Source organism: Tauraco erythrolophus, chromosome 4 (assembly GCF_009769465.1).
Source record: "Tauraco erythrolophus isolate bTauEry1 chromosome 4, bTauEry1.pri, whole genome shotgun sequence".
Taxonomy (NCBI): Eukaryota; Metazoa; Chordata; class Aves; order Musophagiformes; family Musophagidae; genus Tauraco; species Tauraco erythrolophus.
Window position 1 is genome coordinate 57767824 of NC_141468.1, and position 122789 is coordinate 57890612.

Below are 122789 nucleotides of genomic sequence, written 5' to 3' on the forward strand. Positions count from 1 at the left end.
CACTCCCAAGTCCCTTTCCTCAGGGCTGCTCTCAATCCATTCTCCGTCCAGCCTGTACTTGTGCTTGGGATTGCCCCGACCCACATGCAGGACCTGACACTTGGCCTTGTTGAACTTCATGAGGTTCTCACGGGCCCACCTCTCCAGCCTGTCAAGGTCCCTCTGGATGGCATCCCTTCCCTCCAGCGTGTCAACAACTCCACACAACTTGATGTCATCTGCAAACTTGCTGAGGGTGCACTCGATCCCACTGTCCATGTCACCAACAAAGATGTTGAACAGCTCCGGCCCCAGTACAGACCCCAGAGGAACACCACTCGTCACTGGCCTCCACTTGGACATTGAACCATTGACCACAACTCTTTGAGTGCGACCATCCAGCCAATTCCTTATTCACTGAGTGGTCCATCCATCAAAACCATGTCTTTCCAGTTTAGAGACAAGGATGTCACGTGGGACAGTATCAAATGCTTTGGATAAGTCCAGGTAGACAATGTCAGTTGCTCTTCCCTTATCCATCAATGCTGTGACCTCATCATAGAAGGCCACCAAATTAGTCAGGCAGGATTTGCCCTTAGTGAAGCTATGTTGGCTGTCACCAATCACCTCCTTATTTTCTATGTGCCTTAGCATAGTCGCCAGGAGGATCTGCTCCATGATCTTGCTAGGCACAGACGTGAGACTGACTGGCATTCAAATGGTTAAATCACCTTTGCTCTTTTAGAAATTTTACTGTAATTCTAAATTCTACTTGTTTGGCCTTCTTTTCTAATATTTGATTCTTCCAATGTTCATCTTTGTTGTTAGTCAGCAAAGCCTAGCATTCTTTGGGTTTTGTTTTGGTTTAGGTTTTTGGTGGGTTTTTTTTTTCATTTTTACGTATGCATAAACTGCAAGCAAGTCACCTCTATCTGTATTGAAGACAGCACCTCTTGTAAGGATATTTTCCAGGCTGGAAAACTGGCAATAAGTTTGTCAACAGATTTTTTAAAAACATGGCCATGAAGCACTGGGCAAAATTTATCACTGTATGTGACACTGGAATATGCTCCTCCATACTGCTGCTTCCTATTCTCCAACTCGAAGACTGCATTCACCCTTTGTGCCATATTATCACAGAGAGAGCGTGCATTAAATTGCTTCTTGATGGTGAAATGACATCTAGGGTTTGTCCAGAACTGGTATTTTCCAGGATACAGTCTACTCTTTGGAAAAGACAGTCTACCTTTAGCTCTACCAAAAAAATATATTTTGTTCAAATGGGCTCAGTTTTCCAGCTTACGCAGCTCACACTGTGTGACTATCTTATCTTCACTAATTACTAGTCTGTTTCTCTGCAGCCTTTTATTAGTCCTGTTTTAGATCTATATCTGGATCAGCAAGGGATATGTCGGATCTTCCATCCTTCCCGGACTTTACTATAGTAAACCCACAAAACATTACAACATTACATTAGTGATGACTGATGGCTACTTTTCATCATTTGCCATTCTCAGTTTATTTAACATGTACCTTATGGATACTGTATTACACTATTCTTTTAAATTAGGAATATGACATTAGAAATTTAAGTACTGTGTTTGTATAACTGCAACATTGTTGTATTCAGCTAAACTTGTAAAAGATCCATGTCATGGCAGCTAATACTTCCCATTCATTCTTTATTAGATGACACTTACAGCATCCAAGAAATATTGATGGAGTCCAGTTGCTCAAGGCTGCTTGCAGAATTTGAAACAACTTTTTTTTTCCCTGTAATCGCATTTAGAAGCCACACACCAAAAGCTTAATTTTGACTTTGTAGAGTTTAAACTTTGATTTAGAACAAATAAAGCAGGCATTTCATGTCTCTGGGCAACAAACAGTTCCTAAATTCCTTATAGGTCTTGCTTAATTGATGAATTACTGGAGCATCTATTTATAGATTTTAAAATAAAAATCTGGATTTTGTAGGAGCTATGACTTTCGAGAAGACACAGTGTGTTCTTCAAATAAAAAGAGAACTTCTGTTTCAGTTCATACTTAGGTGTTGTATTGTGCTTAATCACTTTGCATATTATTCTTAGTAATTCTTTAAGAGAATTTAAAATAATGAGTGCAATAAAATAAGTAATAGTCTTTAAAATGCTTTTACAAGTAGATCTTCAAAAACCTGGAACTTAAGTTATTTTGACAGGAAATATAGAATCACAGAATGGTTTGGGTTGGAAGGGACCTTAAAGATCATGTAGTTCCAACCCCTTTGCCATGGGCAGGGACACCTTCCACTAGATCAAGATGCTCAAGATGCTCAAAGCTTCATCCAACCTGGGCTTGAACACTTCCAGGGATGGGGTGTCCACAACTTCTCTAGGCAACCTGTTCCAGTGATTCACCATCCTCAGAGTGAAGATTTTCTTCCTTACATCTAATCTCAATCTACCTTCTTTCAGTTTAAAGCCATTACCCCTTGTCCTATCACTACACACCCTTGTAAAAAGTCCCTCTCCAGCTTTCCTGTAGGCCCCCTTTAGGTACTGGAAGGCTGCTATAAGATCACCCCGGAGCCTTCTCTTCTCCAGGCTGAACAGCCCCAACTCTCTCAGCCTGTCTTCCTAGCAGAGGTGCTCCAGCCCTCGGATCATCTTTGTGGCCCTTCTCTGGACTCACTCCAACAGCTCCATGTCCTTCTTCAGCTGGGGGCCACAGGGCTGAACACAGTACTGCAGGTGGGGTCTCATGAGAGCAGAGTAGAGGGGCAGAACCACCTCCCTCGACCTGCTGGCCACGCTTCTTTTGATGCAGCCCAGGATACGGTTGGCTTTCTGGGCTGCACACGCACATTGGCGGCTCATGTTGAGCTTCTCATCCACCAGCACTCCCAAGTCCTTTTCCTCAGGGCTGCTCTCAATCCATTCTCTGTCCACTCTGTACTTGTGCTTGGGATTGCCCTGACCCACGTGCAGGACCTTGCACTTGGCCTTTGTCTTGGTTTCAGCTGAGGCAGAGTTAGTTTTTCTTTTTAGCAGCCAGAAGAGCTCTGTGTTTTGGTTTTAGTCTGGGATTCGTTATGAGAAGAATGTTGATAGCGCACTGATGTTTATAGTTGGCATTGAGACGTCAAGGACTTCTCAGCTTGCCGTGTTTTTGCCAGTGTGCAGGAGCACAACAGGCTGGGGGGAAGCAAGGCTGGGACAAAGGACCCACAACTCCCCTTAGGATTTGAATTTAGATTTAGGATTGAGGGCTAAATCGGCCAACTAAGTATTCCATATCATGCAACATCATTCCTGATATATAGATGAGGGTTGACTGGGAAGAAATGCTCTTGCTCTTCCAGGGGCTTTCCCTCTCAGACTCTCAGAGTGTTCTCTCTCTCTCTTGTTCTCTTTTTGGGCCTTTCGCTCATCCAGGATTGTAGTGTCAGGACTTAACTGTTTCAGAATTGCTTGCTGGGACGGAGCAGGCATCAGTCACTGGGTGGTGAGCAATTACACTGTGCATCACTTGTTTGTATATATTATTATCATTATATATATATTCTTTATTATTATTATTGTCATTATCATTATTATCATTATTAAATTGTTCTTATCTCAAGCCACTGGTGTCCTTCCCTTTTCTCCTTTAATTCTCTTCCCCATTCCTCAGGAGTGGGGGACGGTGAATGAGCGGCTGCGTGGCATTTAGTTGCCAGATGGGCTAAACCATGTCAGCCTTGTTGAACTTTGTAAGGCTCACACAGGTCCACTTCTCAAGTCTGTCAAGGTCCCTCTGGATGGCATCCCTTCCCTCCAGTATGTTGACCACACCACGCAGCTTGATGTCGTCAGCAAATTTGCTGCAGGTACACTCAATTCCACTGTCCATGTCACTGACAAAGATGTTAAACAGCGCAGGTCCCAGTATCAACCCCTGAGGGTTGCCACTCATCACTGGTTTCCACTTGGACATCAAGCCCTTGACTGCAACTCTATGAATGTGACCATCCAGCCAATTCCCTATCCACTGAGCAGTCTATCTGTCAAACCTTTGTCTCTTGAATTTCGAGATAAGGATGTCATGCAGGACAGTGACAAATGCTTTGCGTAAGTGCAGGTAGATGACGTCAGTTGCTCTTCCCTTATCCACCAACTCTGTAACACTGCCATGGAAGGCCATCAAATTTGTCAGGCGCGATTTGCCCCTAGTGAAGCCATGTTGGCTGTCACCAATCACCTCACTTTCCATGTGCCTTAGCATAGTTTCCAGGAGCATCTGCTCCATGATCTCTGGATATGCTATGGAATAGTTTGTAGCAGTTCTCAGATACAGCTAAATCTAACTGAAAAGGGGGATGCTACCTACCCTGTCGTCTTTGTGTTGCACTTTCACAGACCTAGCAATTCCATTGCTTTTTTAGGAGTCCTCAAACCACAGTTTAAGCTGGCCTTTAACTAGGGAAGACTGATGAGCCTCAGACTCCAGCATCTGTTCCTTGATCACTGTAAGCAACTTCCATGTGGTCAGTTCTGTGAAAAACCACACACAACGATGCATAATTATATAATATATCGTAACATATTTTAAGAACACATATAATAATGTTGAGACGGTTTATGTCAAGTAGAAAAGAGCCATGCTTCGATTCTAACAGTTACATTGAACATTGTAACAACTATAATGTTCTTTGATGATTTTGTCCATCTTAAGCGTGATGGGATCATTACGCCCATCTACTCTAAAGCTACTGGTGATCTTTTTCTTGACTCACATCAGTTGGTGAGGCCATTATATGAGTAGCCATTATGCCACAAAACACAATGTCTTACTTTGCAGAGCTGGTGAATTAATTCATATCACATGAAGCAAATTTATCTCCTGAATATCAATCCATATGTGATAGCTGTGTTTAAGAAAACTTTAGAAAAACTAAATTATAAAAAGTGCTAAACCAGGTCTTGAACTGCCTAGTATGTTCCTAATACTGATGGCTATCCTAATATTGGTATTCTACAAGTTCAATCTTATTTTTCTCTGACTTATTCATGCCGACACATGTGCTGAACTTAGTCATCACGGAACAAACTGGGAAGTTATTTGTTTATGTAAACCAATGGTGGTTTTCCCCACCATTTAAAGACAGAAGAGCTATTTTCAGGTCACAGCAATGTATTTCTGATGCGAGCTTTACAAGACTTCCCACTCAGTTTAGCTAGTTACCCCCCAACAAGTTCTGTTGCTGTGTCCACTTTCCATTTCTGCATGTTCTCCTTCCCTGCCAAGTGTTTTCCCTTCCTATCTATCCACTAACGTGATTGGCCTTACAGGACTACCACGAAGTACTGCCAAAATACTGCCATTTTCCACATAACTCTTCCTCCCCTCGCCCCACCTCTGAGCATTACTTGTCTTGTTCTGCTTCACAGACTTTCTAGGCAGATTTGGGCAGATTTGCAAAATATGCTAAGTCCCATGGAGGACCAGAAATCAACACAACAATAAGAAATGACTCAATCTCTTAAAACAGTGAGGAAATATGCAGATAAGCACTCAATGCAAGTTAAACTTGACTGTACAATTACTTATCAATGTAAGGGGGAATAGGGCCAGGAAAATTACATTTGAAACACGACTGTCATACAGAAAATGTAGCTTGATTTCACAAGCATTTCTGATCCACTCTCTTAAAATCGTCACTGCTATTGCTGCTATTTTACACTTGTTTTAATATTACCAAAAATCTTTAAATTTCATACTTCTTCTGAAAATACAACATCAGGTGGTAAGAAAACAGAGTTTAACAAAATTCCATTTGTCTATTTAAATTATTCGTGTATGGAAAATAATTTTTCATAAGTAATTTTTCAGATGCTATTTTTAACACTGTGGCAACTCAAAAGCAGCTTTGTGTTGAATCTGCAAGCTCGGTATGTAGTTAATTCTTGGTGATGAATATGTGCTTTGCTTTTTGAAAGCAATTTGGTTTGAAAATAAAATCATGGAAGTACAAAAATGCTGAACTGCACATGCAAAGCATGCTTCTGACTATTCTGATTGTAAGCTTGTATGAATGTTAAAAATGTGGTAATTTGTTTATGCAATCACCCTCAGCTGTCTGTGATAATGTGCACTTATTTAGATGTAGAACTTTATATAAGTAAAAGCAGTTTCCAAAGTGCTGAGAGGCATTGGAAAAAAATGGTTAGGAAATGAGATTTTTTTTTAAATAAAATTAGTCTGAAAGCTGAAGGAGAAACTAGAGGAAAATTAAAGAAAATTCCTCCAAGGTGACATCCAAATATTACATTGTGTGTCTTTATGATTCCCAGAAGGTTGCTTTGCAATCAACACATGTATTACATGGAATTCGTCTTTTTGGGAGGATGAAAATTGCTTGACAGTTGTTTCCTGAACAGTAACTACACTAATTTTTAATATATTACAGTATTTAATAAATGAAATAATTTTCTGATAATTGTTAAAATATTTGTATTTCAGTGAAATACATAAAATGTCTCTGTGTTGAGTGACCGAGGCTAGTCTGGCCTGCAGTCTGACTGGTTCCATCTTCATGGGTTCTGAGAGTTTGTCTTGTCCTAGGTCAACACTCGCAAGAGAAACCTTCAGCAAGAGCAAATCTATGGGCACATGAGCTTCTCTATTGCTGAACATTGCTTCCAGACCCCTTTACCTCATTAAACAGCATTACTGCTGCTTTTAGTGGAGAAATTGCCATTGAAGCTGAGAATTCCCTACACATGCCAATCTTTCTTATTCACGATACAGGCGGGCGCGGTAGCTACTTGAAATTGTGACTCAGATATTCTTGTGCGGTTTTAATTACTATTGGAAGAATAAAACCAGCAGACGGCAATACAGAGATAAGACAATAACCTGACTCCAGCATTTCAGACAAACCGGTAATCTCCGGCTGCCTCCAGGGGGGCTGGCCTGACCGAACAGGCTTTTTATCCGAGATAAGCATCCCATGCTGCAAGTATCTTTAAAGAAATGGTGCAAATGAGGGGAAAAAAGAGGGACAGCTCCGCAGAGCACATAATCCCTCTCAATCTCTGTAAATATCTAGGTGTTTTGGCGCTGTCAAATGAGGAGGTGTGAATCATAAAAGAGGTACCATTAAGGAAATCTATTCTTTCCGAAGGCAGCTCCTCTTCAATTTAAAACTCAGTAGGGTTTAAGTGACATAGTTACTCACAATCAGCACGTGACAGGCAGATGCTTCTAAGTTTCTTCATCAGTTCATTGAATTCTGCTCCCTTTCTATACATTTGTATTTTTAATGAAAAAAAGCTTTTTTTTTTTTTTTTTTTTTGTGCTACTGGGTACTCCTCTACAAAATCTCTTCTGTGTTTATTTCTGATGTACCCTTTTTTGTTATTCTTTATATCTACAAGAAAATTCCAGGATTTTAGCAGAAAGGTTATTTTATCTTTAGTAATTCAGTGCTTTTAATTTTCTTGTGACCACTTAAAAGGTATCTATTTTTTTTTTGCCTCTGGTTCTTCCTCCTTAGAAAAGTAAAGGGTAAAGGGTAAACCTGTGAGGAGGAATTTCATAGTGATTTTAGGCCTTAAACTAATGTTCATTGCTCTGCAAAGAAAGCCTCTCAGATGCTGACATTCCCAAAGTAATTTCAGTTAAGACTAGGAGTCCACACACCACTTCACCTAGACTAATTATTACTGGAGAAGTTTACAGCCTATTTGTCAGTCTCAGCTGAGTTCACCCTTAACATTAGGAAAGCTTTAAGAGGAAAGTTGCACACTTTCTCCAGCAAGAAATCTTGACACAGGAAGCAGAAACAATTATTGTCAATGAAGTAAAAAAAAGGATATAAATAGAAAAGTGTTCTTACCTTGTTAGCTACATTTGATTTTGCTACCCTTATCTGAAGGAACAAATTACCCTCTTTCTGCGTGATAAATGCACCCACTTAAGAGCTGATGTTTAAGGTCTTAATATCTCACCTCCTCCCCAGGATCGGAAGCTGTTCCCAATAGCAACTTTTTCCGAGCAGTTTGCTCTTCCTTGGCCAAGACGCAGTTCCATTTTCTCTCATTCCTTTCTTCCTAATCTACTATTCCATGTAAATACAGCATTTGAAGCTCTCAATTTTCTCTGAGCTTCCTATAAGTTAACAATTTTATTTTATTTATTAGTTTAAAGAATGTTACACCATTCTGTAGATCATAAAAATCACTGGTCATACAGAAGTTGTGTCAGTTGTTAAGTTCTCGTTGAGAAATTGCACGTGAACAGGACAGAAGATAGTTAACATCCCATCTTTGGTTAAGGAACTCATACTGCCAGTCCTATAAATTCCTTTACTTTTCTAACCCATAGACTTGCCCTGATTCCTAGCTTATTTCAAACATGAGATAAAAGCTAACGTTTTGTTTTCATCATCTACCTCCTAGATACCTAGTACTGCCATTTACACTGTCCTGGCATACAACATGGTATGTATGCATTTGTATATGTCCTCATTTCAGGAAGTAAACAAAAAGATGCATCTAAATCCACTTCTAAATGTAAAAAGTGTTTCCAGTTACAGGAGCAGTAACTACCTTTTGCATAAAAATTGTTGCTACTCTTAAAACTTCCTATTGTCATTGAAAACTTGGACTTTTGATCAGGTTTGTTCAAAGCTTTTCTTGAAGTTCTTGAAAGGAATCCAGTGTCTCATAGGCTCAAACTTTCATTCTCCAAGAAGTAAGGTTTGGCCAGTTCCCCAGGAGAAATATGCCAATGCGTGGGATAAAGTCCACAGTCACAGTTCCTCTGCCTTGAAATGATGATGAGTACTACCGCCCTGGTAAAGTATATCCTAATTACCTAAAGCTAACACACTTTCTCTAGTCCCGATATCCGACATTTCTCTACCTGTATACAGCCCTTCTAAACCACTGTTTACCTCACTGAATAGAGTACTTTGGACTTTTTAAGGATGTGGCAGAGCAGCTGGTAACAACTCTAAGTACACATGCCTGAGGAGAGAAAGCTAGAGATACGTTCTGCAGGAAACAGTATTTCAATTACAAGAATTAATAAAAATTTTAAAAAAAGAAAACAGATTCTGTAGATAAAAGAAATTGTTTTCCAAAACGGTTTGCAAGGCATTGGTGCTTGCTTTGGAGAAAGAGAGGTGTTTTGTTACTCCTTGATCCTGGACCTGGCAGGAAGCAACTTAATAAAACTGTAAGAGGAAAGACAAGTTAAAAAAACCCCACAAACATACTTGAATTCAGAGAGCCTCATTAAATAGGAAAATAGCAATGCCAGCCACAGTGTTGGTGCAGTGGATTCTTGTGATGCAGCAGTAGCTCTAGTAAAAGCTACATAAACACCATCCTACCTGCAGCTGTATCATCTCCTGACACAGCAATGAAAGTTGCAGCTGCTGCAGTTTCAATGAAAGGACCATGAGGATCAACAAGATGCCTGGTTAGACCATAAGAAAACAAGATACCAGGAGGATATAGTGAGGAAGCAACCTATCGAAAATGAGGATATTCTTACAAAGGAAAAAAACAAAACAAAACAAAACAAAACCCAAATGTGGTAGAAGTATCTCTTGGAGACTTGTGAGTGGCTGAGATCTGGACTGACACAGGCATGACCTGGCTACCAATAAAGCGTAGATCCCAGTGCTCACCTTAAACAAAGCAGAAGACAAACTGCCATCCCATGCCACCTAAGCTTGAGTGTGGAAACTTGCTATTGATATAAGCTGAACATGTTTTCCCCCACATTCCCATCCTAGGGCAACAGCCTCACAACTCATGGAAGTAAAATACTCAGCCCTTGAAACTGATCACAAGGACAGCTCTGTCTTCTGATGGGACTCTGGGCCTGCTGCTGTGGAGCATCCAGCCCAGAGGAAGAACATACAGGCAGAACAGCTGCTTCCGTTAGGGTAGCTTCCAGGAGGGCAGCTAGCACTGCTCTGTAATGAAACAGGGTACAGTTCTGGCTCTAACACAACGAACACTAACAACCCAAAACAAAGAGAGAGTGCTAGAGGTTTGTCTCCCAGACAGAAAAGCCATCCCAAGGCAGAGCAGGAGAATCCCACTTGCACCAAGGCAGAGGCCTCTGGTGGTTTACTGGGCTGTCTTCATAATTTTCTGTATTTGAAACAAAGTCAGGTCAAGAAACTTCCACTCGCTGATGTGGCTGTAGCACCTGTAGTTCTGAGCATCCACTTTATACCATCTGCTCATATTGGCTTTCACCAATGAAATAAAAAGCAGCTTCAAATTCACCTCAAAATTACTCTCTTTCTGCAGTTGGGTTTTTTTTTTTTCAAACTCTTAACGTGCCTCTCTCATTATTAAGTGTCCTTCAGATAACATACAAAAGGAAGGAATCTGTATTCTATGTTGGACTATTTTAGCATGGTCATATCCTGAGAGAAAGCAAAATAATTGGCAAAACATTATCTAATTACTTTTAATTTTTTATTATTATTATTTTATGTTCCACTGACAAGCGCAGCACATTGTGCTATGTACAAACAACACCTGAGACAGAGTTTAACACCAAAGAACAAAACAGGCAGGAGAACAGAAAAACAATGAAAAAATACACATCTAACTTCTCTTGAAACTGCCTGATATGGCGCAAGCCTGGAACTCTTCTGGTGTATTCAAAACTAAACTCCTGGAGAACTTAGTATCTAGAGGATTTGGTTTGTTTCTTGAGAGTCTGTCCTGAGTGCTTCCAGTATCTGAGACCAAATGTAATGATTACCCATTCCAGTAACTGCTATGTTTGGATCTGTTGCCAAATTTCTTTCTGAATTAGTTCAAATATTCAGCTCCAGAGCAAGCTGGTTTTGGTAACTTCAGTTCAAATTCAAAGACTAGAACTACTGTTTGTCTAGTTGCATAAACAAATGTTGAGCCTCATAAGAAAAGATGTGTGCTCCAAGATGCTCAGAGGTTAGATAACATAGAAATATGAGGGTTTGTTTGTCTAATTAAACTCCCAGAAGAGAGGAAGACAGGGTATATAAACAAACCAGTAGACATCTACAACAACCTTAGACATGAAAGGCTGCTTTGACTATTGATGTCTGCAATCTCATAACTTACAACAAATGGCTACCTGAAACTATTTCCAAGAACTACTTCTGTTTTTCTCTGTAACCCTGTCATGGGTCAGATGAGTTATTCCTATTCAGCTTATTTTTTTCCTACTTAAAAAGCTTGTTAAAAATCTGACCAGAATGTGCTTCCAGGTGTATCTACACTACAACCAAGACGATTTAAAGTACTGAATTCAGATACTTGCAAAACTAATTTTCTTGTGGAGTACCTGTCTTACATTCATTACTTCTGAATACGTATCTTAGGGGACTGAAAGACAGAACTGAGGTTTAGGTTGGATACTTCAAGTGCACAGCTTATCTTCACTCTTTTCCGAGGATATGCCCAAGTATCACCTGCAAACATAAATTGTTGTATTCCTGTTATTATTTCAATGTCTAATCTCCCTTCTGGTAGTTGAAAACAAGCATTCAGCAGAGCTGCAGAAGAGCCAATGATTTCCACATAAGACTTTTGTTTGCTGAGCAATAAATTGCTCTTTTGCTGAGGAAAGGCCCCTTTCTGCTATCATAAGGTTTAATGACATAGACTACATAGAAACTTTGATGAAAATTAGAATCTCCGTGGCAGGAACTGCAGGTCTGGAGCTTAGTGATACTCACCCAGTTTGAATCCAGAAATACATTGCCTATTATATGCATCATCAGATAGCTGTATGAAATTCCCAACAGGAGAACAAGTGGAATTTCCAAATAATTTTATTATGACGCTGAAAGTAAAAACATATTTGAGGAATACCTTTACCAAGCTTGCGAGTCACAATAACATGCAAGGTTTTAAGATAAAACAAGTCCCTTTGACTATAAAGCTCAACAAAGCCTTTCAAGCTTCAAAAGTAGACTGCCTACTTTTCTCAGATCAGGTCAGTCATTCCACTGACTTCCTGCTGCAAGCAGTATTCCGGAATGTCCTCCACTCCCTATTAGTGAAATCATAGCTTTCAGTAACACTGTCTAGTGTCACAGTTCTCTGGAGTCCAGATGAAAGTAAGCAGTCATGTCAAAAGACTTCATATGCAACAAGAGGAAACCATCAAGCACTGTGACCAATGCAGTTTAGAAAGTGGAGTAATGTGCTGCACAGAATGATCTGCTATAATTATCCAAAATAATATACATATGTAAATTATATTTGCTTCGCATGAGTACATTTTTTAAAAAGAGAACAAAACCCCTCCTACCAAGTATTTCTCAGACTAAAAAGGAGAAAAAAATGATAACACCTTTCTCTCTGCTCCAACGAAGCTGGAGAATATGATGCACATGAAGATGTTCATAACTTCCTGAAACATCGTAGTGCCTTGGTGGCACACTTCCATCTGGAAATACCAGCCATCAGTCTATCAAAGTAGGTGGTGACAGACTGAAACACTTGCACTGTTTGCAGGCAGCTCTTGCTCCCGAAGGAAGTCTCACTTGCTGCTCATACCCTGCCTTCCTTGTGATGTCCCCTGTCTAGAGGACAACTCTTCCTCACTAATCTCAGAACTGGTACCCCACAGCCCAGGCATGGCCACAGAACGAGATACCTTTCCTCAGAGGACAGCCTGGCTGCCAGAGCAGTGCCTGCTGTTCTGCAGGAGCAGGCTGGGCTCAACCCTTTACGGAGTAATTTTGTCAAACCCTGATCTTCTCAGCTGATCCAGCAGCGCTTCATACGGTGTGTCTTGACGTCCCTGAGGCGAGACGCGTCGCGCTCATACCGTCGCCCCTGCAGACTGGAAATGGCCGTTCTTCCCCGGCTCCCCTGAATGCTCGACCACGTTTAGGATTTAGGGTTGTTTTTTTTCTGGTGACTGACCTACAGCTGCTGAATTCAAGAGGCCTCAGAGCATCTTCCTCTAAGCCATCCCCCGCTGCCCCGAAAGGAGGAGCGTTGCACAGCCCCGTCAACACCCGCTGCCGGCGGCGGGCGCTGCCCCGGTCCCGCCGAGGGCTCCTGCCGCCCCATCAGCACGAAGCAGCCCGGGCTGGAGCTGCCCCTTCCTCCCCTCCCGCCTCATCGGGGCCGCGCCGCGCCTCAGGGGAGGGGGGATCCCCGCCGAGGCCGCTCCCCTGGCGCCAACGGCCGCCCTCGGGCAGCCGCCAGGTGGAGGGAGGAGGGGAGGGGAGGGGGGAGGCCGCGTTGGCGTGGCCGCCATTGCCCCGCGACAGCGTGCCGGCGGGCGGGGCGGCCGAGAGGGCGACGGTCGGCCCGGCGGGCCGCGGTCCCTTTAAGGCGCCGACGGCGGGCAGCGTGCACATCGCCAAGGCAACCGGGGGCGGGCGCCGATGGCCGCGGCGTGCGAGCGCCGGCGACCGCGCTGACGTCGGGGGGAAGCTGAGCAATAACAACAGCGACGCGGGGCGGCGCGCCGGCGTCGGCGTCCGATGTGCGCCTGCGCGGCCTGCGGGCCTGCTTCTATTTATGTGGGGGGGCGCCAAGATGGCGGGGACGGCGAGGAGAACGTAGGGGGCAGCTCCGACCGGGCGGCGAGCAGGGGGGAGGGGAGAGGGAGGAGGAGGAGCCGGTGGGAGGGAGCGCGGAGAGCGGTGTCACCGAACGCGTGAGGCGGGGGCCGGCTGAACGGCGGGCGGGGGGTGGGTGGGGGGGGGCGGCGGAGGAGGAGGAGGATGGCGGAGCCGCGCCGGGTGCCGTTCATTAGCCTGTCACCCGTGAGGCGCCGCGAGGGCGAAAGCCCGGCGCTGGACCGGGAGGCGGGAGGCCACGAGCCGGAGCCGCCGCCGGCGGGCCGCGAGGCGCCGCTGTTGGCGCCGCCGGAGCTGCCGCACGAGCTCTCCCGGCCGGAGCCGCCGCCGCCCCGCGAGAGCGCCGCCCGCCTGGAGCCGCCCCGCGAGACCGGCCGGCCCGAGCAGCAGCCGCAGCGGGAGCCCCCCCGGCCCGAGCCGCCGCCGCTGCCGCCGCCGCCGCAGCTACCGCCGCCGCCGCGCCAGAGCAGCCGGCAGGAGCCGCCGCCGCCGCAGGAGGCGCTCCCGCTCCGCCAGACGGTCCGCCTGGAGGTGGTGCTGAAGGACCCCACCGAGGAGGGCTGCGTGGAGTTCAGCTACCCGGAGCTGCTGCTGTGCGGGGACTCGCGGGTACGGGACCTCCCCTTCCCTTTCCTCCTCCCCTTCAGCAGGCCGGGCCCCGCCGCGCTTCCTCCTTCTCCCGCCGGGCAGCTGCCCGCGTCCCTGGCCTTGCTGATAGCGTTATCGGTCAACCCGTGCTGCTCGGGGGTGGTCCCGGCGGGGCGGTGCCCTGGAGGGAAGTCCGGCGGCCTCGCGGTCGCTCCGGGCTCCTCCTGGTGCTGAGGCTGCGCCTGTGCCCGTGGGGGGAAGGGGAGGTTTCGCGCTTGTCCCTGAGCTGGCCGAGGGCTCCTGGCTGGCTTTTGTGGGAGCTCCTGGTGCTTGCTGCGACCAGGGGCGGGGGAGCGGCAGCGTCTTGTGGCCCTCTTACCCCAGCTTAGCTTTCCTCCTCTCCCCTTGCCTGCCCGGGGAGCGGTAGTGTTGCATCCGTCCTTCCTGGGAGCTTTTTCCGGCAGCTGGATGAAACTTACTGTGCCGGTCTGTTTTCCGGATTGTCTGTAGGCTGTGTGCAGCTAAATGAAGAGTTATTAGTCCGGCTCTGGTACAAGCCTTGTGAAGTGAGCAATAGCAGACTTGGAGATGAGTTTCTGCTGTCTTGAGGAGGGTGGGGATGAATGAGAGTTAATGTTGCTGAAACTGTAACCTCACCTGTAACTGTTAAGAACTTCATTCAGGCAAAAACATACTTTCCCTTTTCCTGTTCCTCCTAACCAGAAGGTATTTGGTACTCGAACTGCTTTGTTTTTTAAGGAGAAAAGCTTGTGTAGACAACTTTAAGAAGCAAGTTGCATTAGCCAATCGACAGGACCCAGCCTTCAAGTACAAAGGAGAGACACATATACTTAAACCACTCGTGCTTAGTGAGTTGAGGATACTGGTGAAGTTGCACTTGATTTAAATAGTTGTACCTGCTCTTAGTTCTGGTACATAGATAACTTCAGAGAAAGTTTACGCTTTGTTGGAAAGGGCAGGGGGCAAGGAAGGTAGCTGCTACTGAGAAGGTTGTGATAGCTTTGGTGATAAAAGCAAACGTCAAATGCCAGTACTGATACTGCCATGGGATTTTTACATCGAGCACAAACCTGAGAATGGTTAAAACTTCTGTTTTAGGAACCAAACTGTTTCTAGGTCATGATGATGCTGGAACTGTACTTAGCAGCCTGCTAGCTTTTTGTTCTGTAGCAGGAGGGATGTACACACTAGATTATGGTCGAATGTGGAAGACAGAAAAATCAATGACTGTGATTTTAATCCCTCTGAGATCTTCTGATGCAAGTTAAAAGGTTCCTTCTGTTCATCCTGTCCTACAGCTGTTGTGGGCAAACAGGGCCAGTTATGACTCCTCTGAATTGGTGTAGCATAAGCATGCTGCTCTGAAGTGCTGTCTTTCTGAACAGTTCATGTATGAAGGTGAAAATTGTTCTACTGTTTAGAAGTGGTGTAGTATGTGGAGGCTGACTTTTCCCTTTGGCAGTTCCCAGTTCCATAACTGCCTTTCTTCTGTAGGTTGGTAATATGTTAATCACATAATCAGGGAAAAAATGGCTTTTTTAATGTAGTTCTATGCAAATTCCCCATCTTCTGGGGGCAAGCATTGATTTAGGGGATTTTTGGTACAATTGGGATCAGAGACTGCTTTTAAGTTAGAAATAGTGATATAAATGCTTTGTGAGAAATTGTGTATGCTATTAATCTCTGTAGAGTCCAAATTGAAATGAATAGATCATAACAGCCTGTCTGTTGTTGGACTGTGCAGAACAATCAGCTGATTATGTGAAACACTGTCATAAAGTGTGATCCTCTTAAAGTGATTCTGGACTTCTATTCTTGTTTACAAACTGATGTATACTTGACCTGTCAGTTTAACTTCTTGCTTGCTATATGGTAGAAGCTGGAAAAGCTGCTCTGATATGGTAGGAAGGACTTAAAATCTTGTATTAATCAGCATGAAGAGAGGTGAAACATATCCATCAGTAAATTTAGTGCATGCTGGTTCCTTCATAGTTAAACCAAATACAAGAGGAGAATTTGCTCTGCACAGTTCAGGAGGCTTAGGATGACAGAATTCAACCAATTCTGTCTCTTACCCTGGTTGTTCTCAGACCAACCAATTATATAACCTGTTCAAAGTCCTAAAATAGAAAAAAAAATTGTGAAAGGAAAGCTGATCCTGCTTGTGGAATAGAATAGCTATGGTGATTTATACCAGTTAACGCAGTGGAGAAAACTGCCTTGTAAAGTGAAGCTTGGCCAAGAAACACGTGTCCTCTACCACTTTTCTGCAGAATCTGTGAGATTTGCTCTTTCCAAGTAGGTACTAACTAGTAGGCAGTTAATCCTGTGGTTTTAAGTGGAGTTTTAGACTTCCAAATTTGTGGTCGTTTTAGCAATGGTTCAGTTTAAAATGAACAGTTCATATAAACTTAGCTATGAAAACTGTTTTTGTAGGGTGAAGATTGATGGAGTGTTTTGAAAGCTATTGTTGACTCCTTATCCCTTATGAGAAGTTATTAGACTTCCTTATAACTACTCCCAGTAAGGTTCAACATTACAAACTTAGGAGCTTGTCTTTCTGTTTTGTACTGTTGCTTGGAACTGGAGAAACTGAGAAAGATTCTCCAGAGATAGGCTGTTCCAGGAGGGCAAGGACTGGTCCACAGGAATAACATCGAAACATTGCTTTAGTAGGTCTCTTAATGAAACAGTAGAGAATCCCAAAACTTGTTTGACAAGATGAGTGCAACTTCTATTTTTTTTTTTTTAATTCCAAATTTGAGTTCCCAGCCTGAATCAGAAGCTAGTGGAAATGCTTGTTAGAAACTTGTGCTGTTTTTGTCCTGCTTTTTTTGCCTTGAAAAAGAGAACATCCTTTGATACAATCGTTAGTAAAGTTCATTTGGTAGGAATTATTTATGTAAAGTTTTTGGATGTGAGTAATAAGTTAGTGTGGTTGTAGAGTTTATTTGCCTGTTTAAACTGCCAGAAGTGAAAGTGCACTTGCTTTTCTGTTGGTGTAATTGAAGCTTGGTGTGTAAAACTTGAAGTGGGTGAGCCAGAAGCCTGAGTTGGCTTCTGTCAAGCAGGCTGTAAAGGTGCTGAAGTAGTAATGTTTTAAAGTTATTGTGAAGTCAGAGAGCCATTCATCAGAGCCTTCAAACTGGCAAAACTAAAACTTGCTTGAATTTGAGATTCCAATCTCAACTAATAAAAGCGATAGTCAGCTACAGCTTTGAATTTGGTGGAGGCACGTTAGCACAAGCACTAAATTTTGCTTGACCTCTGGCCTCAACCTTATCTCATTTCACAATTAGAAAAAAACAAACCATTTGCCTAGCAGAAGATATGGAAGAGGTTTTCCCAGCTAAAAATAGAGAACAGTGTTGTATGAGTTGAGCAGTATTTTTTATTTAATTATGCCTGCAGGAAATATGTATTTAACTTATACTTATGTTTCAGGATTAACTATAACCTCTTATTTTTTCTTTAAGTAGTCAGTTTAGAAAATGTATTTGTGTGGTGTTTGCAGTTTTGCTTAGCTTACCTCCCTCATTATACTGGTCCTGATACTGTTGAGCCAGTGTGTCATTAGTTGGTTAATATATTGGCTTTTCATACTGTGGAGGAAGGATCTTGCTTTCCTGAACTTCGTGTTACTTTTGTTCTGTCTTAGTCTACCATAAATCTTTGTTTATTCATTGATGAATAAACAAAGTGGTCCATGTGCAGTGAAGTTTGTTGCCATCCATAATGTTCTGTAAAATGGAATGCCATTCCACCATATTTTAGCGTCCTAGTACCTTCCCTCCTTCCAACAATTACTGTATTTTATGTGAACTCTTGATTTGAAGAAGGCAGCCCTATTTTTCTGCCATGCCTTATTTCCAAAAAAAAAAAGCACTATGTATACCCTTAATGACTGTTCATTGACTTTGTGTCAATGAAAACCTCTTTCTCAAAAAAAAAAAAAGGAAGTAGGGGGATTTACTTCCTGCTTATTTGTACAGCTGGAATATTAAATGCCCATTGTCATTGTGGCTGCTGTAGTGACAATCTTGTAGAATTCATGCTATGATTACTGAAATTATTGGGGAAAAAAAACCCCAACAAACAAACCAGTACTAAGAGTTAAAGGAGTTACATTAGTTACGGTTGTAGCTTACTGAACTTTTTAGTCTTCTGGCTGCTTTCCCGCTGCTTGGTGTACCAGGTACATCTTGTGTGTTGTACCTGGAAGGATCATAGCACCAATAAGAGGCACCAGTGGAAGCAAAAGTGAAAAGGAGTTGTATTTAGAGAGTTCTTTCTCTTTGAACTTCAAATGGCCGTAGTTCTCTTACACTTTCAGTTGAGATTGTAGTGGAATGCTTGGGAAAATATAAATCTGAGTCTTTATCTTAACTTTTCTGTTTCTGTTTTCATTAGAAGTAAAGTAACTGAATGACAATTGAATGGGTCTAACTAATTTTTAGAGAATAAAGTAAGTATTTGGACTTTCTTAGTATGGATTCTGACTACTTAGTCATCAGAGCATTGTTTATTGACATTTAATAGGTTTTTATCACATGCACTCTGTGCTTCTTATGGAATGAACGTTTAACTTCTGTATTTTTCAGAAGAAATCGGTTCACTCAGAAGATCCGTTTAATGATGAACAACGTGAGCGGCATGAAGTAGAAATGCTAGCCAAGAAGTTTGAGGCAAAATACGTGAGTTCCTGTACCTGTATTAAAATATACAAATATTTAATAGTAGTGACTTATGATGCTGTAGAGATGTTAACATCAGGTTTTTTTTCCTGAATAGAATTGCTAATGTAGTGTCAACTGACTTCTGTACATTTCAGAGCTGACTGTCTCATTATATTTAATTTAAGCAGTTTGAAGCTGCTACAAGCTTATTAGACAAGTCTGCTAAATAGATTTGTCTGTAGGATGTTATAGCTTGTGAAGCTATTCTTGGAAAAGCTTCCTACATAAATACAACTGAGTAATAGATGCAGGTCGATATTCATGATAAATACTGCACCAGAGGAAAGAATTTTTATGTAATGCTGTTGTGCACTATTGAACAGCTCTTCTGTTTGGGCTAAATACTGATGAGTCTTGATGAATTTCTGACTAGTTTGGAATGCTTCCATAGGAAGTTATTGCTGAATAATAAGTCATTGCTTGATGAGTTTATCTTGTAGCTGCCAGCTGCCTAAAGATACTCTGCTTACTCTTGAAAGTGTGGCATGAATGACTTGAACAACACTAGACAGTAACATAAAGAGGCTTTCACTAATAAATGAATATAGAAATCAGAAAATGTTGACTAAAACCACACCCAAACAGGTCTTTTAAAATTCATATGGGTAGGGTTGGGTGATTAATTCTGAGCTGGCAATCAAAACTCCTCATCGTGCTTAGGCATGTTGATATTCTGGATTACTAATAGAGCACCTCAATAATAAAGAAGGGAAACAAGCAGTCATTTGTATCTTTTGCTATTAATGTACATAGTAAAATCTTTCTTGTCTGATTTATTCTTTTTTTTTTTTTCTAGCAAAGGCAGATTTCTCTGAATGCCCAGTCTAAACATTCTGTAGAATTACTATTTCAGGGCATGTTAGCTGTGATACGTAACAAAAGAAACCCTTAAACTGAAAGGAATAATTTTCATCATTTGGAGGGATCGATGGAACCCAATATACCCAGTGATTTGAGAAGACAGTCCCAGAATACTGTTTGTTTTTCATTTGAATGATAAATTATGTTTTGAACATGAGAGAAAAATGTTTCAACTGTACTTTTCCAGAAATCTTATTTTCATAATACAAGTTAAAGATTTTATAATGTCCTGAACAGCAGATGAAAGTCAGTGTAGAGCATGTAAAGCAATATCTGTAGGATGGAGTGGTAGTGGAAGCAATCTAATTTTACATATACATTTATGCATACATTAAAGCTAAACATATACATTTATGGACAAAACATGGTGTTATTAGACATACGAAAACTTGAGTTCAATGCTCAGTGGCCATAAAAAGGGGCAAATAGATACGTTTAACTGAAAGAAAGCAGTAGGTAACAAAACCTTTCTTTTTACAACAGTTTAAATTCATGATGCAGTTGTATCTTGATCACTATTTGTGCTTCTGATTTCTTGCCTTTTTCTCATTCTCTGCCACACCTTACACCCATCAGCCCCACAAAATTCTTGGAAGTGGAATGTCTTCTATACAAAGAACAACTTGGTTAGGGCCACTAAGCATGGAGGGTGGCAAGGGATTAATAGTTCTTGTGTTAGATACTCCGTCCTCTCTCTTTTCCAATATGAGAACCATCAGTCTCTTTACCATCCGTGTTCAGAGGAACTGCATCTCTGTAGCTGACCCAGTACAAGTGCTCATGTTCTGACAACATCCAGCCATCTTCTGATTCTTCTGGCGAGACGCTAGCCCCTTAGCTTAAACTAGAACGGGGTATCTCATGAAGTAGATACCCATTCTCTTTTTCTCTTTAACAGTGCTTTAGTGTAAAAGCTAGTTGTATGAGATAGTAGTACACTGGTTGTATTAAGAAATAAGCAGAGGGTTTTTTCAAACTTGCAGGAAGTACTGTATCCTCCTTAAACTAATTAGGTATTGCTTATCTGTTTCCGTTTAAAATGGAGTCAAACAAGCTTTTTAATCATAGCACGTGACAGTACTTTTGAAAAATTTGATCGGTGAAGAATAGTCTTCCTTGAAGACTTTGTACTCTTTTCAGATAAATTCCTGCACTCATAATCAAGTCGGTGCAGTATTGGATATATTTTGCAGATACGAAGAAAAAGGCTATGAATAAATATATTTTTGTAAAACAAGATGCTTAAAGTTAGTACCATTTGGTTACTTGATTATTCAGAACTTTTTAGCAATTGCTGTGCGTTTTAAACACCAGCATAAAAATCTGTTCCGAATGGCTCCCATTTTCATTCTTTTGATTACTGTTATTCTCTAGATAAAATCAAACACTCTGTGCTGGAGAAATGTGATATTGAATCTCAGGTGGTACTGTACATAATGTAAGAATGTTTATTGGATCAAAACAAAGGCCCATCTAATGGAAGGTAGCATAGTCCTCTGACACTAGTGGAGTCTCATATTTGAAAATGTAAAAGAGTAAGTGTGCATTGATATTACTTCACTGTGCCTGTCTAGCAATCTGTGGCTTAATCTCTCCCAAAGCCGAAGGCTGTGTGTTTACCCTTCGTATGGCTTTCTGCCATAAGTTTGCCAGACCATTTTGAGATCACTGCATTTCACATTGTGTTCCATGACACTGAGTACCGTGATAATTATGTCATATGAAAACATATTTTTATGTTTAATCCTGATGAGTTTACTTGGTGCTCCATAGTAAGAAAGTGAAATATTTCCTGTTCTTCTACATGCTGCATGTGATTCTGATGCTATAATCCAAATTCAGCCCTCTTGTTCCTCAGCTGAAGTGTCTTAACATTCTGTTACTGTACAGAAGCAGTGTTTTTTACCTTTAAACATCCTTGTTAGCTTGCTGTTCCCTTTTTTGCTCTAATTTCTTTTTTTAAGTGAAAGGATATTAATGGTAGGATGCCCTGATTTATCAGTGATATAATGATGACTTCTGGTTTTGTTCTCTGTTCCTTTTTTCGTAAGTCCCAATTATTATTTTTTTTGACCACTCCTGATTGTTGAATAAATGTCATAGAACTGTGTGTAACAACTCCAGTGCTTCCTGAGCAGCATAACAAATTCGGAGCATACTGTATTTTTTCTTGTTTGGGTTGTACTTCCTTTGTGTGGATTACCTTGCTTTTAGTGATACTGAATTCAATTGGGGATTTATCATACTAAGTTCACAGTAACTGTGAGGTCTTCCAGTGATTCTTCAGTTGTCTTTTTTATCTAATACCCTCAGTAATGTCTGTCATCTCACATCCAACCCCAACTGTTAGTACTCTCTATTGCTTCTAAAGATGAATAAATACACATTCCTTGGTGATTCCACTGATTACTTTCTTTGCCAAAATAAAGTATTTCTTTCCGAGCCTTAAACCAGACAATACTTTGAGTGGACCTTCCCGGTTATCCCATGATAGTTTCTTGTCTTTAAAGATCTTCGAACATCTTTTAAAGTATTCGAAGTACTGCTTCCTTCTACCAAAATTCTTTCCTGCTCTGGAATGTATATTCTTGTACCTGCTGGTTCTGTTCTTTATAAGTTCTGTTAACTTGCCCAAATATAGAGATCAAGTTTATAGGTTCTGCTTTGGCCCTTGGAAGATTCTTCAAAAATTGGTGTTGTATTTGCCACCTTCTAGCCCTGTTGGGCAAAGATTGTTTAAACCTTAGGTTGCATGCTACAGTTAATTTGTTGAACTCATACTTGATTTTTTTTAAGTACTGTATGTTTTGGGAACTTGCAGTCATTCAGATATTTTAGCAGATGAGTGACTGTAGGGGATGATAGGACTGATAGGAAAAGTTAGGAATCCTTAGCTTGGAAACCTGAATTAAAACCAGAACTCATTTTTGAGGTTTTTCTCCTAGGACTATTGCATTAATTTGTTTAATTATACTTGAGAGATTCCAGTTCGCTTGCAAGAGCACATGCTTTACTTAGTTACAAACTTGAATTCTTGCAAAATATTGTTAAAATGGAGGTGTTTAGATGCTTGCAGCTCTCATAAAAGAGCAAAGATTAAAACTCCTTTGAACAGTGTCTTCATATTCATAGTAATAAGTGGGTTGTGATATTTGGATGTCACAACTGAAGACTCACTTATTGTAAACGTGCTTAGAGCTGTAGAGTACTGACAGAAACACTTCAGGAGGAAGTAATCCTGAATTCATGGAAGAACACTGGTTACCATTTTAGTGAAGGTGGTGCCTTCTGGAGAATTTTCTCTTTTAACACTTCTATATTGACAATTTTGACAATATACGGGCGTCAGAAAACTAGGCCTTTTATCCTGAGCAGATTACCATTTGTATAACTGTAAGTTTAGATTCCCTGAATGTTTGAGTTGGGTGTGAGGTTTTACTTGACTCGATTTAACAATGAAGCTTTCACATGAGGAAAGTACTTGCAGGTTAAAATGAAGTTTGCGATCTACTGGAAATAAGTGAGTCCACAGTCTGTGATGCAGCTTCTGGCTTTAAGTTACTCAGGTAACCATTTTGTGTCCAGTCCTATCAACTGAGGTGATGGCTCTTGCAATTCAAATGATTTTGTCTTAGTGTGTTTTTCTTCAGTTATGTCATACAAATTCTGTAAGTTCTTGAAAACTCAGACATCATATCTGCAAGTACCAGATCGATATTTTTCTCTTTTGACTTAGGCTTCACTCTTCTGTAGAGAAGCAATTCATCTCGTGTGGGGAAACACTTTGCTGATTGCTAGGCTATCAGTATTTTCCTTTGTAACAACTCTGTAACATACTGAAAAACTTGACACTTTCTTAATTGTCCTAGTGCTGCTATCACTAACAGTCCCGTCCTTGTGTTCTAAAAACATAAGATGGTGAAATATCTCTAAATAGGAAATGTTAGGAAGATTTCGGTCATGCAGAAACAAGGTGGCTAGTGCATACCTTTCAGGGCTGATTCTGGTGAGGCTATAGTAAAGCATGTTTGCCAGAACTCATTCCTTTGTGAAAGTCTTTAGTCATTTAGACCATCTTCAAGGAAGCATCTAAGAAATCAAAACGGCTAATTCCCTGAATGACCATCCATCCAATGCTTTACATTTTGTAGACTTTATTATTTTGCTTCTCCATTTCCCAAATGATATAATGCTTGTTTTGTTTTCAGGGCGGAAAGCCCCACAAACATCGGAAGGATCGCCTGCAGGATCTAATCGATATAGGCTATGGTTATGATGAAACGGACCCTTTCATCGATAATTCTGAAGCGGTAAGTAAGCCTCATCAAAACAATCAGACAATGCTTTATCTTTTTGGTGAAGAAAGGTAAGGTAACATAGTTTGTGCCTGTGTATAACTGGTATGGATCCAAAGGGCATACTACTTTGGCAATCCAGCGAATTATTATATTTGTAATCTCATTCAGATATTGTTATGCACTGCAAGAATTAAGAAAACTATTGCCATATCACATAATTTTCTAGCTTTAGAAATGAAATTATTTTTATTTGTGCCCTTCATTTACTGTGGACTGAAATTACACTGGCTCTTTTCAGTTTCTTTTACTATCTGTCTTGATTATTAGTAGATTACTGGTGTTAGATTTCCTGCATTAGACCAGGAAGCTATTTTGCTCATCAAATCCAATAAGAATAGGATGGTTATTCTAAACATTCACCGAATATGTCTGAAAAAATTGAGATAAAACAACTTGGTTAAACAACAGTATATTGCATCTTATTTTGTCTGAATATTTTTCAGAAATGAAAACACATCTTGAGGTAAAAGAAAAAGGTATTAGGTGCAGACAGTATCAGGGATATCAGGAGGTTTATAAGAGGGCATTTGAAGATATCTTAAAGGTGATATATGAAATTATGAGAACAAGGAAGAAGCTAGGAAGAGGGAGTGGATGATAGAAAAGCTTGGAGACCTCCTATAATTCTCCTTTATTACATGTCAGGAAGAAGTAGGTGTACTGTTTAGTCAAGTAAAAGTGAACGAAAAACCCAACAAAAAACAGCTGACACTAGCCAGCCTTCAGTTTCCTCCACTGCTGCGTGACACTGGACGAAGCAGCAGTGATCTGGCCGCACTCAGAGAGTAGGATCTGGCCGCACTCAGAGAGTAGTGGTCAACAGCTCGATGTCCAATTGGAAACCGGTCACGAGTGGCGTCCCTCAGGGGTCCGTGTTGGGCCCGGCCCTCTTCAACATCTTTGTCAGTGACGTGGACAGTGGCATGGAGTGCACCCTCAGCAAGTTCGCCGATGACACCAAGCTGAGTGGTGCCGTCGACACGCTGGAAGGGAGGGATGCCATCCAGAGGGACCTCGACAGGCTGGAGAGGTGGGCCCGTACCAACCTCATGAAGTTTAACCAGGCCAAGTGCAAGGTCCTACATCTGGGTCGTGGCAATCCCAGGCACAAATACAGACTGGGCGGAGAATGGATCGAGAGCAGCCCTGAGGAGAAGGACTTGGGAGTACTGGTGGATGAGAAGCTCGATATGAGCCAGCAATGTGGTCTTGCGGCCCAGAAGGCCAACCGCATCCTGGGCTGCATCAAGAGGAGCGTGGCCAGCAGGTCGAGGGAGGTGATTCTCCCCCTCTACTCTGCCCTTGTGAGACCTCTCTTGGAGTATTGCGTCCAGTTCTGGAGTCCCTAACATAAGAAGGACATGGACCAGTTGGAGAGGGTCCAGAGGAGGGCCACGAAGATGATAAGAGGGCTGGAGCACCTTTCCTATGAGGACAGGCTGAAAGAGTTGGGGCTGTTCCGCCTGGAGAAGAGGAGGCTCTGGGGTGACCTTATAGCGGTCTTCCATTACCTCAAGGGGGCCTACAAGAAAGATGGGGAGAGGCTGTTCAGGAGGGCCTGTTGTGATAGGACAATGGGTAATGGTTTTAAAATAGAGGGAGGTAGATTCAGGTTGGATATTAGGAAAATATTTTTTACCATGAGAGTTGTAGAACACTGGAACAGGTTGCCCAAAGAGGTGGTGGATGCTCCATCCCTGGAGACGTTCAAGGCCAGGTTGGACGAGGCCCTGAGCAACCTGATCTAGTTGGAGATATCCCTGTTCCTTGCAGGGGGGTTGGACTAGATGACCTTTGAAGGTCCCTTCCAGCCCTAACGATTCTATGATCTGCTGCTCTGAAGGGGAGGGAGCTAAAAGTCTGAGTGGGAGAGGAAAGATGTTGAAAAGGAGCTGTGAGAAAAGAGTAAGAAAAGCACAGAAGTGAAGTGCACTGCTTAGCATATATTATGTCGAGCCTCCATTTGAATGTGGTAGTAGATCTAGGAAATTATAAAACTTTGTAAAGAGCTCTGTGAGCACTGAGCTGTGAGGTTTCTAGCATATAGATGCTGCAGTGAGTATTGCTCTTAAGAACTGCGTGAGGTGCACAGAAGACTGCTGCAGGACTGATACCTCTTGAGCAAAAGAAGGTCAGCTGTTAACCACAGTGGATAGCAGGCTGAGCTAACAGAGCTACTGTGCTGCGTAGTTAGTTTTTGAAATAGGTCTGAAGGCATGTGAACAAATTGTATGAAAAGTGAGTTTGCTGTAGATGCTTATTCTAGCTTGTATTAATTTGTCCTTTTTCTTGGTGTAGATTAAAATTTTAGTTGAACTTGCCAATATTAAGCAATCCTATCATTATCTCTCAACCGTTGGTTGTGCTGCTGGAACGGTATTGGGGCCTAAGCCTTGGTATGTCCTTTCCGAAGGTCAGATTCTGATCTTCAGTTCAGTAAGAACAGATGTGCTTTGCTCCTGCTGAGAAACCACTTAAGCCTATAGGCTTATCTGGTTTCTCACTGTTGCTTAAGTTAACCATCCTCAATTTTTAAATTTAATGATACAGGACCCAAGTTGTATCTTGTTTTTTCTGAATTTACTGTGAGCTATCACAGATCTGATACGGGATTCAGATAACTTCAGTACTCATAGTACAGGTCTCTAACAAAGATGTTTGTGAGTCTATCAGGGTTGAACACTCACTGGTGTATTAGTACTTCTCATACTGTGCATCCTTCCAGGGCTGTTCTTGTGACCAGCAGCAGATCTGTTAAATTTGCGGGAGCATTTACTTCTGATATCTCTGCCAGACTCCTTGCAAGAACACACAAAAGGCAGTTGTTAGAGGACCAGATGGTTGCATCATGTGGTAGTTGTGGAAGCTTGTGGGGAGAATAGTGTATTCTCTAAAGATTGCTCTCCTGAACAAATCATTATGCTTTGTGTCTGCAATACAAATAGACTAGTGAGAGGCCATCTCTGTTTTGCTTTTATCCCTGTTTCTATATAGAAAAGAAAAAAATGAAATACGCTGTGTGCCATTCGCAGTCCTAAGTTGCTATTGCAGAGCTTAAGGGTCCTGTAATGTAGGAATCAAGTTCAACAAAACCTGTCATTCTGTCTCAGATGCAAGTGGGAAGTGTTCAGAAAGAAAATCTACATGTGTGGCTTTCTCATGTTCTATGTGATTAGCTATTAAATCACCGTGTGTACCCTAAGAAATATCAGAGCCAGGCCCAGTTTGAACTTCCTTCCTTTTGGAAGATACAGCTTTTTATGTGTAAAGAAGTGTAATATATTGAAAAATGAGTATGAGTGCCTCTTGAATTACTCCAGGATTGGCGTCCTGTTGTCTCCCTCTGTGTCCTAGAAAAAAATAATTGAAAACTTCCTTAGAATTTTAGTCCTTTTTCTTATCACAGGTGTGAAAAGTACTGAGCTTTTTCGGCACTGAAACTGATTAATTCCGTAGCTTTGGAGATGTCTTCTTTCTAAAAACAGATTTTGAGGTAATGCCATCAAATATTATGCAAGAAATCAAACCAGTAAGACTCTAAGCCTGTTTTTGGCAGATGTTGTAATTGAGTTAAGGAATTCTCCGTCCTTTGGATCCGTTTCCGTTTAAGCAATTTTGTACATGTAACATAGATGCATATATAACAAATAGCATATGCAGCAGAGACTTAGGTCCTCCAAGGGTCCAGGAAGGCAATTGTTCTGCTTGTTTTCTTGAAGGCTGGGATCAGGGTCAAGTGCAGGGAATCTGCTAATGTCATGATTTTCAGGTAATGGATTTTAATTGAGCTGGAGTACGGACAGGTACAGGACATGCTTCTCTGGAGGAAGGTTCTTTGAAAACGCTGACAGATGGGAGCTTCTCCGAAGTGAAGTGATTCTTCCTGTTGGCCTCTTCCAAAGGGCACTGGTACCTGCCCTGAAGAAGTAGGGTAAATTTTGGGCTGCTTGGTAGGCTAGATTGCCATTGTTTACATTTTCTGAAAATGAAAACCATGCATGAGATTCTTACAGATTTACTTTCATTGTTTACTCTGGAAAGAATCAATACTTTCCTACAGTGTAGTAAAGACTTTAGCAGCATGACTGCATTAAGACAATCAAAGTCCTTGTGGCTACTAAACACAGAAAACTAAGGGCCCCCGAAGAGCAATTCAGTGGAATCAGAGATGAAGCCGACTAAAGGAAAATATTGGAGAAAGATTCTTGGGTATGTATTACCTGAAGTGACACAGACAATTCCTACCTCTCTTCTTCCTTCAGACTTGTCTCCTCTTAAAGGAATAAGTACATAGTTACAGGTTGCCGTTTGCTTTGGATATTTCTGGTATATATACTATTCAGTTTTTTTTACCTTGCTGTCCTCCTTGGAAAACTTTTAGCTGGTCCTGTTTGGAAGAAGTGGCTTTTCCTCTCAGTGCAGTTGCAGACAAGTGGGGGATCCGTGCTTTGATCTATACAGGGGATATTTTTGGGTTGAGCATTTTGACTGAGGCAGTGGGTTGTGAACTCTTCATTAAAGAAAAAAATGTAAAGCAAGACACTGTCTCATACGACATCCTTGTCTCTAAACTGGAAAGACATGGTTTTGATGTATGGACCACTCAGTGAATAAGGAATTGGCTGGATGGTCGCACTCAAAGAGTTGCGGTCAATGGTTCAATTTCCAAGTGGAGGCCAGTGACGAGTGGTGTTCCTCAGGGGTCAGTACTGGGGCCGGTGCTATTTAATATCTTTGTTGGCGACACGGACAGTGGGATTGTGTGCACCTTCAGCAAGTTTGCAGATGACACCAAGCTGTGTGGTGGTGTGGACATGCTGGAGGGGAGGGATGCCATCCAGAGGGATTGTCGTGGTTTTAGGCCTATCCAGCAACTAAAACTCACACAGTCGCTCCTTCTCCAGTAAAGTGGAGAGGAGAAAAATATAATAAAGGGACTGAGGGTTGAGACAAGAACAGAGGGAGCACCCACCAACCATGGTCCCGGGCAAAACAGACTTGGTTTTCTTAAAGCAAAACAGTTTATTAATGGTTGCTTAAAAGGACAAAGGGAAACAAAACCGGTTACTTGAAAGGATAAAAAGAAACAAAGCCAGATCTTAAAACCGACACCTTCCTTCCCCCCACCCCCCCCCCCCTTTTTCTTTTCCTCCCGGCTCTACCTCCTCCCTTCAGCGTCGCAGGGGGCAGGGACTGGGGGAGTGCAGGTCAGTTCATTCTGTGCTGTTACTGCTGCTTCTTTCTTAAAGGAGGAGGAGTCCTTACACCCTTCTCCCCTGCTCCAGTGGATCCCCTACTCACGAGGAAAAATCCACAAACTTCTTCAGCGTGAGTCCAGCCCACAGGGTGCAATCCTTCCCCACGGGTTGCCCCAGTGTGGGCTTTACCACAGTCTCGGATACTTAGGGAGTTGTAGCCACTCGCTCCGGCGTGGGTTGTCACGCAGACTCCAGATGCCCCTCTACCTTGTCGTGTGTCCCAACACGACGGTCCTCAGGCTCAGACATCTTCCCTCCACGGGCTGCTAGTGGGGCTCTACTCCACTGAGGCTGTCCTGGTTGCAGGGGGGCCGCCTGCTATCTCACCATCAGCTGCAGGGGAAAACTCGGCTCCGGCACACCTCCTCCCGCTCCATCCTCACTGACCTGCTGTCGATGCGGCTGTTTCTCTCAGTTCTCAGTCCTCTCCAGGTGAACTCAGCCCAGTGGGCACCCCAGGAGTGGGGTGCTCCCTGAGTTCTCCAGCTGGCTCTGCCACTGCCATCCTCAGTGGGCAGTGCTGGCCCGACGCAGGCAGCTGCCTGGCCGGGAGCCAGGGAGCGGGGGCAGTGCCCTCCTCCCTTCTCTCCTCGCTCCTGGACAAAGCACCGTTTCTGGTTCCTTTGTCCTGACTTAAATAGGGCAATTCGCAGAGGTGCTGATTGGCTCAACCCCAAGAGGGATGGCAGTCTGATCTGGTGGCCAGAACCAAGTCTAACCCGGTTCCAAAACCAGGGAGGTCACAGGGAGCAAAGCCCCTCTCCTGCCACCAGAACCACACCCCCCCCTCAAACCATAACAGGGACCTTAACAGATGGAGAGGTGGGCCTGTGAGAACCTCATGAAGTTCAGCAAGGCCAAGTGCAAGGTCCTGCACGTGTGTCAGGGCAATCCCAAGCACAAGTACGGACAGGATTGGAGAATGGATTGAGAGCAGCCCTGAGGAAAAGGACTTGGGATTGCTGGTTGATGAGAAGCTCAACATGAACCAGAAATGTGCGCTGGCAGCCCAGAAAACCAACTGTGTCCTGGGCTGCATCCAAAGAAGTATGGCCAGCAGGTTGAGGGAGGTGATTCTGCCCTCTACTCTGCTCTCGTGAGACCCCACCTGGAATACTGCATTCAGCTCTGGAGTCCCCAACACAAGAAGGACATGGAGCTGCTGGAGCAGGTCCAGAGGAGGGCCACGTAGATGATCTAAGGGCTGGAGCACCTCTGCTATGGAGACAGGCTGAGAGAGTTGGGGCTGTTCAGCCTGGAGAAGAGGATGCTTTGGGTGATCTTGTAGCAGTCTTCCAGTGCTTAAAGGGGGCCTACAGGAAAGCTGGAGAGGGACTTTTTACAAGGGTATATAGTGATAAGACAAGGGTGAATGGCTTTAAAGTGAAAGAGGGTAGATTTCGATTAGATCTAAGGAAGAATTTTTTTACATTGAAGGTGATGAGGCACTGGAACAGGTTGTCTAGAGAAGTTGTAGATGCCCCATCCCTGGAAGTGTTCAAGGCCAGGTTGGATGAGGCTTTGAGCAACCTGGTCTAGTGGAGGGTGTTGCTGCCCATGGCAGGGGGGTTGGAACTAGATGATCTTTGAGGTCCCTTCGAATCATCAACTTCCTATGATTCTATGATCTTACTGTTGTTTCTAACCACTACATAGCAGTCTGATGACAAGTCCTAATCTTGGCTTATCTTAATGGACCTCTGGTAGTAATACACAAAATGTTCATAACCTGTAAATAAAACTCTCCCTTCTAAGTGCTTCCACTGCTTTGATGTTGAACGTAGGTTTTGCTATAGTTTAAACTTCCCAGAACTATATTCTTTGTGGAGTGGTATTCCTGTAGATTTCCGCTTCCCCTCTATTCTTCCTGCATGGACGTATAGGCATACGCCTACATATCAGCCTGATTTGACTGGACTACTTGTTCTTGTGATGACCTCTGAATATTTGGTTAGTAGAAAACCTTCCTGCCAATGTAAGCTTTATATAGATAGAGATTCCAGGGGAATACAGTGTGCTCTGAGCTTTCTGCTATGTAATATAAAACAGGGATCTGAAGTAATTATACATGGTGCTTAGTGAAACAAGTATGCAATTTTGCCTTACTCAGAGGTAGTAAGACTCACACATCCGAAATCTAGCACCTTCACCCATTGGTTGGGTAGATGAACGCAGAGGAAGAGCCATCTACTTAGAAATCTGTAAGCAGTGCAAGCTGTCTTTTGAAGCTGTGGTACCAGGTAGTGACACAGTGACAGGAACTGAAGCAAAACATGAATATCAAGAGCAATGGGAAGCATGCAGTTCAGTACTTTGGGCACCCAGGGCTGTATGTCATTGTTTAACCCAATCTACTATATTTATGGTTCCACAGCAGCCTTCTAAACACTAGTGTAAGAGTCCTGTGCTGCTGGATAGAGAAAGCTAGCCTACTAATGGTTTCTCCTATGTGAAAAATTTCTCCAAAACAGGTGCTCGAACTTAAAGGAAGAAACTTTTTTTTCCTTAGCTATGTCTTGCCTGAAGAGCTCAGACTCTTTTAAAAGACAGCCTTTCAAGGATTGTTGTGTTGTTATACATTGGTGAAAGAGTTTCTCTTTTTCTGTCTTGGTTCCCTAGAATACTTTCCATAATTTAAGGGCTTAGTGTTTGCAAAAATTCTGTGTCATGATATACAGTTTTCACAGGTTTTCAAGATAAATTTGATTTACTTCATCTTGTAATCTCCAGGTTTATTAAAGGTGTGATAGATTTAATATCTTCTTCTCTCCCATGCTGGCTTTCCCTCAAGAGTTCCTGCTGTTGTGATCCAACACTTGAATCTGATGGGTTGCCAGTAAGAGCATCTTGCTCAAGACTCTTGTATATCTGAGATGCTTTTTTCTAGTGAGAATGGTATCTACTTGAGGAATAGCAGAGCTTAGTGCGCCGATGGCAATTTTTATCTTTTTTCTGGAGTTCTGGGCTGGATGTTGTTGTCGGCTAACCTGATATTGTTCTTTCATCCTTCCTGCTCAAAGGAGCTTATTTTAAGCATAGCTATGGAGAGCAGTGTTGTTGCTTGAGAAAGATAAATGTCTCCTAAAAAAGCAAAACTAAAAAAATCTATCAACCTGCCAATGTTGAAGGCATATACAGAAAAGTGCTACGTAGGATCATTATTAAACGTACTTTCATGTTGTATTGAGAGATAAATTTAACATTGCTGCTTTTCCTGTGGAAAATTCTGCCTTTGTAGGCCCTTATCACAAACCTCATCCACACCGAATATCTGAGAATGCATTAAAGCTTTTTTTAAAGTGATTCACTCACTAGCTGCTTCATTGGCTATGGATTTGTGTGTTTATATTGTCTTCTTTGGTCATTGTCACTTTGCCCAGTCTTGGAAGTTCTGTGGTTGGGGAATAGTGCTTGCTTAGCTGAGTGCACCATGTCACCTTTAATAAAAAATGTCTTTCTTGCATGCTTCCCAGGTGTCTTCAGGGTAGATCTGCTGGTTGGCACCTGACATGTCTGTCATATGTATTGTGAATACAAGGGCAAATTTCAATTCGGAGATTCTTGACTTTTTCTCCTTCCTCACCCCGAGATAAATAAAGGTATAAATTGGAGTACCAGACAAATAAAGCAGATACTGTTCTGCTTAATGCAGAACAGACGTGTTTAAACTATATATCCAGCATATCTCTAGTACAAGAACCATTATGGCTAGAGGGACAAAGGTAGTTGAATTTGCAGAACAAATCTGATGTTTTTAAAGCAACAGTAATGTTCTCTTGCTCCTTCTGCAAAATAATATCCTTTTTTTAGGAAGGAATAAGTAATTTCTGAAATAACTTTTTGAATCCTATGTTCTGGCCTAGGTTTCAAGCAGGTAGTTTAGGACTGCTTATGTGTTTAATGACCTTTAGCAGAAGAACCGCGAAACTGAAAACTGCATCTGCATAGGTACTTGAAAAAAAACTACAATTGTATCTGGCCTTTGTAGTGCAATTGTTTAAATTGGTGTACATAAGAATGTAGGAGTAAGAAGTAATAATGATAATAGGTGTAGCACTTCTTGCTTTTTGCTAAATTTAACTTTCTGAAGAGCACAAAATCACTTTTCAAAGTAACCTGAGCTACTAGAAGGGTAGATCCTGGCCTAGGATCAACTATTCATGAGTAGATGAATTTATTTAAGCAGCACAAAGAACTTAAGTATTTTCAAAAAATATACAAACAATATGATTATTAATATAATACGAAGGGAGATTTATAACATGCCAAAATAACAGATCTTTGGTAAGAGCATTTGTCTTAAGTGTCATGTGTGCTAAGTCTGCTCTTCATGTTAAATGAATGGAAAAGGAAAGTGTAACTTCTTTACAGAATCTTCTAGTAATTTTGCAACATGAAACCTAGAGAGGTTAAATAATGCATTTCATATTTATTTGTAATAAAACCACCCAACTATATTTTCAGTGTGGGTCAGAGCTCAATCTCTGAAAGAATTGATTTGAACAGATAAAGGTGGTCACATGAGTAACTTATGCCGAAATATTTTCAAGGCAATAAGAATGTCATCTTATTGGACTGAAGGTCACTTAAGCTAATAGCTTGACTCTGGTGACTGCTGGAAGGGTATAAAAGGTGATGGTTGTAGTGAGAACAAAACAGGGCAATATATTTTTATATAGGTACTTCTCTGAAGGTGCTTTGGTAGGCTGATGGATTGCAATATCCTGACTACTAAACTAGGATACTCCTAGGAGACTATCCTATCCTAATCTAAACTACTCTGAGCCAGGTATTATAGTCTGTTAGGCTTTTTTCTGTTGTGTTTTGTCTGCTGTCCTTTGCCCCAGGGTTTAAAAAAAAATAAATCAAAAAAACCCAACTTGCCTATGTGTTTTGGAAGAGGAACCTTCTTCATCATGGGAAACTTTCTGCTTGCTTTTTTCTTGTAGTTTTGGATTAGTAAAGCAATGTATTGTTACCCATTAACCTTGTTCAGGGTTTCATTGTATATTCTATTATGCTGTTTTTCTGATAGTTCTGGTTTTTTGTTTGAAAACTTATCCTTAAAGGGTACCAAAGCCAAAGAGTACATTTCAGTTCTTTGTGTCTTTAAGAAGCCTAGAGATCAATCAACTATGTTTGAGGTATCTTGAAGTACGTAGTGAACTGTATGGATATTCAGTCCACTTGACTGAAGCGACCGTATTCAGCATAACTTCATTAGCTTGACTTTATTCAGTGGACTAATGATGATAAAAAATAAAAAGCTCCCCCTCTCAAGCTGGTTAGAGCCATTTCAAAAATAAACTGAACAAGGAACAAAAATAGTCCCTGCTTATCTTTTATCTAGATAATACCAGTTTCACAACAAATAATGTACAGGCTATGTTTCTTAAAACACTTAGACATGTTTGCAGCAAATCTCATTTCTGAGACTCTCTACAGAAGTGTTTGTGCCTTTTCACAATTGTACTTTTATAGTGTAGGTTTTTCTCTGAGAGGAAGCTGAATAAGAAGGATCACGGTTAAAATATCTGAGAATCACTGTCAAAATATCTGAAAAAGACTAGACAATATTAATATAAGATGCTGATATGTACTGTGGGTCTGGATTTCAGAACTAAACTGATATAATCCATAAAATTTCACTGTTGTTCTCGGTATAATAATGAAATTGTAACTGGTTAACTTATTTTTTGAAAAAACCTAAATTATCTTTCGGACCTAAATGTTTAATTAGATTAATGACACTAGAAGCATAATAATGTAGCTCAAGGACAATAGTTAAAAATTGCTTACAAACTGATCTGCTTTTAGACAATCAGACAATGTATCAGTCTTATTTTGTTATCTGCAGAGTGATTCCATAATCTTTTGTGGGACAAATCCATGTTCACAGGAGTCAATCATATATGAAGTCCTGTTTGTTTGTAGCTCTGAGAATTTTAATTCTCAATCTTGGAACGTATATGGAAGAGCAGAACACTGTAAAGGGCTTAAACCGTTTCCTTAATAGTGTCACTTCTACCATTTCATATGCAGAAAAAGTCTTGAAACCAATTCATCAGAAAATTTAGAAGTTGTAAGAGCCATGTTCCCTTTAACTGAGAGTCCTGAAAAAACTTGAAAATTAAATTGAAGCTAGCTGTTGCCTATATCTTATACAATCATATTCAAATTCTCTGTTTAATTAGCGCACTAGAAAATAGTAAGCTTACCTTGAAGGAGGGGGTACTAGGTACCTTGTGGTCCGCAGGCCCAGTTTTAAGCAAGCAGAAAATGAAATATTGAGTTATAAGTTACACCTTGTTCAGTAGGTTCTGGACAAACCAAATTTTGGTAGGGAACAGTCAACTCTCAAGAGTTAGGAAGAACTGAATGTCAAAAAGGTCTTTCAAAGTCTGACTAAATTCATAGTCTTCAGCAGAAGCTCTTGAATCTTCAGCTGGTAAGTTATGCATCCACATCTTGCTGACTTTGCTTGTCTGCTGACTGTTAGGGGATAGTTTGTTCATCTGTATATTGAACAAATTCTGCCTTTCTGGTTGCCTTGTTCCTATGGATGTGTGCCACATAGCATGTTGATCATTCTGATCATCTGCTATGATTCATGGCTTCCACACTTGTGGACAGTCTTTAATCCTTACTTTTTCTTGTGCATTCTCCAGGACTTCCTTTACTGCTTTGCAGCCAAGTCTTTACTGTGTTTCGCTTCACTTGTTCTTCAATTCTTACGATAATGGTCCCAGCTTTGACTGTGTGCTTTCTCCTTCAAACTCAGCAACTCCTGTATTCTTCTGTTTTGATCCTGTACTGCCCCAGCCTCACCAAATCAGTTCACACCCTGTCAGCTTGAAAGGGAATTGCCTGCTCTGTCTAAGCACTATGGGTAATCATTTATTTCCTCTCCCTTTCATCTTCCCTGTACGTAATGAAGCTGGTTCTGAGAGCTGTGGAAAAATGTCAGATTTCTCTGAAATTCTTACCCAGCCTCCATATCAAGTGTACTTTGCGTGATCATCCTGGTCTCTTAAAATGAATGACAAGTCCACAACTAAGCCACTTTGCTTTGATTTTGTCCATTAGATTCTCCTGCTTTCTTGGCGCTAGTCTTTCATATGATCTTAGAGTATTTCATAGATCCTGTTGCCACTTTTACTTTCCCTTACTGTCTTTCTGTACTGCTTGTTAAAGCCTTCCAGTCCAGGAAAATAAAAGATGATGACTCATGGAAATGTAAACTTCTAAATACTCATTCAGATCAAATCCATGTAGGTCTCAAGTTCAGACTCTTTCACCAGCTTCCTTGTTGAAGTATACATTTACTATTTTCCTCTTCTGGATAATTTTTTCTTGTCTTACTGATTTTGGTAGCCCAGACTTTTTGGTTCTTAAACCATTTGATGTTCAGTATATTTTACTTGGTGTGCAGAGGGAAATGAAATAAGCTGGTAGTGGATGCTCCACTTTGCACTGTGTGTGTTCCCTTCATGTAGGTGATCAAGTCTTCAGTTAATGCTGCATCAGTTAAAACTGCCTAATAATTTATTGGGTCTGTTGAATTCTGTCTTAACAGACATGCAGTGCAAGGCTTGCTGGTTCAAACTTTGAAATAAAACCATATTGTTTCCTTCTCAAGTATCTTACTTAATTCTCAATAGTTGGCTGTGCTACCAAACATTTATTGCTTGCAGCAGTAACTCAAAATCAACTTTTTCCTCTGTCAGAGTGCGTATCTCTGAGGTGTGTCAAAATCCTACCCTGTCTTCCAGAAGAAGGGTGGGAATTGATTCTTAGTCGTGTCACACTGTTATTGTGTATTTCTGATACTTTTGTAATGCTTTCTAGGTCCTGTAATTGTTTCCTGCTCATCTTTGGCAGGTATGTGTCTCAGGCATTCTGTTTTTATGCTTCTGGACAGGCTATAACTTTCAGAATTGTATTTACTTACTACGTTCACAATCTCAGAATTTTCAGTATTTGAAAACTAAGACTGGTGGTTCGAATTTGGAGTAGTTCAGGACAGCATTGTCCTTCTGTGTAGTGATAACAGCATTGTCAAGGCAGCCCTTCCTCAGTTCTCTTGTAAATACTTCCATGGCTTGCTTTGTTGATACTTATGTGTAGAACTAGAATGAATCTATTCAGCCTCCCAGCCTTTTTGAGTTTGCTGTTAACAGGATATTTCCTAGAGATCAACAGTTTTCTGGTAATACTCAGGTGAGAATATCATTCTGAGGAGGCTGCTGGTCATCAAGTAATAGAATTAATATTATCTTCCACTATACTTAATATTGACCACTTCTCCTTTGGATTTCAATATTTTTGTAACTTGGAAATTCCTTCATAAATACTAAGTACTCTTTAAAACAAGGTATGTATAAGAGTTTGAAACCTTTTGTGGTTTTAAAACTGTCTAAAGAGAGTGAGAACGTATCTGACTTACAATGAAACAAGTTCTGGCATTGTGGTACTTGTGTAAGAGGCAATGTCATATTCAACACTTAAAATTGGAAATAAGCTAACAGATACTGTGGCTAAGTTTGTTGTGTCTGGAATAGCGTTTTTTAACAAAAGAAAATTTCAGAAAACTTTGTAGAAGTAGGTATTTGAGCAGGGCATTGTGGTTAGAGTTGATACTAAATGTAGTATGTGTTGGAATGTCTGAACATGTCAAATGCACTGCAGAGATTGGTATTAATGAAAACTGTGGCAGTCTTCATGAAATAAAGCATATAACCTGAGAAGTTTTTTTTTATGCTTAATATACAAAACCATGTCTGCTATCTTCAGTCCTATTTCCTTGATATAACATGCAATTCTGTAAAATTCCGATACAGATTAGTCTTCCTTCACTGCAATATAGTGATCGTTCAGACTGTCATCTTTTTCAAAAATACGGAAGAAATAGGTTCTGGAAATAACTGTAGCTATCACTTACAGATAACTTAAAGGGACTGTGATAAAAGTATATGACTTACAGAAGGTAATTTGAACCACGCATTGTCTCATAAAATTGAAGAATACTCAATAGAAGTATGAAACTTAAAATCTAAAACTGATAGAGGCAGGTTTTGTTTGATTTTGATTTTTCTTTTTACAAAATTTGTTTTCAACCAGGGATGTTGCTGGTATGCCTGTAAGGCTATCAATGAAAAGAAATAATTCACTGTATATCTGCCTGCTTCCTAGACAGAAACAACCAGTGAACAATCAAATGCAGTTGCTCGTAGGCAGGTGGTGTATCATTGTGCATATGGCTTATGTATCTTGAGATTTAATCTCTGGCATAATGTAACATGCTCTCATAGACAGAACTTTGGGGAAAAAAATGTTTAAAAGTGTTTTTTGGGCTTTTTTGTTTCCCTGGCAGGTAATGCCTCTGTGCTTATCCTCATTTCCTTCAGAAAGCAGTACTTTTAATGCTGTAATCCTGTCTTTTTTTTAAAAAAAAGACATTGTTTTGAAAGTAGGAAGGTTATTCTGTGATATTAATGTTCTGTGCCCTGGCCATTAAGTTTTCAATAGCATTACTATCCTGTTTCTGTTCTAGCAAGCTCTGCGGTATACTTGTGTATATAATTTTTCATGTATAGGGACTGGTAAATGAACTACATATTCATTTTATTAAGAAATGCGATAAACTCATCTTCTTTCTCCTGCCCAGTATGATGAATTGGTTCCTGCATCTCTGACAACCAAATACGGAGGATTTTATATCAACACTGGTACACTGCAGTTCCGTCAGGCATCTGATTCAGAGGATGAAGACTTTGCAGAAGACAAAAAGCATAGGCCACCTAAAGTGAGTGATCTTAATTATACTTTTTATATAGAACTTATAGCTAGGTGGACATTGGGAAATACTTGATACGTTTAGAATGGATCGGATGAAGAGGCTGAAAGTAGAATTATGCACAATACTGGTTTATTGCTCTTTGTTTTGTGGCTTATGTAGTAGTATTTGGGAGATGACTTGGGATATACATAGGCTGTCCAGTCTTGTGAGACTAACCATCTGTTTAGGCAAGCTAACAACTTGTGTCCATCCATCTTGAAGTGACAGATGATTCTGTAATTTTATAGGAATTTTATTATATGAGATGAGAACTTAAATTCTCCAACACTGCTTTTATGGTTTTGTGCAAAGCTTGCAAGATTTCAAATTGTTCCTAATATTCAGAATAACACTTAGACCAAAATATTTGTTAAAATAAACTCAAGAGCAAAAGAGTAGCTATATTAAAAAGTATATGTACAATCTTTTGCAAACTGTGCTGTTCTATGTACTTTAACAAGTTATGATCAATGCAAACATAATTGCTTGCATATGATGTTCACGAGTCTCATGCTACTCCAAGAACTTCCTCCTTTCTGATGTCCTTTCCTGCTCTACAATTCTTTAATTTTAGCATTGTTTTAAGGTTCTTGTATAGGATCTGACTGGGATGGAGTTAAATGTCTTCATAGCAGCCCTTGTGCTATGATTTGGGTTTGTGACTAAAATAGTGTTGATAACAAACCAAAGTTTTGTCTGTTGCTGAATAATATTTGTGCAGTGCGAAGACTTATTGAGGCTTGTCAGTAACTGGGATTGCTGGTAAGAATTCAGTGGTACTGTTTGCCTTTACACGTGTTGAGGTATTCTTCCTGGCTCTGAATTGGAAAGTGTAAGGAAAACTAAATGTTTCTGGCTGTAAAAGTTCTTTCGGGGTGGAAGAATCATTGTCCTTTATTTGATCTCTTTTCTAGATAGCAAAGTTAAAAGAAAGTGAAGATCGTGGAATGAAGAAGCGCAAGCGGAAAGATGAAGGGACAGAGAAGGAGAAGAAGCCTCGAAAAATGAAAGTTCCTAAGCAGTTGGGGTAGGTTTCTTTCTTTAGATGAACTCTTGAGTTGTATGTGAGGTTTGGCTTCAAGATTGCATGCCATAGCAAGATTATCACAGCTGTTTAGAATATTGCATTTTTAAACTATAATTAATATCTAATAGATTTTGGGTTTGGAATTTGTGTGGGTGTTTTGCATAAATAAGTCCTACAAGCCCATTTTTTTCCCAAAAATTTCGAAAGAGTAATAAAAGAAGGAAAGACAAATTACAGAAAAGAAATTTTGAATCCATGAATAGTGTTATCCATCATTGTTCTACCTAAAGTCTTGTATAGCACTAAGAGTTACATCTTCTAATGAAAAATCATTTTCTTCCTATCCCTTGGTTTCTAATCTGGAAAACTATAAACATAACTTAATTATTGTACATGTTTCTTACTAACTTTGTGGGTACTTTCCTGAGTTCTGAGCATGGAAGTATTAAGGTGGTGGATTTTTTAATTGGCTTCTAGAAAACTTGTCATTGAGTGAAACTTGTCTTACTATGAATATTCAAGTTGGTATTGAAAATTTATTGATAGCGTTTTTCATCAAAGCGATGAGTTGGCAGAAAATGCTCAGTTTAAGGAGCATATAGATGTTGAGCCTCCATGTAAAAATTCTTAGCAATGAGGAGGTTTTTTTTTAACGTGTACCATGTGCCTAAACTTAAAGCAACCTGGCACCATTCAGGAGTCTGAGACAAGTTTAAGTATTTTAGAAGCATAGGTCAGCCATGAGTTTAATACATGTGCCAACTTCTCCATGATTAAATTGAGAAGTTAAAAGTAAATAACCTTTGCCTTAACGTGTACAAAACCTCAGCAAAACAAATCAGTTGGAGAGCATGAAATCACATGACTAGCAAAGGTTTATGGTAGTTAATAGAATAGTCTGAAAAAGAGAGCACCAAGTACTTGCTTCTTTCCCCTGGTAATTTTTGAACTGTACTAAACTCCCAGTTTTTTGTTAAAGGCTACTAAGGCCTCAAAAGTTACATGCCTTTTAATGAAAGATTTCTTTTCTCTATAGAGTAATGGCCTTAAATTCACACAAGTCTGAAAAGAAGAAAAAGAAGTTGTATAAGGACTCTCTCTCTCTGGCTGCCATGATCCGTAAATTTCAAAAGGAGAAGGAAGCCATGAGGAAGAAGGAATCTAGTCCAAAACCTCCAGTGACTGTTGCAACCTCTACCCCTAGTAAAATTCCTTCCTCCTCACTCAATGCAGGAAACGATATCTCTGACTTGAATCTTAGGATCAATGATCCTGTCCTCTCCATTTTTGGTAGCACAAACGAACAGCTCCTGCAAGAAACTGATAGTGCCCTGGAGATTCTGGGAGACATTGACTTTGACAAGTTGCTTGATGGCACTTCTGATGGCAGCCCGGTATCTGAGCTGTCAGGAGAAAATGGAAATGTCAATCAGGCAACCTACACCTCTCAGGTCATGACACCCAAGCAGGTGCCTGCCCTCCCAGAAGGTCTGCCTGTGCTACTTGAAAAGCGCATTGGAGACCTTCGAACAGTAAGTATGAATTCGCTGGTAACAGATTGCATTCAAGAATGAGAGAACAAGGAAGAGTAATTAGGGCCTAAGTTGGCTGAAACTCTAAAAAAATGTAGAATTGATCTTAATCTTAATCTTAATGGCTGTATTTATAGTCAGATAAAAATGGTCACAGAGATGATGCAGGTCAATTGTTAAAGCAATGTGTTTCACAGCAGAGACACAGTTTTCTAAATCTTCTTTGTACAATAACTTGTAATGTTTGTTTGGTTTTTCTTCCATAATGGAAATAAGTGTTACTTTAACTTGAATTATTAATTGGGGTGTTTTCTTTCTTTGGAGGAGGAAATCTGAAATATGACTTCAGCTTACAAGTAATGTCTTGAATTTTTGGCTTTGTAACATAAATTCTAAATTGCCAGATTAAAAAAACCCAGCAACCATAACAAAAAAATTACCAAAAAACACCACTCAACTACAAAAAAAAAAAGCCATGAAACTGAATATTTTCTTTTGGAAGGTTAGAATGGAGTCCAAAGCCAGCAAAAATATTAAATCCACAGGTTACAAACATCCCAATATCTTATTGAAAGGGATCAGAGCTATTTAAGGTGTTACATACTCCTTGTTCCAGTTGTGGATGTTATCTTAAGTTGAGAATAAATTTGTTGTTTGATTGTCCAGATTCTGATATTAAAGCTTTTCCTGACTCAGAATAAAGTGCAGCTTTTCCTTACTCAGAGTAAGTTTTGAAGAAGCAGTTCAGGTTTCTACCTTTTTGGAAAAAAATAATTTAAACAGTGGCAGAGCTTGCGTTGTTACAGGTTAGAGTGATGATAAAACATAATGTTTTTCTTACCTGTATGTAAATGTCTTAAAGCGATTATAGTTATTTTTAAATGTACCAAGCTAAATACAGCCAAAGGGTTAATATTTACTGAAGAGATAATTTTGTCTACCTTTGAACATCCAGGTTAATTTTGCTATGAATCAACAATAAGCTTCAAGCAAAACTGCAGAACTGAATTAGGCGAAAAGTCAGGAAGTGTTAGTGGCCTGCCCCAAATTCATGCTGCTTCACTGTTTAACAAGTCCTCAGTTAGAAGAAAGCTTTAATTCAGGGGAATTAAAATTCTTGGAAAAGAACTGTCTTCTGCTTTTGTTAATATCTTCTGGAAGTTTGGTGCTGGCTGAGCAGAGCAAGTCTACCCATACACCTGGGGAAAAAACTAGACTGTGTGTTGACTTAAAGATTGCAGCTTCCTTACCTTGTGCAAATTGCAGTCAACTGACATGTTACCAGTAGGGAAAAACATCTTCTGAAAAACAGGAAAAAAAGAAATGAGTCTTGTCAGATACTTACTAGGCTCACAGCGTTAGTGCTCTTTAGTGCAAAGAAAGCTAAGAAGTTTATAAAGCTTGTTTCTGTTTGAAAGTAACTGTCAAGATAGTCCACTTGTGGGGAAAAAAAAATGCCACAGTTCAGTGATAGTGATGCAGTTTTTGAATCTGCCAATGTTGCTGTATTCAAAAGCTGGAAACACTGTCTAGTATAAAGCTGAAATTGCCTTCTAAGGTCTACCTGGGACCGAAACGTCAAAGCATATCTTTCCTTCCAGTTTATATAAACCAGAAGATTATAGTAATTCTTGTGTTAATTAGCTTAAAGATACTGGATTTATGACTTTCAAGCTTGTCTTTTTGGTATTCTATCACTTGTAAACATTTATTCTAATTTTTTTAGCAGGACAAATGCTTCAGTATTCGTAAACAGATAGTACCATCCCCTCAGCAGCAGAATGCAGTCATTACAGAAACTTAAACTCTAGTATCAGTGTTCATGACTGAAGCAGTAAAGCATTCAGACAATGGGCTACCTTATGGTTTCTGATAGAGTAACAGACTCCTCTTTTCCTGTGCAGTATAGAGTTCACAACTGCAGAAAATATTTTTCTTTCAAACTTAAATGGGTCAATTAGAGCAAGAACAGTAAGTATTTCATAGTAATAAAGGAATTTTATCAAGTTGACACTTGCATTCATTTGTAGTTTTTAGCCATGTTGTCACAAGTCACTAGATTATTTTTTTTAAGGCAGAATTAGAGATTTTAAAATTATGTGAATATCCAGCTTTGTAGCATGTTGGCTGCATCTAATGTTTGTCAGTCACTGTAATGATACCACACTTGCCTACTTTTCTGCATGCATGTCCTTTACCAGCTCCTTTAGATACTTGCTGTCTGGTCTGAGCCAGAATGTAAGAAGACAATAAGCCTCTAAAAGTGTGTGTGAAGTGTGTGTGTGGGTTTTTTTGTTTTTTTTTTTTTTTTTTCTCTTGACTTCTGTAAATCTGCAGAGTGGATGAACACTAGAGAGATCTTACTGATTTTTGTAGAATAGTGCAGGGAATTGGCTTTCTCCTACAAGCTGTCGTTGTTTGTGAAAATAAGAATCTAGGTGATAAGAACAAAGATAAAGGGATTCTGCCTGGGAATTCCTGTGAGATCAGTAAAAACTCTTAATAAAAGGAAGTATGTATAGGAATAAGGATATCTTTTTTTCATCCCCCCCTCAAGCAGGATCAGGAAGAGACCAGATAAAAGTATGAGAGATATAGTCTAAAGATGGCGAGAATGCTTCACAGCACCAGAAAAGAAGGATGAGGTATTCCTGTAGCATACGTAATCCATTTGTAGAAATTGCAACAAAGGACTGAAATGGATCTAAGAAGGCCAGGAAGTTGTAACTGGATGAGGCACATAACAGAGCTAGAAAAGGAGCCTTTCACAGGTTGAGAGTAGATATGTGTTGATGCTCTTGCCTGCTTGACTTGTCAAGCAGTGCTCGTCTTTTTAAAGCAAACAGTGGTAGTGGAATGTTGCTTGTGGTGAGATGGTAAAACATCTCTACCATTTTCTTTCTTCATGGTTATTGAAAAGATGAATGTGTTAACATTGGTGATCCAGGCAGATTCTAAATAGAATTATTATTTGCCTTAGAGCAAGCTGGTTTTACTTGAGTATAATAATCCTCGCCTGTTTTCTAAACAGCTGGGTATAGTTTGATTTTGTTTATTTTTTTTTCCAAGTAATGCTATTCTCTGGAAAATAAGTATGTGATAGAACTGTAAAGTAAAGATATAAAGGTTGTTGGGATAAAATGCTCTGTGAACTTTTGGATATTCTTTATTGCTCTATTTTCAGGCCGCCAAGATGTTTGACGAAGAAGGCAGGAAGAAGTTTTTCACACAAGACATGAATAATATTCTGCTGGAGTAAGTGCTTATCTGTACAACCTTCCCTTTTTGGAAAGGGGGTGAAAGAAAAAATACAGAAGAGGAAATATTATTGAGGTTGTTCCAACAAAGCCCTTAAAAGTCAATGAAGGTAGATCAGTCTAAGCTAGTTATTAGCTAAAGAGATTTATATATTAATACAATTCCTGTCATGACTATCTGTCTGTCTTTATCCAGTGTAAAGTGTTTTGTAGTGCCCTGTGTCCTTGACTTCATGTGTAAAATTCAACAAAACTGCCATTATTTCTTCCTGTCCCCCACTTTCATAACTCAAAACCACCTTCAGCTTTCATGAAGGAAAATGCCAACTCTTTTTACTCTGTAATCCTTCAACTAAGCATTTCATACAGAAGGTTCTACGTTCATATTCTAAGAAACAAAAAGTAATCTGTAGAAGACTAGCAGTCAAAATTGTATCAAGATTGATGTGCAATGGTAGGAGTAAACAAAATTTGAATGACAGTGTTCAGCATTGCTGGAGAAGTATATATATAAATGGTTTCTTGCCATGGATTAAGACTTCCTCCTTTTTAAAAAAAATTAATCTGAAAACGTCCCAAACTGCTGTTTTTAGTATGCATTAACTACAACATATCATGCTTACAAAGCTTCCTGAGGTTTTTGTTCAGTTGTCATCTTCATCTAGGAGTGCCTCACTGGTTGACTGTTTCTTGTTTGTTTGTCAGTATTGAACTACAGTTACAGGAGATAAATCCTGCCATCCGCAATGGAGTGTACTCTCACCTTGAGGCTTTTGTGCCATGCAATAAGGACACACTGATAAAGCGTCTGAAGAAGTTACACCTCAATGTCCAGGTAATGACAGGGAGATTAGCTCCAGCATGAGCCAGTTATGTAACAGTGATGAAGACAGAATGCCAGAGAGTAGAGCAACAGCCACGCAATCTCCAATAAAGCAAAATATTTTGGATCAGTTGCTAGATCAGCCTAAAAGCTTTTTTTCTGTGTACCTGCTATTGTCACTACTTTAGGAACAAATATTTTAAGTGTTTCAGACCCTTCATTTGAGAATGAAGTTCTGTGTTCTTGAAAGCTGGGTACAGGGTGCTTATCAAAGTAGCAGAACTAGAAAACCATAATAATCATGGTTATGACAGGCTAAAAAAAAAATTCCTCTTGCATTTGCTTGTGTCAAGAAAAAAGAAAGGGTAGATGGATAATAGATGACCTAGTCTGTACTGTTTGTGCAAATTTGCCTTTGTGGCAAGGTATTACAAATACTTTTTCATTTGCAGTTGCTTTTCTCTTAAAGAATATGTTTTCCTATTGAATAAATGTTATCTGTGATCTGAAGTATCCTGACTCAATTCTTTAGATGAAATCCAGGACTAAGTGTCTCAGAGGATCTGAGGATTGTGAATGTAGAGATCTCAGAACTTGCTAAGAAGGCAAACAGATTCATATGCTATTTCCAAGCAGTAAAACGTAATAGCATATAGTATTCTAGTTCTTCTCAATAAGCAGTTATGATTAAGAATGTAAAAAGTCAGAAGATGTAGGAAAAGAATTTAAAATATGTAGGGAAGTGTATACTATATTACTTTAAAGTTTGAGGTTCTTAATATTTGGAGACAATTCTAAATATGTAGTTCTTACCTTTGAGGTACATAAATTACGTATAATAATAATAATCTAATACTCAGATTATCTAACCACATATATTTTGTTCATTACCTCGGATGTTTTTATACCAGAGTTTTTGGAGAATTGATTAATTGAATGCTTATTTGCAAATGTTGGGATGCTCATTGGTCAAGTCATCTTGCTTTTTCCTTCAGGTTTTCTTCTCTATTTTGATTAAAAAGCATTATTTAATGAGATCATGCCATAATGTTTTGAGATATTCATGACATGTTTCCTTGTGACTATCTTTCATTGTTTCTGGTCTCAAGACTTACATGAGTTGTATGAGAAATTTCAACTGTGTGCATTTCTATAATTCTGTTGCACCTAACAGGATTCTAGTGCCATGTAGGAAATACCTATTGCAGTCAATAGTTAGTACTGGTGATATTGCCTCCAGAGTGAGCAGGAAATAATTTTTGTGAAACCTTCTGAAACACTCTTTACATTGCATCTAATAGGACTCCTTTGGTGTTTCTCTTTTCACAGGATGACCGCTTGAGAGAACCACTGCAAAAGCTGAAACTGGCTGTCAGTAACGTCATGCCTGAACAGTTATGCAAGTATCAAGAGGACTGTCAGGCCCGCAATCAAGCCAAGAATGCCAAGTAGGTATTTCTGGAGTCTGTGCATGCCCATCCTGGAGTCCAGCTGGAAGTCTGTCTCTATGTTGTTCATTCCCTGATCTCAAAGTACTCAGCTCCAGTTTATAGGTGCCTGTAAGTTTTGAATTGTACAAAGTACTTAGTTTTGTGTAAGTGATGTTATCACCTGACTCTAGAAAGAAATTCCATTAACTGAATGAAATAAGTCTTCCAAGAAAGAAATTATAAACTGTGAGAGGATACTAGAGACTCTCAAAATGCTGGATTAATGGAGGAGGATGGTGTGTTCAGGTTCTTGATATATTTTTGTCCTTGTTCATTGTAATTGTTTCCCTCCTAGTTAACTAATTTTAGACTTGGAAAAGTGTTAATAGATTGATAAACATCTTGTCATTTCCCAGTAGAGGTACTACATGAAGCTTATAGCCAGCATCCTTGATAGCATTCACATACTGTGTCCTTTTCACTTGTCTCTGAGGACCATGAAGCAGTGAGGAGTGGAAGACGAACTGTTTATGCTTTCAGGAAGGGTAAAATGAGAATCTGAAGACAGGTCCTTTTTTTTTTTTTCTCCTAACACCTAAAAACAACACTCCTTTCTCAAGGAAACATTTTGTCTGTGTTGTATACCTATAAAGAAAATAATTTTTCTAACTGTAGGTTGCAAGCGGAAGATGAACGAGAGAAAAATGGATCAGAGGAAGATGATGATGAGAAACCTGGAAAGAGGGTTGTGGGACCCAGAAAGAAGTTTCATTGGGATGACACAGTGAGGTGAAACAAAATTACCTTTTCGACCAATAACTTTCACTGTCTTCATAAAGAGATCTCCAGGGGGATGTTATTACATGATACTGTTAAATAAATAATCATTCTCAGAAGTTTTGGAGAATGTTTGGGCTACATAGGCAAGCAAGAAAGCTGCAATGGTAAAACAGTCTTTTCTTTAACTTGAAAGGCAAGATCATCCTATATCCAAACGTTTTTTCGCTACTAGTTTATCTGCTTTATCCAAATACAGGAGAATTTTCCTGGTCCCAGGACTTCAAGCTGCTTTAAGCAAGGAACGGAGGTGTAAACAGAGTTGTACCTGCTCCCCACCATTCTAGAAATAGATCACAAAGCACTGTCACCCACTGAGTGGTAAAGATTTCTGCCACCATAGGGTAGACCACCAAAATTGGTGGTGCTGGTTTGGCAAGTCTTTCAGTCCTTTGCAAGCCAGCATCTAGAATGCATGAATCTTAACCTCTTACATCCCCTCTGAACAATTTCTATATCTCTGTTTATCTCCCAAGAGCAACACAGATTCTTATCTGAAATGAATTCTCACTGTTCTGTTTCTTGGAATAGCTTTTACTGAAAAATTAGATTACTATTATTTAAATAATCTAGACAGGCTTTTAAGCAAGCAGATTCTTCTAAATTAGTAATTTCCCATGCAAGATCCAAGTTAATTTTCATACAAGTATACATAGTATTAAAAGGGGCTGGTGGACTTCTTGTGATGAGTCTTTTTAGTATGTTAAGACAACAGGGAAGCAAGCTTCATGGAATGCATACAACCAGTATAGCTTGGACTGACCTGGAGGGAGCCTTACTTAGAGATATTTAAATCTGTTGTTTTTTTCATTCAAGAGGCTCTGAAAGGTCAGTGTTGCTTAACTGTGTGCACTTTTATGTTTTTAAGGACAGTAAAAGACAGCATCCGTGTCAGAAAGAATTTTCTGTTGAAATATTCAGTGCAGAATGGATTTCACTTGCTTTCAGACATTCCTCATCTTAAATGAGATAGAGGTCACTGTGAGCAGAGTGAGAGGAGATGTTTCAGCTATGAGGAAACAAACCACCAAGAAAATGTAAAATTAATTACAAAATTACAGTAACGATGAAAAAAAATGAGCCATATGGTCTGTTAGAAATGGAGAAGTGACAGTGGCGGATCATACCAGTTGTAGTAGTAAACTTGCACGGTGGCAAACTACCAAAAAACACAATTGGAACTGAGCCCTTACAACTGGCAATTGACAGCAGTTGCATCAGTACTTCCACTTCTCAACCTTCTTCTGCTGAGCTTTTGAAAGCATTGTTTCTTTGAATATATTGATTGTGTTTCTTTCTGCAGGTCTCTGTTGTGTAATCTTGTCAAGATCAAGCTGGGATGCTATGAGCTGGAGCCAAATAGAAGTCAGTCTGCTGAAGATTACCTCAAAACTTTTATGGAAACAGAAGTAAAACCACTCTGGCCTAAAGGCTGGATGCAGGCAAGGTAAGATACCTTCTTTGTATGTCTATTCATTTTGGTGTTAACTGTTTCTTGGATCTTATTTATTGTCATACATTTGACTCAATCATATACTATTAATATTGGTTAAAACTTTAAACTATGTTAGTGGAATGAGAATATTTTAGAAGAATGAATGTTTTTCAGAAGTTAATTTTCTATCTTGTTTGCAAGCCTGAGCACTAAAAACCACACTGTTTTCCTTGGAGAACTACTTGCTTTTGTCATCTGCTAGATACTGAATTTACTAAAATTCGTAACATAGTGTGCGATGCTTCATTTGAGAAGGAATTATGAGGTGAGGGTAACTGCTAGGGAAATTCTTTCTGTGATATAGAATCATGGAATGTTAGGGATTGGAAGGGACCTCAAAGGATCATCTAGTCCAGTCCTGCTGCCGGAGCAGGACCACCTAGATCAGATCACACAGGAACGCGTCCAGGCAGGTTTTGAACATCTCCAGAGAAGGAGACTCCACAACCTCTCTGGGCAGCCTGTTCCAGTGTTCTGTTACCCTTACTGTGAAGAAGTGCTTCCTCATGTTTAAGCGGAACCTCCTATGTTCCAGCTTATATCCATTTCCCCTTGTCCTGTCATTGGATGCCACTGAGAAGAGCCTGGCTCCATCCTCATGACAGTCACCCTTTACATATTTATAAACATTAATGAGGTCCTCCCCCCAGTCTCCTCTTCTCCACGCTAGAGACCCAGCTCCCTCAGCTTTTCCTCATGAGGAAGATGCACCACTCCCTTAATCATCTTTGTGGCCCTGTGTTGGACTCTCTCAAGCAGTTCCTTGTCCATCTTGAACTGCGGGGCCCAGAACTGGACACAATATTCCAGATGCAGCCTCACTAGGGCAGAGTAGAGAGGGAGGAGAACCTCTCGACCTACTAACCACACCCCTTCTAATACACCCCAGGATGCCATTGGCCTTCTTGGCCACAAGGGCACATTGCTGATTTATGGTCATCCTGCTGTCCACCAGGACCCCCAGGTCCCTTTCCCCTGTGCTGTTCCCCAACAGTTCAGTCCCCAGCTTGTACTGGTACATGGGTTTGTTCTTACCCAGATGCAAGACTCTACGCTTGCCCTTGTTATATTTCATTAAATTTCTCCCCACCCAACTCTCCAGCCTGTCCAGGTCTCTAGAAAGTGATAGTGATGTAGAAAGCAGTTTTAAGTTTTCAAACGCTTTGAAGTGGAAGGAGAGAAGCAAATGTAGATGATATGAGTTCTTTCTTTGGGTAGCACTGATTGAAAAAGACAATTTCCCATCAAGTCTTGACCTAACTGTAAAAGCTAAATGATACAACAATACTAATCAATTGCTCGAGAACACATTGATTGTAGACTAGTCAAATCTGTATCAAGCTGTAAAAATAACTGTACTGAGATTTCATAGGATAGTCAGTGTAGAAAATGAGGGTGTAATAAGCTGCTTGAGAAATAGGAATGAAAGGGATAAAAGAAGTTTTACACTTTTTGGCATACAGCTGACTTATTTTTGTTCAAGGATCTAGTTTTGTAGCGTAAGTATGCTGATAAGTGAGATGTTTATAGAGTGTATAGATGTTTATAAGCGAGGTGATCATAGAATCCTACGATTCTGTTGTCTACCTCAATAAAATCTTCATAAGAGATGAGACAAGGAATCCAAGTTTAGCTTAAGAACAGATGTGGAGATCACTACTGATAGTGGTGAAATAGTGTGAGGTCATCCATACATAGAAGTGAAACATGTTAGAACTTTGTATTTGAAAGCCATATAACAGATGGTGCTCTCCTTTGCATATGATAAGCATGCTGAAAGTTTCCATAAGCTTTCAACTTATCTATAAAAGTGATTTCAACAGAAAAAAAAGACCAAAAACAAACAAAAAAATAAAACAACCACTCCCTCCCCCCAGAAAACCTCCACAAACCACCGTCAAAACCTAAAACAAAAAACACGAACAAACTAAAACCCCAAGAGCTGCCTGATCATAACTTTCTGTTGACCAGCAAGACTTCATTTACCAACTGGGTGGCTTGGGTACCCTAGTGATTTACAAATTGTCTTGTATTTATGGGGAGGCGCTTCCCTGCTTTCTGCTTAGGATGTCATGTATTGTAATTCATAGACAAACAGTTATGCATGGAAAGAGAAAAAGCAAGTGTTTCCTGGAGTCTGACAGTGGTAAACTCCTAATACAGCACGTTGTTCATGTGCTGAATGCTCATCTTACTGAGGTGTTAGGGTAGGGATTATCATGCTAAAGGTTTATAATTTTTTACCTTTGTATGTGGCCTTAAGTGAGAAGGAGTTATGTAAACTGGAAAAAAATTAAGGCATTTAATGTTAACTTACTAGTCAGAGTAGTTTGACCAGAACTTTGTGGGTTCAGCTCAGAGGAAAAAGCTCTTGCTCTTTCAAAGTTAACTGTATTTAATGTTCCTCATACCTTAACTCATGCTTCTATATTAAGCTATCGATCATAACTTTAAATTGCACCTTGTTTGTTTTTTGGTGTGTATCACAACTACCTTTGTCACATGAATTTTCTATGTGTGTAACTTCCATTATGTGCCCCAGGAGATTGCTTTATTAATATGCATGGATTTAGATAAATACTTTTTGTTCTAAAGGATCCCAAAGCCTTTTCGAATAATGTAACCCACTTTTTTTGCATATTAATTTCATGCGTGTCTGAAAGAAGCCTGTGACTTAAATATGTGCGTGTTCAGAAAAGAAGGGTAATGTGCAGGGAGTCCATTTCCTTTAATTCCAAGAGTTTCATCATCTTTGGAGGTGGTCATGCAAGTAGGCTTGCAGCCCATTTATTTTGCACAGGTCAAACAGCATGCTTGACTTGAAATCATGATGAGAGAAACAATCTCATACTCATCTCTCTCATCAACTTTTATGTCTAAATGTATGTGTGCAATGGAGGGATTATTTTCCAAGCACATTCTTGCACTGTCCTTTCTTTATACAATATCTTTGACCTCTGTTCCTGTTGTAGTTACACTTTTGTCTTGAACTTCTAAAGATAATACTACAAATTACTAGGGCCTGAGATTTGTTTTGGATTTTCATTCCCAAATGAAAAAGATTAAGGAATAAACAGAGCACCATGAAGAAGGTGGGAGGGAAATATTCTAGAGAAGCGGGGTAGGTCAGGAAATGACACATTGAACTTGTAATGAGGAATGCTCCTTTTGCTCCATCATCTTCATAGGTATTCAGTAGTCTCTAATGGGGAGCAATGTAATACAGATTTGGAGGTTAGTACAGTGACAAAAGTGTGAAAATGGAGCTGAAAGTGGAATCTGAAAAGTAAGGCATTGGAACTGTAGCGAGATAATGTCAAGTGTTTTCTTACCAGATCACATGAGATTTATGGATACTTGAATTTTTCATAACTATTGCAGCTCTACAGGATGTGTTACCAGTGGTGAAAAGCTCTTGTTTAGATAGCTGTTCACGGTGTTGTCAGTGTTAGTGTGATGGCAGTGGTGTAGGAAAATCTCATCTGTTCTAATTTGCCTACCTGGAAACAGGGAAGGGAACCAAGTTTTCATTAATTGTCTATTTATAACTACATTTGGGTAGCAAGCTGTAGGATAGGTACAGGTCAGGATTTGGTTTTATTTCCCACTTGTCAGCTGATAACATGTCAGTTGATAACACAGAAGTAAAAAGCATGTGAAGTGTTGAGATTTGTCATACCAACTCTTGCCATTCATTGGCTCTGTAGTAAAACGTATGTGTAAGTCTAGTGTAATTAAGTCACAGAAATGGTACGCAATGGTACAATACAAAATACTGAAGGAAATTAGAAACAAGCTTGGCTACTGTGTTCTGACTCTTGTTTTGTGCTTTAAAAAAAAAAAAGAAACACAACAGACTAACCACAACACCCAAACCTGTGATCGATGTGTGGACATGTAGTGTGAAGAGTTTACAATAATCTTTGATTTGATATTTAAAATATTTCATTTTTTCATTTTTTATTTTCTCTTTGCGGAGAGAGAATTCAAAATGTTTCTTCTGTCCAGCTGAAGGAGGTAGTATTCTGTTATGTTGACTTCTGCTTGGCCATTTACTGAGGTATTTTGAATGTAAACTTGAAATATTTTTTTTTAGCTTTCTTCCGTTTATGGCTGCCTGGAGCTGTATCATGATAACAATACAGACAAACTACCTACTAGCTGCTTTGGGGACAGATAATCAAAGGGTGGTTCTAAAAATTCAAGGATACTTGCGTATTTGGTGGTCATATGCTGATTGTTCCTGTAGAATCACCTTATGTTTCTTTTCTCATCGCTCTTTTAGGATGCTTTTTAAAGAAAGCCGAAGTGTGCACAATCACCTCACTTCTGCTCCGTGAGTAAATGTTAACAACTTACTAGTATCTTTAGGTTGTTCATATCATCTTTTCCCATCTTCATACTGCCTTTTTTTGGACAGAGGGAAGAAAAGGGAGATATTTTGGGATTTGTTGGAAGGGACTTACAATTTTTTTTTTAAAATGCTTTAATTTAGACATATAATTGTATGTTCTTGTAGCATTATGTTTTAACTCGGTTATGAAGTGGCTAAATAACTCAAGTGGATATTCATTCTTGGATTAACACCTCTTACTCCAAGTATTTCAAAGCATTATACTTTATCTAAATTTTGCTGTGCAGCATATTAAATTGAACTGAGAGACTGCAGTACTTCCTGCTCTTTTCTTCCCCTCATAAATGTCTCTGTAATATCAGAAGGATGTGTATCTTCGTGGAATTTTACCTTCTTGATTTTCAGACAACACTTATGTCCCTCTTGGGAGCTGCCCATATTCAGCCAGAATTCACATAAACAGTTATGACTTTGAATAACACCCAAATTGACACCTTTGTGATAAATATGATTAACATAGGATATTTTTCCACGTAATGGCAAAACTGAGTCATGGTCCACCTACAGTAAGGTCTTTTTTTAACCAGGCATATTCCTAGTTGCTTAGGAAAGGAGAATGAATGACCTATAAGATGTAAATCTGTTGATCCTCTTCAAGAAATAGAAATGAGAAAATGTGTGAAATACCTAACTTCTAAGTTGAAGCTGATGACTAATAATCCTTAATGTTGTCCTTGCTCACATAACTGCAGTTGGTGCTATGGTGTTCACTTACACTGCAAAAGAATGTAAAATGTTACATGGCTTCTTGCAACAAACTAAAGTTAGATACAGCTTTCATAGTTGATAAGCAATAGAACACTTTTTTTGGAGGGGGAGAGGGGAGGGAAGCAACTGTTTTTATGTGGTTTATAACACAGGATACTTGGTGACAAAAACAACATAAAGTGAAATTATTTCACTATTATAGGTGACTTCAGTTTAGACAAAGCTCTGCTAAGTAGACAAGATTTTAAGCAACCAAAATTATGTGATATTTCGAAGTTTCTCTAAATCTGAAAAGTAAAAAATAGCTCTCCTGATATATATCAGATTATATCAGCAATTGTTGAATTTTAAATCTAGTTTACTTAGAGATACCTGACAAAAAAGGGATTAAAAATGTGCTTGTTCTCTTCCCCCTACGTTTTAACCCATCTTCTGTTTCAAGAATGTTTTATAATTAAAAGTAGACTCCAGTAGTCATCCTTGTAGTTTATTGGAATATGATGAAGGTAACAGTTAAAAGTAAAATGACTTGCCTTTCTTTTTAATTTTGATATGCATGTGTCCCCTCTCTTTTAGGGCAAAGAAGAAGGTGATTCTGGCCCCTAAACCCAAAGTGAAGGTAAATGCCTATTTGGATATTTGAATTTTATATGACTCTTAGATACAATGTGTTTCCTGCCTCTGATCCAGAAAAATACAGCAGAAGGGTTCCATCAGGAGATGCTATAAGAGCTTATTGACTTGGTGGTATATTACTTTAAAGTAGTACAAAAGACTTCTATTTAGCTTTAACTTTAAGCTATATTAGTTTTTTTGAAAATTGTCTACAAAGAGGTACTAGCTTCAGTAAAGTTTAACATTTTTAAATGTGTATTTTGTTTTCAGCTTGTATTAAATTTGGCAACACTGGAAAAATGTGTGGTTGGGAGGATAACAGTAAATTGCTAGAGGTTCTCATTAGACATGACTAGGTGTTGTCTTCGTTCAGTAGCAATTTTACCTAGTGATCAGATTACACAACCTTGATTATTCTTAAGTGTGTGGAGCACTTTCAGTTCTGTGGAGCAACAGCACTATGTTTTTAAATACAAGTATTGAATTAGCACACAGGACTCCAACACCTAGATACAATAGGCATCTTAATATGAAAATTTCAATAGTAGATCTTTGGTTCATCTGCATTTACAGGACAATAGTGTTACACTAAAGAAGACTTTGGATCTACTCCAGAAAGGCTATTAAACCTGTCTTTTCTTATCTCTTCATTCTCAGGACTCTAGTCCAAAAAAAGAACAGAAAACCTGTATGTCTTCAATCAATTCAAGTTGTGCTGCTGTACTGAGTTCCAGCACACCTGTCTGCACCCCAGCCAGCTCTAGCTGCACCCCAGCTCCAGAGACGATCTGCTTGGATGACTCACTGGATGAAGACCTCTCTTTCCACCCACCCTCACTGGACTCTATTTCTGATGCTCTGGCAGTTATCAATAATGGTGCCAAGGGATCACCTCTTGGGTCCACCATAGACGCACCAACATCCAGACCTCGCCCTGGGCTGAGGGAAGAGAAATTAGCAAGCATTATGAGTAAGCTGCCTCTGGCAACTTCAAAGAAAGTAGAGCCCACACAGACACCCCATTCATCAAGTCTTATTGCTGGTCACACAGGACCAGTACCAAAGAAACCCCAGGACCTAGTTCACACTGGTATCTCTTCAGGCCTTATTGCTGGATCTTCAATTCAAAATCCTAAGGTTTCCCTAGAGCCTTTGCCAGCCAAACTACTTCAGCAAGGACTACAGAGGTCAAGCCAGATCCAAGCTGCTTCCTCCTCTTCACAGACTCATGTTTCTTCCTCTAAGACCCAAGCAGCTATTTCCACCTCCTCTCAAAGAACCAAGGATGGTAATACCTTGGTATCATCTTCTGAGACTCAAGGTGGTTCTTCCTCAACATCACAAGTGTCAAAGGCGCACCAGCATTCAGCTGTACAGCAGAAATATGTGTCTCCTTTACAAGCAACTATTAGTAAATCACAGACCAATCCAGTGGTGAAATTGAGTAGTAATCCCAAACTGTCTTGCTCTTCACCAGTCATCAAGGCTCAAGATAAGTCTGTAATGTATCGCCTTCCTTTGTCTAATCCCTCATCTGGAAGTGGCTCTCAAGTGTCTCACCCACTGGTTTCTCGGACAACATCCAGCACCTCTACCTCTAGTAACTATTTAGCTAAGGCTATGGTGTCACAAGTTTCTTCCCAGGGTTTCAAGCCTCCTTTCTCCATGGCTGCCTCTCCCAAACCTGCTGCCTCTCCCAAGCCCACTGCATCTAAGCCCTCTGTGACACCCAAGCCCAATGCATCACCTAAATTTTCATCCAAGTCCACCTCATCCCCCAGGCCTGCAACAGCACCCAGTTCTTCCAGTTCAAGTGCACTAGTTTCCCAGAGTAGTCACTCCAGCAACAACACCCTTCATAAACAGACCAGTGGTGTAAATATCAGCAGACAGTCTCCCACAATGAATTTGCTGCCCTCTAATCGCACCTCAGGCCTTCAGCCTGCAAAGAACCCTCAGGCTTCTTCAAAATTGCCCAACTCTTCTCCCTCTGGAACTGTTGGTAAAAATAATTTGGGTGGAGTTGGAATGAATGTACCTGCCAGCAGAGGCAGTAACCTTAATTCAAGTGGAGCTAGTAGGACTAGTCTGTCTGGGGGAGCAGGAAGTGGAACACAGGGTGCTACTAAGCAATTGTCAACTCCACACAGACCATCTTCTGCCTCAGGGTCTCCAGTTGTAGCAGCCAGTGTGCAGGTATGCATCTAATGAGTTTACGTTTAAACCTTACACTAATACTTAGCACATTTATTTTGTAAATATTCTTTCTTGCAATATGTTGATTTGAAAATGTGTCATAAATTTAATGTTTGTACTTGACTAACTATGAACGCTAATACTGATGAAACTGTTTCACACTAGTGAATAGGTATTTCCAGCTGATATGAAACGCAAGGATCAGTGTAGAAAGAATCCTCACTGTAAAATGTTGGTTGATCTATACTGCAGAACAGAATTCGGTTGTTTTCTTTTTTTTTGAAGAGCACTAGAAAAGGTAAGCTTTGTGTAGCCATGTTTTCAGGGCATGTGGTATTTTCTTGCATTATTGGATTTGTGTATTGTTGCATATTTACTTATTTGTAATGGTGGTGGTCATGTGAAAAGGTGTCTTGGCACGTTTGTTGCCAAGCTTCCTGATGAACACGCAAAACTAGAGTTCAGTTGCTTGTGGTTTGAATATAACGCAAGACTTGTATTTAAAGTTAACACTTGGAAGGGCTTTTCTTTACTATTTGTGATTAAACATGTATTTTATTTTGTAGGATCTAGTCAAACTGAATGAGACATCTCATTAATATATAAATATCCTAGAAATTGTTTGAAACTGTGCTTATGCAGAACTTTTTCACTGGAGATAATACAAATATTTTGAAAATACTGTTGTTCTAAAACCCATGCAAACCTATTATTTAACCAGAAGACAACTTACTTTCCCAAGTTATGCGTTCTTCTTACTGGGCTTGATTTAATTACTGAGGTGATTTGAGGTTTTCCTGCCTCTTTATTGCTCTCTCTACCCTGAAGTCTTCACTACCTAAAAGCAGTATCACTGTAAATCAGAGTCTTGGTGTAGAGTAAATGGAAAAGTTCTGTATTTTTCTGAAAAATGTACATAGCTGGTGCATGATAGTGATGTATACTCGGCTTTTAGCAAGGGTTTATAATGTTTTGGCTTGCTATCAAATTTTTCTTAATGCAACTGAGTAACAGAAGGAAGATGATTTTTACAAGACGTTTCTGTGGTCTTTCATCCTACTGCACCTTAAGTCTGATACAGTAAACAAGAAATGTCTGTCAGGCTCTGACACAGCCTTCTCATTATTTTGGGTACTTTGAATGAAAAATCACAACCTATATGCTGCGTAAGGGCTACTGAAGTACCACATAGGGCCTAGAGAAGAGCTGAGCCAGATACAGTGCAGTTTGGATACTCTGGAAGGTGCCTGGAGGAGACAAAAAGGCTACAATGAATGGACTAGGAACAGAGTTGTTTGTTCCCGATGCAGTCAACAGAATCCAGTGGATACAATTGCTGTGATATAGAAGAAAATGTGAAATAGGTGTGGTGGTCGTGCTTAAAGATGACAGACGAGGGAAATAAGTAGTATTGTGTTGGATGATGAGATGAATTCTGGCAGACTTTCCTGTACTTAAAGACAAGTCAATTTATTTTTTTAGAACACTGATCACTTGGGGAATTAAATGCATTTTGGCAGGCAGTGATGTTGAAGAGGACTGAAGGGGGCGTGGCAGATAATCAAGTTAACATGAGTGCATACTGTAATACAGCAAAATAAGATGTGTTGGTATATAGAAGGGGGAAATCAGCTAGAGGTACTGAGCAGCGTATGGTATCACTAAAATAATTACTGTGACTTACGTGTGGGTTTTTGTGACACTTCAGAAGTTATTTCAGTAACCTAGAAATGGTTCAGAAGAATGGTGCAAGGAAGATAAACCGTGGAATAAGGCTGTTGCTACTGTGCAGACTGAAGCTTAGTCAGTGGAGTGTGTTTAAGAGAAGATTAGAATTAAATTACCTCCCAGTCCAAGTACCCTGAAGGGGGAGAGATTTGGGGTGAGAGGGCTTTATTTAGCCTAAAGACTAATGGCTTGCTGCTGAACTTGATCAATTCAGACTAGTAGTTAGGTACAATGTACTAAGGAGCTAGTTACCCCTCTTAAAACTTTGCATAAGACTGGAAGTGAATCTCCTTTCCATTAAAGGTTTAGGGATTTAATTCCAATCTGAGATTCTATTAATCAATCAAAAGATGAGAATGGTACCTGAGTTGCTCATTAGAATATTCTGGTCTGCTTACATTGAAAATCAGACTAGATGATTTCATGTGATCACAAAGATGTTCCTAACTAGGAGGAGTTTCCAAGAAGTGTTTCCCTCCTTTCCTCTTTTGATTGACAAAATTGTTTACCAGAATATAACTTTACACCTGCTGTAGCTCCACAGAAATTGTACTCTGGAATACTCTAAGTTACATCATAAGAACACAAAGCCAAAGTAGTCTAAAATTCAGCAATTATTGTATGTGATTTCCTTAAAAAGCTCTAACTACCATTAGTAATCTTGAGCAGAATCTGGTTTAGACTTTTAAGAATATTAGTGACTCACATTTACATGAGCAGAATGAACCCTTTTATGACGTGCGATTATAGGTGAGATAAATAGAAACATCTGAACTGCAGGTCTTTTGGGACATTCTCTGTAGCTCTTTCTATCATTGAACTTCTCTCCTTTTTGAGAGAGTAAGTAAGGTCTTGGCAGAGCACATTACAAAGCTTCTTTCTGTTTTCAGGCATTTTAGAAATCCACAATTGAAAGAGATAAGTGTATGGCTTTTGTTGCATAGTAAAGATTACATAGACAGTGAACGGTTGTCATTTTTTATACATAGGCTTATTGTAAAATTAGTACTTTCAAAGGCAAAAGAATAATCATGTATGTTGAAGTTTGTAGTTCTTTTTTTTATACTTGTGAAATGGAGTATGTCTTAGAAGCTGTCACTCCTAAGATGACCAATACAAACACTTGCTACGAACATATCTGTAGTTGTTTACACTTACAGGGTTACTGTTTTAAAATTTTCTTGTAAGCAGCAACTAACCTTTCTGTAGCTGCTTTCACCTGAACACCTTAAGACCAAAAATAGTAATAGAAACTTTATTCCTGCTTAGGAGTTTTCATCACTGCTGTTTTCTGTAAGTTAATATTACAGAACTCAAGGAGATTTCATTTTCATTTTTAAGCTCATTAAAATGATTTTAAGTTTTGGTTTTAGTTAAGGCTTACTTACATAAATGCACAGGTTTGAAGTCCTGTTCAGTCTGAGTCTTTTTAACTCAGATATCTGAGCTTGAGTCTGATTCAGAGTGCTTTCTATATGAACTGTTTTGTAGTACATCATTAGAGAATTGAACATTAGCAAATAAAATTACTATATGCATAGTGAAGAAAAGATTGTTAAACAAGAATGAGCTCTTCTAATGTTAGAGGAATTAATGCGATTTGGCAACTGTTGTAGCTAAAATGTTCTGGCTAATCTTGTATTTTCATTTTTAGACTACAGTGAATTTAACTTCATTGTCACATATGTAGAGTGGAGAGATTATTTTCCTTTGGCTTTGACATGTGCATACACACCTGTACATACATATGTATGTCTGCATCTTGGTAACCTGACTTCTCTTAAGTGTAGGTGTTCTTATGTATGAATCTTCATTTTCAAAAATCATTGCTTCTAAGCAACATCTTCAGAAATAAATTTAGTGTTCTGTTAAGACCCAGATGTGGAGAGGGGAGAGTAATACTGTGGTTCTAAAGAACTTCAGATCTACATCTGATAATTTTGTATTATTAATCTAATAGAAGATGTTGCATTAGATTCTCACTGTAGACCCACTGCATGATTAGAAAGGAGAGAGAGGAAATTACCTGCAAGACTGAGACAAACATGAAATGAACCATACTGTCATGTCTGAATCTGAGATGTAGTTGTATTTGCTTAGCAGAGGAACAGTGGGAAGACCTAGGTGCATAATCGGGTGCATAAATTTATTAATAGGGCCACACTTAACAGAAAGTAGTCAATTCTTATCTCCTTAAAGAATACAACTCAAAGCTTTAAAATCTTGAAGTACTCCTTTTCTTTGTACAGTCAACAGCAGGAGCATCGTTACTGGCTAACGCCTCGCCTCTGACTCTCATGGCATCACCGTTGTCTGTAACCAGTCAGAACGTGACGTCTGCACCATTAACTCCTTTTGGGATGCTGGGTGGCCTTGTTCCTGTTACTGTGCCCTTCCAGTTTCCATTGGAGCTGCTTGGCTTTGGGACGGACACAGCTGGAGTGACAACCACCTCGGGATCTACCTCAGCGGCTTTCCACCACAGCCTAACTCAGAGTAAGTGGAATTAGTTATTGCACCATGCTATAAGGAAAGATGCATCCTGAAGAAGCAATAAAGTTCTGAGCAAGTCAAATTTGGCTCATGAAAATCCCTACAAGAGAGTAAATGTTGTTTCTTTGCTAGTAAAACTTTGTTTATGTAATTATCCAAATGTTATGAATCACCTTTGATAAGCTTAACTTCATTGTTACATTCACAGTATATACTTAGTTTTGAACATGCTTTTTAGGGTTACCTTTAATCCCTTATTTTTAGAAAGGAATATAGCTTAAAAGTCTCCAAATGTCACAATACAAATAAGAGACTTAATATGGTGATTCCTCAAAATATCCTTACCTCAGTAATCTCAGATATCAAACAGTTTTCTTAAAAAGGAGCACCAACCAAGATAGCATTTATTTTTTTCTGATTGCTTAAAAAAGAAATCCTTTATATTTTTAATGTGTATTTCAATTTTTGGTCTTCCTGCCAAAGGAAATGATATGAAGAGTTGCATCCCAATAGTGAGGCATGGTCCTTGTTCTGACTTTTCATTAACCGTATCTGAATAAGTCTGTTTCTGTTGACTTATTCCAGCTATCAGAACGATATCAGGTATTTATTTTTTGTTGTTGAGTTGCATCTTCAGAAACTTGTGCAAATGACCATGCTACTGTAGCTACACTATAAAAATAAAAACTTCTTATTGCACAAAGGCTGCTTCTGTCCTTAAGACTTGCGTTTCATCTTTGTTATTCTCCTTTTTTTTTTTTCCCAGACTTACTGAAGGGTTTACAGCCAGGTGCTCAGCACGCAGCAACACTGTCTCACTCACCTCTGCCTGCTCACTTGCAGCAAGCTTATACAGGTAAATTTTTCTTATTACTTATTGTTAACTTGTAAGCCAGACTGAAATAAAATGCACATCAGCACTGAAATGGGTTTAGAGAAGACACAACACAGGGACAAGCTTTGGTAGCAGCAGACAGTACACACTCTATCATAGAAGTATTTTTGGAACCTGAATAATTGTCTTCAATGTCAGGAACAAAAAAAAAGTTCAAAAATTTCAGTAATACTTTATTGCAGCACTTCTAGAAACCAAAGTGTACAAATTCAACTAGTGGGGAAAAAAGAAATACTACTTACTGGATGCTTATGTGATGGTTTACAGGCTGCATAACATCTGTATTGGTGAAACTGAGGGGTTTTTTCCCCCACTCAATTTTAATTTCTCCTTTGGAGGAGAAAGTGACCTTCCAGCTAGAAGCTGCTGCTTGTTTCTTGTAACAATGTGTACATGTGCAAACAGTCTGATGGTTTGCTAATGGAAGATACACCTTCCTTGGGAATTTTATCTGTAATAAGTGTTGCATATTTTGAGAAGCTTGAAGTAGAACATCTCCTTTTTCCATTTGCAAGGTTTAGAGCTGAAAAACTATCGTAAAGCTTTAGAATGTGCAGTTTAGAGTGTACTCCTTTCTTTGCCACCTGTAGAGTTCGGGGTTTTTTTTTGCCAGGAGAAGGAACAGGAAGGGTGGCAGTGGCTTGGTGGGGGTGGTTCATCCTGTTCTTAGATTCCTCATCACCAAAAGAGCGGTGTTGCTCTAAGAGGCTGTGAAAACAAACCAATTGGCTATATTTAGTACAACCTTAATTTCTTGCCACAGAGTGCCCTGGGTTGAATACTAAAAATGCTTTATTAAAGTGTAGAGACTTCTAAAGAAAGGCTTGATTTTTAATTTTTTTCAGTATCCCAAGCTGCAACTTAATGTTTAGAAAGATGGTATCTTTTGATATGAAGCCTGAGGTCTCAGGTTTCAATAGTGCTAGTTCCAATAAATGAACTACAGAGAAGATGCAAAGTCTTCCACCCTATAAAGACAATGTACTTTTTGGTGATGCTAAAGCTGAACATGCCACATTCCTGTCTCTCTTGCTGTAAGTTATAAAAATAAAAGTTCACTCATGTTTTTATTCTTCCCCTTCTTTTCCTGTCTTTAAACTACAGATGGAGGCCAAAGTAAAGGGGACACTAAGTTACAGCGAAAAAACCAGTGACTTCTGGAGAAGCAAGGGAGCTGAAGCAGTTCTGGTTGGCTGACAGAATCTGCCCAGTTGGGAAAGTGCTTATTGTCACAGGGCTGCTGTTTCTGTCAATGTTTACATATTCTGATCCCAAGCACTGTGGTGAGAGGAAGAAGAAAAATAAAACAATACTTGATCAAAGAGAGAAGGAAAAGGAGGACTGGTCCTCCTGGTCATGCAGACTGGTCATAGTTTGATCTTGCCTAAAGAAACAAGCTTTTTTATCTGCTCTGATTGGCTTTTAAAAGAAATTGATCGTCAAACCCACAGCAGCACAAAGGTTTTTTTTCTGGGTGATGTCCCATAAAGGGTTGAAAGTGTGAGAGGAGCTAGAATAGGTTTCTCCATTCATTGTGTAAGGTGGAATCATCCACTTCGTTAGTGCCCGAAGTGCCCAGTATAAAATTATGTGTAGGTCCTGAGTGTACTATATGTTTGTGGACCAAAGGTTATGTAGACTAGAGGAGGTGCTGGGATACTTTGCATTATAATTAAACCCTTAACACAAATGCATTTTCTGATATGGGCATTTTTCCAGCTTTACAAGGCTGTTTGGCTTTAGGGAGCCTATGGATGTATGCAGTCTCATTAGAAAGTTGTCTTCAGAAACAGATCTTCTGATACATCAAGATGTGAGACACAGACTACTGGGAAATCCCTTGCTCCTTGTTTGATTTTCTTTTTTTTTGTTTGTTTTAATATTAAGATTCTTATTTAAGGGAGGAAGGGGATGGAAATCTTTCCATTTACATGAAAAGGAAACCCACATTTTATTGGTCAGACTAGCATTGACTTCCCACATCTTTTTTTGTTTTTAAAGGCACATTGATTTTTTTCAGTCCTCCCATTTGTTAAATTTTCTTTTCCTTTGCCTTGTGTTTATCTGCTACTGAAATTAAGTAATGTTCAATTCATGTCTGTTTTTAAAAACACCACCAGTTCTTTACTCATTCTAGATCTTTCTCATCTTTCATCTAACTCAACCCAAAATTTGCTAGTTAAAGAAAGCTGATTGTGACCTATTCCAGAGCCAGGTTAATACTGCTTCAGGCATTAGCCAAAGAGGAGTCGTTCAAAAGCGACCGGAGGTGCCTTCTCTTCTGGGGGCTGAATGGATTGTCTCCAGCATTTCCAGCCCCTGCTGGCCTGGGGAGTTCCTGACCTGAACTGTTCCTTACATGGTAGGACAAGACTGCAGAGCTGGCTTTTTTTTTTTCAGATAGCTGTACATTGACTGGTTCATTGGTAAGGTTAGGAAGTATCCAGCACATGTTGCACTTTCAACACTAGGACAGAACTTTGCTGTTGAGTCCCTTGCGCTGTCAGATAAAAGGTGAGAATGGCAGAAACTGAAATAAGTCACAGGGGAAAAGAGCAAATAAAATAGTATGATGCCCTTCTCCTTCAACCCCAAAACATTCCTTTGATCAGAGATGCTGAAATTCCTAGTAGCTAGTCTTTCCAGTGGTTTGATTTGAGATCAAACCAGTGACTACTGGTTATCTCACACCTTCCAGAGAGACGCTGACCCATGGATAACGTATTGTCAATGTTTTTTGCTAGATTAACTTATAGCTTTCAGGTTTCTTTTACATGTGATTTATTTTTCTTAGACCAGACAACAATTTCTTTTCTATTTAGAGCTCATTTTAATTTTATATAAATATATATACGTGGATTTAAAATAATATATATTGTGTATTTAGTATAAAAACGTTGGGTTGAGCTCAGCAATAAATGTTTTTGCACAACACTTATGTGAAAAACAGATTGAATTAAAATAAGATGCATTAGTTCATTAATTTCACTCCACAGCATCTGCCAATTAAATGCTTTTTAGCTAGTGGTAATGTTTTGTATGTGGTGTGTTGATTAGATAAGCTTGCATCTTCATCTTGAACGTTATTTAGAGTTGAAACATACAGCTATGTAGACTCTGGCATTCTTAATACTGTGCAAATTCTGTCAAAATACCATAAACTATTTAGAATGCAAGCTTTATCTGATTTTTTTTTTTTTCCCCCCTTTTTTCTCCAGGAAGGGTTGAAGAAAGACAACTTTTGGTTTTTGAGGCCTAAGAGTTCTGGCAGGATGCTAATTATCTGAACTGTGTCAAACATGATACTTTTAAAAAATGCATGTAGCTAAGGGAGTTGCAGCAGTGAGCCATGAGGCAGCAATATATTTAAAAGACCCTGTCCTATGAGATTTCTACCTCTTCTATGTTTTCCTCATCAAGGCATCTCATACAAATTGCCATCTTTTGTCTTCATAGTTAATTCTTCATAGTTAATGAAATTTTAGATTGGGAGACTTGGAGCCCTTGATAACTACAGCACAAATTTCCTTTCAACATTCCTCTCTTCCTGGAAGTATGCCTCATCTTCAGTTGAGGAGTATCCTCTCTACGTCATAAGGAGAGTAGGAGTAGTCCTGTCTGTGTGGCCTATTGAGCTTCTCAGTCTTGGGAAACAAGTAAACTAATATTTATTGTGGAAATAGGTAGTAGGATGATGAGAATAAAGATGACCATACATTGTTTGTGAAGCCAGTTCAGACAGCCCTCCAGAGGGTAACTGTTCTCAGTCATTACGCTCCTACATTCGCTGATCCCTATTCTCCCTGATTAAACCTAGCAAGGCCAAATCAAAGGAAATTATAGGGTGGCTCCCAGAGACCTTTGCAGGTAGCATAAACAGGATGGGGAAGTGAAAGTTTTCTGCGATGTGCAAATGCAAAATTATGTTAATGTTTTACTGTTTTCTGCACAGCAGCTCTTCTAAAGACTCTTTCCCTCAAGTTTTTACTACTTTTTAAGGGCCTTTGTTAATAAATAAACTGTAGTTGTACATACTAAATAACCCTCAGTATTCACAAGCAATAAGAAAGCCAAGTAGAGCTGTCTTTTCCAGGCAGCAGGGCTGAACTTGGTTTGGGGACTGTATATGAGCTAACATGTCAAGCTCATTGAAAGCCCCAGACAAATGCAAGCAATAACTTCAAACATAGGTTTTAGACGTTAAAACCGTCTGGGTAATATTTTTCTGCTACATGATCCAAAGTCTCAAAAGTCGTGGTAGCTATTTTAAATCCTTTCGAGACACTTGCAAAGAAAGAAGGCAGGCTAGATGAAAAACAGGCTGCAAAGTTTCCTGATACCTGGACTGTAACTGCAGTGTTCTCCCACTCCAAGATGCAAATGGCCTAAATCACTTTGTCCAGCCTTCTCTGTTGATATATGACTAATGCTGATGAACTAAGTCACAAGTGTGGATGCTGTGGGTTTCACATCTGTTTTCTGCTAATCAGAAGTAACTTTTAATTACCTGGGTTCTGCTTCTTGTTTGAATCCAATCAAAGTTGTCTGATGCACAGATTTGGGGGTGGGACAGGTGCCAAGAGCCTGTTTCCTTCCCACAGTCCCATCACCTGACCCTTCCTCCACACTCCTTCTCCACTTGGTGCAAGACCCTTGAGGACATGAAAACAGAGAAATCTTGCAACTCTCCCAAGCTGCCATCAGTTGTGTGAACCATTAACCCTCTGGGAGTCATCTTGGACTCCGACTAACTTTATCACATTTGCTGCTACATTCGTAAAATGAACTTTTGGCTGTATTTATTAGCAAATTTTAATCTAGTTTACAGTTTGTTTGGTTTTCTTTTGAGTAGTTTTTGCCCACAGATGGATTAGAAGTGTTGGGGTGTTTGGGTTGTTTATTTTTTTTAGTGGGGTTTTTTGTTGTTTTTGGAGTGAATTGGTGGAGGCACAGTGGTCCCTCTTTTGCTTTTGTTTTGGATTTTTTTTGAAGATGGCATTGCAGGGAAAACCTGCAGCCAAGCCAAGCTGTGGAAGGCTTCTTCCTACACCTAACTTTCATCTTTTGCTGAATTGGAGGGAAATCATTAAAGGGACACTTGCTTTTTGTTTGGGTTTGGTTTTTGTTTTTGTTTTTTTTTCATAAAATGAACCAGAAGGTGAAAGCAGTGGGTAAATGACTGATTAAGTAACACTTTATGCAATTTTAATTTTATAGAAATTGAAAAAAGGTTGGTAGATTTTGATTGGTCCCAGCTCTGGTGAAGTGGGTGTTACCCTCCATGACTTACTTGATTCAGGCCTTTGTCATTTGTTTAAGTGCCTTTTCTTTTTAATTTAATTTCCCTACCCTCTTTGAACTGTTCTCAGAGATCCTGAAGTGCTAGAAGGCATTTTGGAGGAAAATCTTGAGCTTGCCAAGATGGCTTTATGCTGTTATTCTATTTTTCCCTTTTGTAAAGAAAAAAAAGTGTGTAATGTGTGTAACTTCATAGCTGCTGTACCCTGGCGTTGGTTCTGTGTGCTCGTGCGTTCTCACACTCACACACATGCGTGCACACACACACATATACAGCAATATTCCTGAGGAACCTGTTCATCCTTCTACATTCTGCTGGCTCTGTTAAACACTCTACTTAAAGGTGAACATTTGTGCAAAGATGGCAGTAAAATAAAAGAGTGCGTGTGAGTGCGTAAATGTGCATGAGAAAGGAAGTGGCTAATGGGAATGAAACTTCTTGCATTTTTCTCTGAAGGTTTTAAATTTGGATCTTAATTAGGTCATGAGTAAAACATTGTGGACCCTGTCTGGCAACCTTATTAAATCCTGGACCACTTCACACAATTACTGAGTCTGAGGCAAAGATGTGTGGCTGACAGCCCCAAGTGGGGGGAAGGCTAAAATAGCAGCTTGCAACAAGTTTGAGTTGAGATGAATCGCAAGGAATCTTGTGAGTGGCTAGTCATGTCTGCTTGACACCAGTTATTTGCAAGGATTCTCACATTTACCAAAGTTGTTGCTTTCTACCGCGCATCATATGTAAGGAGGAATTTGGTAAAACCTGCAAGAGTGCAGCTGCTAACTGAAGTTAAACCCAGCTATGCTTCACATGCTGCCTAAGTCATTCACCATGAAGTACTTTGCTAGTTGTATTTTTTCTCAGTTTATTGAGTTTTCAGTAACTGTTTATTCTCTTAATATAGTGAACAGTAAGTTCATGTGTTAGCTACAAGTGAACCCTCGTAGTGTCTGTGCTTGTTTCCTTGTTATCTGACAAAATTGGCAATCTGCAATAGATCATCTAGAGATTTTAATGATTCTGTGTGAGGATCTCTGACTTACGATTATCATAAACATGCATACCTGAAATTAGCAATTCACTTCTTGACCGAGTGCTAAACTTAAGGTAACATATGTACGCATCACTAGACTGTGCTAGTTCTGTGATGCACTTCCACATCTAATTTTGGGGGAAGATCTAATTTTGAATTGCAATATGAAAAGGAAGCATTTACTTTCCGGAATGGTAATGGAATGAAGAGTCCTTCCTAGGTGGAGAACTACAGGTCTAGAGAGCAGAAAATAAGATAACAATTGCAACACATTCCTGTGGCAGAGAATAGCCTAACTGCTGTTTCAGTTCTCAGTTTGTCTTCATGTGTTTATGTAAACTAGACCATAGGTGGATTTCTTCTACCAATCTAATGGTGCTGGTCAAAGATAGGACTTTTGCTGGTAGCTCAGCCAGTTGGAGTGATAGTGAGGATGCTGCTTCATCTGCCTTAGGTGCATCAGTGAAGTTACTTCAGTGGAGTTTGCCACCTCCACCTATGGCAGTAAGCTGAGCCAACCTGCCTCTTCTCTTCTGTTTAATTCCTTTTGGGCACACATGCTCCTTATCCTAGGCTGATCTGTGAAATGGGAAATCTACAGCTGGTGACAATGGTTGACTGTTGCAGTCTTTTAACTGCAGCTGTTGTGAAAAATCTGTGTCTGCTGCTTAAGAAATCACTGCCAAAATAAGCAGCCAGAAGTATGCCTACTGGGCCACTGGAAAAATAACTGTTGTGTAGGGGAATGCTTTGTTTGTGGAAGCTTCTGGTGTGGCTTCATCATCCTTTTTTTATGACCTGGTGATCCCTTGCTGCTGTAATAGCCTTTTGGGGCCATAGAAGGCCCTGCTGCTGCTATGAGTTATGCTGAGAGATCAGCATGGCCTGGAACTGGCCCAAACTGGGGAAGTACAAAGATTCCTAACAGCTGTTTTTGCACACTCCTCATAAATAAAACTGTGCTAATCTTGTCAGTAGTCAAGGATATAGGTCTGTATTTTGTAGCCATTTTTGACAGCTATAATTCTACAGAGCAACTCTGGAAAAAAAAAAAAAGTTTTGTCTCTAGAATTGAATTTCAGTCTCCCCTTGCTGTCATCTCCTGCTTGAAAGTTATCATTAACTAGTTAAGTTTTTCATTATGAAGTAATCCAAAGCAAGCAGCGCGGACCATGTTTGACTCCTATCATGGTCAATACTGAGGGTTTTTGGTTTTATGAGGTGTTTTGTTTTGTCCAGCAGTGTGTGCAGATGTGTTTCATAACAGATAGTTATGTTTATCACTCTCTAGTACCAAAAGAAAAAGGGAGGGAGAGAATCAACTAACGTTGGTCAGGAGATGCCACTGTTGTAGGCCCAAACCAAGTAGCTGCTGAGGCAGCCAGAGCTTCTTTGAGACTGACCAGATTTCACCAGGGGAGTAGGGGAAGAAACTTTCTTGTGTTCTCAACTTTTTCCAGATAAGGCCTTAGTTTGATTAGTAGTCACTAATATCAACTATGCAGATAAGTATTTATGTGTCAGTGTTACATGCATTCCTTTCCCCAGCTACTCCTCTGAACACATGCTGAAGTTTTACCCAAAGAAAATGGAGTATTTTTTGAAAGTCTGCACTGCAGAAGTCTCTTTTTGCTAACAGGAAGAAAGAATTTGTATTTTAAAAAAGAAACCCTTTCAGTGGTGCAACACCTAGCGTCAACTGTTATGAAGTTGCTTCAAGAGGGGAACAAAAAATCACCTCTTACGACAAGTTTTAAGTCCGAGAGGTTGTTTTTAGAATATTCGGCTCTCAAAATTGGTTTAAGAAGCTACAGCAGTGTTTTTTAATGTATAGATCGGATTTGGGGAGAAACTAATGAGACATCCCAGGTTTCCTTCCAGTTATCAGAAGTGAATTAAATCAATTTCTCACTTAAATGAAGTTGCTTCTAAACAAGGGGAGTTACCAGCTACACAGTAGCTGGTTCTTTAAATAAAAGCTAAATCCTGATCCCAGTATTTCTCACTGATCTTTTAGTCTTGTTGTATGTAACTACAAATAACAATTTAGCTCAGAGGTGAGAACTGTAGTGTGTGTTTTATTGCTGGCGATTCCATCATGTAGCAATTAGTACTGTGTTCTTGCATAGTTCTCAAGATCCATACTGGAAATAGATGGAGAAATTTTATTTTTGGACTACTGTTTAAAAAAAAACCTTACAAAATCAAGTACTACTTTTTACCCCCAAAATTCTACTGAGCACTATTATATTTTAGCAGTTAAACTAGTACCCTTGTTATGTGATTTGTCTCTTGTAGTCGTCTTTTACTAAGGGTTAGAAGCATTTCATGAGTAATCCTTAAAATGTTGGCATTCTCTAGCTTGAAGTCAGGTGCTTATAACAAAAGGGCATCTGTGATGATAACTTGTGATGATAACTTCTGATGATACAACAGCACTATGTTCAGAATATTTCATTGGGGAAAAAAAAAAACAGGTGTGGGTGCAAGTCCCTGCAGTTCTGCCCGATTTTTACGTTCTTCATCAAGAACAGAGCATCCGAATACCTGCGTGCACAGCTCATGGTAGTGGGGAATCATCCCCTCAACAGAAGTTTGGCCTCGGTATCCTTTCTTTGGTGTCACTGTTAGTATATATATATTTTAGTAAGTTTGGATATAGCCAGCTTAACTCTACCTGTTATTGTGTTATTCCCAAGACAATGAAAGGCTGAGAAACAGATGGACAAAGTATTTTCCTGCCTTTCACTAGGTAGTGCAGAACAAACAGCTGGCCAAGTGTTCTGTTATAAACAAATGTTAAATCACAGCTAGAATTCTTTGCGTTCCTCAGCTTCAAACAAAGGAATGTGCAGTTACTACAAGACGGCAAACCTGATTGAGTTGGTGATTCCAGTGATGCTTTACTCAGTCCAGCATGAGTTTTACAAGGTCACCTTCCTCCTTTTAATACTCACGTATTTTGGATCATAGGGCTTAGTGATGGAGAGAGGATCCTAACAACTGTGTGCTTACCTGATGAAGTCTCCAGAGAAACTCTGCTGTGAAATGCTCCCCTCTTGTGACAACAAGCCTGAACAACCAAATGCAGCTACATTTGTGTGGCTAGCACCACTTTCATTTGGATTTTTAGGAAGGTGTGTTCCAATAATTTCAAGGGATACCGTGTTTTAAATGTGTGATTTATTTCCTCTCTACTTATAAAACTGGACCTGAACACAAGTTTTGAGTTGTTGGGTTTTTTTGTAATAATCTCAGGACCTGAAAGATTGTAGCATTTAGTGTGTCTTAAAATGATGTACTGTACCAGCCATGGATTTTGTAAATACACCTGTCTCCCTTTTTTGTATTTTAATTTTTTAAAAGTGTGTAAGGCTCTTTGCCAGAGGAACTGGTGCCTGCTTAATTTCCATCCTGAACTGGAGCAGGAAAAGGAAGAAGCTGCTGTCATAAAAGCCTGCGTCAGTTCCAAATGTGTATATTGTTCTGGTCAGTTTAATGGCTGTTAGTCTTTTGTTAGTTGGGAAGCTGTTTTGTTCCCCTGCACATTCCCAGTTGCAGCTAGCAGAGCTCTATCAGGGAGACTAATTATAACTCTCTTCTTCAAAAGTGACTACTTTATGTTTTTCACTCCTTCCAGATACTCAGGTTTGCTATCCCTGAGAAGTCTGATGTGTTCAGAGGTCAGGACAATTGGCCCTCTGCAAGAATAGCTGGAGAGCATTTCTCGTTTTGTCAGTTCTTTGATCCAAACAGAGTAATAGGATTTGTGTCCTGCAAACCTTGCAGATAATGCCACCTCCATCTGTTCGAAGAGGGAGTTATCCTTTTATTTTCTGCTTTCCTGAAAGGAGTGGAAAGATTTTTTTTTTTTTTTTGGCAGCAGACTTTGCTCTGGGATCCAACCTTGCCAGCAGACCCCTGTTCTGCAGTAGGAGCCTTACTCAATGCGGCGGAGCTGTTCCCTGTCCCTGACTACGACAGGCTTTTTTCATGAGTGTGTACTTTTTCTTTTTTTATGTCATGTGTCTGTGCTGTATTAAATAAAGAGGAATGTACATATGAGCTCTGTCTCTGTGATTTCTCACGAAAATAGAGGTATAAAAAGGTTTCACTTGAAGGGTTGTCGCTTGAAGCTTTTTGTTGGGTTTTTCATTGTTGTGGGTTTTTTTTTGGGGGGGAGGGGGGTGCTAGCTTTGTTCAGTGAGAGCGACGACACTGGCACGGGAAATAGCGCGAGCAAGAAGTAGCATATTAACAATCAGAAGATTAGTACACAAGGGAACTCTTCCCGTTCGGGGTGCGTTACTCTAAGGCAAAGCCTGGCGCCCCGGCCTGACGTAGGAGCTGGAAAACACCCGCGTTTTGCCCGCGCCCTGTGAGGACCCGGCACCGCCGCCATCCCCCTCCCCCGGCTCTCCCAGGGGGCTACGCGGCAGACGTCTTCCGGTCCGCGAGCCGCGCGCGGGGAAGCGCTGCCCAGTGAGCGGCCTTCAACGCTTTCCATAAAAGGAAGAGGGGCGGGGACACGAGAGAAGTACCTACACAGAAAAGGGCTTCTCGCGGCAGCCCCAGTGGCCTAATGGATAAGGCATTGGCCTCCTAAGCCAGGGATTGTGGGTTCGAGTCCCATCTGGGGTGGGCGGTTTTTTGGGGTTTGTTTTTTTTCTTCACCCCTACTGAGGCGGGACGGTCATAGCCCACCGGAGCTCCGCAACGTTCAAGCCGCGCCGGTTTCCCACAGCGCGCGCCTTGAGTCGCGGAATGCCGCGGGTTCGCGTCTCCTGGGATTTCTGCGCGTTCTAACGAGCTGCGGACCGTTTTAAGACCGGAGGACCTCGGAAGCACGCGTGGGCTGCTCGGGGAGAGGCCACGGCCCAGCTCGGCTTCCCGCAGCGGGACGGGCCCCTCGGGTGCCTCCCAGCGATCCCGCTCCGGTACCTTCTGCCGGCGCTAACGGCCGCTCCTCCCCCCACCCAACGGCCGAGCGCGAGGGTGCGGCGTGCGCGCGCCTCGGCACGGCCTCGCGTCGGCGCTCGACCTCCGGCAATCGACCTCCACCGACCGCGGAGGGAGGGGGCGCAGGAGGCGGCGATCCCTCCACTCGACGTTCGACAGCCCGCGCTGGCAGAGCCGCGCCGCTCGGCGGAGCGCGCGAAGGTGAAAGCCCGTGCGCGCCGGCCGCTTCCCTATTGGCCGCCGCACGGCGGCGGCGGCGCCCGATTGGTCGGCGGGCGGGGAGGGGCGGAAGATGGCGGCGCTGGGCTCTCCGCTGCGGACCTTGCGCGGGCTCCTGCGCGAGCTCCGCCACGCCAGCGGCCGGGCGGGCCGCCCCTATCGCGACACGCCCGCCTACCGGCACATTGCTGCGGCCTTCCGCGCCCACCGGGTACGCGCAGGATCCCCCACCACCCCTCCCTCTGGCCTCCCTCCCCCCACCCCGGCGAGGCGAGGCGGCGGCGCCCCTGCCCGTGGCCGCGCAGCGCAGCGCGGGAACCCGTGGCCGCGGGAGGAGGTGACGCCTGCGGGGCTTGTTCCCTCCTCTCGGCAGGTCACTAGCGAGAAGCTGTGCCGGGCCCAGGAGGAGCTGCACTTCCAGGCTGCCACCTACCTCTGCCTGCTCCGCAGCGTCCGGGAGCACGCGGCCCTGCACCAGGAGTACCACGGCAAGGGAGAGCGCTCGCCTGAGGAGGTCGCCGGCCTGGTGGGCTTCAGGTTGCCTCAGCAGCCGGGAGGGAAGGGCTAAGATGGTTCTGTTGTGTCGCCTATTTATTCCTGAATAAACATCCTAGACTGTGGCAGCGGCCTGGGCTTTCTCCTTTGTGTTTTCTGTCGATTTTAGGTTGCGGGTGTGGCGTGAAACACCCATAACTGGGAATCCCTGTCTCCAGTTTATCGAGCATACCAGACCCGTCACTTTGATCTGAACGTGTGGCATGACGGGCAACCTCCACGGAATGAGAGGAAGGTTGTTAGTAGTGGAAAAACATGACAGCCTTCTCTGCTGAACTGTTTTGTCTAAGGAGTTCCAAGGGTTGTTGGTTGTCCCCTCAAAATCCTTAGGTAAGAGAATATGTCTGTTTACTGTAGGGTTTCTAGCCACGTTCTGCATGTGAGGAATTTCCTACCCTCCCAAGAGCGGCGGCCCTTTCTTTGGAACATTAGTGCATTCTAGTGAGCTCTGCAGTAGCACAAACCTCTTTCATCTTGACTGGTTTTTTTTTTTTTTTCCATGGTGGTGAGCTAGTGGTAACAATTCAGAAGCAAATATTACTTAACGAATTATGTGTTTCTCAGTGTCTCTGAGCAGTCGACTCTGCAACTGTAGGCTTCCCATGCTGTTCTTACTGCAAATCTCAGAAAAACCTCAGTGAACAGATTACTGCCAGTTACACTAGATACACAAATCAGGCTGCCATTTTCTTGCTCGTCTTGCAATCTGGAACAGCAAGTCTCTTTTTATAAGAAAAGAAATACAGACTTGCATTGTTGCTGCCCTCTTCTCAGAAGAGGATTGAATTATATGCAAGATACGTAAGAAATCTTGCTTACAAAATAAGGTAGACTTATAATGGCTAAAAATGTGAGGCTTGTTTACTTGGGGGAGGAGCTATAAGCAAGGCTAACAAAAGAGTGCTTGTTTGGTGCTTTTTTTACTACCAGGGAAAACAAAAGGATTCTGTCAGAAAAGCATTGCAAATAGAATTACTTCATCTAAAACTACATGTTCTCCTTCATCTGTATTTAAAACTCGGGGATAGTTTAATCCCCAAAGTATGGTGGGATAGGCACAATAGATCCTTAAAACTGGGGAGATTTGGGCTACTTAGGTAACGTAAGGAGATGTGAACTTCAAGTTTTAAGGTTCTGTAGACCAAGAATCTGGTTTGCAATTCTTGCAGTGTCTTACTTGTTGTTGGTGGTTTTTTTTGAAAAGTGTTGATATCACAGCTGGGACAGTACCAACCTATTTGCAGCTCAGTAAATGAAAGTTATGGGAAGTCACCATACCCGGAGAATGACTCTGATGTATTTTACTCTTATTTAATGCAGCTGCCACATTCTGCAATTTCCTTTGCAGATGGACTAAAGGTTTGCTCCATCCAAAGTCTGTTGCATATTGCTCCAGAAGAAAAAAAAGTGGCTCACTGAAACCAGTTTTGGGAAAAAAAAGCTGAAATTTGGTCAGAAATAGATGCTCTTTAAAGAGTACCTAGAGCTAAAGGTTGTATGGCGTGGGTACAAATAGTAGCTAAAATTTCTCCCATTTCCCCTAAACGGTATACTAAAGCAGTAAATAGAGAAAATTTTAACCAGTATCTGTATCTCTTCCAGTTACTTCCTGTTCAGTCCAAAGTGCTGTAATGACCAACAAAAGCAAATTTATACGTTAAAGAAAAAACAAAGCTGGGGCATGTTCTGAATAGCTGAGGAGCACTGAGCAGGGAACCTTTTCCTAAATCTGTTCAAGACAACTCCTGTTTGAGCATTGCATCTTCTCTGCACGTCCTTGTGAAATTCAGATAATTGGGGGAGGGTTTTTAAATTTTTTAAATGGCTTTTTACGTTGCCTTTTCTCAGTCGTATTAAGCTAACCTTTAAATGTGAACACGACCCCGGCTGTGGAGGATTAGTGTCATCCTTGTGACAGTGGTTGACGGCTTTTGGGCACTAGATGGCAACACGATGGCCAAAAAGGGATGGTCGCAAAATGCAGGCGTTAGGACAGATAGAAATTGTGAAAATATTCTTTTTGAGATTGGATCTTGGTGCTCTGTAAGTTGAATTGGCTGCAACACGTAACAGTAAGTTCAGATCTACGGGAGGCTCTCTAAAAGGCGGGTATTGCAGTAGCTTTTATCGCCAGTGCAACCACAACTGCGCTTGACAGCTTGAGAGAACGGAGCCATTAAAACGGTGCCGGATGTCAGTCAAACGAAGGGAATTGTCTTTAGGAAGCGTATCCATCAGCGCTAGCTCAGACGCACGTACCCACTCACGCCGGCTCCTGCCCAGCCCAGAGGCATGCGCGCTCCCGCCTGTTTAACAACCTGCTCCTGTCACCCGGTGGGTGTCCCGGGGAGGACCCGGCTGCCGGGCTGTGAGAGACGTCCGTCACACAGCCCAGGTTTCCCCCCTGCTTCGCGTCAATTCCAGCTCAGCCACGTGCTTTGGCGCGTTAGAATCAACCGTCGTGAAACTGTTCCGGTTGGGTTTCCCCTCAGAGAGGCAGGAAACCGGGACGGACCCACTGGACCGGGCACTGCCCGACTTCTGCTTCCCCGGGCGCGGGTCGGGGCCCTCACAGCCCCCTCCTGCAGCGCCCGGCCCGGCGCCCCGGTGCCGCTCTCCAGCCGCCGACCTGGAGACCGGGACGTCACAGCGGCTACGCGGGGCCGCCCGGCCAATCAGCGCGCTCCAGGGGCCAGCCCGGCGAAAGGCTCGACGGCCCAATCGGGGGCCTCGCCGCGCGGTGCGTCACTGGCCGAACACCGCACGCCGTGGCCAATCAGAGGGCGTCAAGGCCCATCCGCGCTGACGTCGCGGAGCGGACGAGGGGGCCCACGGCGCGTGCGCGCGGGTTTCCGTTACCGCTGGCGCGCGCGCGTGGCAGGCGTGAGAGGAAGCGGGAGGAGCGGAGGGGGGAGGGGAGGTGACGGTGGCGGCACCGAGACCGGCGCGAGGCGGGTTCGCCGCTCCGCCTTCCACGGGGAGCGCGAGGCAGAGGCAGCGCCCCGCTTCCCCCCTCGCGGCGTCGCGGAGCGGCTCCGCCCGGGCCCGCCAGTGACGCGAGGGGGAGGGCTGAGCGCCGCGCCGGGCCTCGGGCCTTGTAGGCCGCTGTCGGCGTGACTCGGCCGGGCCGGGCCGGCCCCCCGCGCGCTCAAGATGTCGGCGCAGGCCCAGATGCGCGCCATGCTGGACCAGCTCATGGGCACGTCTCGGGACGGTAAGTGCCCCCCGGCCGGGGCGGGGGAGGGGAGGAGAGGGCGGAGCCGCCGAAGCCCCTGAGGTCACGGCGATACCGGGGAGGCCGGCCGGCCGTTCAGCGTGATTGGCAGGCCCGGGGCCCGCTCCCGGCCCCCCCGCGGGGCGGGGCCTGCCGAAGCCGTCGGTCAGGGGCGGGGGGGGGGCCTTTAGTGCTGCCGCCCCCGGGGCTCGGGGGAATTGGGCGCCGTCTCCCCGCGCGGAGCTGCCAACGCCAGCCGTTGTCCGGGCAGCGGGAGGCCGTGCTGCCGTCTCAGCTGCTGTGATCTGCTCCCCGCGGTGCCCGGGGCTCGCAGCGGAACTGCGCCGCTAAAAGGCGCGCCCGCGGAACCGTCCCGCGCGGCTCAGCGCTGGGGGAAGCAGCAGTTCGCTGCATTCGGGTAGGGCGGGGAGCGACAACAAATTAAAAAATCTCCTCAAACCAACAGCCCCTTCAGTAGAGCAGGGTGGGGTTTTTTTGTATAGTTGTATATAGTTTTGTCTAAAGTCTGACCGAAACCATCATTTCAGTCAGCAAGTGGGTATGGCTTTTGCTCTCTTAAAGAGACAATGTAGTTACCCTAAGTGGACAGACTCTTAAACAAGCTCCAAGCAGCTCACTAAAAGCTTAACATCTAGAGGCAGTAATCCCAGGAGAGAGATACTAGATGTACAGTCAGGTTTCAGATCACTCTGCGGTCACATAGTGAACTGAAGAAATACCACTAGGTAAAGCTGCTCAGAATTTTTGTCAGGGTGCGTGGCAATCACCATGAAAGTTCGAATTGTCAGTCATGCATAAATCCAGGTAGTTTGGGGATGGCTAGAAAAGCGCTGTTGCTGTTATGCTGTGTAGTATTTAATTTATAAACAAGGGAATACTGCACCCGAGGGTAGATTACAATTAGAGATTATTTGAATGTTCCGCATGTTGTACTCACTCTTGCAGATGTGTTACGTGTTTGTTGAAGCTTTGTGCTGAATTAGTGGTTACCTGTTTTCCCATGCACCGAGTAGGATATATGAACTGGGATGTACCTTGTATGTGCCAGACATCTGTTGGTACTGGGGTAGTGTGGTCGTCCTGACAGCTTTTTTTAATATAATCTAGAATTCTAAATAAACGTGATTAGTTTTTACATAGCTAGTATGTCATGAGTGCTTCCTGTTAAGTGCTTATAGTTCTTTTAAACGGCAGTGTGATAATCTCATTGGAAAATTACTGTTCTCAGAGATTGCTTTCCAGAGCGAGGCTAGTTATAGTGAGTGCCTCGAGTAGTCATCGTGCAGGATCTGACTTAAGGTGGTTTTGTCTTGGCCCAAAAGATTTTCAAGTACTTCGTGTTGTGGCTGTGCGTGTCTTAAGTGCTTGGCAAAGTAACACTGTGCTCCTAAAATTCAAAGTCTTCTCAGTACTGGCACCTAGATCACTATCTCAGAGCTACCTACGACTACACAGAAGGTTTAAAGAGAAGGGGCTATTTCAATTTATGAATGTGTTTTCTGTTGGGTGGTGGGAGAAGAGTGGGATTTATCTGTGACAGCTGCTTAAAAATGCTAAGTGACTAAGGTCTAAATCAGGAAAAGCAATTACAGACTAGACTTCCCTTAGCTTTATTAGTAAGCAATTATTTTATTGATAATTGTATTCCCTCCTCTCACCCACCCTGTAATTCCAAAACCGCATGTGCTGAACTAGTTGGAAACTAACTGGCTAGAGAGGAAGCATTTGAAGGGAAGTGGCAGGATGGAGGAGGATGAGGAGAAAAGACTGTTTGCAAAACTGGCTTCCATTATTGGATTAAGTGGGGAATTGAGGATCTCCATGTAACACCATTCTAGTATTTTTTTAAAAAAGTAAATCCAGTGGAGCATTACTTGAACTGAAGTGCACAAGAGAGTGTGAGTGGAAGTCATCCTTTTCTGCAGAGCTGGTACTTAGTAAATTCAAGGCCAGGCTCAAGGTCATTGAAATATTGCTAACTTGAGAGTAGTGGGTTTTGGGGTCGTTTGGGTTTTTATGTTCCTATCCCCTTTGACAAATATTCTATTTCTAGTAATATGCAAATCACAGCTTTGCATTAGAATGTTGCAGTTTTTTCATTTCTTGGTAGATTATGGCTCTCCTTTTACCACTTATCCCCACTGCCTTGGATTTCGCTCTGCCTGACAACACAATAGATTTTAAAATGTTTCTGAAAAATAATCTTTCTTGGGTGATGTTTGTGTGTTATGTTGTTCAAAATCACCAAAGTGCTTTTTAATTTCCCATTTAACAGAATTTTATACTTTACATAGTTTGAGGGTTTTTTTGGTGGTAGTGGGGTTGTTTTTTTGGATTTTTTTGAGGAGCCTAGTGCAAGTTTAAAATTCTTACCTGTACTAGAACAGATAGAGATCAAACATTTGAGCTCTTCATTGAGAATAAAACAAACTCAAAGAAATTCAGAGCCAATGTTGTTGCCTGAGTATGTGGTCTAAATAACTTTTTTTGGGCTTATAGTATCCTTCATAGAGAACAAGAACATGCTCTGAAAATGATTTCAAAATTCCACAATGAGACTCAAACAGCTGTAGGCTGTAATTTGTGGAAGTCTGCGCACACTCATTATGACTGGTGTGCCTGGGGCCAGAATGGAGAAGCTCAAAGGAGGTAGTTGTGAAGTATTGTTATGGATTTGCAGTTGAACTCTGAGAACGCTTAGAAGGCACAATTCTGTGTGGGTCAAATTGATTCAGAAAATGCCCACTGACCCATAGCATTGCTGTAGGAATATTTATGAAAAATGAGCCGTGTTAGTAAGGAGGCTTCCCATTTCAGAGTTGCCCAATGCACGGCTGTCTAGAACTAGGTATGTGACTCTGGACCTGCCCCTTGCTGTGGCCTTTCCCAGAGGGCCCCATGCATGCAGGCAGGGAGAACTGGGAGCTTTGTGACTTGCTTTGGCAACCTGCTTCCTCCCTTGTCTGAATTTTGGCAGTGGGATAGATGCACTTGTAGTCACCCTGTGTCGCTCGACGTGTGATGAACGGCTGCCTGGTACCTGCCAGGATGTGATGTTCAGGCAGCCTCTTGCCAGCTGCCCGGCGCAGTGCCCTGCTACCCCGTGCTTGCCTTTGCTCATGTCACAGACACCTGGCAGAGTTGTGAAGCAGAAGGGACTTGGCAGATGCTCTTCAGATGTTTCCAGTGAGTTGCAGTTCTCAGAATTCAGCTGGGATATGTAAAAAGTAGTTGTGTTGTTAATGTCAGTACAATGAGATCATTCTGTAAATGGAAGGTGTGGTTTATTATTTAAAAACAAGTGTGGTTTTTTTTTTTTTAAATACCTTAAATATACTTAGCTTAAACTTGTCTTGCATGCTTCTCTGACAAGAAGTGGAAAACTGGATTGGACATGGACCATGCCAAAATTTTTTTTAAAAAAGTGATGGCTTAGATTTTGATGTTAGTAAAAAGCTGGACCAATTTAATGTAGTCACGACTGCACGTTGAAAAAATCTTCTCTGAAGTATGTCATTCCAAGTACTGATAACCTGACATACTTAGAGAGACTTAAATATAAGCTACTGAATCCATAGCGTAGGTTTCCCAAATACTGAGAAATAAGGAGTGCTGAAGACCAGGTGCTAATCTTATGTACTTACATATTAATGTTTTCTTCATATTGTTTTTTTACTGTTAGCAGTTAAACTAAAGGACTTTTTATTACATTTATCAATAGTTAAAAGGTTAGTTCAAGTTGAATTTGTTGTTGATGACCAGAGAACTTGTCACTCGCAAGTTTTCCAAATAAGCTGATAGGAAAGTGTGAATTTTTTTTTCAAATGCTACTTTTCAACTGTAAAACTGATTAAATTTTTTTTTTAATAGTATGCTTAGGTAAACCCTGGTTTTGCCATCCCTGTTCTCTAGAAAATAGGAGTGATCCTTACAATTAGGATCATAACTGTTTTGAATAAATCGAGTCATTTACAAATGGAGTGAAATGTTAACAATTGATATTAGTACTCCAAGATTATTTTTTTTCCAGAATGTAGCTGGAATGAACAAAGATTGCCAAGTTTGCTTTAAAAGGCCTGATTGTAAAGATCCCATTTTATCTTAAATCAGCTTACCTTGCTCAACTGGTTCGTCTTCTGCCAGGTCAGCTACCTGCTCTGCCTTGCCGCATGAGTGCTGGAGTCAGCGTGGGGAATCGGTTAGAAGCAGAGGGTGGAGCAGGATCATTACTTCTGACAGGAGTGCAAACGCAGAGCAAATCAGAATGGCCCTGTAACAGCACAACATCTTGAAACTGCTGAGACTTGTCTGTTGCAAAGAAATATGATGGTGGTTTTGGGTGTTTTTAAGAGTCACCACTACTTCAAAATTAGATTATAGTCTAGAAATATGAAAAACTAGCAAAGTTAATTAGATTCTTCTTAAGAAACAGGTAAATTTATGTGTGCTTCTGAGACTCTCATGTGGTCATGAAAATTTTCTCCTAAACATCCCAACAAATATGCTATGTGGCTAGCAGAAAAATCTTTGGAGCCTTTCAATATGCAGAACCCATGTGCAACATGTGCGAATCAGCCTCTTTTGCTTCACCTGCTAGCTTTTGGAGCAGAACCCCTGTGTTTGGAGTCTTTAACTCAGTTCTTTAGCTGTTACTAGCAAAGCACTTTTCTTGTTCTGGGTCATCTTCTACTGTCATTGAAACTTAAAATATCCTTTTTGCATCTGTTCACATCTTAATCAGTTTTCCTGTTTCACACGAGCCACTTCAGTTATCCTCAGTAGTGGTTACTAATGTGTGACTTTTTCCTCCTTGTTAGGGAGGAGTTGAAGTGACACCTCTGTGCTTATCTTAAAGTCATCCTGTGTTTGGTGACACCCCTTATATGGTAACAGAGGTGTAATCTAGAATTTGTAGCCTAGTTTTTAATTTATTTGTTTCCATATGGGATTATTGAGGAGTCCTCTGTGTACTTAAGGATGGTGGTGGGTTGAGGTTGGTATTTTCAGGGTACATAGATCTTTGTTCTCCACTTTGCTTTATGCTTGTAGGTGGAAGGTGGTATGTGCTTTTGAAGTCAGTTTCAGTACGTTGTTTTCATTACTGGAGGTGTGCTATGCATTTTGTTAGCTTCAGGCTGAGAGCCAGGTTAGGGAGCTAAGAGCCTCCTCTGGAAGCTTTTCTTTCAAATACAGATCAGCAGCAAAGTAAAAGCAGAAAAAAGTATCTTGTATACATGAATTCCTGCAAAACCTACCCAAAATGTTGAATTGATATCAGCTCAGAAATCTGAAAATAGTAGCAACACATAAACATCATTAAAAGATTCTTTATTTGTCAATCAGGAGTGATCAGAAGGCTTTAAGAGCAACGATTGTGTTTAGTGAATTGTGTGTATTTGCTGGCTTAGTTATAAAGTTCTGGTACTTTAGCCCTTAAAAACGAGGGGAACAGTGAAGGACTTGAGGAAATTTTCTACTCTGGATTTGAGACACCATATGAAATGGCATTTATGAAGAAAGTAAATAGGTGTATTCATACCTCATAGAAAACCATTCCTATATTTGTTCTGCTTGTAATGCATTAGCTAAAAAATTGTTTCATTCTGTTCTGCATTGACAAGTATTAATTCAATCAAAGTAAAAAACCAGAAGCAATCCTGCCTCAGTTAAATAATGATGTTGAATACTTGTTGTAAAAGGCTTGCTTTGCTGATGAAATTTGATACGCAGTCTTGAACCTGATATTCCACCCCGTTAATAGCTCTTCCTGAGTAAAGCTTTCAGAGTCTCTTGCCGACATGTTGGGACTTACGCTTCAAAAGTTTGAGTGGAAAGCTCTAAGTGGTTTTGGTTGATGTAGCTTCTTGTAGGAAGTCAGCGGCATGAAAAGGAAAATGCACGTTGTTGTCTTTGCATGGATTGCGCCATTAGTTTACGATTGGAGGTTACAGTTGAATTAAAAAGGGTAATTCTCATCAATGCACTGGGATTGTTGTTAGCAGTGTATTAGGATACATCAGAACAGTAAGAGATGCTGGATCAAATAAATGATTGTTATAAGCACGTTATAATGCTAAGCATTGTTGATACGTAAGTGTTCATTCTGCTGGTTTGTGCTTGAAATACACTGAACAGGAATGACCTCGTGGAGGCTTATTAGTAGGTTAGACTTGAGAGTTCGTAGTGAATTGTGTAATCCAAGTGCATATTGTGATTTTTAACCTCTGTATGATTCTTAATCAGCATTATGCATTGGTCTTGAATATTGGTGTTACTTTTATAGTCATCATGTTTAATAAAAATTAGAAAACTTCCTTTAGAAAAGTTTACATTACTGATGTCAGCTCTTTAATATTTATGTCCCTAGTGTGCAATTTCCTTACCCTTATAAAGGATGGGAGATGTGCAAGTGTAGAAATGTACTTGATGATTGGCTTTTTTTTCTTGAATGGTTTCAATTCTGTTTCAAAGTTGTCCATTCATCTGGAAAGTAATCTTTTACAGAAACCTGGTTTGGGCCAGGTGCTCTAAGTAAAGTAAAGCTGCTGCGTCTTTAGAAAAATTGAATTTATTTTTTCTGTATCTCCGTGTAAATTTTATCAATCATGTGATATTTTTTTTTAATGCAGAAAATCTAATTTGAAACACAGGAATGGCTTATAGTAATAGATGTTGACTCCTGTAATTGGTAAATTACTTGGATTTTTTTTTAGTGAGCATGAGTCCTAAAGTTCAAGTAGTTGAATACTCTGTTATTCTTCAGAGGCAAGGTTAAGTAAGTTGCTATTCTGAGTTGATTTAATTATTTACCTATTAAAATAGAACCTGTAATAAGGTCTGAAATATCAGCGATGGTGTCCCCTTTATAATAAACATTTAAGGATACTTCTAAAATTTAGATGACTGCAGCTACTTGATACCTAGATGTATTATTTTCTTCTAACAGAATATATAAAGCTTTTTTAAAATACTCATGAACATTGTTTAGCATTCACTTGAGTGTATCAACCTAACTACAGTTTGACGAAGAGAAGCAGCGTCTTGGTTATCTGACATACCGCTGAAGTCCTTGGCCTAAGAATACATCTGTTCATATTGGTTTAATTCTTAGAAGGCATCTGCAAAAGTGTCTCTTGCCATAGGCTGAATGTCAGGAGTACAGTGGATCTGTAGATTTTTATTCTGCCCTTCTCCCTGGCAACCTGTGTAGACCCCAGGTCATCACCTGCTCGACATGATTCATCTGTAGGTCAGCAGTAGAATACATCTTCTGTCTTTGCCAACAGGTCTGCACTATTTAGTGGTTTGAAGCTCACAAAATTAGTGAAGAAATAAAAGTGTTTTCCTCTGAGGCTGTCGGACTCTGGAATGAGCTGCTAGAGGGACATAAAATTCAGTCACTTTTAGGACGTAGTTTATGACCCCTTTTCTTTTTGATAAACCTTTCCTTCTGAAATAACATAGATTAAAAAGCGTATGAAACTGCTTCTCATAGGAACAAAAAGATAAATATCTGAATGTTCTGAAAGTGTCTTAAATCCTAGATCAGAGACATAATGCAGAAAGAATAAATGTTTAAAATGTAAACATGGGTTGTGGTCTTGAGGCTGTTGGTGATCCATTTCTGCTACCTTTTTTTTTTTTTTTTTTTTTTTTCTTTTTCCCATGTTGTCTTTCCTCAATCTGGTAATCGTGGTTATCATGCTAGCCGCTTAGATGAAAAAAGACTGTATTGCAGCTGTAGCATCAGTTCCTAGTTGTGGCAGAGGTATGAAAAAGGCTGTGTCTAGATGTTGAGGTGACATCGGTGAAAATACTACTTGCCTACTTTATCTAAGGAACCATGAGTCTTTCAGCAATTTTCTGGTCTTGATAACCCCTTGATGCCTGATAGGTTAGTGCTATTAGGCCATCAGCTGTCTTTTTTTAAAAAATACTTTTCTTGATTTTGTTCATTTATCTTTATGTAGAAGAATCTTTACAGTCAACGTGTATTTCTAGATGCTGTGTTAAAATTGCTGGCAGAGTCTATTATTCTATACAAACTGAACAATCTGGCCCCTTGTTTTATTTATAAAGGTTCAATGTATCTTTGCCTGCCTACATCAATCTGCAAGGGAGTGTCAGAAAGGCCCCGCATTCGCCGAGCCGTGAGTTATCAATAACTTTTCAGATGTGTTAATGAATGTGGAACAAACGCAGTTATGTGTTTAAAAAAAAAAAATGGATCCACCTCCTGAAAGGCAAAAAAGGAAAAGCAAAACTCATTACTGCAGTAGCAGGCATGTTTATAAGGGGATTGCTCTAGATTTTTAGTCGTGTAACTATAACTAAGAGGTAAGATCACCCTCTAGAAAACCTATTGTTGAACTGCTTTGAAGCTCTATTTAGCTTGTGGATTACAGGTTTTAACTGTGGTATCCCGCAGGCAGATTAAGCATGTGATGTTTTTGGAAACTTTTGTTTGCTTAATAATCTGAGACTTGGCTCATCTGAAAACGTTATCAGTTCTGTGCATAGGATGCTAATAGATATTTTAAAATCTGATTACATGTTAGTCAAGCCTTTCTTACTATTAAGATATGGGGGTTTTATTCCCCTCTGTTGTACCTCAGTTACCACAATAATGAATTTGGCTTCTTGAATTGCTTAATAGATTCAAAATTCTGAGTGTTTCAGGTCATGAAGCCATAAACTTTAATAACTGCAAAATGTATCTATGCTTTTTAAAATATTTGATGAAATGGAAAAGGCTGCTATCTGAACTCATTGGATGTCTCTTTTTTTTTTCCACTCAGCAGCCCTCCTTGCTTCAGTAGTTCACCAGTAGGTTTTCAATCATTAGAGATTTTAACAAGTTGCTACGGTTTAAAAATTGAATAAACAGATACATCCTGAGAGAGATTAAGGTGTTTTATCATGCCTGTGTCTTAACAAGAGAGCCATAGCAGTGGTTTCTCTTCCGAATCTCAAGTAGTATGATTATGTTGTGATTTGAAGGAAAACATATTCCCTCCCTCATCCTCAAAATACCAGCTGGTTACTTTGTTCTGAAGACTTCAGGTCTTGCTCTAAGATGGGGTTATTTAAACTTGCAATCAGACCTCAAGTGTTTGGGCAGATTGATGCTTCTGCTGATGCAGGAACTACAACCTGCCATGATGAAGATATAATTAAGATATGTCCAGCCCAACAAATGGCATGTAGGGGAAAAAAAAAAGGCTTATGATACAGAGTTATGCAAATGTCTGTAAAATAATTTTGAGTACAGGCTATGTCCATATGTTTGACTGACTTTTTTTCAGGTTTGTAAGCACTTACAATCATTCTTCTGCCAACTCTTTATGCTACTCCCATCAGAAGTAAGAGGATGCGTTGCATCCGAGAGCAAAATCATAAAATGAGTATCAGGTGGGATTCGGTGAAGACTCAATGTGTATTACCTTGTGTTTATGAGGCTGCTTTTATATGCCAATTGTTGCATACAAATACATCACTATTTCATGCAAATAGAACATATAGCTCATTTAACTAATGCTGTTGTAGCAAAGTGTTTTTAAGCTAATGCTGTCTTTCTGGTTTGAAGCACTTTTCACGCTGCATTTTTGAAGGGGAAGTGTGAGAGGATTTTAAAATAGCATTATAGAGCATTAAAACATTTATTTGTGGTTTTGATGTTATTTGGCAAAGAAGCATACAGTGTTTTAAGCTCTAGTTTCCATAGGCCTTCACTATGTGACAGGGCAATGTTAACGCTTTGCATGTAACCTGCAGAACACGTGTGTCTTCCCAGGATTTCTAACCTGGAATGTGTTGATTTCTGTATTGCAGGTGACACCACCCGTCAGCGAATCAAATTCAGTGATGACAGAGTATGCAAGAGCCACCTTCTCAACTGCTGCCCTCATGATGTGCTCTCTGGAACTGTACGTAGCTGAATCTTGTGTTTTATTTAGATAAGAATAGAGAAATTCGAGTTACATTTGTTCTTTGTAATATCCCTCGTTTTCAGCAAGTATGTGTCTAGTGCTCTCTGGTAGTTCAAAGGAACTTTTATAAGCAACTAATTTGTGGGTTATTAAGCTATTTTTTAGAAGTTTCCAGTTCTATATATTAATTATTACTTACAAATTCATTATCGTTTTTTATAACACCAAAAAAAATCTAAAATGCATAAGATATTACCTACATGAATTGTACTATAGCAAAGTGGTTTTAAGCTGGTACTGATGGAACTAGTAGGTAAAAAAGTAAATATGATTTATGCATAAACTGTGAAGTTACTTTCTTAAAACTTCATGTTGCAGTGAGAAATTACCCCACAAACATTTCCATAGGGAAGAGAGGTGATCTTTCTTCAGAAATATTTTAGTGAAAACAGTTGAAAGTTCAAATAATTGCATTTCTAGAAGCTGAGATATATAGAACATGACAGTGACACTCAGTTACTGTGCCATTTTCATGAGTGGCATGAATTTTTCATGAATTTTCAGACAATTTGAAAATCTCCACTTATATTAATAACTTCACTTTTTTGACTTGTTTTTTTCGTGTATTCTATAGTAGAGGTTCCTCTGCCTGAGAAGAGCAAGCAAGGGGGCTTGGACACATACCGCTAGCTTTGTCAGTGTGCCCAAGCTTTACCTTGTGGTGCCCAATTCAGGTAGATCATTCTTTGTGAAAGGCAGGCAAGTTATGTTGTATTGATTGTTTAACCTGATGTTCCATGGTGTTAGAAGAATTAACAGTAGAGAGATGTAGTATGATGATGTGCCTACTGTTGTTAATACTGCACTTTGGTAGCTTTCCTTATTCACGTTGGTGCATTTTCTTACCCTGTGGCAGAGGGGAAAATAAGTACTGAAAATGTGTACTTCACATAAGGATTATGTGAAGCATTATTGGTTCTTTGTGCCATATCATTCCAAATGGCTAACTGGACTGGAGCCTTTAATGAAATACAGAATGGAATTAATTTGCAGAATGGTAAACTGAAATACATATACTTGGTAACTGATTTACCTGTCACCTGGCCTCTAATATACTTTCCAAGTAGCTGTGATTTTAAATTACCATAATGTTTTTAGTTGATTAAAGGGCTTCAGACATGCATGCACACGCTAATTGTGTTTATTTTACTAATTTTGGCACTTGGACTGACAGAGCAGTAGTTACAGTCCATCCTTCCTTCTTCTTGAGTCCTTGTAAAAGTTGGCACAACTGTAATTGCTAAGAAGCACAGGAGGAAGAGACAAAATAAATAGTAGAACTGAACCAGAGAACTTAGCATTTGTCTTAATAAAAGAGACAATGGAATAGAAAAGGCCCACTTGTTGAGCTGCTTCATAAGTTTTGTGGCTTTCTAGTTTGTTTTTTTTTTCCTGTCCTTAAAGACACTCTTTGCTTTTGTATAGCAAAGGTCTGTCATATCGCAAAAATCAGATGTCTTGAAGTTAATGTGTTGTGTTTGGCGTGTGCTGAAGATAATTCACGCTGAAGATAATGCATCTTGCATATGTTTCCTTACCTTCAAGTCTTTCTTTTTCATAACTAATTTGTAACAGTGCTTTGTGTATCAATGCATATGTAGTTTTATTTTCAACTGTCCAAACAAAATGAGGGAAAAGAGAGAAGAACATATTCCTCTTCATTCATCTGTTTTATTGTCCCGTGTTTTGGTTATGTGATGAGCAAAACAGCTCATGGTTGGGGGAAGATATGGGACATAAAAGTATGCTATAAAAATGTACTAAGTCCTTGGTCAGAATCCATAAGAAGATACTGTTAGAAGGTTAATTTGACAGCTTTTCACTGTGGTCTAATTTCTGGAAGCAAAAATTTCTAGAATAGCTGTCTTTAGCAAGTAAGGAATGTTTATCTTAGAACTATAAAAGTTGTAGGTATCGTGCAGTAATGCCACTCATGGTGCAGATCAAGCATGTAGTTTAGGCCTGTTACCTAGTCCTCACTGGAAGTTCTCATCTGTATCGTACTGGATGCTGCTGCTGCTGCTCTTGGAGTACTAAACTCCTTACTCAGTGAATATCAATCTTTTTTCTTCCTCAAAAGGCAACTAGTCATCAGACCACGGAATGTGTTCCACAGTGTAATTCTGGGTCCAGAAAAACAGTCACTGGTTTAATCCTTTTAGTAGGAGTAGTAGAAAGGGACTCATAAAAGACAGACTTTATCTGACCCATGTGATGTTCTGCTGTTTGCCTATTCATGGGTCTGAAGAAATGGACCTACTATCTTAATAGCAGCTTTTAAAGAGCGAGAAGCATATAGTGGGACTAAACAGTTTACTGTTGATTTGGAAAATGATTGTGGAGTTTTCTCCAGAGTTTTGATGGGAAAATTTTGATGTACCTTGACTTTCAAGATCTGTAGATAACAAAGATTCAGATACTCTCCCCGCCCCCCCCCCCCCCCCCCCCCCCCCCCCCGTCGCCAAGTTCAAAAACAGAATCTTGCACTTGTGAAAGAATAAGTTCTCTGGGCACATTTTATGAAAGTAAATCTCTTCGTTGACTAGATTATCAGTAAAATACTGGACACGGATTGCCATTTTTCTTTTTGTGTCACAAGATAATCCGTGCAATTCTTGTGAACTGCGTATTACTGTTCCCACATGTAAAATGCAGACTTCTCTGCTCTTCCAATCCACCCACTCTTTCAAAAGCACGCAAGGAGGACATTCACAGATAACGCAAGACAAATGAAATGACTCATATGAGTAGGCTCTGTTAATTTAGTGTGTTCTTTTTCTTAATGGCCAAATACCCAAAACTCTGCTGAGGAATTGATTTCCCTGGACAATAAAATCATGTTCCCCAGGCTGCAGTATGTATTGGTAAACGTAGTGTATGTATTCTTAGAAGATTGGAGACTTTCTCTTTGTTGTCCAGCTTCCTGCATATATTATCTCTTCTCTTGTTAGATGAAGTTTATGCTTATTTTTAAGAATACTGTATGAAATCTCTTTTTATTTCTAGATTTTTCTGAAACACTTGCAGTAGGTATTTTCCTCAAGTTTCTTTGATCAGATTTATCTTTTTAGTTAACATTAGAAATATATCAGGAAAAAAGCATTCATACAAATTAGTATAAGTTTTGAGTTTTACTAGGAAACTTCCATTGTCTGGATTGGCAACAGTGCACAGATTCCTGCTTTTTTGAGCTTTCTTTTGCACTTTTCTGTGTCTTGCTTCCTCAGGGTAGTTTGTATTTAAAGGAACAATAAAGTTGTCTTTAAAGGAACCCTGAATATTTGACTTAGGAGTGTAAAGCCATAAGAACTAGCTATGTTCTGAAATTTGATTCTTTCTTCTGGCTGCTGTTGCCAACAGAACAATTCATTCTGTATCAATTTCCCTTTTCTTCCACTTTTCTGGATAGGCTTGTCTAGTTGTCAATGAGCTTCAATTGTTACCTTCTTAAATCAGGAGATTTTTGGTTACGTTCCTATTTTATTTCATTTCATTTTATCTAGGGACATGTTTTTGTGCTGCTAGGTTTCTGGTTTTGTAAACTTGAAAATTCTAAATCATACAATCAGAAGTGTCTCAGTGCCTGCAGATGATTTAGTGTCATTTCGGGGAGAGAACGGCTTTGGATTTTTTTGTGGTCTACTTCTAAGGGCAATGGGAATAATGGGCTACAGGGAAAAAATAGGTATAATAGCGAGTCCCAACAGCAAAAATGTAAACAAAGATAAAATTATAGCATCCTTTTTAAGCTTATTAAATTGTAATTATAAATCTATTGTGCTCTGTGATTATCTTTTTATTTGAAATGTGTTTTGAAGTTTGTGCGAGGCACATAGTAAGCTAATTGGTAAGATCGCAGAAATGACTGTGTATTCAAGTCATAGAACAGTGTTCAGAAACTGCTTTTGACAACGCTTCTCATAAAGCTCTTTTATTTTTAACTGTTTTCTTTTTTTCATATTTTGGTGCTCTCCTTTTTCATAATGATCATTTATGCACTTGTTCACATGTATAAGTCAGTGGTTTAAGAGTTTGCTCATTCATTTCAAGTTGAGAATTTTGTGAGAGATTAATAAGACTTTGTAAACTGTGGCTGCTGGGACAGAGTGAATAATTTACCACTTAAAGTTAGCAATATTTTTTTTTTGTCTTAAAGGGTTGACACTCTTACTTTAGCTTTTTTATCCTTAATGATGATCAGGCTTGTGGTTTTTTGGGTTTTGGGGGTCTTTTTTGTGGTTTTGCTGGATTTTTTTCTCCAAACGTGGGATATTTTTCATCAGCATTACAAAAAATGTTTATTTACTTATTTTATGAGATTAGGACTGAAGCTATGTATGTAGGAGTTGGATGACTTCCCTGTAATGGTACAAACCTATTAAGCAATAAGCAACATTCTCTGGATGTAAGCTCTGTGCTGTCTTTGGCAGGTTTTACAAGATGTGTGAGAATGTGTTTCCTCTATCTTCGAATGTTTCTGAGTGAATAGCTGAGTACTAATGAAAATTACAAGGTGGGAAGATTTAAAGCAAATACCTTTGACAAGGTTAAAAGTAGTAATTTCCTGAACATTTATAGTAACCTGCTAGCTCTCTTTGAAGAGCCTGAGTAGTTCAACACTTCTGCAGCAAGCTGGCTTTCTTATTAGCTTGATTGCGCTTCCCTATTGAAAAAATATCACAAATACTGTATGTAGTCTTGCAAACCATGGTTGAGAAACTCCTTTCTGCTCAGTGGATTAACTTTGTCTGTATTTTTATTTATGCCTATTTGTTGAGGAACACGGCTTCTTGCATTTTATTTATACAGACTTCGAAGTATGCTCTAGCAGTTCAGTCCAGCAGTTAAGCATATCTTCAGGTGCTCATTCATTTATTGCACTCAACTCTTCAGGACTCTTGCTGACTAAAACCATATTGATTGAGACCTTGGTTTAGCAATACATTTTAATACATGATTAACTTCAAGCTTATTAGAGGTGGAATTCAGCTCCAGATTAAGACATCTAAATTTAGGTTTCAGCTGAAGAGCTAGGTGTCGAAGCTTGCACTGGAGTCAGAAAGGATCTAGGCAGTGGAGCCTAGAGAAAGATTCAGTTCACCTGCCACTGAGTATCCCTCTCAAGGTGGGCGGAATACATTTAGGCTTGCTGACTCTACTGTCTAGATCTCCTTTTACTGTAGAAGAGAAGTTCAGGCATCTGCAGATAGCTGTTAGTAAGGTATTTTAATCCGGAGTTGATTTCTTTGCTGATAGTGGAACTATTTGCTGTAGTGTTATGAAAAGCAGGCATTCTCTTTAAGAGTATCAGCTTTTCAGTTCAGGACTGATTTGATCATGTGAACTGCTTCAGCTTTGCCAATCAAATTAAATTAGATTTGCATAAACTATCTCAGTTTGCACCCTTCAGCCCAGTGGTGATGAATTGTGAAGTGCTATATTGTCCTGGCAGGTGATCATGTCAGTCTCCTGAAACGTATTCTTAATTTCTTTGTCCAGTGCTGGGAAAGTGAATTGATTGTACCATATTCCATTTTATTGGATCTAGTTTATCTAGATGGAGGGTTTTTGTTTGTTTGTTTCTTCCTGTATGGTTATCTAACTTCAGTGTTAATATATAGTCAGGCTATAAGACCAAATACTGTGTAAACACTGAAATATCTTATTTAAAAATAAGAAAGACTACTGCTAGTGTTGTCTTTAGAAAAGATCTATTCTAAGGACTTGAAGTCTTCAGAAGTGAGATATGGTTAAAAGGAGAAATGTCTTTAAAGAAGTGTTATATTTCTGAAGATACATGGAATTTTTGGTGATTGCTAAGGCCTTCAGTAATTAATAATTTCTACCTCCGTTTAGCTTAGCATTTCTTTCCTGCTAGTGAAGTCCTACGAAAGTTAACACCTTTAGTGGAGTCAGAGGACTTCAGTCACGCATTGTTATATCATTCTAAAGGCTCCTCTTCTGAACATATGTTGCCTACAAGAAAGGACAGACTTTATCACAAGTCTAGAAATCTGTCAAACAAAATTGTTAGTGCAGGTGAAAAGTGAGTTCCATAATAAGGAAGATCTCAGCAAAGAGTCTGTCTGTAGCTTCTTTTTATCAGTAGCAAGGGTGTTCTCATACAGACCCCAATAGTTGCCTTGACAATTTGATAAAGGGAGAGATCTGATTCCTCCAATATAAATTTTTCAGTCATGTGAGGTCCTTCTAAGCAAACAAACAAACAAAAAATCCATCTTCCCTTGCTGAATGTGAACTGTTTTGGTATGAATATCTTTATAGCTAGAAATAATTTTCTACAGAAACACTGCCCAGAGTATCTTCTTTCAAAACCTATCAAAGATGCATGCTGTTTTTAGAAGCATTGATAGCGTGGCTACTATGTCACACTTGGCTCAACATCAGCCCTCTGTGTTTTAAAGAGCTTTGGCTTTTCTATGCTCTTTTTGCACTGCATATAGAGTACATTCAATAATCTAATCTCTGATGTCAAAGGAATGTGTAGTAATTGTAAAAGTGCCAAAATGGGAAATTTTCTATCGGTAGCTCAAGATCTGAAAAGAAAGCTGCCATAATTTCATGTTGCAGAAACAGTATCACATCGGAGTTTAGTCTGTGGTTCAGTTATTAGCGTCAGCTACTCTGAGTGCACATTTATTTTACCGATAAAATCTTCAGATTCTCTATTGCTTGAGTCTTTGGCCAGCTCTTCCTTGTCTATTCATACTTAATGATTCTCTTTTTTTGTTGTTTTGGTTTGGTTTTTTGTACTTGATTTGATTGAAGCAGAGCTATGCCTCATTGTTAAACTAAATGTATGTAATCCATATTTCTGTATTAATACCAAAGACATTCTATCGATTTTGTGGATGGGATGACAAAAATGATTAGTAAATCATTTCAATATGAGGTTGTTTGGGATGAAAAACTAGTTGTCTAAACTTCAGCTTTGGGAACTCTAAGTATCTTTAATTGCCCATCTAAAGCTGAGAAATAAAAAATATTATAAAAAACGTCTAGCAAGTTGTGAGTGGAAGACACTAGTTTCTTGAGGAGAGCTCAGCAAGAGCAAAAGGACTCCTGATACCCTGTTTTGCATGTGGTTGCCTAGACTATTTTCTAGACTAATCTTCAGCAATAGCTTTCACTTATAAGAAAGATTCTCCAAATATGTAGGGTTTTTTTCTGCTTTTAATCTTCAGTAGAAGTGCAATAACTGCAAACAGCCCCAGATCATGGCTGCACACATTTAATAAACTTTAGTTATGTCTAGCCTGGGGACTTGAGTGTTCTCACCTTTCTTTATTTGATTTACTCATCAGGACTCCTCTGTAAATCACTTTAGTAAAAGTCTGTCTGAAAGTCAGTGTATTGACAGTGAAAAGGAGTTTATGGACGTTCTTTTTAAGCCTTAGTAGCTCAGTGTCTGGTTAGTCTCTCTCATAGTGTCTCCTGTTTCAAATGTGGTTGATCTTTAAATGGCTGACTACCAGTGTTTGTTCTTTGTCTCTGGGGGAGGGCATGTCTTGGCACCAAATTGCAAGGTGGACGTGGAAAATTAAAATAATGTCTTACTGTATTTTCTGTCCATTTTCATCTGCTGTCCATCTACTTTGCAGCTGGCTGTATGAGCCAAATTGTAATACGAGCTGCTTTGTACTTACTAAGGTCCTCAACAATCCTGATCAGGCATAGACTGTTAAAAGTAATGAATCATCCACAACATGAACTGTCTTTGCCTATTGTTGCGTAACTTACACCAGCAGAAGTGCTTCTTAGCCTGATTTTGCATGTACTATGCAAACTGGTTTAAGAGTTTTTTGTAGGTCTCTCTACGTTGGGGTGTGCTAATAGAACTAATACAAACATTTAGTAGTAATATTTCTGCTAAAGTGCTCTTAAGGGATTAGCCAAGACTAGTATAGGCTGCGTTAAGGAGCAGTTCCAACAATGATAGAATTTCTTTAGCAGCAAAGCTAATGAAAAAGAATCCTTTTGTCCTCTACGTGCTTGTTCTTGCTCCCTGTCTGTTCAGCCACGTATTTATAAGACTGCACTCTCTTGGATCAAAGAGGGGAAAGGGAGCCAAAATTTCCTGTCTGCTGATTGAGATACCTGAGAAAAAGAAATCCTGCCTAACACTCCCCTCATCCTCCAAAATCACTTCTAATATTACTGCAGTTATTTGAGAGTTTCTGAAGTGGCTTCTTGATACTGTAAGAGATCCTAGCTGCTCGTGTCCACTGGTACGTTGCCTCCTGCATATTGTCAGCATATCTGTTTGTGTGGCTGCCTGACAAGTTGGACAAAGGTGCACTGCTGAAAAATTGCCTGTTTTTGGTTTGCTAAGATACATTTTACCCAGTCAGTACCCAGATTGTGTTCAGCTGCGCAGGCAGATGTGCCAGCATGAGGTGGCATAGTGCAGTGATAAAGAGAGGACAGAAAAAATTTTCAGTAGTGACGCTGGCTCAAAGTAATTACCATCCTTTCAGGCTATAGGTTTAAAATTTTCAGTAAGAAGAGATCAGAAAATATATACTGTCTCGAGGAGGGCAAATCCAACCTGAATGGAGGGAAAAGACGCATAAAACACACTTGAACAGAATTCATGTGGTAGTAGAGTGTGATGGAAGTTTATTTCATGCTTTTATTCAAAGTCTATGTGGATTGCGTATTAAAATAACATTTTTCTGATGCCATGGTGGATATGTTTCAGACTTTTTGTCGTTGTATTCAGATCTATTAAAATGTGTCACTAGCCTTATCCAGGCATTTAGAAGTGGAGTGCTTCACTTAAGACAGGATTAGCTGTGAGTTTCACAGTTTAACCTTAAATACTTTATCAGTACAAATGATGAATCAGCATAAAGACAAGCTTTTCACAATTTTAGGAGGATTTTTAAGTGTCTAATTTTCAGGTAATTTTAAAATGTTCTTTCATATTATTTTCCTAGTACTGAAGTACTTTCCTGAAAGAATGCTGCAGTTTAAATAACGTCAGCATCTAATGACTTGTAAAAGACACGTGTAATACATTACTCGGCTTCAAGGTCTGTGTGGATTTGCATCCATTAACAAAATTGCTGAGGTCCTGTGTAGTTGCAAAAGGAAAAGCTAATCTTTTTTTTAGCATTGCAATCATGTTTTCTATTGCAATCAAATGTTTTCTGGAGAACAGATTTATGGTGGCTGAAGGGTATTTAAGTAACTACAGCTTATCAAAAACTTTCGAGTTCAAAATTCTGCATTTTAACAATGTTTTTTCTGTCTCTAACATTTTAAATAAACCAACACCTTCCGTAAAAATTACTTTAATGGATTTGTTGGAACATCTAACTGATGATTTGATAAGTGGAAAGCAATTGGTGTTTGGTTTGTTTTTTTTTTTTTACTGTACTTGTGAGGCTTGAATTGCTACTTAAATGCAAGTATTTTATTTACTTAAATACTTTATTTTATTTAAAAAAAACAAGAAAAACACGATTACAAAGAAAAAAAACAGACTCAATCCAAATGACTAACAGCAGTTAACACTCTTCTTTTATTTACAAAACTAAAAATTATTTTAGTTTTGGTTCTAAAACTTATTAAATTACAACAGTAACAGCTTTTTGCATCACAGTTCAGCTTTTTGTTATGTACTTTCAGTGTTAAGAAAGGATTATTATTTTTAATATTAAGTGAGAGGACTTGACTGTGCTGATTTTCAGTTTTGTTCAGTATTGTTTCTGTTACACATAATTTTGGGGGGGTTGTTTGTTGTTGTTTGTGAGTTGTGGGTGTTGTGTTTTGGTTGTTTTTTTTGTCTTGTGCACATTGCTCTGTCTTGATCACCAAACAAACTTTCAGGGAACAGATTGAATTAGAATACCTTATGCTGTGTGGTATGCAAATTTCAATTTACCTACCTTTGTTACCTAATAAGGTTCTGGGCACTCTTCTCAGTGGCAAGATTCTCTTGTACACAAGATTAGTGATGCACCCCATTTGCTTTTTTAAGTTCATGCTTCCTTCCTGCCCTTTTTAGAATGATTTTAGATTACAAGTAGAATATCTACCCTTTTTCTTCCCTGATTCTTGAACATAGTCCAACACTCAACTTATCTTCACTCATCTACAAAATGTTTTGCTGGGATTTGATTTTTGGCTGTCTTTCTTGAAATGCTTCAAGAATGGTTTTTAAGCAGCACTTACAGTTGTGCTGTGGTTTTAGCTATTTCGGGTGATGAATGTAACTGGAATACATATTGTAGAGTGTGCAGACAGTTTAGATCAAGCATTTGACCATTTAATTGTCAGTTATTTGCAGGGAACTTGGTTCTCCTAAGCTGTTTTAATTCAATACAGGATGTGCCACTTCAGTCACTTTTCTGCGTTTTCAGTAAAACAACGTTTTTGCAGGACATTATTGATACTTTGTAATGCAAACAGCCATCGTGGTAAGATAAGCTGTTCATTCCACCTGCTTTTATTATTTCCTAATTCATGCATGTTTATTAAAGATTCAGTATTGTCTTAGAGCTTCATTAAACTATCCTTTTATTCCCATAGGGCAGATTATTTGCTTCAGAATATTTGACTGTTAAATAAAATTATGCTAACTTCATTCCTTGTGATACTTCTGAAAAGTTACATCGCTTTCCCTCTGTCTCTTTTCAGAGAATGGACCTTGGAGAATGCCTGAAGGTGCATGACCTGGCATTAAGGGCAGACTATGAAATAGCATCCAAAGATCAAGATTTCTTCTTTGAGCTTGATGTATGTATTTTGTCTTAATGGTGGAGAGAAAGAATAATTTGTGTACCTTAGTGGGTAAACTAAGCAACAAAAGTTAAGTTTTGGAACACACAGAAGGAAAGCTTTTGAAAAGTAGTTTTGTAGAAAGAGACAGAGAAACCCTTGGCACAGTTACATAAAAGATACATGCCTCTTCATGATTATATGCGAGTATTTAAATTGTATTGATAGACATCTCTAGGTAGAACTGTTAACAGCCTTCCGCAGAACAAATTATCATAAACCTGGATGCCGTCTCAGTGCTATCAAATACCAAGCAAATGTTAAGGCTGTGTATGCTTTGAAGAGTCTTAAATTCTATGCTTATTGAAGAAAGTCAGTCATTTTGTGGACAACAAATCATATGCTGTGTCTTAGTACAACATAGTTTGAGTAATACAGTATTGAACTCCCAACTAGAAGTTAGTCTTCATTAGAACAAAAAGGTTTGGGATTTTTTTGTTGTTGTTTGGAGGGATGATATTAATATGCTTAATAGCTTAAAACCCTAGTGAAAAAACTTACAGTATTGCATGTATTGGCTGGGTGAGGTGAACCTGAATATCCTTTGATGTTATGTTAGAGAAGTCTTAAGACAAATTCATTTCCAAGTTTCTGCAAATACTTAAAACTATGACAATGTGTAGACTATTATTTTTAAAATGTTGTGTGTTAATGTATGTGACTAGTCACCATAAACAGCTAGATTATTGTTTCATGAAGGTTTTACTAATAAAAGCTTATAAAAGTTAAGTCTCAACAAACCTGGAAAGTGTTAAGGCTAATGAAATATTCATGTTCTTGACAGCATTAATCAGTGTTCTTAATGATGTTTTAGGCAATGGACCACCTGCAGTCATTTATTGCAGACTGTGACAGGAGAACAGAAGTGGCTAAGAAAAGACTAGCAGAAACCCAAGAAGAGATCAGTGCTGAAGTTGCAGCTAAAGTAAGCTTGTAAAACTAGTTACTGAAGTCTCTTTGAAGGTCTTTTTAAGGAGCCAACTTAAGGCTTTGGCAAGCTATCTAATCTGAGAATTTATACTGAGGATGGCAAAAAAATAAGACGTTTTCTCTGTCCTTCCTGAAACTGCCTATAAAGCACAGAGAGAACACAGGGAAGAGACCACTCTTATATCTTTGAGCTCAGGAAACTTGACTCTCTGTGATAGCATGCCATACAAATGTTAGTAATTCTTAAACTTTTTGATCAAAACTTCATCCATAAAATAAACAAAATTTGATGTGCTTTTCTCTAGATCTTCTAACTCAAAAAACTTCTATCACTTTTCTGTGTGTGTATGCACATGCTAGGAGGAATGATTGTACAAATATTAATTCTGCAAGACTGTGGTATAGACAACAGTGTGAATTACTTGAAGTTTCTGAACAAAAAGCTGCTCTGGAGTTGGTACATAGGCTTGGTAACACAGCCTTTCTCTGTGTGTTTTTACATGAGGCAACTTCTGTTTTTCTTTTACCTGGAGAAGTTCTCTCTGCATGTTTCTTTTTTCTATCCTACCAATTTTACATATAATAACTCAGTAGTAGTTCAGATTGTTTTCCATCATTAGAAACATTTCCTGTGTTAAGCTTTTCCTTGTCTTTCAAGGCTGAAAGAGTACATGAATTGAATGAAGAAATTGGGAAACTGCTGGCCAAAGTAGAGCAGCTCGGAGCTGATGGGAATGTGGAAGAATCTCAAAAAGTAATGGATGAAGTGGAGAAGGCTCGAGTAAAGAAGAGAGAAGCAGAAGTAAGTTGATTGTGTACTGCTTGGAGGATGGAGAGAGCACAGTCCAGTATTAAATTGTTTGGCATCAGTGTAATGCAAGATGTCTTATCTGCTGTCACTTCCTTAACTATCTGCTTCATATAAAACTAAAGAATTTGCTTTGCAGCATTCTGTGCGGTTGAAGTTTCTACCTTTAAATACAGTCCTATACTATTACAACTATACTCACTTCCATGGATGATGCGTTTATGTCCGTTTAGCTGTATTGGCCAGTTGTGTCTGTGGACACTACAGTTGTGTCTCTGCGTGTTGGACTGACTGACCTCATTCGGTCTCACGGCTCTTGCTGTGGCAACCCTTTATGCCTCGTGGTGTTTTGATGTGACTCGTACGGGAAAGCTTCAGTGAACCAAACCATTGTGTCTTCATTGAAAGATAATTAATCAATGGCTTGTGTATCAGGCAACTCAAAACGGTCCTTGTTGTAATGTTCCGATGGCAGAACTCAACAAGAGCTTTTCCATATCATATTTCACCAAGATACTTAAGTTTATAGAAAGAAACATCTGTAGTTTTTTTGATGATAGCAGAGGGGTTGTTGGCAGTCTTGCTTATCTGTCATCTGAGTGTCTGTAAATAAATTTTGCTCAGATAAGTTGTTTAAATGGTGCCTAAAATGCACGTAGATTTCTCAGGAAACTACTGCTGTTTTAAACTGGGTTCAGAATTAAAACTGGTGCAATGCTTTCATAACATGTTAATATAGTAATTGTAGTATTAACGTGTATTCGTTGTTGCATATGAAAAAGTTGTTGATCCTTCTAAGTAGTATGATCTGAAAGGTCACTCCACTTTGTTCGATTTGCAAAACCAGTTGCTGATGTCGTGCTTTTAAATATGTCCAATCTTCAAAATAAGGAACGTGCCTTGTATCTTAATGAGACAGATGATTTATGGATAGCATGAATTAACTAAAGGGTGTGCTGGTGTATGTTGAATTTGGTTATTGATATATTGGTATATCTTCGGTAGAGTGTTATCTTTGTGTTTCTGTACATTGAGAAGTAACAGTTAGCGAATTGCTGCTGTTTTTTTTTTCCCCTCAGGAAGTATACAGAAATTCTATGCCTGCCTCCAGCTTTCAGCAGCAGAAGCTACGGGTTTGTGAAGTGTGCTCGGCTTATCTTGGTCTTCATGACAATGACCGAAGACTTGCTGACCACTTTGGAGGAAAACTGCATTTAGGATTTATTGAAATAAGAGAGAAGCTTGAGGAACTCAGGGTAAATAATTCTTAATTTTTTGTGTATATATATATGTGTGTATGCTCTTACTGAATTATTTGCCAGGCAACCTTAATGGAATATTTATTTCTGGGTGTATGAATTTTTTTCATGTTACTTTAAAATTAGGGATTTCATTACTCTACAAAACACTAAACATTCTAATTTAATATCAATTATGTGTATAATTTGATAAGATGACCTCTTTTGCACTGAGGTATATTAAGACACATGTTAAAAGTAATACATCTTGGGAACAAAGAGTGCGTTTCCACTCATAAAATGGAGAACTATATTTTAAATGACAGTGACATCGAAACATGTTTAGTATTCATAGGAGATAGCCAAATGAACTTTACTTTTAGCCAGTTGATGGCTAAAAGTGATAATGAGACTCTTGAAAATACAAGAACATGTAGTGGTCCTAAATGAGTGATATTTTATTTATTTAATTAGGATAAAATGTTAGTAGGGCTAGTGTTGAAATCTTCATTTTTGGTACGTAAGGAGAATAGCAACACATGGCAAAGTTTTCAAAAAAGATCTACAGAAATTCTTGGAGCTCAAACAGCCTGCTGTATGGTGAAAGACTAAACTGCAATTGGTTTATTTTATCCAAACAAAGATTAGGAGGTGACTTTCATTCTGTAGGTACCAACAACTAAAGAAGATTTCTTTTTTTAAATAATTTTTGGAGGCTTTTAAGCTTAACTCAAAATAGATGAAATAATTAAATTCCAACAACTCAAGATTGTAGCTATCCAAAGTCAGAATACAAAAAGATGTATATCTTGAAGTCAGACTAGATATTAAAGTAATTGTTACAGGGAGGTTGGTTGTTCTCTGTAGCTTGAAGATTTGAAATCCGGTTGGAATATTATCCTAAACAACACTATCTTGACCAGAAACCATGTGCTGGAAGAAAGATTTACTGGAATTATATTCTAGACTTTTGGTATTCAAGAGGATGGATGTGGACGCTGATGCCATCTATGATCTTAATATGCAAATTATGGAGTTCAAGGCTCAAATAAGCATTTGACTGTAGAAATCACTAAGGACAGTAGTTAAATGAGTTGAAGCCCTAAAAGCAGAAAACGCAGCTACTCAGTTTGAGTAAATTGGCTTGGTTTATATTTCATAATATTCCAGCTGTCTTGTATGGATACTGTGTTTTAACCTTTGGAAAGCCCAACTCTTTCCATTGACTATTTTGGCAATTAGGCTTCTAAATATAGGTGCTGTAACTCAAACCTTAGGTGCCTACAATAGATTATGTGGGCTTCCTCTCATACCTCCATTAAATTACGCAAAGAGTCATTTGAACAAGAAACCTTGCTTGTAGTGAAATTAGTGATACTGTACAAGGAATTATACATATAATTTGACATAGAGTTGAAATAGCTGGTTATGTATGCCATTTGGAAAAAAAAATGCATGGATAATTATTTCCCATTCCCAAAGCATCAATAAAATAATCTTTTGAAGTACTTCGCTAACAAAAAAGAAAACAATAACTATCCCCTCCTTCCTCAGACCTCTCCTCAGAGATCTAATCAAGATGCTGCTGGGGCAATTCCACATCTCAGAAGAAGGTCTTTACAAAGAGTTGAATTTCTTGCATCATGTCCAGAAGGTGGCGAGACTTGGGTTTGGCCAGATCTCCAGTTGTGAGTTCCATATCTGAGGGCCCTCTACTGAGCGTGCCTTGTCCCCAGTAGTAGTGAGTTCAGCCTGGGGGCTAACAGCTGAAGCACCCTCTCTAATTATATGTCTCATGTTCACAGTACAGAAACAAGTAGCCCCAAAACTAGGTGTCAGCCCAACCAAGTCCTTTAAGGATTTCTTTATGTCACAGCGTAGCTGAAGGAGTTAATCATTAACTCTCCCAGTTCTGATTCCTTTCTACCTTACCCCTGAGAGAATTGGCATGGAAACTCTCTCAATACAGGCATGACTTACTGCTCTAAATTCCCCTTTGTGGAAGACTTAGTATAATTCTAAATATTTCAGGTCTTTTTGTAACACCCATCTGTTTGCTGCAGCTCTTCTGCACTAACTTCTGTTTCTTGGAGGAAAATAAATAAATAAATAGATAAATATAAATATATATACACACACACTGAGGAAGAGAGAGGGAATAATATACACAAGGCAAAGGCAATATACATGAGGGAAAGAACTGAGTATTAACTGTCTAGATTATTTTTATAGCACCTTTATCTGAGAAATTTTGAAATGTAACTTAATGAATATATTCCTTTGTTTTTAGAGGATTGTGGCTGATAAGCAGGAGAAACGAAATCAGGAACGTCTGAAACGTAGAGAGGAGAGGGAAAGAGAAGAAAGGGAGAAACTAAGGAGGTAAGGTTCTATTTTAATTGCATATACATAATGACCTATTTAAGTTTAATGGGAAAACTGTGATGTAGTTCGTACACCTTTTTCTAAACCTGCAGGATCACAATAGTCTGCATTCCTTGGAATCTTACAAGGATTGAGAGTGAATTTCATGTCTAACTCTTAAAACCTGGATTGTTTTCGTAGAAAGCCTTTTTAAAAACTACCGACAGAAGTATCTCTACATATTTGAACAAATGGCCTTTAAATGAGAGAATTTTCAGGCGTATGCCTTGTTTTGAGACCTGACAGATGTGAACTTATACACATATGAGTTTCTAACATCTGTTAGATGTTTTCTTTATAGATGTTAGAAATTTTCCTTATTGGAAGTAGTTGAATGTATGACTGAGGAAAGGAATTCCCTGTTCTTCTATGAAATAGTTGCTTCCAGGCCATGTGGGTCTAGACCAGGATGGAATCTGACCTGCAGTTCTCTTGACATGTCAGCTTCAGAGGTTAACAGTGTAAACTTTGAAATCTGTTGCTGTCTGATAGTATGTGCCTGACAAGAAATAAGGGAGTACTGGCTTGAACTGTAAGCGTTTTCTGTGGGAGCAGTGGGAATAAAAAAGCAGATTAGGTATTCTTTTGGGTTTGTAGTATGGTGGGCTGAAAAAGAAATAAAAACCCAACAAACACAAAACAGTTGTCAGAGTGGTGCATCTCCTGGTAAATATGTTACAAAGATGTTAATATCAAATAAAAGCCCTTCAAATAATTGCTAATAAAATAAGAAATACAATAGCAGGTCAACGAGTTTAGTTTGTTATTAATAATCTGTACTTTCTTTGATAATAACATTCTGTGAGAAAAATTGATTTACTACTTTCCATTTGTTTCAGGTCCAGATCCCACAGCAAGCATACCAAAAGGTATATAAATCTGCAGACAAGGAATATGATCAGTGCCAGCCTTTCACGAGCTGGAACACTTGAAGCTTGTCTAGCACTATTAGTTTAAGATGTCCATCTTTACAAACAAAGCATTCTGTTACATAGTAATCTCTCTGTGTGTTTATACAGTATATATGCTACTGAGTTTACACCTGTTAATTTATTTTCTGGCTACTACAATGCAACTTTTTGTCCCAAATAATGCTTAGAACACAGAGAATTGCTCTCTTCAAAACAGAAGCTTGTGGTTAACACGTTTTGGTGAAAACCCGTGTTTTTAAAATCCAAAGTGTGAGATTAACTCTCAAGAGATGACCCATCAATAGTACAAATTTTCTTCCTAACCTAATGACTGCAGTTGGAGGTCACCAGCAAGACATTATTGCAAAGTGATTTTTTTTTTTTTTTTGAAGTAAAGAAAAAAATGAATTTGTGTTGTGCTTAGAACCTTCCAGACTAGTTTTACTGCAATAGCTATGGGGAAGGATATAGTCCTGTTTTCTCAGAACATGATAATACATAGGTTCTGACAGATGATCCTTATCACTGAATTGCAAAGTTCTACAACTTTGCCTGATAAAGTGTTGTGGCTTAGCCCTCAGCAATTAAATGCCACACGGCTGCTCGTTCACCCTCCCTCATACCCAGGGGACAGAGAAGAGAAAGGGGAAAAGGGAAGGAGACTCATGGGTTGAGATAATAACAAATTATTATTATTATTACTGTTATTATTAAAAGTAATAATGATAACAATAGTATATTAAAATATACATGTATAATGATAATATACACAAACAAGTAATGCACAGTGTAATTGCTCACCACTTGGTGACCAACCCCTGTTCCATCCTGGCAAACGATCCTGAAACAGATAAGTCCCGACACTGCAATCTCAGATGAGAGAGGCCTGAAAAGACAATGAATAAAAGATAGCACTCTTGAGAATCCAGGAGAGAGAGCTTTCTCAGGAGAGTTCCCAGAAGAGCAAAAGCCCTTCTTTCTGATCAGCCCTCATCTATATACTGGGCATGACGTTGCATGATATGGAATACTTCATTGGCCAATTTAGCCCTCAATCCTAAGTCTAAGTTCAAATCATAAGGAGAGTTGTGAGTCCTTTTGTCCCCCAGCCTGTTGTGCTCCTGCCCACTGGCAAAAACATGGCAAGCTGAAAAGTCCTTGAGGTCTCAGTGCCAACTATAAACATCGGTGCGCTGTCAACATTCTTCTCTTAACAAATTCCAGACTAAAACCAAAACACAGAGCTCTTCTAGCTGCTAAGAAGAACTAACTGTCCCAGTCAAAACCAGGGCTTAAAGACAAGGTTATAAAATTTTAAAAAGTAGATTTTTTTTTCCATGTTTGTAATTCCTTTCAGAAGCCTGAATTGGCTATGCTGTAACCATACCTACAGTCATGAATTAACTATAAAATAGTCTGCGTTAGTCACGAAGAAGTTTGTAGGATTTCTAATGTTGCTTTCCCCTCTCAGTGTTTGCCTGTGATAGGACAATGTGGTAGCTCTGAACACTGCAGACCATTTTCTGTACAACTTTCCTTATGCATAGGGTGCACAGTGTTCAGAGTGCACTGACAGAGTAGCTAGGTGAATGCAGTGTCTGGTTTAAGTCCTTTCTGTTCCTAGATCTAGGTCCCGAGATCGCCGCAGGCATCGGTCTCGCTCAGCCTCCCGGGAACGAAAGAGACGCACTCGCTCTAAATCTCGTGAGAAACGTCATCGTCACAGGTCTCGCTCTAACAGCCGCAGCCGGAGTCGCAGCCATCATAGAAGCAGGCATAGTTCCAGGGAGAGAAGCCGAGAACGCAGCTCCAAAAAGAGGTAAATGTTGGCCTAGAAGTAAATGGCTTTTCCTGGGTGCCTGGCTTTCGCACTACATTAAGTTTACATTTATTGCTTAGTAATATGAACACATTTTGAGACCGTGTCAGATTTCACTTACACCTTTAGCATGTTTATTATTTAACATAAAAATAGGGGTTTTTTTGGGTTTTTTCTTTTTTTTTAGCTAAAGATAATAGGGTTATGTATTATTTCTGTTTTGCAGGAGTGGTATAAGGTGTTGATGTCAAGATGATAATACTACCAGTGTAGAAAGTCAAACAGTTGATCTCCACTTGAACCCAGTGGTCATCTATCAGCAGTCATCTTGCTGTCATTCATTTGTTTTTTCCCTTGGGCTCTTGTTCCCAGCACAGGAGCCCATGTGTTGTGTACTATGCCAGATAAAAACAAGTTTAGATAGACCTGAAAATAAACTTGTTGCATTGCATCTGAAGATGTTGCTTTACAAGTAAAGTGGCTTAAACTTTCATGGAAGGATTACTGCAGAGAGCAGTCTGGGGCTGTTGCTTTTGAATGACTCAGTTGCTCTCTGCTCCTGAGGATTTGCTGGCTTGTTTTAGATGAGTGAGGTAAGCATAGTTTAGAAAAGTGCTGGAATTTCACAAGGAGGCATCTGGTAGGGGGAGGTCTGCTCATAACCAGGATTCCTTTCTTGTGTAGGTCAGCCACGATGGCATAGATTTGAGTGCAGTACAGTGGACAAGGTGCCCAGTGTTAAAACCCTTGACAGCCTGTCGACTTGCAAGAAGAGAGAAGATTTTGAAGTTTTTGAAGTGGCTGCACATGTGGGGTTTATAATTCAATTATTTTAGGAGTTAAATCACTGAGGACAGTGAAATATGTGTTGAATGTCTTCAAGTATCTCATGGGCTCTTCCCCTAAAAATGAGTTTTTTTTCATGGAGTAGGTAGGTGAGTGTAGTCCCATTGTGCTCTGTAAAAGAGCACAGAAGACAGGGTTAGTCCAAGTCTTTTGTTACCCACTTTTGTTGCAGATGAGTAGACTTAAATATCCAGCACTCTAGTTGATACAATCAGTAGTATCTAGTATTTAAAGTTCTTCAGGGTGTTCTTTAGTTCCCTAAAGTCAACATTTTAGACTCCGCAATTTCCATCTGGATTGTAGCCTGTCATTACAGTTATCCTAAAGAGCCTGCCTCTTAAAGGCACTCACAGTGGCAGATTAGCGAATCTTCAAACCTGTAGTTTTTCAGTCCTAAGTTAGATATTTTCCTGTGAATCAACACACCTTTTAACTTAGATGAACCAATGTATAGAGCGTATGCTCAAATTGACTGTAATTCTTCAACTTTGAAGTCCAGCCTTGCAAGACTTGGTTTTGGTTCGTCAAAGAAAACTATACTCATTGGTTGTTCTGAGATTCTCATCATAGTTGTTCAAACTCTCCAATATGATATGCACAATGCAAATGAGGCGTTGTCTTCTATATGTTGGCAGAGAAATATGTAAGAACAAGGAAATTATTTGGACCATTGGTGCTATCCATACAACAGTAAACCTGTCAGTCTCAGTTGCCAAAAGCAAATTGAAAAAGCACAAGGTGATTTGAAGATGACGTCAATGTCCTTTGACAACGTCTTGGAAAAGGACATCCTTTTCCAAGATGTTGTCAAAGGATAAGCCTTTCAAGCTTTGTTTTGTGTGAATGAGTTAAAAAATATAACATACTGCAAGGCATGAGACTTCAACCTTACGATATTCAGTACTGGGAATATTTCTCCTGATGTCTTGCCCTGAAGGAATAAGACACACTTGTGTTGGAACAATTCTTGGTACAAATGAAAGTTTTGCATTACTATTAACTTGAGAGGAAAAAACTGCTGTGCCATCTTTAGCAGCTCATACCTCTTTTTTCTCTGAGGTCAAGCAAAATTTTTGCTCTTTAAGTATGTATTTGTGTTTTCAAGAGACTAAAGAATCCTTAAAGCAATGGTCTTGCTTCACTGGGACCGGGATAGCTATTGGACTTGCAGACAGGCTGGATACCTCCTTTTTAGAGATGCCCTTCTAGCCGCTAGAGCTGCTTTTCACCTGAATGTGGGAGAAGTCTTTCTGTTGAATACCATGCCACTGTTCGTTTCAGATCCACAATAAACCCAAACTTGCAAGCTCAAACGTATTATACTTCCTGGTCCGCTAAGAGCGCTTTCTAGTGCAGGGAAATCATTGTCAGATCCTATTTTTTTAAAGTTTTTTTGAGGAAGAATTTCTTAAAATCCTGATTTGAAATACCTTTATTCAAGCCTGTCTTCCTTAAGCTCAAAACATTCAGTTGTCCAAGGAATTCTGGCAAAAAAATAGTATGGAACCTAAGACACCCTCCAGCAAGTAAACTACTTCAGGAAGGAGTCGTAGCCTTTTGGTTTTGAATAACCAAGTAAGTTCAGATCTGGGGAACGCGGTGTTTTTGCCAAAGTCTTGCAGAGGAGCAGAATGTGACATCAGAAGCAGCAGAAAGCTGAAAGCTGCAGCAATGGCAGCACATGATGCCACTGATTCTAGGGCCTTAAGAGAAGTGCAGAGTTGTGGTTGCTATGTGGGAAGAGTTGCATCATTTTATGTTAACCTAAAGCCTTCAGTGTGATTTTTGGGCTTGGTTAAAGAACCATGAAATACAGTTATTGTAGGCTGCTTGTAAAAGCTATTTATGTGTCTGGGTATTTTCAGTTTTGATCACATCCATTATGGCTTCAGCATGCAAGCATACTACACTATTAGACTTCTTACTGGAGAAGCTCTTGATGTGCTTCTCCTGGAAGTCATTTTCCCATTTTGTTCTATGTAACAACATTATCACAGGCAAACGTGCTGACTATTACTGTTTGCAGCAAACCATGCAGTTTCTTTTGGTTTTCCTGTCCACCTTTCTTCAAAAGCTATTTTCTGAAGAGCCTTCCACGTAAATGAAGAGCAGCCATCTTTCAGATACTTCTTCATTCTGAAAGTAGAGACATGTTTATTGTGTGCTGTGTCTGAGGAAATCCTGCAAATACATAAATTTGTCCAATAAATGTGTTTTCCTTAATCTGTATCATCATTAACCCTATGAACAGGTGGATAGATCTAAATCTCTTAATGACTGAGATCTTGTTTCAAATTTATCAATATAAGGAGCAGACCTCCACACTCTGTGGGCACAACTGAATGTGTATAATAGAGTATCTGGCAATAGTAGTAATCTGTCTAAGATAATGAGAACCCATCTGGTAATAACAGCAACGTGCCTAAGGTAATAGGAACTCTAGGTCTACCTAGTAATCCTAGCTTGGATTAATGGCTTATCAAGAGCAGATCTAAATATAAACTCCTACTTTTCCTCATTGTTGACTGTAAGTTCTAAGTAACTAAAATTCATCTTTCATCTCATTAGAAACAAAATATGTAATTTGTGCTTCTTGATTTTTTGGAAGGAGAAACTGAATATTTGCAGTTAGATGTTGAGATGCATACTCAATGATAAGATCAGTCATGACAGCAGACCTACATGTGGGTAAATTGAGAAATGGTTGTGTCAGTATGCTTGAGCCCACTTGCAAGAATTCATGTGACAAGGGCTGATGTACTCCCATGCAGACGTTTTATGGACAAATAGAGTATCTGAAGTCGTAAAATGGGACTTCATTTCACCTGGCTTTAGATGACTAGGTCAGGTGTGATTCTCGTGAGTCTCATTGCAGGCTTACCTGACATAATTTTGTGGCTATTTTAAGATGAGACATATCATGCCTTAAAGTGTCTATTTCTTCTGCTGACTGTTAAGGAAATCTGGTTGATTAGCTTGGATGTCCACACGGCAGATATTTGAAGCTGAGTGAGATAGATCCCACTGTTAGCATTTAGTTGCACTTTTTTTTTAATATCCTTCAGATCCTGGTTGATAACAGAATATTCTAGCCCTATGCTAATTCTCTGGTGTGGCAGAGTAGTACAGACTTAACTTTCTTTTTTTTTTTTTTTTTGTTACTCTGAGGAGAAAACTGAAGGGAAGAACACAAGCTCATTTAGCCAAACGTCTTACCCCTTGGAAGGTTTGAAACTAGCTACGTCTTTCCCTGCTTTCTTGGATCTGACTGGCTGCCCTAGGATTTTTGTCCAAGGCTACTTACGTTTTTATGTCCTGAGACCTAATGCAGGCATCCATAGATACTGTCTTGGAACCAGTACCACGTATTACAACACAGTTCGTAGCTGGAGGACATGACAGTGTGGATGCTGCCCACATATCTGGTGAAGGGGGTGGTTTCTGCTGAAGAATCCACTTGATCCTTTAGGAAGTAATGCTTTCTGAGCATTCTAGATAATGTAAGTCTAGTAGAGGTTCTGTTTCTAAAGGCTATACTTTGCCCTTGAGAAAGGCAGGAATGGTATTTTGGTTCTAAGTCTTCTAGTAGTAATACTGCTTGCTAAAGCAATTGTGTCAACTTTCACATGGCTCTGCTGTGATTCGTTAAAGGCAGTTCTTCTCATCAGCTGATTAGAGACTCATCTGTAGAGAGATGGGACAGCTGGACGAATGCATCTTATATTCCTCCAAAAACACATGGAATGAAAAGCTGCGGATGGCATCACATCCTGTCTCCCTCTTCTAGGATTAATGACTAGAGTTATCCTGAGTCAACCGGTTTGGAAGCATGGTTACTTCTGCAGGGGACTTGCAGCACAAAATACTTGTGAAACAGCTGTACTGACTCCAATATTAACTTCTTACTTGGCACGTAGCTTCTCCTGTTTGACAGGTGGTTTGTGGAATAGGAGTAATGCCTGTGGATCTCAGTGTTTGCAAAGAGTAAGTCTTGCAAAACACTGCATTGTGAGGAAAGTAATCTTTCCAGCTGAGGAACTAAAATGAAAGGTCACTTCTTTGTAAGCTTATAAAAGGAAATTAGTGCAGGAGCTTATGCAGACTTTAGTTTTGAAGCTTTGAGATGATGACAGTAACTTTTTTAAGTAGAGAGAGTACAGTCTTACTGTCTAATACATCAGATTTATTTTTTTTTTACTAAGAAATTAGTGGCTAGCTTTGCAGCATGCTGTTAGGATTTTCCTGTGAAAGTACGTGTTAGAATTTTTCATGATTGCAGTACGTCTTAAAATGAAAATGTGATGTTTTTCAAAAACAGGCTTAGGTGCGCTCTGTGAGAGAATATAGAGGAGGATGTCTGATTCAGTTTTATTCCAGTACAGGTAGCTCATTTAATTTAAAACTACGTGGACTGTAGAACAGAACAGCTCTTTTTTGGCACCATGGTAAAGGTTTTGGAAATGCCTATTATCTAAAAAGAACACACCCCGACATGGTAAAATCACACAAGGGATAATTCTTCTAACAAAACCTAATTGTAGCACAGATTCCAAATTTGGTTTATATTTGTCATGGAAAAGCCTCATTTTAGAATTATGCAAGTTAATTTCCCCCTGCTTTTAATCAAACTCCCATTTTTAAATACGTTTCTTAAGCTTATAATTTATATATCTGAAATAGGCTAGACATTCTTCTCAAGCTAGAGCCTAGAGATGAGAAGTTTCAATTAAACTTCTGTTAATGCCAGCCTGAGGGCAGAGGTTGAAAATAAGAGATATAGTGAAGCACATTGGCCTTAATCTGGGCTCTGTAATAAATGTGGATTAAATTCTGCCTCTATCAACATTTGTCTTTTGAAATTGGAAGTAGGAAAGGAAGAAGAGTAGAATGATTTCTGATGTCTGCTCATACGCTTCTATTTATATAAATCTAAAGTTGGGTTGGTAAAAGAAGAAAAATATAAAATCAAAATGGTGTCTGATAGCTACAGGGATTAAGGGATTGAAGCATCTCCCTTATGAGGAAAGGCTGAGGGAGCTGGGTCTCTTTAGCTTGGAGAAGAGGACACTGAGGGAGGACCTCATTAATTCTATAAATATGTGAAAGGTCACTGTCATGAAGATGGAGCCAGGCTCTTCTCAGTGGCATCCAATGATAGGACAAGGGGAAATGGATATAAGCTGGAACACAGGGGGTTCCACTTAAACATGAGGAAGAACTTCTTCCCAGGAAGGGTAACAGAACACTGGAACAGGCTGCCCAGAGAGGTTGTGGAGTCTCCTTCTCTGGAGATGTTCAAAACCCGCCTGGATGTGTTCTTGTGTGATCTGATCTAGGTGGTCCTGCTCCAGCAGGGGGATTGGACTAGATGATCCTTTGAGGTCCCTTCCAATCCCTAACATTCTGTGATTCTGTGTACAGATTCTTGACTAACTTGAATTCTCAAATTTACTGCACTTTTCAGATCCTCAAAAGAAAGATCTTCAAGAGACAAAGAACGTTCAAGAGATCGTGATAGAACATCACGTGATAAAGATAGAAGCTCAAGAGAGAGGTCACCACGAGATTTCAAAGACAAGAAACGTTCTTACGAAAGCGCTAATGGCCGATCCGAAGACCCAAGGAGCTCAGAAGAGCGTGAAGCAGGGGAGATTTAACTGGCTGTGTATTCACCCGATCTCTAGCTTCCTATGGAGTTGCATACTATGGTTTAGTTTACAGTTGTTCAAAGGGACACCAGTGAGCAGTTCCAGACACTGATCCAACTAGGGTAGATGTACAGTATATAAAAGTGGTTATAACCAAGTCAGAATTAAACCCCATCAATTAATGATGCCTAAAGCTGGGTCCTGGACTTCCACCAAGTTGTAAAACTTCTCTGAAAGATTTCTCTTTATTCAGGACAACAGTTTTATGTACCAAGACACAGATCTCAATGTTTTTAATCTCCTTTCCAATACAAGTTAGTGAACAAATTATATTGTACTACTTGCCTTGGGTGCTTTTGAACCTTTATAAATTCTCCAATTCTGCTCCAGTTGAAACAGCAGCATTTGAAAGGTTGTATTTTGGGGGAATTTTTTTTGTTTGCTTTTTTTGTAAGAGGGTGGGTGGACGGATATTAACTTTTACTCTAAGGTTATGTTCCCAGTGACTTTTTTTGTTTGGGAACCTAGGAGTTGATTACAGTGGGAGCATTTAGACAGGAATGTGTGCTGGAGAAAGAGTAAATGTCTTTTTACAGTGCCTATTTAGACTTGGAAATTGAACAGCTGTTGCATTACATCTTTTTTATTTCTACTTAAATTTTGAAATCAAAGCCAGTCCCATATCTGTACCATTTGATTGGTATGTGTTCAATATATTTGTTTTTTTTCCATAAGGACTCTTTCTGCTTTTTCTTGTGGGGTGTAAACAGCACATCCTTAATTGTATTAAAAACAAACAAAAAACCAGCAACAACAACAGAAAATTAAGAACAAAAAAAAAAATAAAAATAAATAAAAAAGGAAACCACATTGTCCAATAACTTAACAAGGATATACTGGTCTCTTAAGGTGGTTACTTAGCAGTTCAGTCATTAAACAACATTTGGTTATTAGAGTTTTTAACATGCAGATGTGCTCTAGGAGAAGCAGTCTTTCTGATTACAATCCTGACCATCCTAAGATCTTCAAAGGCGAAAACATGGAATCGTACTAATCATGGCACAACCACTAACTCCTTAATGACTTGAGTTTCAAAAAGCAGTGTTTCCTTTAGGTGCAGGCTGCCTTTACATAAAGGAGTTGCTGTCGATTCTGTCGGATTGAAAGTGCTCTGGGACAAATAATTATTCACATATGCCCTACTCTCATACAGAATTTAGAGATTGGTACATTCTCCTTGAGATAGCACCACTGAGTTACTTCACAGCGATGCTTAAGAGCAGTGTTTGTAATGATTTACTGGCATTTTCAGCAGGTTCTGCAGACTCTCCTCTGTATCTCCCTAGTCCAAGTGCCTCTGTAGGCCTGCTAATTCTGGGTGTATAATATCACTGTAAATTCCCTGTGTGCATTTGCTGTAGCCTCTTCCATATGGTCAGCACATGGGTGATAATTCCAACACAGTAAATAATTCCACAGTATTTTGACTGGCAGGGAAAGCTAGAACAAGACCTTTACATCTCAGCAAGGATTTGTATTCAACGTGGCACATACCCTCTGCTTAATACATGTCGTATTAAGCTCCTAAAGAAATACAGTAATAATGATGGCTGACTGCTTAACACTTTTTTTTTTTTATTTACCCATTTGAAATCTGAACATGAGTTTCCTTCCGGGGATTGCTTTATGATTTCCTGCATGGCCCAGCTGCGTGATGAATGTAAGTTACCAGTGTTTGTCCCTCTGATACGAGCGTGCTGCACAAGTGCTTGCTAACATCCATTGTCACACCTTGGTTAACAGGATTCTAGTGATGTGGCAGAAAGTGAACAGTCATTTCTAAATGCGTCTTGCATAGCAGAATTACCAGTAAATGGGTTGCTAACTCCTTTAGAATTTCTTTCCGGAATAAAATTATTCCAGAAACACTGAGGACCTGTTTACCCCTGCAGCCAGCAACTAGAAATTTTGCATTGTAAAGGGGAATGGGGGTGGGAATTTGCATACTGTGACAAAACACTGCTTAGACTCCTTACTAGCAAATTCTGGATAATACACCATTGATTTTACATATGGCTTTTAAATTTAATTATGAAAAGGTGATTGGATTGAGCCTTTGCTTATTTATAGGTTTTCGTGGGGTGGTGAGCTTCATAGTATCCAAGTACCACACCAGTGTTAAACAGAGAGAAGGTAAGTCTTACCTCTGGTATCCTGATAAAATAATCTGAATTACATGTGGAAATACATTTCTCGTGTCTGAAATGAGGACTGGAATTGCAGTTAGGAAGAGAACTGAATCAAAGTGATAGGTGAAATATGATTCTGATGCAAGAAATCTGGAACATCTATCAGTAAGGGAGGCTGCTTTATTAGTTGTGCCTGAGTACATAAGGATCTTTCACCCTTCTGGAAACTGAGGTAGCTTGGTTCTGATGGAAGAGTGGAACTGAGGTATTCATCACCTGTATGTTTCCTGCAGGACAGCTGAAGAGTGACATTGATTTGCATGGTCAAAATGATTGTGAAAAGGGATATAGGGCAAACAAATCTCTGTTTGTGTCTGCTGCATCACATCAGGGGAAGAGCTTTAATGCTTGTCAAAGAGTTTGGGCTTCATTACTTGTGGTCTTTAATTTCCCAGTCTTCAGTAAATGGTTCAGCAATCGTTAAATCTGACTTCTGGTCTAGAACCACATCAGAAGCACAATGGTGAGATTATTCAGAAGATAAGCCACTCAACCCACTAACCCAGATCAAACGCATCCTACAGACATGGATGTACTAGATTTGCATCACAACAGGTGTCATCTGTCTGCACTGTACTTCTGACTTCTGAAACCCTGAAACCGAGCCCAGCTCTTTTCCCTTCCATTGCTTGTTCAGCTATTGATTCTTAGAAGACAGAGAGCACTTGAGGCAGGGTGCTAGACCCACAGGAAATCCACGGGGGATGCTGCAGTGCACTAGTGTCACTGGGAGCACATGCAGTAGTCTGTGCTGCTGCTGATTCTTCGTTAAGTGATCTCACAGGTCTGCAGGTCGTTGAGAGGCCTGAGTGCTTGGAGTGCTCAATGCCATTCCTGTGTGAGGAAAATAGTTTCCCTCTCCTGCAAGGAGGCTTACTGCAGTGTGGGAAGGGAATGGAGCACCTTGAGGAACCTAAGGATGCTGTAGCTGAAGCATCTTTTCTTTTAAATTTTGCTGACACAGTTGTAGCTCCATAGCTACACTGCAGGTGTACAAATTGAGTGAAAATAGTAGATTATTTCATTTATTGAAAGCGTTTGAAATGCAGTGAGCCTGCAAGCATTATTCCTGTATCTCAGAAAGCTCTCACTTTGGATTAGTCAGGGGAGCATAAACCAGAAGAACATTAAGATGATAAGCAGCTAGAGAATGGTGTGTTACCAGAAATGAGGTCCTCTCCTGAACATACAAGAGTTGCTTTTCCCACTGGAGCAATAGGAACCATACAGTAAAAGAGTGTTATTTCCAAGCAAAGAGGTGCTTGGGCTGGTGCAGCTGTATCACGTTACCCACCGTTAGACTTGCCAATGAAGCTGGCAGAGGAGGCTGTTCTTACCTGTCCTCTTGCCTTCCATCTGGTAGTGAATCTGTGATTTATCCTCCTGTTGCTACAGTGCAGACCCCTACAGTGCAGGGCCCTGAAGCCCTTCTCCCTGTCCAGTCTGTCTTGCACCAGTTTAGGCCTTTGAGGCATCTTCCATCTTGCTCCAGGGGCAGCAGGAGAAAATAAGTGAACCAACCCCCTAAGCCAATGCAAATGGATGATTGTGCAAACCTTAAATAACCTTGGGGTAGAGATTATCTATTTAGCTTGAAGAGAGAATGGTAGCAACTTGCCTTAGGACAGCGGGACCAATGCAAGACAGCTAAAGGCATGGGTGGGTGCATCCGAACTAATGGGTTTAGCTACAGGAACACAGTATTGCAACAAGAAGCTCATGTGGTGCTGATGATGACTCAGTGAGACGTGTGCGCTGTCTCTTCCAGGACTCTTACCAAGCAGATTGTAGTTGTGTCAGCAACGTCTAACATTATTATGTTATTAATAAGTTATAAATTAACTTATTAATAAGTAATAAATTAACAACATTAAGCAAAGTATAAACGCAGAGTGAGCTATGTGCCAGAGGTGATGGCAGCGTGCTGTGCAAGGGTTTGCAGCACCTGATAACTGCCCCCTTGGTTTACTATTCTCCATCCCACATTTCACATCCCACCTGGCTCAGTATAGTTGTCCTTTGTTCACAAACAGTAGAGGTTAGTTTCTCCTGATGCAGTGGCTTATAAAAAGCGTTGATGCGGTCCTCAATCAGTCCTGTATGGTTTTCGCTCTTTGTTTTTTGCTTCAATCACTTTTTTCCTACCTGCTTCTTAATAAATTCTTGCACCGTTACTGCTCATGCAATTCTTTAACTCTTCTTTTCACTAAGACCTGCTCCAGCTTTCACTGCAGCCTGCAAGACTGGGAAGCAGTGAACTGCTGGGGAAGAGAGAAAGAAATTTCTACCCTGGTCTCTCTTTACTCCTGCTTGCCCTTCTGCAGGCATATAATGGACAGTCAGCAGGCAATTAGAAAATTCCCTCATGACCTGTCTCTCCTGGCTCTGGCTTTTCACCTCCTGTTGCTGGGGAAACTGCAGTCCCAAGCTGCTTTTCCAGGCCCTTGGTAGTGCTGCGCAGAGCACGGCAGGCCAGCACTGTCCTAGGAAATGCGCCAGCGGGGAGTCGGGATTAGCTGGCAACAGAGCAGGGCTGACCACGGTGCAAGGTCAAAAAGGGCCTGCTGGACAGCAGGAGCTGCTGTGGCTGTGCAGCCCTTTCCCAGGCTGAAATGATCTGGAGAATGCTGACTGTAGTAAAGTATTGATGGTGATGCTCAGTTAGGAAGGAGCACAAAGATAGAAATTGTTCCTGGTGCTGGCTCAGGGGGGCTGCAGGCTTTCACAGCATCAGCTGTCGGGCACCACCAGCATCAAAGACCTGCTCAAGCCTCTGCGTATCCATCACTAGAAGGTGATAACTGTGTCTGGGACTTTGCATCAAACTACTGTAACTTATTAAAGTGCTGCCATCTTCCCAAGCTCAAACTGGTTTGCAACAGAGCAACAAGAGTAAAGAACTGATTTCCAACAGGTGAGGGCAACTGCTGTGTTAATGCAGGGAGGTACCGTAATCCTGATGTCAGCTCCAATGTTTCCAAGCCATTGTCTGCCTTGTCCTAAAATTCTGCCTCTGCTTGTAACCCTGTGCAAAGCTCTGCTGGTGGCCTGTTGTGGTAGGGTGACCCTGACTGGATGCCAAGTGCCTACCAAAGCTGCTCTATTGCTCCCCTCCACAGCTGGACAGGGGAGAGAAAATACAATAAAAGGCTTGTGGGTCAAGAGAAGGACAGGGAGATCACTCAGCAATTACTGTCATGGGCAAAACAGACTCAACTTGGGGAAATTAGTTTAATTTATTACCAATCAAAACCAGAGTAGGATAATGAGAAAATAAAACCCAAATCTTAAAACACCTTCCCCTCACCTCTCCCTTCTTCCCAGCCTCAACTTTGCTCATAATTTACCTCCTCCCCTCCAGTGGCACAGGGGGACAGGGAATGGGGGTTGCAGCCAGTTCATCATGTTTCTTCTGCTCCTTCCTCCTCAGAGGGAGGACTCCTCACACTCTTCCCCTGCTCCAGCATGGGATCCCTCCCATGGGATACAATTCTCAATGAACTTCTCCAACCTGAGTCCTTCCCACAGGCCTACAGTTACTTATGAACTGCTCCAGATCATCTCCAGATGGAGATCAGCAGCACCAGCAGTGTGTCCCTGATCTGTCTGCTGCCATGTGGTGGTGCAGGGTGGAGGTGACATGCCGTGTTGCTGCCTTCGAGAGAGACCCTGCAGCAGTGCGTCTTCCTGGGCAGATGCTTCCAGGGATGTTAGAGGCAGAAGCCTGGGCTCCCCAAGGCAAGCATGCAAAATATTCTAGCAGTAAAATGAGGCTGCTATTTCTACTGTCCACTGAGTAAGCAAACAATTCAGTCTAGGGTGCCGCTGGCTCACACCAGGAAAAAAAAAAAATCACTCCTGTGTGCCTTAGGCTTGTTTTGACTGCATGCGATCTGACCAGTATAACCATGCACTGAACTGGCACAAACCCATCCAACTGCATAAGCCAGAAGCGCTCTGGTATGGTTAACTGAGCCTCAGTGATATTCTAATTACAAATGTTCATTAACTCAGTATTAGCCACAGCAAAGATAAAGAAAAAAAAGGCATCATTTCTAATGTTGCCTTTCCCTAAAGTAGGATTACGTCATGAAAGAAAAGAGGCATTTTACAATGAAAACTGAGAAGAAATGTTGAAAACTGAGCAAGTTAGAATAGATGTGGGAGCTGTTTGGTTTGGTTTGCAGTATGAGTCACACCTGTGCTTTTGAGATGCCTGAACCGCCATGCCTGATGGCCCCGCGTTTGAATTCTTTGAATTGGGTGGCTGTTCTGTCTTGCAGGGACCACTGGCCCCTAGTGCTGATTCAGACATTGCAATTCACCTGTCTTATCTCAGTATGATCTTCCATAGGTAGCAATCCTTTGCCATCACACATGGTGCACTACAAGCCTTGTGGCACCTTCTGTTTAAGGAGGAGGGTGACTTGAAAGTCTAACAGGGCTCTCCCTGCTCCTCTCCAGCTCTAACGGAAGCAACCACCCTGACACTTAGCACAGGGTAGAAACATTGCTGTTCCCAGCGTCTTCCCGTCTGGGCTGTACCCTCACTGCCTTCTGCCCATCACTAGGTGTTTTAAATAGCAAATAGAAGCAGCCCCTACTCTTTCAATGTAAAGCAACACCTCTGAGGGCTATAGTTGTACCTATGCCCACAGCTCTACAACAAAGGAGCTCAAACAGCCCTTCACTTCCATCAGCAATAACGCAAACGGCCTTCCAGCAAGAAGGGTGGGTGCAAAGGAGGGTTTTCCTCTGGACCCTGCTAGAAGGATTTCCTAGAAGCTTCCCCAAGTCCTCTGCAAGGTCTCTGGACAGCCACGGAATATCTGAGACAACTTCCTCCCCTTGCTCCCCTCGCTGAGCCTCTCTACTGCCCATGCTGCAGGCAGGGGCAGGAAGGCTGCTTGGCTCAGACTCTAGCAATAAATTTATTAGGCTTAAATGCCTCAACAGCTAGATTTAGTTCTGTAAAACACTCACTGTCATTTCAAATCGCCTTGGTATGTTTGTAGCCCTTGTCTCAGAGTGATTTGGTGATGCTGTCACACACCACTGGTCTCTTGGATTTTATCCCAACGTTGATTTGTATTTGTCCAGGGATGCTTTGCAAATGCACCTTCCTCTGGATAAGTTTCTGCTTTGTTCTCACAGCAACTGAAGTTTTTCAAGTTAAATTTCTCTCATCTCTTTGCCTGTGATCCTTTATTTTCTATTCCTTGTTCTTTCCCAGAGCTGCCCCCATTGGAAGGTCTGAGCCTGCTCAGTGAAGTCAATGAACTAGATTTAACTGCATATGTGTTTTTACAGTGTTAGGTAATATTTTGAATCAGGAAAGCATTCGCTTGTCTCTACAAGGTCAAGTTTTGCTTGTGGGGATGCTTTTTTTTCCCCAGCAACATGACTGGCAAAGCACTTGGATTTTATTAGCTGAGGATAAACTTCCTCCATGAGCTCCCTCTCACTCCTCTTCCCCTTTCTCGGTATTTTCCATCTGTTTGCATTGTTCTGGTTTAGGTCAGGCACAAAGACGACTCCACAGCACTTAGCTAATTTAACCTGTCACAGTCATTTTCATACTGCTCGTGCTATGTCACAGGTTTGTCGTCTCACCCAAACCTTCCTGATGTCCCACAGGCTGTATGAAAACCATGAAGCTTAGTGTGAGGGCTTTGGTCCCACTCACTGGTGGTGCTCCACAGGAAATCTCTTCCTACTGCCTTTAGGTATGATATTTCCCTGAGGTTTCTCTTCACCGCGTCGAAGGTATGCCTAAGAATGCATACAGTATGTATAGCACCACATCACATATTTACTGGTTCAATAAAGTTGGTTTGCCTCCCAAGTACGTGAATGTTGCTGTTTTGCAGAGGCACAGTGAAGTCCAGGGAAAGCTAGGCAGGATTGTGCAGTGAATTCAGCTCAGGTATCCTCAATCTCAAGATGCCGTCTGATCTATGCTCTGTCGGGAAAGCTTCCTGCCGTCCTTTGAAATCTCGGATAAACAAACAAACAAAGAAAGGGCCATGTACTCCTAAACCACTCACATCATACAATCTTTAAAATTTAACGTGTCCCCTTTGTAAATGGATTTTTTAAAAAAATTCTCTCTTTACTTAAGCCTGAGCTTGATTTGTCTCACATACTTTGCTTTTGCTAGGCCTCTCTCTCCGTCGCAGGGAACACAAAATCTTAAACCATTGGCCAGTGTTGTCGGGCTCCTGCCAGCCCAGGGTGTCTATGGCAGTGACGACCATGTCATTACAACCAACCATCACCATGGCAAACAGCACTTTTAATGTGCATTAAAGCAATTCAATAAAAAGGGGCAATTGTTTTAAGCTTTTCAGAGTGTTAACTTTACTTGTACTGCCTCAAAGGGATTTGAGACTATAAATATTTTTTCACAAGGCTTGCTCTTTCCTTACAATACTTGACGATACTATGCAATACGCTTCTCCTTCTCCCCAAGCAGGATAAAATACCGAATCCAATGAAGCGGCCTGGCCCATCCTCCCTCTCCAGCAAGAGTTCATCTTCTGGACTTTGAGATTTCCGCATCCTTTGCTAAAGAAATGGTATGGGTGAGGAAACTACACCTCGAGTAAAGGAGAATTCTGCATTTTTAGCTGTTTACAAAATTGTTGTTTCGTGATCAAGTGAAAAGGTTCCCTTCCCACCACCCAAGAAGCCTGATTACTGCAATTGTGATAGGTGCCTGTGTGGGAGCTTGAGCTGGTTTCAGTAAACCCGCGGCTACCACCAGTAACCGTGCACTGTAACCAGCTACCGCTCCTGCGCATCATGTGTGCCTTTTCCGTGCTACAAATTAGAGGACTCATCTGCTTTCTTTGTGTTTATTGCGTTACACTGAAGCAAAACGGCATGTAGTTATTTGCAGTTCTTAGCTGATGATTTCACCACGTCTAAGGAACACAAGGAAAAGCAATTAAATTGTTTGGGACTCAGTTACCACTGAAGGAAGGCTCAGGCCATGCGACAGGGCAGGATGAGGGCAGCGCTGTAGAAATCCCACGCTGAGCTGAGCCCAACATGCCACCCACTCAGCAGGGCAGCAGCCTCCCTCAGCTGGGTGCGTTTTGAGTAGTACAGGAGAGGGTGAGCTCAGTACTATTGCCCTCTCCTGGGT

At 40.3% G+C, this 122789-nt stretch overlaps 3 protein-coding genes and 1 non-coding gene across 7 annotated transcripts; all 4 read left to right on the plus strand.

Annotated features, from left to right (window-relative positions):
* The first annotated feature begins 13705 nt into the window (after positions 1-13705).
* On the plus strand, positions 13706-65847 carry UBN2 (ubinuclein 2). Its single transcript, XM_086611003.1, has 17 exons — positions 13706-14170; positions 18772-18864; positions 23976-24077; positions 39051-39188; positions 40136-40248; positions 41285-41780; positions 44965-45035; positions 45743-45872; positions 47190-47308; positions 47966-48079; positions 49431-49574; positions 53908-53958; positions 55321-55363; positions 56017-57555; positions 61533-61779; positions 62543-62632; positions 63776-65847. Exons 1-17 carry the CDS (start codon positions 13706-13708, stop codon positions 63823-63825), a joined length of 4005 nt encoding a protein of 1334 aa, XP_086467129.1. The 3' UTR covers positions 63826-65847.
* Positions 65848-73571: 7724 nt separating this feature from the next.
* Positions 73572-73644, plus strand: TRNAR-CCU (transfer RNA arginine (anticodon CCU)). The gene has a single exon. It is a non-coding gene; the product is annotated as a tRNA-Arg (tRNA).
* A 610-nt stretch (positions 73645-74254) lies between these two features.
* On the plus strand, positions 74255-74783 carry FMC1 (formation of mitochondrial complex V assembly factor 1). The gene is made up of 2 exons (XM_086611008.1): positions 74255-74392; positions 74555-74783. Exons 1-2 carry the CDS (start codon positions 74255-74257, stop codon positions 74747-74749), a joined length of 333 nt encoding a protein of 110 aa, XP_086467134.1. The 3' UTR covers positions 74750-74783.
* Positions 74784-77844: 3061 nt separating this feature from the next.
* On the plus strand, positions 77845-115576 carry LUC7L2 (LUC7 like 2, pre-mRNA splicing factor). 4 transcript variants are annotated; one of them, XM_086611006.1, is made up of 12 exons: positions 77845-77950; positions 86051-86121; positions 87803-87897; positions 98626-98724; positions 99581-99691; positions 100355-100498; positions 101584-101760; positions 104033-104124; positions 105006-105035; positions 106702-106896; positions 113207-115110; positions 115521-115576. In XM_086611006.1, the coding sequence occupies exons 4-11, from the start codon at positions 98629-98631 to the stop codon at positions 113397-113399; spliced, it is 1038 nt and encodes a 345-aa protein (XP_086467132.1). In that variant the 5' UTR covers positions 77845-77950; positions 86051-86121; positions 87803-87897; positions 98626-98628; the 3' UTR covers positions 113400-115110; positions 115521-115576. The 4 variants fall into 4 exon arrangements, with proteins under 4 accessions (XP_086467132.1, XP_086467130.1, XP_086467131.1 ...); XM_086611004.1 differs by lacking the exon at positions 86051-86121 and having other exon boundaries at positions 77855-77950; XM_086611007.1 differs by lacking the exon at positions 77845-77950.
* The last annotated feature ends 7213 nt before the right edge of the window (positions 115577-122789 follow it).

Bases quoted from the DNA above. Each gene is read 5' to 3' on its own strand.
- UBN2 (XM_086611003.1), top strand. From the start codon at position 13,706: ATGGCGGAGCCGCGCCGGGTGCCGTTCATTAGCCTGTCACCCGTGAGG. The intron at 14,171-18,771 runs GTACGGGACCTC...TGTATTTTTCAG, and splicing joins TGCTGTGCGGGGACTCGCGG to AAGAAATCGGTTCACTCAGA. The intron at 40,249-41,284 runs GTAGGTTTCTTT...TTTTCTCTATAG, and splicing joins AAAGTTCCTAAGCAGTTGGG to AGTAATGGCCTTAAATTCAC.
- FMC1 (XM_086611008.1), top strand. From the start codon at position 74,255: ATGGCGGCGCTGGGCTCTCCGCTGCGGACCTTGCGCGGGCTCCTGCGC. The intron at 74,393-74,554 runs GTACGCGCAGGA...TCCTCTCGGCAG, and splicing joins CGGCCTTCCGCGCCCACCGG to GTCACTAGCGAGAAGCTGTG.
- LUC7L2 (XM_086611004.1), top strand. From the start codon at position 77,890: ATGTCGGCGCAGGCCCAGATGCGCGCCATGCTGGACCAGCTCATGGGC. The intron at 99,692-100,354 runs GTAAGCTTGTAA...TTGTCTTTCAAG, and splicing joins GTGCTGAAGTTGCAGCTAAA to GCTGAAAGAGTACATGAATT. The intron at 105,036-106,701 runs GTATATAAATCT...TTCTGTTCCTAG, and splicing joins CACAGCAAGCATACCAAAAG to ATCTAGGTCCCGAGATCGCC.